Source organism: Ammospiza caudacuta, chromosome 3 (assembly GCF_027887145.1).
Source record: "Ammospiza caudacuta isolate bAmmCau1 chromosome 3, bAmmCau1.pri, whole genome shotgun sequence".
NCBI classification, from domain to species: Eukaryota; Metazoa; Chordata; class Aves; order Passeriformes; family Passerellidae; genus Ammospiza; species Ammospiza caudacuta.
The window spans coordinates 117,367,999-117,512,177 of record NC_080595.1 but is presented as its reverse complement, the minus strand read 5'-3'; the positions used below and the strand labels follow the sequence as shown (position 1 = coordinate 117,512,177).

At 48.9% G+C, this 144,179-nt stretch overlaps 3 protein-coding genes across 3 annotated transcripts in view; 1 reads left to right on the top strand and 2 right to left on the bottom strand.

The window, feature by feature from the left end:
* The window catches only part of PTK2B (protein tyrosine kinase 2 beta), a 67,908-nt gene extending 29,112 nt beyond the window's left edge, over window positions 1-38,796 (top strand). The window contains exons 17-29 of the mRNA XM_058802262.1: window positions 4,058-4,158; window positions 4,257-4,346; window positions 7,372-7,576; window positions 11,160-11,268; window positions 11,358-11,423; window positions 16,649-16,774; window positions 20,842-20,988; window positions 24,716-24,751; window positions 25,565-25,592; window positions 25,766-25,812; window positions 28,133-28,276; window positions 34,486-34,566; window positions 37,291-38,796. Coding sequence (XP_058658245.1) covers window positions 4,058-4,158; window positions 4,257-4,346; window positions 7,372-7,576; window positions 11,160-11,268; window positions 11,358-11,423; window positions 16,649-16,774; window positions 20,842-20,988; window positions 24,716-24,751; window positions 25,565-25,592; window positions 25,766-25,812; window positions 28,133-28,276; window positions 34,486-34,566; window positions 37,291-37,497 — 1,387 coding nt within the window. The 3' untranslated portion in view covers window positions 37,498-38,796. The remainder of the gene's footprint in view (window positions 1-4,057; window positions 4,159-4,256; window positions 4,347-7,371; window positions 7,577-11,159; window positions 11,269-11,357; window positions 11,424-16,648; window positions 16,775-20,841; window positions 20,989-24,715; window positions 24,752-25,564; window positions 25,593-25,765; window positions 25,813-28,132; window positions 28,277-34,485; window positions 34,567-37,290) is intronic.
* Window positions 38,797-46,798: 8,002 nt separating this feature from the next.
* Window positions 46,799-64,458, bottom strand: CHRNA2 (cholinergic receptor nicotinic alpha 2 subunit). The gene is made up of 4 exons (XM_058801025.1): window positions 64,348-64,458; window positions 57,513-57,622; window positions 53,148-54,225; window positions 46,799-46,924 (listed from the first exon to the last, which is right to left on the bottom strand). The coding sequence occupies exons 2-4, from the start codon at window positions 57,545-57,547 to the stop codon at window positions 46,799-46,801; spliced, it is 1,239 nt and encodes a 412-aa protein (XP_058657008.1). The 5' UTR covers window positions 57,548-57,622; window positions 64,348-64,458.
* A 14,083-nt stretch (window positions 64,459-78,541) lies between these two features.
* Window positions 78,542-139,040, bottom strand: EPHX2 (epoxide hydrolase 2). The gene is made up of 19 exons (XM_058801217.1): window positions 138,893-139,040; window positions 133,720-133,804; window positions 128,037-128,196; window positions 117,104-117,294; window positions 114,839-114,961; window positions 112,214-112,294; window positions 110,462-110,557; window positions 109,488-109,566; window positions 107,938-107,972; window positions 105,667-105,693; window positions 104,577-104,662; window positions 96,998-97,109; window positions 93,339-93,413; window positions 90,184-90,229; window positions 88,665-88,767; window positions 87,733-87,802; window positions 84,009-84,089; window positions 81,337-81,395; window positions 78,542-78,682 (listed from the first exon to the last, which is right to left on the bottom strand). The coding sequence occupies exons 1-19, from the start codon at window positions 138,988-138,990 to the stop codon at window positions 78,595-78,597; spliced, it is 1,695 nt and encodes a 564-aa protein (XP_058657200.1). The 5' UTR covers window positions 138,991-139,040; the 3' UTR covers window positions 78,542-78,594.
* Between the last annotated feature and the right edge of the window lie 5,139 nt (window positions 139,041-144,179).

Genomic DNA, 144,179 nt, shown 5'->3' with positions numbered 1-144,179 from the left:
AATATCCCATATCCCACAACTCATATCCCAAATCCCATTTTCCCATGGATCCGAAATCCCAATATCCCATATCCCATATCCCACAACTCATATCCCAAATCCCATTATCCCATTTTCCCATGGATCCCAAATCCCAATATCCCATATCCCATATCCCACAACTCATATCCCAAATCCCATTTTCCCATGGATCCCAAATCCCAATATCCCATATCCCATATCCCATATCCCACAACTCATATCCCAAATCCCATTATCCCATTTTCCCATGGATCCCATGGATCCCAAATCCCAATATCCCATATCCCACAACTCATATCCCAAATCCCATTTTCCCATGGATCCCACATCCCCTTATCCCATTATCCCATGGATCCCAGATCCCAAATCCTATATCCCATTATCCCCTATCCCATATCCGATATCCCATTATCCCATGGATCCCAAATCCCAATATCCCATATCCCATATCCCACAACTCATATCCCAAATCCCATTATCCCATTTTCCCATGGATCCCAAATCCCAATATCCCATATCCCATATCCCACAACTCATATCCCAAATCCCATTATCCCATTATCCCATGGATCCCATGGATCCCATGGATCCCAAATCCCAATATCCCATATCCCACAACTCACACCCCAAATCCCATTATCCCATTTTCCCATGGATCCCATGGATCCCAAATCCCAATATCCCATATCCCACAACTCATATCCCAAATCCCATTTTCCCATGGATCCCAAATCCCAATATCCCATATCCCATATCCCACAACTCATATCCCAAATCCCATTATCCCATTTTCCCATGGATCCCAAATCCCAATATCCCATATCCCATATCCCACAACTCATATCCCAAATCCCATTATCCCATGGATCCCAAATCCCAATATCCCATATCCCATATCCCACAACTCATATCCCAAATCCCATTATCCCATTTTCCCATGGATCCCAAATCCCAATATCCCATATCCCATATCCCACAACTCATATCCCAAATCCCATTATCCCATTTTCCCATGGATCCCATGGATCCCAAATCCCAATATCCCATATCCCACAACTCATATCCCAAATCCCATTTTCCCATGGATCCCACATCCCCTTATCCCATTATCCCATGGATCCCAGATCCCAAATCCTATATCCCATTATCCCCTATCCCATATCCGATATCCCATTATCCCATGGATCCCAAATCCCAATATCCCATATCCCATATCCCACAACTCATATCCCAAATCCCATTATCCCATTATCCCATGGATCCCATGGATCCCATGGATCCCAAATCCCAATATCCCATATCCCACAACTCATATCCCAAATCCCATTATCCCATTTTCCCATGGATCCCATGGATCCCAAATCCCAATATCCCATATCCCACAACTCATATCCCAAATCCCATTTTCCCATGGATCCCAAATCCCAATATCCTATATCCCATATCCCACAACTCATATCCCAAATCCCATTATCCCATTTTCCCATGGATCCCAAATCCCAATATCCCATATCCCATATCCCACAACTCATATCCCAAATCCCATTTTCCCATGGATCCCAAATCCCAATATCCCATATCCCATATCCCATATCCCACAACTCATATCCCAAATCCCATTATCCCATTTTCCCATGGATCCCATGGATCCCAAATCCCAATATCCCATATCCCACAACTCATATCCCAAATCCCATTTTCCCATGGATCCCACATCCCCTTATCCCATTATCCCATGGATCCCAGATCCCAAATCCTATATCCCATTATCCCCTATCCCATATCCGATATCCCATTATCCCATGGATCCCAAATCCCAATATCCCATATCCCATATCCCACAACTCATATCCCAAATCCCATTATCCCATTATCCCATGGATCCCATGGATCCCATGGATCCCAAATCCCAATATCCCATATCCCACAACTCACACCCCAAATCCCATTATCCCATTTTCCCATGGATCCCAAATCCCAATATCCCATATCCCATATCCCACAACTCATATCCCAAATCCCATTATCCCATTTTCCCATGGATCCCATGGATCCCAAATCCCAATATCCCATATCCCACAACTCATATCCCAAATCCCATTTTCCCATGGATCCGAAATCCCAATATCCCATATCCCATATCCCACAACTCATATCCCAAATCCCATTATCCCATTTTCCCATGGATCCCAAATCCCAATATCCCATATCCCATATCCCACAACTCATATCCCAAATCCCATTTTCCCATGGATCCCAAATCCCAATATCCCATATCCCATATCCCATATCCCACAACTCATATCCCAAATCCCATTATCCCATTTTCCCATGGATCCCATGGATCCCAAATCCCAATATCCCATATCCCACAACTCATATCCCAAATCCCATTTTCCCATGGATCCCACATCCCCTTATCCCATTATCCCATGGATCCCAGATCCCAAATCCTATATCCCATTATCCCCTATCCCATATCCGATATCCCATTATCCCATGGATCCCAAATCCCAATATCCCATATCCCATATCCCACAACTCATATCCCAAATCCCATTATCCCATTTTCCCATGGATCCCAAATCCCAATATCCCATATCCCATATCCCACAACTCATATCCCAAATCCCATTATCCCATTATCCCATGGATCCCATGGATCCCATGGATCCCAAATCCCAATATCCCATATCCCACAACTCACACCCCAAATCCCATTATCCCATTTTCCCATGGATCCCAAATCCCAATATCCCATATCCCATATCCCACAACTCATATCCCAAATCCCATTATCCCATTTTCCCATGGATCCCAAATCCCAATATCCCATATCCCATATCCCACAACTCATATCCCAAATCCCATTATCCCATTTTCCCATGGATCCCATGGATCCCAAATCCCAATATCCCATATCCCACAACTCATATCCCAAATCCCATTTTCCCATGGATCCCACATCCCCTTATCCCATTATCCCATGGATCCCAGATCCCAAATCCTATATCCCATTATCCCCTATCCCATATCCGATATCCCATTATCCCATGGATCCCAAATCCCAATATCCCATATCCCATATCCCACAACTCATATCCCAAATCCCATTATCCCATTATCCCATGGATCCCATGGATCCCATGGATCCCAAATCCCAATATCGCATATCCCACAACTCATACCCCAAATCCCATTATCCCATTTTCCCATGGATCCCAAATCCCAATATCCCATATCCCATATCCCACAACTCATATCCCAAATCCCATTATCCCATTATCCCATGGATCCCATGGATCCCATGGATCCCAAATCCCAATATCCCATATCCCACAACTCACACCCCAAATCCCATTATCCCATTTTCCCATGGATCCCAAATCCCAATATCCCATATCCCATATCCCACAACTCATATCCCAAATCCCATTATCCCATTTTCCCATGGATCCCATGGATCCCAAATCCCAATATCCCATATCCCACAACTCATATCCCAAATCCCATTTTCCCATGGATCCGAAATCCCAATATCCCATATCCCATATCCCACAACTCATATCCCAAATCCCATTATCCCATTTTCCCATGGATCCCAAATCCCAATATCCCATATCCCATATCCCACAACTCATATCCCAAATCCCATTATCCCATTTTCCCATGGATCCCAAATCCCAATATCCCATATCCCATATCCCACAACTCATATCCCAAATCCCATTATCCCATTTTCCCATGGATCCCAGATCCCAATATCCCATATCCCATATCCCACAACTCATATCCCAAATCCCATTTTCCCATGGATCCCAAATCCCAATATCCCATATCCCATATCCCATATCTCACAACTCATACCCCAAATCCCATTATCCCATTTTCCCATGGATCCCAAATCCCAGGGACATCGCCGTGCGAAACATCCTGGTGGCCTCTCCTCTCCACAACCCACATCCCAAATCCCGTGTCCCATAATCCCATACCCCAATGATCCCAAATCCCACGGATCCCAAATCCCGAATCGCAGGGACATCGCCGTGCGGAACATCCTGGTGGCCTCCCCGGAGTGCGTCAAGCTCGGCGACTTCGGCCTCTCGCGCTACATCGAGGATGAGGAGTACTACAAAGGTGGGATCCAGCCCGCGGGATCTGGGATCGCGTGGATCCCTCGGGTCGGCCGGGGATGGGGGAAATGTGGGATCGGGATCATTCCCAGCTCGTTCCAGCTTCCATCTCCCGCCTCCCCATCAAGTGGATGGCGCCGGAATCCATCAACTTCCGGCGCTTCACCACGGCCAGCGACGTCTGGATGTTCGGTGAGGGGCGGGAACGGCGGGAACGGGGCGGGATGGCGGGATTCAGAATCGGGGGATATTGGGATTCGGGGTGGGATCCTGGGATTCAGAATTCTGGGATTCAGAATTGTGGAATTCCGAGGTTCAGAATCGTGGGATCCTGGGGTTCAGAATCGGGGGATCCTGGGATTCAGAATTGTGGGATCCCGGGATTCAGAGTTGGGGGATCCTGGGATTCAGAATTGGGGGATTCTGGGGTTCAGAATTGGGGGACCCCGGGATTCAGAATTGGGGGATTCTGGGATTCAGAACTGGGGGATCCTGGGGTTCAGAATTGGGGGATTCTGGGGTTCAGAATGGGGGATCCCGGGATTCAGAATTGGGGGATTCTGGGGTTCAGAGTTGGGGGATCCCAAGATTCAGAATTGGGGATCCTGGGATTCAGCATTGTGGGATCCTGGGGTTCAGAATTGGGGGATTCTGGGGTTCAGAATTGGGGGATTCTGGGATTCAGAATTGTGGGATTCTGGGATTCAGAACTGTGGGATCCTGGGATTCAGCATTGTGGGATTCTGGGGTACAGAATTGGGGGATCCTGGGGTTCAGAATTGGGGATCCTGGGATTCAGAATTGGGGGATCCTGGGATTCAGAATTGGGGGATCCTGGGGTTCAGAATTGTGGGATTCTGGGATTCAGAACTGTTGGATTCTGGGGTTCAGAATTGGGGGAATCTGGGGTTCAGAATTGGGGGATCCCAAGATTCAGAATTGGGGATCCCGGGATTCAGCATTGTGGGGTCCTGGAGTTCAGAATTGGGGGATCCTGGGATTCACAGTGGGATCCTGGGATTCAGCATTGGGGGATTCCGGGGTTCAGAATCGTGGGATCCTGGGATTCGTCATAATGGGGTGGGATCTTGGGATTCAGCGTTGTGGGGTGGGATCCAGGGGTTCAAAATTGGGGGATTCCGGGGTTCAGGATCATGAGATCCTGGGATTCAGAGGGGGATGCTGGGATTCAGCATTGTGGGGTGGGATCCTGGGATTGATCAGATTCCCACGGAATGGAACAGGATGCTGGGATTGATCCACGTCCCTTGGTGTGGGGTGGGATCCCAGGATCCATCTGCTTCCCGTGGCAAGGAATGGGACCCTGGGATTCAGAATGGGATCCCAGAATTCATCATCGGGGTCTGGGATTCTGGGATTCCCTTGATTCCCATGGAATGGAAGAGAAATCCCCGGACTGATCCCTTTCCCACGGCCTTTTCCACACACAAGCCCAAATCCCACTCCAGAATTCCCCAACTTTTTTTTCCAGCTCCTAATTATCCCAAATTTTTCCCCTTGGGAAGAGCTTCCATTCACCCATCCTTAGGTGCCTCCTCAAAATCCAGGGATTTGGGGGAAATTTTGGGATTGGTTAAAAAACCCCAATCTCCATCCCCTCAAAACATTACCAGCTCCCCATCCTTAGGTGCCTCCTCAAAATCCAGGGATTTCAGGGAAATTTTGGGATTGGTTAAAAAACCCCAATTTCCATCAAACCACCACCGGATCCCCATCCTTAGGTTCTCCTCAAAATCCAGGGATTTCAGGGAAATTTTGGGATTGCTTAAAAAAACCCCAATTTCCATCAAACCACCACCGGATCCCCATCCTTAGGTTCTCCTCAAAATCCAGGGATTTCAGGGAAATTTTGGGATTGGTTAAAAAACCCCAATTTCCATCAAACCACCACCGGATCTCCATCCTTAGGTTCTCCCTCAAAATCCAGGGATTTCAGGGAAATTTTGGTATTGCCTAAAAAACCCCAATTTCCATCAAACCACCACCAGATCCCCATCCTTAGGTTCTCCCTCAAAATCCAGGGATTTTAGGGAAATTTTGGGATTGCTTAAAAAAACCCCAATCTCCATCCCCTCAAAACATTACCAGCTCCCCATCCTTAGGTGCCTCCTCAAAATCCAGGGATTTCAGGGAAATTTTGGGATTGGTTAAAAAACCCCAATTTCCATCAAACCACCACCGGATCCCCATCCTTAGGTGCCTCCTCAAAATCCAGGGATTTCAGGGAAATTTTGGGATTGCTTAAAAAAACCCCAATTTCCATCAAACCACCACCGGATCCCCATCCTTAGGTTCTCCTCAAAATCCAGGGATTTCAGGGAAATTTTGGGATTGGTTAAAAAACCCCAATTTCCATCAAACCACCACCGGATCTCCATCCTTAGGTTCTCCCTCAAAATCCAGGGATTTCGGGGAAATTTTGGTATTGCCTAAAAAACCCCAATTTCCATCAAACCACCACCAGATCCCCATCCTTAGGTTCTCCCTCAAAATCCAGGGATTTTAGGGAAATTTTGGTATTGCTTAAAAAAACCCCAATCTCCATCCCCTCAAAACATTACCAGCTCCCCATCCTTAGGTGCCTCCTCAAAATCCAGGGATTTCAGGGAAATTTTGGGATTGGTTAAAAAACCCCAATTTCCATCAAACCACCACCGGATCCCCATCCTTAGGTGCCTCCTCAAAATCCAGGGATTTTGGGGAAATTTTGGGATTGCTTAAAAAAACCCCAATTTCCATCAAACCACCACCGGATCCCCATCCTTAGGTTCTCCTCAAAATCCAGGGATTTCAGAGAAATTTTGGGATTGGTTAAAAAACCCCAATTTCCATCAAACCACCACCGGATCTCCATCCTTAGGTGCCTCCTCAAAATCCAGGGATTTTAGGGAAATTTTGGTATTGCTTAAAAAAACCCCAATCTCCATCAAACCACCACCGGATCTACATCCTTAGGTTCTCCCTCAAAATCCAGGGATTTTGGGGAAAATTTGGTATTGCTTAAAAAACCCCAATTTCCATCAAACCACCACCAGCTCCCCATCCTTAGGTTCTCCCTCAAAATCCAGGGATTTTGGGGAAAATTTGGTATTGCTTAAAAAAACCCCAATCTCCATCCCGCCGAATCCCCAAAAAACCACCCCGGGGGGTGTCGGATTGCCGGGAATTGCGGTGGATTCCCGGTCCCGCCCCGCAGCCGTGTGCATGTGGGAGATCCTGAGCTTCGGGAAGCAGCCGTTCTTCTGGCTGGAGAACAAGGACGTGATCGGCGTGCTGGAGAAGGGCGACCGGCTGCCCAAGCCCGACCCGTGCCCGCCCGTGCTCTACACGCTCATGACGCGCTGCTGGGACTACGACCCCGCCGAGCGGCCCCGCTTCCAGGAGCTCGTCTGCAGCCTCAGGTGGGCCCGGAACGGTGGGGGAACCATGGAAAGGGGTGGGAAGGTTGGGGGGCTTCAAATCGAGAGGTTTCGTGGAAAAGTTTGGCTTCCGGAGCCTTTCCTGGGAAGCAAAAGGTTCCAACGCCAAAGGGGTCTCCAAGGCTGGGAATTCGGGAGTGGGATGGAGAGGTGGGGATGTGGAGGAAAAAATCTGGGAAAAATTTTGGACTTGGGAATTTTTATGGAAGAGTTTGGGTTCAGAGCCTTTCCTGGGAACCCAAACCCTTCAAGGGGTCTCCAAGGCTGGGAATTCTGGAGTGGGATGGAGAGGTGGGAATGTGGGTGAAAAATCTAGGAGAACCTTCAAATTGGGAAATTTTATGGAAAATTTTGGGTTCAGAGCCTTTCCCGGGAATCGAAATCCTCCAAAGGGTCTCCAAGGCTGGGAATTCTGGAGTGGGATGGAGAGGTGGGAATAGTGGAGGGAAAATAATTCTGGGAAAAACTTTGAATCATGAGGTTTTGTGGAGAAGTTTGGATTCGGAAGCTTTTCTCAGAAGTAAAACACCCCAGGCACAAAGGGAATTCTAGAGGATCCATGGAGGGATGGAGGGTTGGGAATATGGAGGAGAAATCTGGCAAAAACTTGGGATCGGGAACTTTTATGGACAAGTTTGGGTTCAGAGCCTTTCCCAGGAACCCAGACCCTCCAAAGGGGTCTCCAAGGCTGGGAATTCTGGAGTGGGATGGAGAGATGGGAATGTGGATGAAAAATCTAGGAGAACCTTCAAATCGGGAAATTTTATGGAAAATTTTGGGTTCAGAGCCTTTCCCGGGAATTGAAATCCTCCAAAGGGGTCTCCAAGGCTGGGAATTCTGGAGTGGGATGGAGAGGTGGGAATAGTGGAGGGAAAATAATTCTGGGAAAAACTTTGAATCATGAGGTTTTGTGGAGAAGTTTGGATTCGGAAGCTTTTCTCAGAAGTAAAACACCCCAGGCACAAAGGGAATTCTAGAGGATCCATGGAGGGATGGAGGGTTGGGAATATGGAGGAGAAATCTGGCAAAAACTTGGGATCGGGAACTTTTATGGACAAGTTTGGGTTCAGAGCCTTTCCCAGGAACCCAGACCCTCCAAAGGGGTCTCCAAGGCTGGGAATTCTGGAGTGGGATGGAGAGGTGGGAATGTGGGTGAAAAATCTAGGAGAACCTTCAAATCGGGAAATTTTATGGAAAATTTTGGGTTCAGAGCCTTTCCCGGGAATCGAAATCCTCCAAAGGGGTCTCCAAGGCTGGGAATTCTGGAGTGGGATGGAGAGGTGGGGATGTGGAGGAAAAAACTGGGAAAATCTTGGATTGGGAGTTATTATGGAAAAGTTGGGGTTTGGAAGAGCATTTGGAGACCCTTTGGAAGGGGATGGAATTGGAAGGGATTTGGTTCCTGGGAAAGGGTCTCCAAAGGTTTTCCAAAGGGTCTCCAAGGCTCCTCCAAGCCCAAATTCCAGGAGCTGCTCTGTAGCATCAGATGGACTTGGAATTCTGGGGGATCCATGGAGGGATGGAAGGGTGGGAATGTGGATTAAAAACCTGGGAAAAGCTTTAGAATTGGGACATTTTATGGAAAAGTTTGGCGTTGGAGGAGCCTTGGAGACCCTTTGGAGACCCTTTCCCAGCAACCAAAGCCTTTCCAACTCCGTCCCCTTCCAAAGGGTCTCCAAAGGGTCTCCAAGGCTTCTCCAAGCCCAAATTCCAGGAGCTGCTCTGCAGCCTCAGGTGGGCCCGGAATGGCGGGGGAACCACGGAAAGGGTGGGAACGTTGAGGGGAATGTGGGAGGAAAATTGAGGAAAAATTTCGGATTGGGAATTTTTATGGAGAAGCCTGGGTTCAGAAGCAAAACCCTCCAAAGGGTCTCCAAGGCTGGAAATGCTGGAGGATCCATGGAAGGAAGGAAGGTTGGGAGTGTGGAGGAAAAATCCGGGGAAAAGCCTCAGATCGGGAATTTTAATGGAAAATTTTGGGTTTGGAGCCTTTCCTCAGAACTGAAACCCTCCATCTCCAAAGGGTCTCCAAGGCTGGGAATTCTGCAGGATTTCATGGAAGGATGGGAGGTTGGGAATGAGGAGGAAAAAGTTTGGAAAAGTGAGAGATCAAGAGTCTTTATGGAAAAGTTTCCATAAAACTTTCTCAGGCATCCAAACCCTCCAACCCCAAAGGGAGTTCTGGAGGATCCATGGAGAGATGGATTGGTGGGAATGTGGGGGAAAAATCTGGGAAAAACTTTGGATTTGGGAATTTTTTTAATGGAAAATGTTGGATTTAGAGCCGTTGCTCAGAATTGAAACACTCCAGCTCCAAAGGGAATTCTGGAGGATCCACGGGGGCACGGAGGGTTGGGAATGGCGGGTGAAAATTTGGGATTGTGAGTTTTTATGGAAACTTTTGGGTTCAGAAGATTTCCTGGGAACCCAAACCCTCCAAGGGGTCTCCAAGGCTGGGAATTCTGGAGTGGGACGGAGAGGTGGGAATGTGGGGGAAAAATCTGGGAAAAACTTTGGAATTGGGAATTTTTATGGAAAAGTTTGGGTTCAGAGCCTTTCCTGGGAATCCAAACCCTCCAAAGGGTCTCCAAGGCTGGGAATTCTGGAGTGGGATGGAGAGGTGGGAATGTGGATGAAAATTTTGGGAAAAACTTTGGAATTGGGAATTTTTATGGAAAAGTTTGGGTTCAGAGCCTTTCCTGGGAACCCAAACGCTCCAACCCCAAAGGGAGTTCTGCGGGATCCATGGAGAGATGGATTGGTGGGAATGTGGATGAAAAATCTGCGAAAAACTTTGGATTTGGGAATTTTTATGGAAAAGTTTGGATTTAGAGCCGTTCCTGGGAACCCAAACCCTCCAAAGGGTCTCCAAGGCTGGGAATTCTGGAGTGGGACGGAGAGGTGGGAATGTGGATGAAAAATTTGGGAAAAACTTTGGAATTGGGAATTTTTATGGAAAAGTTTGGGTTCAGAGCCTTTCCTGGGAACCCAAACACTCCAAAGGGTCTCCAAGGCTGGGAATTCTGGAATGAGATGGAGAGGTGGGAATGTGGATGAAAAATTTGGGAAAAACTTTGGAATTGGGAATTTTTTTAATGGAAAATTTTGGATTTGGAGCCGTTCCTCAGAATTGAAACACTCCAGCTCCAAAGGGAATTCTGGAGGATCCACGGAGGGTTGGGAATGAGGAGGAAAAATCTGGGAAAAGTGCGGGATTGGGGATTTTTACGGAGAAGGAACCCAAACCCTCCAAGGGGTCTCCAAGGCTGGGAATTCTGGAGTGGGACAGAGAGGTGGGAATGTTGAGGGGAAAAAATCTGGGAAAAACTTTGGAATTGGGAATTTTTTTAATGGAAAAGTTTGGGTTCAGAGCCTTTCCTCAGAATTGAAACACTCCAGCTCCAAAGGGAATTCTGGAGGATCCACGGAGGGTTGGGAATGAGGAGGAAAAACCTGGGAAAAGTGCGGGATTGGGAATTTTTATGGAAAAGGAACCCAAACCCTCCGAGGGGTCCCCGCGGCCGGGCATTGCCGGCGTTGTCACCTGGGCGTCCCCTCCCCGCAGCGACATTCACCTGATGGAGAAGGAGCTGGCCAAGGAGCAGGAGAGGAGCGGCCGCCACCGCCCGCCCCGGATCCTGGAGCCGCCGGCGTTCCCGGAGCCGCCTCCCAAGGTGGGGAACGGGGCGGGAGACGCGGAAATTTGGGATTTCCCGGATGAGATCCAGAAAAATTCCCATTTTTATCCCCCCCGTTCCCACAGCCCAGCAGGCCCGCGCACAAGCCGCCGGCCCAGAACAACCTGCTGGCTCCCAGGCTGCAATTCCAGGTGAGGAATTCCGGGGTTTTGGGAATCCTGGGAATTCCGGGCTCTGGGGGTCGGGGAACCGCGGAGGGGCTGAGGTTGGGAAAGGTCTTGGGGAGTTTGGGGTGCGACCAATCCCAGCCCCAAAATCCCACCGGGATTTGAACCCAGCCGGGAATTCTGGGCTTTCGTCCGCGGCCGTCCGGGGCTCGGTGCGTTTTGCAGGCTGGAGCTGTTCCCGATAGCCCAAAATACCCAAAAATACCCAAAAATATCCCGGAATATCCCAAAATACCCCAGAATATTCCAAAATACCCCAAAACATTCCAAAACATCCAAAAATACCCCAGAATATCCCCAAATATCCCGAAATATCCCAGGATATGTCAAAAATTCCCAAAGCATTCCAAAATATTCCGAAATACCCCAGAATATCCCAAAATATCCCAGAATATCCCAAAATATCCCAGAATATTCCAAAATACCCCAGAATATTCCAAAATACCCCAAAACATTCCAAAATATCCAAAAATACCCCAGAATATTCCCAAATATCCCGAAATATCCCAGGATATTTCAAAAATTCCCAAAGCATTCCAAAATATTCCGAAATACCCCAGAATATTCCAAAATATCCCAGAATATCCAAAAATACCCCGGAATATCCCAAAATATCCAAAAATACCCCAGAATATTCCAAAATACCCCAAAACATTCCAAAATATCCAAAAATACCCCAGAATATTCCCAAATATCCCGAAATATCCCAGAATATTTCAAAAATTCCCAAAGCATTCCAAAATATTCCGAAATACCCCAGAATATTCCAAAATACCCCAAAATATTCCAAAATATCCCAGAATATTCCAAAATATCCCAGAATATCCCAGAATATTTCCAAAAATTCCCAAACTGTCTCCAAATATCCCCTAAAAAATCCCCAAATGCCCCAAAATATTCCAAACTTTCCCAAAATATCTGAAAAAAAATCCCAAAATACCTGAAAAAAATCCCAGAATATCCCAGAATATCCCAAAGTATTCCCAGAATATCCCCAAATATCCCAAAATATCTGAAAAAAATCCCAAAATATCCCAGAATATCCCAAAATACCCCAAATATCCCAGAATGTTCCAAAGTATTCCCAGAATATCCTAAAATATCCCAAAATATCTGAAAAAAATCCCAAAATATCCCAGAATATCCCAAAATACCCCAAAATACCCCAAAATATCTCAAAATGTCACCAAATATCCCAAAATATTTCAAAATATTCCAAACTGTCTCCAAATATCCCCTAAAAAATCCCCAAATGCCCCAAAATATTCCAAACTTTCCCAAAATATCTGAAAAAAAATCCCAAAATACCTGAAAAAAATCCCAGAATATCCCAGAATATCCCAAAAATTCCCCAAATATGCCAAAATATCCCAGAATATCCCAAAATACCCCAAAATATATCCCCAAATATCCCAAAATATCTAAAAAAATCTGACAATATTCCAGAATATCCCAAAGTATTCCCAGAATATCTCAGAATATCCCAAAATGTCCCAAAAATGCCCAAAATGTTCCAAAATATTCCAAAATACCTGAAAAAAAATCCCAGAATATCCCAAAAATTCCCCAAATATCCCAGAATATTCCAAAGTATTCCCAAATATCCCAAAATATCCCAGAATACCCCAAAGTATTCCCAAAATATCCCAAAATATCCCAAAATAGCTGAAAAAAATCTGAAAATATCCCAGAATATCCCAAAGTATTCCCAAAAAATCCCAGAATATCCCAAAATATCCCAAAATATCTGAAAAAAATCCCAAAATATCCCAGAATATCCCAAAATACCCCAAATACCCCAAAATATCTCAAAATGTCACCAAATATCCCAAAATATTTCAAAATATTCCAAACTGTCTCCAAATATCCCCTAAAAAATCCCCAAATGCCCCAAAATATTCCAAACTTTCCCAAAATATCTGAAAAAAAATCCCAAAATACCTGAAAAAAATCCCAGAATATCCCAGAATATCCCAAAAATTCCCCAAATATCCCAAAATATCCCAGAATATCCCAAAATACCCCAAAATATATCCCAAAATATCCCAAAATATCGAAAAAAATCTGACAATATCCCAGAATATCCCAAAGTATTCCCAGAATATCTCGCCGTGTCCCCACACGTCGCGGGACGCGTCCCAACGGCTCCGAAATCTCCTGAAATATCCCAAAGTGTCCCAGACTATCGCAAAATATCCAAAAATGACCCAAAAATGGCTGAGGGAAAAATCCCAAAATGTCCCCAAATTTCCCAAAATTTCCTAAAACTTCCCAAAATGTCCCCAAATGTCCCCAAATGTCCCCAAATGTCCCCAAATGTCCCAAACTGTCCCCAGATGTCCCCAGATGTCCCCAGCCCACTTCCAGCCCCACCCCCACCCCGGGCTCGGCTCCCTTCGCGCTCCTGCTCTGTCCGTGTGTCCGTCCGTCCGTGTGTCCATCTGCATGCCCATCCGCGTGTCCGTCCGCATGTCCATCCGTCCGTGCGTCCATCCGTGCATCCATCCGTGCATCCATCCATGTGTCCATCCGTGTGTCCATCCGCGTGTCCATCCGTGTGTCCATCTGCGTGTCCATCCGCGTGTCCATCCACGTGTCCATCCGTGTGTCCATCTGCGTGTCCATCCACGTGTCCATCCGTGCGTCCATCCACATGTCCATCCACGTGTCCATCCGTGTGTCCATCCGCGTGTCCATCCATGTGTCCATCCCCACATCCATCCACATGTTCCATCCATGTTCCATCCGCATGTCCATCCGTGCATCCATCCATGTGTCCATCCGTGTGTCCATCTGCGTGTCGTCCATCTGCGTGTCCATCCGTGTGTCCATCCACGTGTCCATCCGTGTGTCCATCTGCGTGTCCATCCGCGTGTCCATCCATGTGTGTCCATCCACGTGTCCATCCGCATGTCCATCCACGTGTCCATCCGTGTGTCCATCCATGTGTCCATCCATGTGTCCATCCATTCATCCATCCATGTGTCCATCCATGTGTCCATCCATGTGTCCATCCATGTGTCCATCCGTGTGTCCATCCATGTGTCCATCCGTGCATCCATCCGTGTGTCCATCCACGTGTCCATCCATGTGTCCATCCATGTGTCCATCCGTGTGTCCATCCACGTGTCTGTCCGTGTGTCCATCCGTGTGTCCATCTGTATGTCCATCCATGTGTCCATCCATTCATCCATCCGTGTGTCCGTCCACGTGTCCATCTGTGCATCCATCTGTGTGTCCATCCGCGTGTCCATCCGCGTGTCCATCCGCGTGTCCATCCGTGTGTCCATCCATGTGCCCATTCGCGTGTCCGTCCGCGTGTCCGTCCGTGTGCCCATCCGTGTGTCCATCCGCCTGTCTGTCCGCGTGTCCGTCCGTGTGCCCATTCATGTGTCCATCCGCGTGTCCATCCGTGTGTCCGTCCGTGTGTCCATCCATGCATCCATCCGTGTGTCCATCCATGTGTCCATCCATGTGTCCATCCATGTGTCCATCCGCATGTCCATCCATGTGTCCATCCGCGTGTCCATCCGTGTGTCCATCCATGTGTCCATCCGCGTGTCCATCCGCGTGTCCATCCGCGTGTCCATCCGTGTGTCCATCCATGTGCCCATTCGCGTGTCCGTCCGCGTGTCCGTCCGTGTGTCCATCCATGTGTCCATCTGTATGTCCATCCATGTGTCCATCCATTCATCCATCCGTGTGTCCGTCCACGTGTCCATCTGTGCATCCATCTGTGTGTCCATCCATGTGTCCATCCATGTGTCCATCCATGTGTCCATCCATGTGTCCATCCGTGTGTCCATCCGCGTGTCCATCCGCGTGTCCATCCGTGTGTCCATCCATGTGCCCATTCGCGTGTCCGTCCGCGTGTCCGTCCGTGTGCCCATCCATGTGTCCATCCGCGTGTCCATCCATGTGTCCATCCGTGTGTCCATCCATGTGTCCATCCATGTGTCCATCCGTGTGTCCATCCATGTGTCCATCCATGTGTCCATCCGTGTGTCCGTCCGTGTGTCCATCCATGCATCCATCCGTGTGTCCATCCGTGTGTCCATCCATGTGTCCATCCATGTGTCCATCCATTCATCCATCCGTGTGTCCGTCCATGTGTCCATCTGTGCATCCATCCGTGTGTCCATCCACGTGTCCATCCACGTGTCCATCCATGTGTCCATCCATGTGTCCATCCGTGTGTCCATCCGTGTGTCCATCCACGTGTCTGTCCGCGTGTCCATCCGTGTGCCCATCCATGTGTCCATCCGTGTGTCCATCCGTGTGTCCATCTGTGTGTCCATCCATGTGTCCATCCGCGTGTCCATCCATGTGCCCATCCATGTGTCCATCCGTGTGTCCATCCGTGTGTCCATCCGCGTGTCCATCCGCATGTCCATCCATGTGTCCATCCGTGTGTCCATCCATGTGTCCATCCATGTGTCCATCCGTGTGTCCATCCGCGTGTCCATCCGTGTGTCCATCCATGTGCCCATTCGCGTGTCCGTCCGCGTGTCCGTCCGTGTGCCCATCCATGTGTCCATCCGCGTGTCCATCCATGTGTCCATCCGTGTGTCCATCCATGTGTCCATCCATGTGTCCATCCGTGTGTCCATCCATGTGTCCATCCATGTGTCCATCCGTGTGTCCGTCCGTGTGTCCATCCATGCATCCATCCGTGTGTCCATCCGTGTGTCCATCCATGTGTCCATCCATGTGTCCATCCATTCATCCATCCGTGTGTCCGTCCATGTGTCCATCTGTGCATCCATCCGTGTGTCCATCCACGTGTCCATCCACGTGTCCATCCATGTGTCCATCCATGTGTCCATCCGTGTGTCCATCCGTGTGTCCATCCACGTGTCTGTCCGCGTGTCCATCCGTGTGCCCATCCATGTGTCCATCCGTGTGTCCATCCGTGTGTCCATCTGTGTGTCCATCCATGTGTCCATCCGCGTGTCCATCCATGTGCCCATCCATGTGTCCATCCGTGTGTCCATCCGTGTGTCCATCCGCGTGTCCATCCGCGTGTCCATCCGTGTGTCCATCCGTGTGCCCATCCGTGTGTCCATCCGCCTGTCCGTCCGCGTGTCCATCCGCGTGTCCGTCCGTGCGTCCGTCCGCGCTAACCTGGCTCCCGTTGCCGTTGCTGCCGTTGCCGCCGTTGCCGCCGCGGGCGTTCCCGGCGCCGCCAGCTTCCGGAGGGGCTCTGCGCCAGCTCTCCCGCCCTCGCCAGCCCCGCCGAGGTGCCGAGCGCGGCGCTGTCCCGGCGCACGCCGCCCCCCGCCCGGCACGGCGGCTTCAAGAGGCACAGCGTCAGGGTAAGCGCCGCCGCCGCACCGCCCGGCGGGGATCCGGCCTGCCGAGCAATTCCCGAGCCTCGGAAACCGCTCGGAGATCGTCCCCCGGTGGGATTCTGCATGCGGAGCAATTCCCGAGCCTCGGAAACCCTTCACAAATTCTCCTGGTGGGATCTGGTGGCTGGAGGAGGAATTCCCGGTCCTCAGAAACGTTCTTGTTGGGATCCTCTTCCCACTGGGATTTGGCGTCTGGAGGAATTCCCGATCTTCAAAAATTGTCCCATTGGGATTTGGCGTCTGGAGGAATTCCCGATCTTCAAAAATCCTTCCGTTTTTGGGATCTGCTTCCAATTGGGATTTGGCATCCAGAGGAATTCCCGATCCTCAAAAATCCTTCCGTTTTTGGGATCCTCTTCCCACTGGGATTCGGCATCCACAGGAATTCCTAATCCCCCAAAAATTGTCCTGTTGGGTTTCAGTATCCGGAGACCGTCCCAATTCTCAAAAATTGTTCCATTTTTGGGATCTGCTTCCAATTGGGATTTGGCGTCCAGAGGAATTCCCGATCCTCAAAAATCCTTCAAAAATTGTCCTGGTGGCATTCGGGAGCTGGAGGAATTCCCGATCCTCAAAAATCCCTCAGAGATCATTTTCTGGTGGGATTCGGCAGCCTGACGAATTCCCGATCCTCAAAAATCCCTCAGAGATCATTCCCTGGTGGGATTCGGCATCCTGACGAATTCCCGATCCTCAAAAATCCCTCAGAAGTCGTCCCGGTGGGATTTGGTGTCCGGAGGAATTCCCAGCCTTCAAAAATTGTCCCATTTTTGGGATCCGCTTCCCACTGCGATTTGCCGTGTGGAGGATTTCCCAATCCTCAAAAATTGTCCCATTTTTGGGATCCTCTTCCCACTGGGATTTGGGATCTGGAGGAATTCCCAGTCCTCAAAAATTGTCCCACTGGGATCCACTTCCCATTGGGATTCAGCGTCCAGAGGAATTCCCGATCCTCAAAAACCGTCCCATTTTTGGGATCCGCTTCCCGTTGGGATTTGGCACCTTGAGGAATTCCCAATCCTGGAAATCCCTCCCGTTTGCGGGCTCCTCTTCCCGCCGCCGCTCCCCGCTCCGTGTTGGATCCCTCGGCGGCTCAAACCCCTTTCCCTACGGAATCCCATCCCCATCCTTGGGGTCTCTCCGTGTTTCCCCACCCCATATCCTGGATTTTTTTGGGGATTCCAATCCCGAAAAACGAGCTCGGAATGGGGTTTTCGGCGGTGGGATCCCGCCTGAAATTCCCGAGGGGGATTTTTCCCAGCCGGTTGCGATCCCAAAATTTCTGCTGGGAGTTGGGACGCTCCGAGCTGGTGTGCTGGGAGTGCCGTGGTTGCCTCTCCTTGTTGGAATTTCCTTCTTTTTCCCATTTTCCCTCATTTTCCCCTATTTTTTCCAATTTTTCTCCCCTCCTTTTCCCTCATTTCCCCCATTTTTCCCCTATTTTTCCCTCCTTTTCCCCTATTTTTCCCCCTTTCCCCCATTTTCTCCCCATTTCCCCATTTTTCCCCATGTCCTACCCTTTTCCCTCTTTAACCTCTTTTCGCCACTTTCCTCCTTTTTTTCTCCTTTCTCCCAAATTTTCATTTTCCCCATTTTCCCCCTTCCTCCCCCTTTTCCCATTTTCTCCTCATTTTTTCTCCTTCTTTCCCCACCATTCTCCCTTTCCCCTTTTTCTGCTCCTTTTTCCTTCTTTATCCCAAATTTTCCCCTTTTCCCCCCTTTTATCTTTTTTCCCCTTGTTCCTTTCCCTTTGTCCCCATTTCCCCTTTTTTCTCCTTTTTCTCCTTTTTCCCTTTTCCCCCCTTTCCCATTTTTTTCCCCTTTTTCATTTTCCCCCATTTTTCCTCCTTTTCCCCTTTTGTCCTTTTGCCTTTTCCCCCCTTTCCCTCCTTTATCCCCCTTTCCCCATTTTTCTTGCTATTCTCCTTTTCCCCTTTTCCCGTTATTCTCCCTTTTCTCACCATTTTCCACTTTATCCCATTTCCCCCATTTTTTCTCCTTTATCCCCCATCCCCCCTTTTTTTCTCCTTTTTCCCTTTTTCCCCTTTTCCCTTTCCCCCTTTTCCATCTTTTCCCGTCTTTTCCCTTTTCTCTTTATCTCTATTTATCCCCATTTCCCCTTTATTCTCCTTTTCCCCTTTTCCCCATTTTTCCTTTTTTCCCCTTCCCCCTCTTTCCCCTTTCCCCCCCATTTCCCCCTTTATACTTTTCTCCTTTTCCACCTTTTTTCCCCTTTTCCCATTTTTCTCCTTATTCTCCCTTTTCATCCCATTTTCCCATTTTTTATTCTTTTTTCCCGTTTCTCCTTTTTTCTCCTTTTCCTTTTCCCCCCTTTCCCCTTTCTCTTTTCCCCCTTTTCCCCTCTTTTTCCCATTTCCCCCCTTTCCCCTTTTCCCCTCCTTTCCTCCATTTTCTCCTTTTCCCTTTATCCCCTTTTCTTCCCTTTTCCTCCTTTTATCTCTTTTGCCTTTTTTTTTGCCTTTGTCCCCTTTTCCCCCTTTTCCCCCCTTTTCCCCTCTTTTCCCCTTTTCCCCCCTTTTCCCCTTTTCCTCCCTTTTTTCCCTCATTTCCCTCATTTTCCTCCTTTATCCCTTGTTTTCCCCTTTTCCCCCTTATTTCCCCTTTTTCCCCCCTTTTCCCATTTTTCTCCTTATTCTCCCTTTCCTTCCCATTTTCCCATTTTCTATTTTTTTCCCTTTTCCCTTTTTTTCTCTTTTCCCCATTTCCCCTTTTTTCTCCTTTTCCCCCTTTCCCCCCTTTCCCCTTTTCTCCCTTTTCCCATTTTCCCCCATTTTCCCCCATTTCCTCCTTTTCCCCCATTTTTCTCCTTTTATCTCTTTTCCCCCTTTTTTCCCTTTTTCCCCTTTTTTCCACCTTTTCCCCTTTTCCCCCTTTTCCCTTTCTCCCTTTTCCCCTTTTCCTCCCTTTTTCCCCTCATTTCCCCCATTTTCCTCCTTTATCCCTTGTTTTCCCCTTTTCCCCCTTATTTCCCCTTTTTCCCCCCTTTTCCCATTTTTCTCCTTATTCTCCCTTTCCTTCCCATTTTCCCATTTTCTATTTTTTTCCCTTTTCCCCTTTTTTCTCTTTTTCCCACTTTCCCCTTTTTTCTCCTTTTCTCCTTTTCCCCCTTTCCCCCCTTTCCCCTTTTCTCCCTTTTCCCCTTTCCCCCATTTCCCCCTTTCCTCCTTTTCCCCCATTTTTCTCCTTTTATCTCTTTTCCCCCTTTTTTCCCTTTTCCCCTTTCCCCCTTTTTTCCCCTTTCTCATTTTTTTCTCCTTATCCCCCTTTTCCCTCTTTTCCCCATTTCCCCCCTTTTTCCCCCTTTTCCCCCCTTTTTCCCAATTTCCCCCTTTTTCCCTTTTTCCCCCTTTTCCCCCCTTTTTTCCCAATTTTCCCCAATTTTCCCCCTTTTCCCCCTTTCCCCCTTTTCCCCCTTTTTCCCAATTTTCCCCCCCTTTTCCCCATTTTCCCTTTTTCCCTTTTTCCCTTTTTCCCATTTCCCCCTTTTTTCCCCCTTTTTTCCCCCTTTTTTCCCCCTTTTTTCCCTTTTCCCCCTTTTCCCCCCTTTTTCCCAATTTTCCCCCTTTTACCCATTTTCCCCCTTTTCCCCCCTTTTTCTCCCATTTTCCCCCTTTTCCCCCCTTTTTCTCCCCTTTTTCCCAATTTCCCCCCTTTTCCCCTTTTTCCCAATTTTCCCCCCTTTTCCCCTTTTTCCCCTTTTTCCCAATTTTCCCCCCTTTTTCCATTTTTCCCATTTTCCCCCTTTTACCCCCTTTTTTCCCCCTTTTTCCCAATTTTCCCCCTTTTCCCCTTTTTCCCCCTTTTTTCCCCCACAACCTCTCCCCCTCCCCTCCACCCTCTCCAGAACCACACTGGGATCCCCTCACTGCAAATCAATCAATCCCTCAACCGTTAATCAATTCAATCATTCCCTTAATTACCCTTAATTAACCGCCCACCATTCCCCACCCCCATCCCGCTTTTTATGTTTATTTTTCCCCCGGGAAAACCGAAATTGCCGATTTTGGCAGGAGGAGGATTTCCAGCGGCCCTCGAGCCGGGAGGAGGCGCAGCAGCTGCTGGAGCTGGAGCGGCTGCGCGTGGAGCAGGCCATGGAGAGACAGCAGAGGGAGATGCTGGAGGACCAGCGGTGGCTCCAGCAGGAGGTCCAGAGCCTGGTCAGACACCCCCCAAAAAAAAATTCCCCCGAAAAATTTCCCCAAAAGTTCCCAAAAAATCCACCGGGAATTGGCCCCTCCTGGGATGGGATCTCGTCGTGGTTCCAATCCTGATGTTTTGCGGTTCCTCCAGGGTTCCTGGAGAGTCCCAGGATGGGTTGGGTGGGGAGGGACCTCAAGGATCACTGGTGGCTCCAGCAGGAGGTCCAGAGCCTGGTCAGACATCCCAAAAATTCCCCAAAATTCCCAAAAATACATCGGGAATTGGCCCCTCCTGGGATGGGATCTCACCATGGTTCCAATCCCGATGGTTCGCGGTTCCTCCAGGGTTCCTGAACAATTGGGTGGGGAGGGACCTTAAAGGAGATGCTGGAGGACCAGCGGTGGCTCCAGCAGGAGGTCCAGAGCCTGGTCAGACACCCCAAAAAAAAATTCCCCCGAAAAATTTCCCCAAAAGTTCCCAAAAAATCCACCGGGAATTGGCCCCTCCTGGGATGGGATCTCATCGTGGTTCCAATCCCGATGGTTCGCGGTTCCTCCAGGGTTCCTGGAGAGTCCCAAGATGGGTTGGGTGGGGAGGGACCTCAAGGATCACTGGTGACTCCAGCAGGAGGTCCAGAGCCTGGTCAGACACCCCAAAAATTCCCAAAAATTCCCCAAAATTCCCAAAAATACATCGGGAATTGGCCCCTCCTGGGATGGGATCTCACCATGGTTCCAATCCCGATGGTTCGCGGTTCCTTGAGGGTTCCTGAACAATTGGGTGGGGAGGGACCTCAAAGGAGATGCTGGAGGACCAGCGGTGGCTCCAGCAGGAGGTCCAGAGCCTGGTCAGACACCCCCAAAAAAAAATTCCCAAAAATTCCCAAAAATTCCCCAAAATTCCCCAAAATTCCCAAAAATTCATTGGGAATTGGCCCCTCCTGGGATGGGATCTCACCATGGTTCCAATCCTGATGGCTCGCGGTCCCTGGAGAATCCCAGCATGGTTTGGGATGGGATCCATGGACCTTCAATCCCATCCCGTTCCAATCCCACCATCCCAGGGACTCTCTGGGAATTCCAGCCCAGCCAGGAATTCCTTCCTGGGATTGGGATTGGGATTGGGGTGGATCCTGAGCTCTGGGGACGTTCCTGATCCCTGGGATTGGGATTGGGATGGATCCTGAGCCTGAGATTGGGTTTGAGATGGGTCCTGAGCCTTTGGGGTGGATCCAGAGCCTGGGATTGGGTTTAGGATGGATTTGGAACCTTGGGAATGGTCCTGAGCCTTTGGGATTGGGTTTGGGATGGATGCCGAGTTCTGGGATGTTCTGAGCCCTGGGTCAGGTTTGGGATGGATCCTGAGCCTGGATTTGGTCTGGGATGGATCCTCAGCCTGGGATTGGGGTTGGATTGAGGTTGGGATGGGTCCTGAGCCTTTGGGATGGGTCCTGAGTCTGGGATTTGGTTTGGGATGGATTTGGAACCTTGGGAATGGTCCTGAGCCTTTGGGATTGGGTTGGGGATGGATCCAGAGCCTGGGATTGGGTTTGGGATGGACTCTGAGCCTGGGATTAGGTTTGGATTGGGTTTGGGATGGATCCTGAGCCTTTGGGGTGGATCCTGAGTTTGAGATTGCGTTTGGGATCGATCCTGAGCTCTGGGATTGGGTTTGGGATGGGTTTGGAACCTTGGGAATGGTCCTGAGCCTGGGATTGGGTTTGGGATGGATCCTGACCCGTTGCGGTGGATCCTGAGCTCTGAAATTAGGATGGGGATGGATCCTGAGCCTTTGGGGTGGATCCTGAGCCTGGCATTGGGTTTGGGATGGATTTGGAACCTTGGGAATGGTCCTGAGCCTGGCATTGGGTTTGGGGTGGATGCCGAGTTCTGGGGATGTTCTGAGCCCTGGGTCAGGTTTGGGATGGATCCTGAGCCTGGATTTGGTCTGGGATGGACTCTGAGCCTGGGATTGGGGTTGGATTGAGTTTGGGATGGGTCCTGAGCCTTTGGGATGGGTCCTGAGTCTGGGATTTGGTTTGGGATGGATTTGGAACCTTGGGAATGGTCCTGAGCCTGGGATTGGGTTGGGGATGGACTCTGAGCCTTTGGGATTGGGTTTGGGATGGACTCTGAGCCTGGGATTAGGTTTGGATTGGGTCTGGGATGGGTCCTGAGCCTTTGGGGTGGATCCAGAGCCTGGGATTTGGTTTAGGATGGATTTGGAACCTTGGGAATGGTCCTGAGCCTTTGGGATTGGGTTTGGGATGGATGCCGAGTTCTGGGGATGTTCTGAGCCCTGGGTCAGGTTTGGGATGGATCCTGAGCCTGGATTTGGTCTGGGATGGATCCTCAGCCTGGGATTGGGATTGGATTGAGTTTGGGATGGGTCCTGAGCCGGGGATTTGGTTTGGGATGGATCCTGAGCCTTTGGGGTGGATCCTGAGTTTGAGATTGCGTTTGGGATCGATCCTGAGCTCTGGGATTGGGTTTGGGATGGGTTTGGAACCTTGGGAATGGTCCTGAGCCTGCGATTGGGTTTGGGATGGATCCTGACCCTTTGCGGTGGATCCTGAGCTCTGAAATTAGGATGGGGATGGATCCTGAGCCTTTGGGGTGGATCCTGAGCCTGGGATTGGGTTTGGGATGGATTTGGAACCTTGGGGTGGATCCTGAACCTTTGGGATTGGGTTTGGGATGGATTTGGAACCTTGGGATGGATCTGGAACCTTGGGAATGGTCCTGAGCTCTGGGATTGGGTTTGGGATGGACTCTGAGCCTGGGATTAGGTTTGGATTGGGTCTGGGATGGGTCCTGAGCCTTTGGGGTGGATCCTAAACCTGGGATTTGGTTTAGGATGGATCTGGAACCTTGGGAATGGTCCTGAGCCTGGGATTGGGTTTGGGATGGACTCTGAGCCTGGGATTAGGTTTGGATTGGGTTTGAGATGGATCCAGAGCCTGGGATTGGGTTTGGGATGGATGCCGAGTTCTGGGGATGTTCTGAGCCCTGGGTCAGGTTTGGGATGGATCCTGAGCCTGGATTTGGTCTGGGATGGACTCTGAGCCTGGGATTGGGGTTGGATTGAGTTTGGGATGGGTCCTGAGCCTTTGGGATGGGTCCTGAGTCTGGGATTTGGTTTGGGATGGATTTGGAACCTTGGGAATGGTCCTGAGCCTTTGGGATTGGGTTGGGGATGGATCCAGAGCCTGGCATTGGGTTTGGGATGGACTCTGAGCCTGGGATTAGGTTTGGATTGGGTTTGGGATGGGTCCTGAGCCTTTGGGGTGGATCCTGAGCCTGGGATTGGGTTTGGGATGAGTTTGGAACCTTGGGAATTGTCCTGAGCCTGGCATTGGGATGGATTCCGAGCCTTTGGGATGGATCCTGAGCTTTCCTTCCCAAATCCCACCACCCCAAACTCCCCTTTCCCAGGAATCCCCTCCATTCCCAGCCTGCCATTGGATCCACCCCCATCCCGACTCCTCCTTGAGAAGGAATTTCGGGATCCAGGGGCTCCACAATCCAAAGAAATATTTGGAATTTTGGGCCACTTTAAAGCATTTTCAGTTCCACTTTATTATCATTATTTTTAATATTTTGAATAAGAGATTTTCCCACATTTTTTCCCATTTTCCCCCATTTTCCACAATTTTTCCCCAATTTTCCCCAATTTTTCCCCAAACTTTCCCACACTTTTCCCGATTTTCCCCCACCTCACACCATCTTTTTCCCATTTTTCCAGGATCCCAAGGTGTTCCTGAACAACAACATTCCGCCGGTGAGTAATCCCTGGAAAATCCCTGGAAGATCCCAAATTTTTGGGGCATTTTTTGGGAATATCTGAAATATCCCTTTCCAATCAATATTCATTGATTTATTCATTTATTTGGGAAAATTATCCAGAAAATGGGAAATCCCAAGAAAATCGGATCCCAGGATCCTTCCCAACATTCCAGCAGGAATTTCCTCCCTTTATCCCAAATTTTGGGGCTCCTCCTCCCTCCATCCCAAATTCTGGGGCTTTTCCTCCCATTATCCCAAATTTTGGGGCATTCCTTCCTTCTATCCCAAATTTTGGGGCTCCTCCTCCCTCCATCCCAAATTTTGTGGAATTTCCTCCCTTTTTCCCAAATTTTGGGGCATTTCCACTCTCCACCCCAAATTTTGGGGCATTTCCACTCTCCACCCCAAATTTTGGGACATTTTCTTCCTCCACCCCAAATTTTGGGGCATTTCCTTTCTCCACCCCAAATTTTGGGGCTCCTCCTCCCTCCATCCCAAATTTTGGGGCATTTTCTCCCTTTATCCCAAATTTTGTGGCTCCTCCTCCCTGCATCCAAAATTTTGGGGTGTTTCCTCCCTCCATCCCAAATTTTGTGGAATTTCCCCCCATTTTCCCAAATTTTTGGGCGTTTCCTCCCTCCATCCCAAATTTTGGGGCTCCTCCTCCCTCCATCCCAAATTTTGTGGCGTTTTCTCCCTCCATCCCAAATTTTGGGGCGTTTCCTCCCTCCATCCCAAATTTTGGGGCTCCTCCTCCCTCCATCCCAAATTTTGGGGTTTCTAATTCCCGATTTTTTCCCCCTTTCAGCTCCTCCCGGAGAAGGAGACGGATTACAGTGAGTTCCTCCCGATTCCCACCCGGAATTTTCCTGGGGAATGTTTTCCCCAATGAGCAAAATTCCCATTTTTCCCGAAGCTGGAAAATTTTGGGATTGGGATCCCGGGCTTTCGTGGCATTCCCGCGTTTTTCCCGGAATTTTCCGGAATGATTTTCCCTCCTTTTTCCCAGCGCAATTCACGGGGCCGCCCCAGAAGCCTCCGAGACTCGGGGCTCAGGTAAGACCCGGCATGGATCCGGATCGGGATCGGGGCTGGGATCGGGATCCCACCGGGAAATCCCCAAAAAATTCCAGGATGGTTTGGGTGGGAAGGGACCTTCAGGATCATTCCAGGGAAATCACCTCCCGTGATCCCAGGGTGATCCAACTTTTCCTTGGACATTCCCAGGGATTTTCTGGATCCAGGAATTCCTTCCCAAGATCCCAAAATCTCAAAATCCCCAAATCCCCAAATCCCGACGCTCTGGCCATGGTGGGAGCCACTCCCTGTGCTGCCATTCCAGGCCCTTTCCCAAATCCCTCCGGGTTGGATCCATCCCCATCCCGACTCCTCCTTGAGAGGGAATCTCGGGATTCAGGAAATTCCCCGGGAATTTGGGGCTCCAGGAAGGGTCTCCCTTCCCTTTTCCATCCCCGAATCCCATAAAAATCCCTCGGGATGGATCCTGAGTGTCCTTGATCCCGGAATGGTTTGGGATGGGATCCATGGACCTCCAACCCCACCCCATTCCATGGGCACGGAATTCCAGGTTCCCCCGATCCCCATCCCAACCTTTCCCAGGGATGGCACCACCATAAACGCTGTGGACAGATGTTGATTTTTCCCATTTTTCCTGGAATTCCTGATCCCGTTACCCCTGTTACTGTGGAATTTCTGATCCCATTTACCCTGTTATCCCGGAATTCCCAATCCCGTTATCCCCGTTATCCCTGTTATCCTGGGATTCCCGATCCTGTTATCCCTGTTATCCTGGGATTCCCGATCCTGTTATCCTGGAATTCCTGATCCCTGTTATCCTCGTTATCCCAGAATTCCTGATCTCGTCATCCCTGTTATCCCCGTTGTCCCGATCCTGTTATCCCATTTTTCCCGGGATTCCCGACCCCGTCATCCCTGTTATCCCGGAATTCCTGATCCCGTTATCCCCGTTATCCCCGTTATCCCCGTTATTCCTGTTATCCTGGTTTTTTCCCGCTCCAGCCCATGCAGGCGGCGCCGACGGCGCGTCTGCGCCGCTCGGAGGACGCGGCGTACGGCGGCGTCACGGAGTTCCCGATCCCATTATCCCCGTTATCCTGGAATTCCCGACCCCGTTATCCCCGCTATCCCAACATTCCCGCTATCCCCGTTATCCCGGCATTCCCGTTACCCCAGTTTTTCCTGGTTTTATCCCGCTCCAGCCCATCCAGGCGGCGCCCACGGCGCGTCTGCACCGCTCGGAGGACGCGGCGTGCGGCGGCGCCACGGAATTCCTGATCCCGTTATCCCCGCTATCCCAACATTCCTGTTATCCCCGTTATCCCGGCGTTCCCGTTACCCCGGTTTCTCCCATTTTTTTCTCCCCCCAGCCCATCCAGGCGGCGCCGACGGCGCGTCTGCACAGCTCGGAGGACGCGGCGTGCGGCGGCGCCACGGAATTCCTGATCCCGTTATCCCAGTTACCCTGGAATTCCTGACCCCGTTATCCCCGTTATCCCAACATTCCCGTTATCCCGGCATTCCCGTTACCCCGGTTTTTCCCGTTTTTTTCTCCCACCAGCCCATCCAGGCGGCGCCGACGGCGCGTCTGGACCGCTCGCGGGACGCGGCGTGCGGCGGCGTCACGGAATTCCTGATCCCGTTATCCCCGTTATCCCCGCTATCCCAACATTCCTGTTATCCCCGTTATCCCGGCGTTCCCGTTACCCCGGTTTCTCCCATTTTTTTCTCCCCCCAGCCCATCCAGGCAGCGCCCACGGCGCATCTGCACTGCTCAGAGGACGCGGCGTGCGGCGGCGTCACGGAATTCCTGATCCCATTATCCCCGTTATCCTGGAATTCCTGACCCCGTTATCCCCGCTATCCCAACATTCCTGTTATCCCCATTATCCCGGCGTTCCCGTTACCCCAGTTTTTCCTGGTTTTTTCTCCCACCAGCCCATGCAGGCGGTGCCCACGGCGCGTCTGCACTGCTCAGAGGACGCGGCGTGCGGCGGCGTCACGGAATTCCTGATCCCGTTATCCCCGTTATCCTGGAATTCCTGACCCCGTTATCCCCGCTATCCCAACATTCCTGTTATCCCCATTATCCCGGCGTTCCCGTTACCCCGGTTTTTCCTGGTTTTTTCTCCCACCAGCCCATGCAGGCGGTGCCCACGGCGCGTCTGCACTGCTCAGAGGACGCGGCGTGCGGCGGCGTCACGGAATTCCTGATCCCGTTATCCCCGTTATCCTGGAATTCCTGACCCCGTTATCCCCGCTATCCCAACATTCCTGTTATCCCCATTATCCCGGCGTTCCCGTTACCCCGTTTTTTCCCGTTTTTTTCTCCCCCCAGCCCATGCAGGCGGCGCCGACGGCGCGTCTGGACCGCTCGCGGGACGCGGTGTACGGCGGCGTGACGGAGCTGGTGCGCGCCGTGCTGCAGCTCAAGGACGACGTCGCCCGCGCGCCGCCCGACGGACACGTCCTGGCCGTCAAGGTGGGCCGCAATTCCCACCGGGAGGTTCCCACCGGGAGATTCCCGGAATCCCAGGTTGCTCCAAGCCCCATCCCCGAGTTCCATAAAAAAACCCTCGGGATGGATCCTGAGCGTCCTTGACCCCAGAAAATCCCGGGATGGTTTGGGATGGGATCCATGGACCTTCAATCCCATCCCAGGGACACTTCCCACCATCCCAGGGTGATCCAAATCCACCCCGGGACACTGCCAGGGATTCTCTGGGAATTCTCTGGGAATTGGGGACTCCAGGAAGGGTCTCCCGTCCCTTTTCCATCCCCGAATTCCACAAAAATCCCTCGGGATGGATCCTGAGCGTCCTTGATCCCAGAAAATCCTGGGATGGTTTGGGATGGGATCCATGGACCTTCAATCCCATTTCCCACCATCCCAGGGTGCTCCAAATCCACCCCTGGACGCTCCCAGGGATTCTCTGGGAATTCCAGCCCAGCCAGGAATTCCCTTCGCAAGATCCCACGGGATGGAACCTCCAACCCCACCCCATTCCATGGGCACGGAATTCCAGGTTCCTCCAATCCCCATCCCAACCTTTCCCAGGGATGGCACCACCACAACCCCTGTGGACAGATGTTGATTTTTCCCATTTTTCCTGGAATTCCTGATCCCGTTATCCCTGTCACCTTGGAATTCCTGATCCCATCATCCCTGTTATCCTGGAATTCCCGATCCCATTATCCCTGTTTTCCCAGAATTCCTGATCCCGTTATCCCAGAATTCCTGATCCCGTTATCCCAGAATTCCCGATCCCGTTATCCCTGTTTTCCCTGTTTTCCCAGAATTCCTGATCCCGTTTTCCCTGTTTTCCCTGAATTCCTGATCCCGTTATCCCAGAATTCCTGATCCCGTTATCCTTGTTATCCCTGTTTTCCCTGTTTTCCCTGAATTCCTGGTCCCGTTTTCCCAGAATTCCTGATCCCGTTATCCCTGTTTTCCCTGTTATCTCTGTTATCCCGGAATTCCGTGGGAGAAGGAGGTGGCAATCCGGCTCCCGATTGGTTCCCGTTGTTTTGGGAAGGGGGTGTGGCCAGGGGAGGAGGGGATTCCCCAATTTCTGGTTGGTCCGTTGGGTTCTTGGATCCATGGTGGGATCTCCAACATTCCCCGTTCCTCTGGTGGGGCTTTGGATCCATGGTGGGAGCGATTCCCAAATTCCCAACTTCTCCGTTGGGTCCTTGGATCCATGGTGGGAGAGTCTCCAACATTTCCTGCTTCTTCCCTGGATCTTTTCAATGGTGGGATCGATTCCCACATTCCCAGATCCTCCTTGGGATCCTTGAACCAATTCCCAGCTTCTTCCTTGGCTTCTTGGATCATTGGTGGGAGAGGGTCCAACACTTCCAGCTCCTCCCTTGGATCCATGGTGGGAGTGATTCCCACATTCCCAGCTCCTCCACTGGATCCTTGGATCCGTGGTGGGATCTCCAACATTCCCAGCTCGTCATTGGGATCCTTGGATTCGTGGTGGGATCTCCAACATTCCCAGCTCCTCAATTGGATCCTTGGATCCATGGTGGGAGCGATTCCCACATTCCCAGCTCTTCCACTGGATCCTTGGATCCATGGTGGGATCTCCAACATTCCCAGCTCGTCATTGGGATCCTTGGATCCGTGGTGGGATCTCCAACATTCCCAGCTCGTCCTTGGGATCCTTGGATCCATGGTGGGATCTCCAACATTCCCAGCTCCGCCATTGGATCCTTGGATCCATGGTGGGATCTCCAACATTCCCAGCTCCGCCATTGGATCCTTGGATCCACGGTGGGATCTCCAACATTCCCCGTTCCTCTGGTGGGGCTTTGGATCCATGGTGGGAGCGATTCCCAAATTCCCAACTTCTCCGTTGGGTCCTTGGATCCATGGTGGGAGAGTCTCCAACATTTCCTGCTTCTTCCCTGGATCTTTTCAATGGTGGGACCGATTCCCACATTCCCAGCTCCTCCCTTGGAGCAATGGTGGAGTCTCCAGCATTCCCTGTTCCTCCATCGGCTCCTGGGATCAATGGTGGGACCCAGCTCCTCCGTGGGACCCTTGGATCCATGGTGGGAGCAATGCCAGCTCCTCCCTTGGATCCTTGGCATCCATGGTGGGATCTCCAACATTCCCTGTTCTTCCCTTGGATCCTTGGCATCCATGGTGGCAGAGTCTCCAACATTTCCCACCTTGGATCCCTGGTGGGACCAACTCCAACATTCCCAGCTCCTCCCACGATCCTTGGATCCATGGTGGGAGCGGTCCCAGCATTCCCAGCTCCTCCCACGGATCAATGGTGGAATCTCCAACATTCCCTGTTGTTCCCTTGGATCCCTGGTGGGACCAACTCCAACATTCCCAGCTCCTCCCACGATCCTTGGATCAATGGTGGAATCTCCAACATTCCCAGCTCCTCCCATGATCCTTGGATCCCTGGTGGGACCAACTCCAACATTCCCAGCTCCTCCCATGATCCTTGGATCCATGGTGGCAGCGGTTCCCACATTCCCAGCTCCACCTTGGGATCCTTCAACCAATTCCCAGCTCCTCCCACGATCCTTGGATCAATGGTGGAATCTCCAACATTCCCAGCTCCTCCATTGGCTCCTTGGATCAATGGTGGGAGAGTCTCCAACATTCCCAGCTCCTCTGTTGGGTCTCTGGATCCACGGTGGCACCAATTCCCACATTCCCAGCTCCTCCATTGGCTCCTTGGACCAATGGTGGAGTCTCCAACATTGCCTGTTCTTCCCTTGGATCCTTGGATCCACGGTGGGAGCCATTCCCACATTCCCAGCTCCTCCCATGATCCTTGGGTCAGTGGTGGAATCTCCAACATTCCCTGCTCCTCTGTCTTTGAATCAACGGTGGGAGCAACCCCAGCATTCCCAGCTCCTCACATGGATCCTTGGATCCATGGTGGGAGAGTCTCCAGCAATTCCAGCTCCTTCCTTGGATCCATGGTGGGACCAATTCCCACATTCCCAGCTCCACCATTGGATCCCTGGATCCATGGTGGGATCTCCAACATTCCCAGCTCCTCACTGGATCCTTGGATCCATGGTGGGATCTCCAACATTCCCAGCTCCACCATGAGATCCTTGGATCCACGGTGGGATCTCCAACATTCCCAGCTCCTAAATTGGATCCTTGGATCCATGGTGGGATCTCCAACATTCCCAGCTCCTCAATTGGATCCTTGGATCCATGGTGGGATCTCCAACATTCCCAGCTCCACCATTGGATCCCTGGATCCATGGTGGGATCTCCAACATTCCCAGCTCCTCCACTGGATCCTTGGATCCACGGTGGGATCTCCAACATTCCCAGCTCCACCATTGGATCCCTGGATCCATGGTGGGATCTCCAACATTCCCAGCTCCTCCACTGGATCCTTGGATCCATGGTGGGATCTCCAACATTCCCAGCTCCACCATGAGATCCTTGGATCCACGGTGGGATCTCCAACATTCCCAGCTCCGCCATTGGATCCTTGGATCCATGGTGGGATCTCCAACATTCCCAGCTCCTCCACTGGATCCTTGGATCCATGGTGGGATCTCCAACATTCCCAGCTCCACCATGAGATCCTTGGATCCACGGTGGGATCTCCAACATTCCCAGCTCCTCAATTGGATCCTTGGATCCACGGTGGGATCTCCAACATTCCCAGCTCCACCATGAGATCCTTGGATCAATGGTGGGATCTCCAACATTCCCAGTTCCTCACTGGATCCTTGGATCCATGGTGGGATCTCCAACATTCCCAGCTCCACCATGAGATCCTTGGATCCACGGTGGGATCTCCAACATTCCCAGCTCCACCATGAGATCCTTGGATCAATGGTGGGATCTCCAACATTCCCAGTTCCTCACTGGATCCTTGGATCCATGGTGGGATCTCCAACATTCCCAGCTCCACCATGAGATCCTTGGATCCACGGTGGGATCTCCAACATTCCCAGCTCCTCCATTGGATCCTTGGATCCACGGTGGGATCTCCAACATTCCCAGCTCCTCCATTGGATCCTTGGATCCACGGTGGGAACAATTCCCACACTCCCACCTCCATCTTGGATCCTTGGATCAATGATGGAATCTCCAACACTTCCATCTCCTCCCTGAGATCCTTGGATGCATGGTGGGACCAATTCCCACGTTCTCGGACCCTCCTTGGGATCCTTGAACCAATTCCCAGCTCCTTCCTTGGACCTTGGGATCAGTAGTGCGACCAAGTCCCATATTCCCAGGTGATCCGTTGGGTCCTTGGATCCATGGTGCGATCTCCAACATTCCCACATTTCCAGCTCCACCTTGGGATCCTTGGATCCATGGTGGGATCTCCAACATTCCTGTTCTTCTCCTTGAGATCCTTGGATCCAAGGTGGGACCAATTCCCACGTTCCCAGCTCCTCCTTGGGACCCTTGGATCCAAGGTGGGACCAATTCCCACGTTCCTTGCTCTTCTTTGGGATCCCTGAACCAATTCCCAGCTGCTCCCTTTGGTTCCTTGGATCAACGGTGGCATCTCCAACCCTTCCAGCTCCTTCCATGGATTTTGGGGTCAATGGAATCTCCAACATTCCTGTTCTTCTCCTTGAGATCCTCGGATCCACGGTGGGACCAACTCCCACATTCCTAACTCCTCCCATGGATCCATGGTGGAGTCTCCAACATTCCCTGTTGTTCCCTTGGATCTTTGGATCAGCGGTGGGATCTCCAACATTCCCAGCTCCTCGTTGGGATCCTTGGATCCGTGGTGGGACCAAATTCCCACGTTCCTTGCTCTTCTTTGGGATCCCTGAAGCAATTCCCAGCTCCTCCCTTGTATCCTTGGATCAGTGGTGGGATCTCCAACATTCCCCGCTGTTCCCTTGGATCCATGGTGGGACCCATCCCCACGTTCCCACCTCCCCCTTGTCTCCATGGTTGGAGACTCTCCCACTCCTGGTTCCACCCCTGGGATCCATCCCTGGGATCCATCCTGGTGGGATCCGTCCCATCCTGGTGAGACCCATCCCATCCTGGTGGGATCCATCCCTGGTGGGACCAATCCATCCCATCCTGGTGGGACCCATCCTGGTGGGATCTGTCCCATCCTGGTGGGACCCATCCCATCTCATCCTGGTGGGACCCATCCCATCCCTGGTGGGACCCATCCATCCCATCCTGGTGGGACCCATCCATCCCATCCTGGTGGGATCCATCCCTGGTGGGACCCATCCCATCCTGGTGGGCTCCATCCCTGGTGGGATCCATCCATCCCATCCCGGTGGGACCCATCCATCCCATCCTGGTGAGACCCATCCCATCCTGGTGGGACCCATCCATCCCATCCTGGTGAGACCCATCCCATCCTGGTGGGATCCATCCATCCCATCCTGGTGGGATCCATCCCATCCTGGTGGGATCCATCCCTGGTGGGATCCATCCCATCCCATCCTGGTGGGACCCATCCATCCCATCCTGGTGGGCTCCATCCATCCCATCCTGGTGGGATCCATCCCTGGTGGGATCCATCCATCCCATCCTGGTGGGACCCATCCATCCCATCCTGGTGGGCTCCATCCATCCCATCCTGGTGGGATCCATCCCTGGTGGGATCCATCCATCCCATCCTGGTGGGACCCATCCATCCCATCCTGGTGGGCTCCATCCCATCCTGGTGGGACCCATCCATCCCATCCCATCCTGGTGGGCTCCATCCCTGGTGGGACCCATCCATCCCATCCTGGTGGGCTCCATCCCTGGTGGGATCCATCCCTGGTGGGACCCATCCATCCCATCCTGGTGGGACCCATCCATCCCATCCTGGTGGGACCCATCCTTCCCATCCTGGTGGGCTCCATCCCTGGTGGGACCCATCCATCCCATCCTGGTGGGATCCATCCCTGGTGGGATCTGTCCCATCCTGGTGGGATCCATCCCATCCTGGTGGGCTCCATCCCTGGTGGGACCCATCCATCCCATCCTGGTGGGACCCATCCATCCCATCCTGGTGAGACCCATCCATCCCATCCTGGTGGGACCCATCCATCCCATCCTGGTGGGACCCATCCCTGGTGGGATCTGTCCCATCCTGGTGGGATCCATCCCATCCTGGTGGGCTCCATCCCTGGTGGGACCCATCCATCCCATCCTGGTGAGACCCATCCGTCCCACCCTGGTGGGCTCCATCCCGACGTTCTCCCACCCCGCAGAACATCGGGCTGTCCCTGCGCAAGCTGATCGGCAGCGTGGACGCCGTCCTGCCCGAGCTGCCGCCCTCGTCCCGCGCCGAGGTACGGACACCGGCAACGGGGGGGACCTTCCCAAAAATCCCGCTCGCAACATTCCGGGAATTCTCTGGGAAAAAATCTGGGATTTCCTGGGGAAGTCGTGGAATTTTCTGGAAAAAATTTATGGAATTTTCTGGAAAAAAAATCTGGGATTTCCTGGGGAAATTCTGGCAATTTCTGGGAAAATGATGACATTTTCTGGGAAAATCCTCAAAATTTCTGGAAAAACTCTAAAAAATTTTCCGGGAAAATTCTGGGATTTCGTAGAAAAATTCCAGAATTTTCTCAGAAAATGACGGAAATTCCTGGGAAAGTTCTGGAATTTTCTGGTAAAATTCCAGAATTTTCTCAGAAAATGACAGAGATTCCTGGGAAAGTTCTGGAATTTTCTGGTAAAATTCCAGAATTTCCTGGAAAAATTGTGGATTTTCCTGAAAAATTCCAAAATTTCCCGGGACAATGATGGAATTTAGTTGGACAATTTCTGCAACTTCCCGGCAAAAAAGAAATCTGGATTTTTCCAGGAAAAGTCCATAATTTCATGGGGAAAATCCGTAATTTTCTGGAAAAATTCTGGTATTTCCTGGGAAAAATTCCAGAATTTTTTGAAAAAAAAGAAGTCTGGGTTTTTCTAGGAGAGTTCTGGAATTTTCTGGGAAAAAAAATCTGGAATTTCCTGAGAAAATGATGGAATTTCCTGAGAAAATTCAATAATTTCCTGGAAAACTGTAGAATTGTCTGGGAAAATTATGGAATCTTTGAAGGAAAATTTCATGGGAAAATTTCTGGTATTTTTTCAGAAAATTCCAATATTTCCTGGAAAAATGCTGGAATTTTTAGGGGAAATGATGGAATTTTCTTGAAAGCCCAGAACCTCCTTTGAAAAAAATCTGGAAATTTTTGGGGAAAAAAATCCAGAGTTTTCAGGAAAAAACCCCAGAATTTTCTAAAAAAAAAAAAATCGGGAATTTCCTGGAAAAAAACCTTGAATTTTCTGGGGGAAAATCTGTAATTTAAAAAAAAAATATTCTGAAATTTCCCTGGAATATTTTCCTGGGAAAATTTTGGATTTTTTTTGAAAAATTTTTTAATTTCCTGGGAAAATTCCATTATTCCCTCGAAGAATTTCCTGGAAAATTTCTTGGGGAAATTCTGGGGGTTTTTGGACAAATTTCCTGGAAAAATTCTGGGATTTTCTGGAGAAAAAAAAATTCAGATTTTCCTGGTAAAAATCCATAATTTTTTGGAAAAAAATCTGGAATTTCCTGGAAAAAATCCCACAATTTTGTGGAAAAATGCTGGAATTTTCTGGGGAAATGATGGAATTTTCTGGAAAAGTTATGGGAAAATCCCAGACTTTTCTGGGAAAAAAATCTGGAATTTCCTGGGAAAATGTCCTGGGAAAAAATCTGGGAATTTCTGGGGAGAAAAAAAATCCAGAATTTTCTGGGGAAAAAACCCTAGATTTTCCTGGGGAAAGTTCCAGAATTTTTCTGGAAATATTCTGACATTTCCTAAAAAAAAAAATCTTGACTTTTCTGGGGGAAAATCTGTAATTTTTTTTTTTTTAAAATTCTGACATTTTCCTGGGAAAATTCTGAAATTTCCGTGGAAAATTCTGGATTTTTTTTGAAAAATTTTTCAATTTCCTGGGAAAATCCCAGAATTTTGTGGAAAAATGCTGGAATTTTCTGGGGAAATGATGGAATTTTCCAGAAAAGTTATGGGAAAATCCCAGACTTTTCTGGGGAAAAAAAATCTGGAAACTTCTAGGGAGAAAAAAAATTCCAGAATTTTCTAGAAAAAACCCTAGATTTTTCCTGGGGAAATTCCAGAATTTTTCTGGAAAAATTCCAGCATTTCCTAAAAAAAAAAAATATCTTGAATTTTCTGGGGGAAAATATGTAAAATTTTTTTTTTAATTCTTACATTTTCCTGGGAAAATTTTGAAATTTCCGTGGAAAATTCTGGATTTTTTTTGAAAAATTTTTCAATTTCCTGGGAAAAATCCCAGAATTTTGTGGAAAAATGCTGGAATTTTCTGGGGAAATGATGGAATTTTTCAGAAAAGTTATGGGAAAATCCCAGACTTTTCTGGGAAAAAAATCTGGAAACTTCTAGGGAGAAAAAAAAATCCAGAATTTTCTAGAAAAAACCCAAGATTTTCCTGGGGAAATTCCAGAATTTTTCTGGAAAAATTCTGACATTTCCTAAAAAAAAAAAAAATCTTGAATTTTCTGGGGGAAAATATGTAAAAATTTTTTTTTTAATTCTGAAATTTTCCTGGGAAAATTCTGAAATTTCCGTGGAAAATTCTGGATTTTTTTGGAAAAATTTTTTAACTTCCTGGGAAAATCCCAGAATTTTGTGGAAAAATGCTGGAATTTTCTGGGGAAATGATGGAATTTTCCAGAAAAGTTATGGAAAAATCCCGGGATTTCCTGGAAAAAAAAAAAAATCTTGAATTTTCTTGGGGGGGGGAAAAATCCATAACTTTTTGGAAAAATTGGCTGGGAAAATCCTGTAATTCTCTGGGAAAATTTTCTGGAAAAACCATGGAATTTCGTGAGGAAAATTTGGCAATTCGCTGGGAAAAAAATTCCATTAAAATCCAAGAATCTTCTTGAAAAACGCCGTAGATTTACGGGGGAAATTCCGGAAAATTTCCGGGGGAAATATTCTGGATTTTCCCCGCCCAAAGGCCGGAACTTTCCGGAACCGTTGCAGATCGAGGGCACGCAGCGCGGGCTGAACAAGGAGCTGGCGGCGCTGATCGCGAAGCTGCGGCTGGCGCAGCAGAACCGCGGCTCCTCGCTGGGCGCCGAGTGCCGCCGGCAGATGCTCGCCGCCGCCCACGCCCTCGCCGTCGACGCCAAGAACCTCCTGGACGCCGTCGACCAGGCCCGGCTCCGCGCCAAACCCGACCCCGAGTGACCGGAGATCGGAAAGTTCCGGAAGCGGGAGGAAAACGCCGACTCTCGCCGTGGTTTATTCGTTTTTCTGCTCTTCGTCGTCTTCCCGCTCCTCCTCGTGTCTTGCCAAGCGTCGCTCTTTGGAGGATGGAGGGGTCTGGTGGGGTTCTCCTCGGAGAAACTGGAGGCTTTGGTGGGGGTTTTTAGTTGGGAAAATATGGAAGGTTTTGGGGTTTTCCTTGGAAAAAAAATGAGGATTTTTGGGTTTCCCCTTGAAAAAATGGAGGGTTTTGGTGTTTTCATTCGGAAAAGACGGAAGTTTTTTTGGGTTTTTATGTGGAGAGGTGGCGCCGATGGGGCAGACGCCAAGAACCTCCTGGGCGCCGTGGGCCAGGCCCGGCTCCGCGCCAAACCCGACCCCGAGTGACCGGAGATCGGAAAGTTCCGGAAGCGGGAGGAAAATGCCGATTCTCGCCGTGGTTTATTCGTTTTTCTGCTCTTCGTCGTCTTCCCGCTCCTCCTCGCGCTCTTCGTGTCTTGCCAAGCGTCGCTCTTTGGAGGATGGAGGCGTCTGGTGGGGTTCTCCTCGGAGAAACTGGAGGCTTTGGTGGGGGTTTTTAGTTGGGAAAAAATGGAAGGTTTTGGGGTTTTCCTTGGGAAAAAAATGTTTTGGGGTTTTATTTGGAAGACATGAGTTTTTTTGGGGGTTTCCCTTGGGGAAAAAGGGAGATTCCTTGGGAAAAAAGGGAGGTTTTGGAGTTGCTCCTTGAGCAAATGGAGGGTTTTGGGGTTTTCCTTGGGAAAAAAGGGAGGTTTTGGAGTTGCTCCTTGAGCAAATGGAGGGTTTTGGGGTTTTACTTGGAAAAAAAAAAAAGATTCCTTGAAAAAAGGGAGGTTTGGGGGTCTTTCCATGGAAAAAATGGAAGTTCTGGGGGGTTCTGAACGGCGACCGTGGACGCCAAGAACCTCCTGGACGCCGTGGGCCAGGCCCGGCTCCGCGCCAAACCCGACCCCGAGTGACCGAGGGGGCGGAAATCGGGATGGAAAGTTCCGGAAGCGGGAGGAAAACGCCGACTCTCGCCGTGGTTTATTCGTTTCCCCGCTCTTCTCCTTCTCCTTCTCCTTCCCGCCGTTCCTCCTCATCCTCGTGTCCTGTCACCGCGTCGCTCTTTGAAGGATGGAGGGGTCTGGTGGGGTTCTCCTCGGAGAAACTGGAGGCTTTGGAGAAATGGAAGTTTTTGGGCTTTTCCTTGGAGAAATTTGAGGCTTTTCCTTGGAAATAAAGAGCGGTTTTGGGGCGCTTTCCTCGGAAAAAACGTTTTGGGGTTTTCCTCGGACACAAAGGGGAGGTTTTGGGTCTTTTCCTCGGAGAAAATGAGGGGGTTTTGGGGTTCCCCTTGGAAAAACGAGAAGTTTTGGGGGAAAAAAAAATGGGAGGTTTTGGGGGATTATGTGGACAAAAACTGAAGTTGTTGGGTTTTTATTTGGGGAAAAAAAAAACAAATGAGGGTTTTGGGGTTTTGCATGGGAAAAAAATGTTTTGGGGTTTTATCTGGAAGACATGAGTTTTTTTGGGGGGTTTTCCTTGGGAAAAAAGGGAGATTCCTTGGGAAAAAATGGAAGTTTTTGGGGTTTTCCTTGGAGAAATTTGAGGCTTTTCCTTGGAAACAATGAGGGGTTTTGGGGCGCTTTCCTCGGAAAAAACGTTTTGGGGTTTTCCTCGGACACAAAGGGGAGGTTTTGGGTCTTTTCCTCGGAGAAAATCTTTTCCTTTGGGGTTTTCCTTGGAGAAATGAGAAGTTTTTTGGGGAAAAAAGGGAGGTTTTGGGGGATTATGTGGACAAAAACTGAAGTTGTTGGGTTTTTATTTGGGGAAAAAAAAAACCAAATGAGGGTTTTGGGGTTTTGCATGGGAAAAAAATGTTTTGGGGTTTTATCTGGAAGACATGAGTTTTTTTGGGGGGTTTTCCTTGGGAAAAAAGGGAGATTCCTTGGGAAAAAATGGAAGTTTTTGGGGTTTTCCTTGGAAAAATTTGAGGCTTTTCCTTGGAAACAATGAGGGGTTTTGGGGCGGTTTCCTCGGAAAAAACGTTTTGGGGTTTTCCTCGGACACAAAGGGGAGGTTTTGGGTCTTTTCCTCGGAGAAAATCTTTTCCTTTGGGGTTTTCCTTGGAGAAATGAGAATTTTTTGGGGAAAAAAGGGAGGTTTTGGGGGATTATGTGGACAAAACTGAAGTTGTTGGGTTTTTATTTGGGGAAAAAAAAACAAATGAGGGTTTTGGGGTTTTGCATGGGAAAAATGTTTTGGGGTTTTATTTGGGAGAAATGAGTTTGAAGATGGGAGGGGTCTGGTGGGGGTTTCCTTGGAGAAATTGGAGGTTTTTGGAAAAAAAAGGGAGGTTTTGGGGTTTTTATTTGGGAAAAAAAATGGAAGTTTTTGGGTTTTTAATTGGGAAAAAAATGGAAGTTTTTGGGTTTCTAATTGGAAAAAAAATCGAAGTTTTGGGGGGTTTTGTTTGGGAAAAAAATGATGAGTTTTGGGGGTGGTTTTTTTTTGTGGGAAAAAAGGGGAGGTTTTGGGGGTTTTATTTGGGAAAAAATGGAAGTTTTTGGGTTTCTAATTGGAAAAAAAATGGAAGTTTTTGGGTTTCTAATTGGAAAAAAAATGGAAGTTTTTGGGTTTTTAATTGGAAAAAAAATGGAAGTTTTGGGGGTTTTATTTGGGAAAAAAATGGAAGTTTTTGGGTTTTTAATTGGAAAAAAAATGGAAGTTTTGGGGGTTTTATTTGGGAAAAAAATGGAAGTTTTTGGGTTTTTAATTGGGAAAAAAATCGAAGTTTTGGGGGGTTTTGTTTGGAAAAAAATGATGAGTTTTGGGGGTGGATTTTGTTGTGGAAAAAAAGGGGAGGTTTTGGGGGTGCTGGGCTGGTCCCACCTGGGGTTTTCCTTGGAAATAATGAAGTTTTGGGGGGTTTTAGTTGGGAAAAAATTGAAGTTTTTGGGGTTTTCCTTGGAAAAATTCGAGGGTTTTCCTTGGAAATCAAGAGGATTTTTGGGGTTTTTATTGGAAGAAATGGGGGGGTTTTGGGGCTTTCCTTGGAATAAAAGGAGGTTCCTTGAAAAAATGGGAAAAAAAAGGAAGTTTTTCGAAAAAAAGGGAAGTTTTGGGGGTTTTCCTTGGGAAAAAAAATGGAGGTTTGGGGGTTTTATTTGGAAAAATTTGAAGTTATTGGGTTCTTATCAAAAAAAAAAAAAAAAAAAAAAAAAAAAAAAAGAAAAAAAAGGGGGGAGGTTTTGGGGTTTTCCTTGGGGAAAAAACGGAAGATTTGGGGGGAAAAGGAGGTTTTGGGGGTTTTCCTTGGAAAAAATGAGGTTTTTTTGGGGTTTCCGTGGTAAAAAGGGAGGTTTTTGGAAGAAAAGGGAGGTTTTGGGGGTTTTATTTGAAAAAAAAAAAATGGAAGTTTTGGGGCTTTATTTGGAAAAATGGGAGGGTTTGGGGGTTTTATTTGAAAAAAAAATTGAAATTTTGGGGTTTTATTTGATAAAAAATGGAAATTTTGGGGTTTTATTTGATAAAAAATGGAAATTTTGGGGTTTTATGTGGAAAAATGGGAGGGTTTGGGGGTTTTATATGAAAAAAAATTTGAAATTTTGGGGTTTTATTTGGAAAAATGGGAGGGTTTGGGGTTTTTCCTTGGAAAAAAATGGAAATTTTGGGGTTTTATGTGGAAAAATGGGAGGGTTTGGGGGTTTTATTTGAAAAAAAAATGGAAATTTTGGGGTTTTATTTGGAAATAAGGAAAACCCATGGAAAAAAAGGAGGGTTTGGGGGTTTTACATGGAAAAAAGGAGGTTTGGGGGTTTTCTTTGGAAAAAACGAGGTTTTGGGGCTTTTATTCGGAAATAATGGAAGTTTTTGGGTTTTCATGTGGAATAAATGAGGTTTCGGGGTTTGGTTTGGAGAAAAAAAAAAAAAAAAAAGGAGGTTTTGGGGATTTCCTTGGGAAAAATGAGCTTCACTTGGGTTTCCCGCGGGAAGAAAAGGGGAAGTTTTGGGGGTTTCATCGTGAAATATGAAAGCTTTGGGGATTTCCTTGGGAAAAAGGAAATTTGGGGTTTTTTTCTCCTTGGAAAAGTTTTTGTTTTGTTGGGTTGGGAGGGATCCTTGGGGTCCACGTTGGGATGGGCACCTGGAGCGTGCGCGGGACCTTTTGGGTCGGAATCCCCAAAATTCGGCGTTTCATTTAAGCTTCATTTGGGTTTCCCGCGGGAAAAAAAAGGGGCAGTTTTGGGGGTTTCATCGTGACATATGAAAGCTTTGGGGATTTCCTTGGGAAAAAGGAAATTTGGGGGTTTTTTTCTCCTTGGAAAATCTTTTGTTTTGTTGGGTTGGGAGGGACGGGCACCTGGAGCGTGCGCGGAACCTTTTGGGTCGGAATCCCCAAAATTCGGCGTTTTCGCCGCTCCCTCGGATTTGATTTAACGGCGGCTTCCGGAACCTTCCGGAATTCGGGGTGGACGCCAACCTGGAGAACGTTGCCTCTTCCAGCTGAGCTGTTCCCAAACTTTGCGCTTCCGTTTTTCCCAAACTTTTGGGGGTTTTTGTTGTATTTTTGGGGTTTTGGTTTTGTTTTTTCCCCGGCTCAGATAAAACGTGCGCCGAATCCCGCCCCGGTCTGTCCTTCCTGCCGTTCCCACCGGGAATTTCCTTGGCAGCAGGAACGGGCTTGGGGATGTGCTCGGAGACCTCCGGGGGTGGGGGCCACGGAACGGCGCGGGGGATGGGATCACCACCTCCTGGGATCATGCGACCACCGGATTACGGGATCACGGGATCACGGGATTATTGGATTATGGGATTATGGGATCACGGGATTATGGGATTGTGGGGTTACGGGATTATGGGATTATGTGATTACGGGATCACGGGATTATGGGATCATGGGATCACGGGATTATGGGATTATGGGATCACGGGATTATGGGATCACGGGATTATGGGATTATGGGATTATGGGATTACGGGATCACGGGATTATGGGATTATGGGATTATGGGATCATGGGATCACGGGATTATGGGATCACGGGATTATGGGATTATGGGATCACGGGATTATGGTATTATGGGATTACGGGATCACGGGATTATGGGATTATGGGATCACGGGATTATGGGATCACGGGATTATGGGATTATGGGATCACGGGATTATGGGATTATGGGATCACGGGATTGTGGGATTACGGGATTATGGGATCACGGGATTATGGGATCACGAGATCATGGGATTATGGGATCACGGGATTATGGGATTACGGGATCACGGGATTATGGGATTACGGGATCACGGGATTATGGGATCACGAGATTATGGGATTATGGGATCACGGGATTATGGGATCACAGGATTACGGGATTATGGGATCATGGGATTATGGGATCATGGGATTACGGGATCACGGGATTATGGTATTACGGGATTATGGGATCACGGGATTATGGGATTATGGGAAAACGGGATTATGGGATCACAGGATTATGGGATCACGGGATTATGGGATCATGGGATTATGGGAAAACGGGATTATGGGATCACGGGATTATGGGGTTATGGGATCACGGGATCATGGGATCACGGGATTATGGGATCGTGTCCATGTCCCTTCTGCACGGGCCACCCACAGCATCTCCCACAACTTCCTGGGGTCCTGGGATCATGGGGTGGTGGGATGGTGGGATCACAGGACTACGGGATCATGGAATTACGGGATCACGGCATTATGGGATCATGGCATTATGGGATCGTGTCCATGCCCCCTCCGCAAGGACCACCCACAGCGTTGTCCGCTGTCCCACAACATCCTGGGATTGTTGGATGGTGGGATTATGGGATCTTGTCCATGTTCCTTCTGCACAGACCATCGAGCTCCTCTTCCCGTCCCACAGCTTCCTGGGATGGTGGGATCACAGCATGATGGGGTTTCAGGATGACGGGATCATGGGATTATGGGATCATGTCCATGTCCCTCCTGCAAGGACCACCCAAATCATGAGCCCACAGCTTCCTGGGATGGTGGGATCGTGTCCATGTCCCGTCTGCACAGACCATCGAGCTCCTCTTCCTGTCCCACAGCTTCCTGGGATGGTGGGATGGTGGGATGGTGGGATGGTGGGATGGTGGGATGGTGTCCATGTTCCTCCTGCACAGACCATCAGAACCCGTATTCCTGTCCCACAATTTCCTGGGATCGTGGGATTATGGGATCGTGTCCATGTTCCTTCTGCACAGACCATCGAGCTCCTCTTCCCGTCCCACAGCTTCCTGGGATGGTGGGATGGTGGGATGCTGGGATGCTGGGATGGTGGGATGCTGGGATGGTGGGATGGTGTCCATGTTCCTCCTGCACAGACCATCCGAACCCTTACTCCTGTCCCACAATTTCCTGGGATCGTGGGATTATGGGATCTTGTCCATGTCCCTTCTGCACAGACCATCGAGCTCCTCTTCCTGTCCCACAGCTTCCTGGGATGGTGGGATGGTGGGATCACAGCACGATGGGGTTTCAGGATGACGGGATCATGGGATCATGGGATCATGTCCATGTCCTGTCTGCAAGGACCACCCAAATCATGAGCCCTTTCCCACAGCTTCCTGGGATGGTGGGATGGTGGGATGGTGTCCATGTTCCTCCTGCACAGACCATCCGAACCCTTACTCCTGTCCCACAATTTCCTGGGATCGTGGGATTATGGGATCTTGTCCGTGTTCCTTCTGCATGGACAACCCCAAGTGTTATCCCCGTCCCAGATCTTCCTGGGATGGCAGCATGATGGGATCCTGGGACCGTTGGGTCCCGTCCATGTTCCTCCCGCACGGACCACCAGAACCCCCGTTCCTGTCCCACAACCTCCCGGGATTACGGGATCACGGGATGATGGGATTACGGGATGACGTCTGCGTCCCTTCTGCACGGACCACCCACAGCATCTCCCTCAGCTTCCTGGGAATGGTGGCATCGCAGGATTCTGGGATCGTGGGATGGTGGGACCGTGTCCGTGTCCCTCCTGCAGAGAGCAGCCACGGCATCCTCCCCGCCCCACAACTTCCTGGGAGCACAGGACCATGGGATCGCGGGACGATGAGATCTTCTCCGCATCGCTGCTGCACGGACCATCCACAGCCTTACTCCAATCCACGACCTCACGGGACCGTGGGATCACCGATTTATGGGACCATGTCCATGTCCCCTCTGCAGGGACCATCCACAGCCTTACTCCAATCCACGACCTCATGGGACCGTGGGATCACCGATTTATGGGACCATGTCCATGTCCCCTCTGCAGGGACCATCCACAGCCTTACTCCAATCCACGACCTCATGGGACCGTGGGATCACGGATTTATGGGACCATGTCCATGTCCCCTCTGCAGGGACCATCCACAGCCTTCTTCCAATCCACAACCTCACGGGACCGTGGGATCACGGATTTATGGGACCATGTCCACGTCCCCTCTGCAGGGACCATCCACAGCCTTATCCCTGTCCCACACCCTCCTGGGATGGTGGGATCATGGGATTATGGGACCATGTCCACGTCCCCTCTGCATGGACCATCTACAGCCTTCTTCCAATCCACGACCTCACGGGACCGTGGGATCGCGGGACGATGAGATCTTCTCCACATCGCTTCTGCATGGACCATCCAGAGCCTTGTTCCAATCCACGACCTCACGGGACCGTGGGATCGCGGATTTGTGGGACCACGTCCATGTCCCCTCTGCACGGACCATCCACAGCCTTATCCCTGTCCACACCCTCCTGGGATGGTGGGATGGTGGGATGGTGGGATTGTGGGATCGTGTCCACGTCCCTTCTGCAGGGACCATCCTCAGCATCTCCCACAACTTCCTGGGGTGGTTGGTGGGATCACGGGATCATGGCATTGTGGGATTTTAGGATCATGTCCATGTCCCTTCTGCAGGGACCATCCACAGCCTTATCCCTGTCCCACACCCTCCTGGGATGGTGGGATCATGGGATGGTGGGATTGTGGGATTTTAGGATCATGTCCATGTCCCTTCTGCAGGGACCATCCACAGCATCTCCCACAGCTTCCTGGGATCCTGGGACCATGGGATCAAGGGATGGTGGGATCACGGGATGGTGGGATCAAGGGATGGTGGGATCACGTCCATCTCCCACACCACCCATGGTCACCTCCACCCCTTCCTCCACCCTCCATCCCCACCGGAGATCTCCCACAGCTTCCACCTCCCCACCACCAGCCTCCAGCAGGACATGACCACCACTATTCCCACCACCATTCCCACCGCCATTCCCACCACCATTCCCACCACCATTCCCACCGCCATTCCCACCACCATTCCCACCATATTGCCACCATATTCCCACCACCATTCCTACCACCATTCCCACCACCATTCCTACCATATTCCCACCATTCCCACCACCATTCCCACCACCATTCCCACCACCATTCCCACCATATTCCCACCATTCCCACCACCATTCCCACCATTCTCACCATTCCCACCACCATTCCCACCACCATTCCCACCATTCCCACCACCATTCCCACCATATTCCCACCATATTCCCACCATCATTCCTACCACCATTCCCACCACCATTCTCACCATTCCCACCACCATTCCCACCACCATTCCCACCATCATTCCTACCACCATTCCCACCACCATTCCCACCATTCCCACCACCATTCCCAGCACCATTCCTACCATATTCCCACCATTCTCACCATTCCCACCACCATTCCCACCACCATTCCCACCATATTCCCACCATTCCCACCACCATTCCCACCACCATTCCCACCACCATTCCCACCATCATTCCCACCACCATTCCCACCACCATTCCCACCACCATTCCCACCATTCCCACCACCATTCCCAGCACCATTCCTACCATATTCCCACCATTCTCACCATTCCCACCACCATTCCCACCACCATTCCCACCACCATTCCCACCACCATTCCCACCACCATTCTTACCACCATTCCCACCATCATTCCCACCATCATTCCCACCACCATTCCCACCACCATTCCCACCACCATTCCCACCACCATTCCCACCACCATTCCCACCACCATTCCCACCACCATTCCCACCACCATTCCCACCATCATTCCCACCACCATTCCCACCACCATTCCCACCACCATTCCCACCACCATTCCCACCACCATTCCCACCACCATTCCCACCACCATTCCCACCACCATTCCCACCACCATTCCCAGCACCGTTCCCAGCACCGTTCCCACCACCCTAGATCATGCCGGCCAGGTACGGCGGCAGGAAGAGCCCCGCGGTGCCCAGCAGGCAGACCATGATGAACATCCACAGGAAGATGCGGTCGATCACCATGGCCACGTACTTCCAGTCCTCCTTCACCTGCCGGGGGGGAGGAGAACGGTGGTGGAACCTCCTGGAATTCCATCCCGGGGATCTCACGGGGGTCTGAAGACCACCCAGAACTTCCTGGGAGTCTCCTCGTGGTCAGGAGACACCACAGTTCATGGGAAATTTCTGGAATTCTCTGAGTTTTTCTTGTTGGAAAATTCTGGAATTTTCTGGGGTGGGACATGGAGGTGTCCATCTTGGACCATCTGGGGTTCTCCAAACCCACTTTGGGAAAAGCGGGAACGGGGTGGGAGAGGTCAGGAGACCACCCAGAGCTTCTGGGAGTCTCCTCGTGGTCAGGAGACACCACAGTTCATGGGAAATTCCGGAATTTTCTGAGTTTTTCTTGTTGGAAAATTCTGGAATTTTCTGAGGTGGGACATGGAGGTGTCCAGCTTGGACCATCTGGGGTTCTCCAAACCCGCTTTGGGAAAAGCAGGAACGGGGTGGGAGAGGTCAGGAGACCACCCAGAGCTTCTGGAAGTCTCCTCGTGGTGAGGGGACTCCACAGTTCATGGAAAATTCTGGAATTTTCTGAGGTGGGACATGGAGGTGTCCATCTTGGACCATCTGGGGTTCTCCAAACCCACTTTGGGAAAAGCGGGAATGGGGTGGGAGAGGTCAGGAGACCACCCAGAACTTCCTGGGAGTCTCCTCGTGGTCAGGAGACACCACAGTTCATGGGAAAATTCTGGAATTCTCTGAGTTTTTCTTGTTGGAAAATTCTGGAATTTTCTGAGGTGGGACATGGAGGTGTCCAGCTTGGAGCTGGGGTTCTCCAAACCCGCTTTGGGAAAAGCAGGAACGGGGTGGGAGAGGTCAGGAGACCACCCAGAGCTTCTGGGAATCTCCTCGTGGTGAGGGGACTCCACAACGCATGGAAAATTCTGGAATTTTCTGAGGTGGGACATGGAGGTGTCCATCTTGGACCTGGGGTTCTCCAAACCCACTTTGGGAAAAGCGGGAATGGGGCTGGCCAAGGGTGGGAGATGGATCATGGATCTTCTCCCTGGGTTTGGGCGCTTGGGAAGCAACCACGGATCCTGGAATTGTCCTCCTCGTTTCTGGGACCTCAGGAACCGACCGCAGCTCCCAGAACTTCCCATTCCAACTCCGGGACCTCCAGCCCCACCTGGGGATCCCAGAACTTCCCAATTTTGGGATCTCAAGAGCCAACCATGGATCCCAGAACCTCCCACTCCAGTTTTGGAGACCTGCAGCTCCACGTTCAGATCCCACATCTGCTCTGCCCAACGTCGGCATCTCCAGCCCCATCCACGCATCCCAGAACTTCTCCTCCCAAGTTTTAGGACCTCCAGCCCCATCCAGAGGATCCCAGAACTTTCCATTCCAATTCTGGGACTTCCAGCCCCCTCAGTGGATCCCAGAACTTCCCAATTTTGGCATCTCCAGCCCCATCTGTGGATCCCACAACTTCTCCTCCCACTTTCGGGACCTCCAGCCCCATCCACGCATCCCAGAACTTCTCCTCCCAAGTTTTAGGACCTCCAGCCCCATCCAGAGGATCCCAGAACTTTCCATTCCAATTCTGGGACCTCCAGCCACCTCAGTGGATCCCAGAACTTCCCAATTTTGGGATCTCCAGCCTCATCCACGCATCCCAGATCTTCCCGTTCCCAATTTTGGCATCTCCAGCCCCATCCGTGGATCCCACAACTTCTCCTCCCACTTTCGGGACCTCCAGCCCCATCCACGCGTCCCAGAACTTCCCTCCCCAATTCTGGGATCTCCAGGCACTTCCACAGATCCCAGATCTTCCCATTCCACTTTTGGGATCTCCAGCCCCACCCATGAATCCCAGAAGTTCCAAATGTTGGGATCTCCTGCCCCCATCCGCACATCCCAGAACTTCCCCTCCAAATTTTGGGATCCCAAGAACCAACCGTGGATCCCAGACCTTCCTTTGCCAGTTTCGGGACCTCCAACCCCATCCATGGATCCCAGATCTGCCCTTCCCAACTTTGGGATCTCCAGCCCCGTCCATGGATCTCAGAACTTCCCTTCCCAATTTTGGCATCTCCAGCCCCTTCCACGCACTCCAGAACTTCCCAATTTTTGGATCTCGGGAACCAACCACGGATCCCAGAACTTCCCACTCCATTTTTGGGATCTCCAGCCCCATCCACACATCCCAGAACTTCCCAATTCTGGGACCTCCAACCCCACCTGCAGATCCCAGAAATTTCAAATTTTGGGATCTCCAGCCCCATCCAAAGGTCCCAGAACTCCTCAATTTTGGGACCTCCAGCTCCATCCATGGGTTCCATTTTCGAGATCTCCAGCTCCACCCACACACCCCAGAACTTCCCATTCCCATTTCTGGGACCTGCAGCTCCATCCACAGATCCCAGATCCCAGAACTTCCTAATTTTGGCATCTCCAGCCCCATCCATGGATCCCAGAACTTCCCACTCCATTTTTGGGATCTCCAGCCCCATCCACACATCCCAGAAATACCCAATTCTGGGACCTCCAACCCCACCTGCAGATCCCAGAAATTTCAAATTTTGGGATCTCCAGCCCCATCCACGGATCCCAGAACTCCTCAATTTTTGGGATCTCCAGCTCCATCCGCAGATCCCAGAACTCCTCAATTTTGGGACCTCCAGCCCCATCCATGGGTTCCATTTTTGACATCTCCAGCTCCACCCACACACCCCAGAACTTCCCGTTCCCATTTCTGGGACCTGCAGCTCCATCCACAGATCCCAGATCCCAGAACTTCCCAATTTTGGCATCTGCAACCCCACCCATGGATCCCAGAACTTCCCACTCCAATTTTGGGATCTCCAGCCCCATCCGTGGATCCCAGATCTGCCCTTCCCAATTCTGGGACCTCCAACCCCATCCATGAATCCCAGAACTTCCCAATTTTGGGATCTCAGGAACCAATCACGGATCCCAGAACTTCCCATTCCACTTTTGGGTTCTCCAGCCCCATCCGTGGGTCCCCATTCTGGGACCTCCAGCCCCATCCACACATCCCAGAACTTCCCATTCCATTTTTGGGACCTCCAGCCCCATCCATGGACTCCAGAAGTTCCAAATTTTGGGACCTCCAGCCCCACCTGGGGATCCCAGAACTTCCCAATTTTTGGGATCTCCAGCCCCATCCACGGATCCCAGAAATTCCCAATTCTGGGACCTCCAACCCCACCTGCAGATCCCAGAAATTTCAAATTTTGGGATCTCCAGCCCCATCCACGGATCCCAGAACTCCTCAATTTTTGGGATCTCCAGCTCCATCCAAAGATTCCAGAACTCCTCAATTTTGGGACCTCCAGCCCCATCCATGGGTTCCATTTTCGAGATCTCCAGCTCCACCCACACACCCCAGAACTTCCCATTCCCATTTCTGGGACCTGCAGCTCCATCCACAGATCCCAGATCCCAGAACTTCCTAATTTTGGCATCTCCAACCCCATCCACGGATCCCAGAACTTCCCACTCCAATTTTGGGATCTCCAGCCCCATCCGTGGATCCCAGATCTGCCCTTCCCAATTCTGGGACCTCCAACCCCATCCATGAATCCCAGAACTTCCCAATTTTGGGATCTCAGGAACCAATCACGGATCCCAGAACTTCCCATTCCACTTTTGGGATCTCCAGCCCCATCCACGGATCCCAGAACTTCCCAATTCTGGGACCTCCAACCCCACCTGCAGATCCCAGAACTTCTCAATTTTGGATCTCCAGCCCCATCCAAAGGTCCCAGAACTCCTCAATTTTGGGACCTCCAGCCCCATCCATGGGTTCCATTTTTGAGATCTCCAGCTCCACCCACACACCCCAGAACTTCCCATTCCCATTTCTGGGACCTGCAGCTCCATCCACACATCCCAGATCTTCCCTTCCCCATTTTGGGACCTCCAGCCCCATCCACAGATCCCAGATCCCAGAACTCCCCGATTTTGGGATCTCAAGAACCATCCATGGATCCAAGAACTTCCCAGTTCTGGGACCTCCAGCCCCATCTACAGACCCCAGAACTTGCCCATTTTTGGGATCTCAGGACGCATCCATGGATCCCAGAAATTCCCATTTTTGGGACCTCCAGCCCCATCCACACATCCCAGAACTGCCCTTCCCAATTTTGGGATCTCCAGCCCCATCAACGGGTCCCGATTTTGGGATCTCCACCCCCATCCATGGACCCCAGAACTTCCCGTTCCATTTTTGGGACCTCCAGCCCCATCTGTGGGTTCCCAATTTTGGGGTCTCCAGCCCCGTCCATGGATCCTGATTTTGGAATCTCAAGAACCAACCACAGAGCCCAGAACTTCCCAGTTCTGGGATCTCCAGCCCCATCCGCACATCCCAGAACTTCCCAATTTTTGGGATCTCAAGAACCAACCACGGATCCCAGAACTTCCCATTCCAGTTTTGGGACCTCCGACCCCATCCATGGATCCCAGATCGGCCCTTCCCAATTTTGGCATCTCCAGCTCCATCCACGGATCTCAGAACTTCCCATTCCATTTTTGGGACCTCCAGCCCCATCTACACATCCCAGAACTTCCCAATTCTTGGGATCTCCAGCCCCATCTACACATCCCAGAACTTCCCAATTTTTGGCATCTCAAGAACCAACCATGGATCCCAGAACTTCCCAATCCAGTTTTGGGACCTCTGACCCCATCCATGGATCCCAGATCGGCCCTTCCCAATTCCGGCATCTCCAGCCCCACCCACGGATCTCAGAACTTCCCTTCTCAATTTTGGGATCTCCAGCACCATCCATGGGTTCCCCAACTTTGGGGTCTCCAGCCCCACCCACGGATCTCAGAACTTCCCTTCTCAATTTTGGGATCTCCAGCACCATCCATGGTTCCCCAGTTTTGGGGTCTCCAGCCCCACCCGCGGATCTCAGAACTTCCCTTCTCAATTTTGGGATCTCCAGCACCATCCATGGTTCCCCAATTTTGGGATCTCCAGCACCATCCGCAGATCCCAGAACTTCCCATTCCAGTTTTGGGTTCTCCAGCCCCATCCGTGGGTCCCCATTTTGGGGTCTCCAGCCCCACCCACGGATCTCAGAACTTCCCTTCTCAATTTTGGGATCTCCAGCACCATCCATGGTTCCCCAACTTTGGGGTCTCCAGCCCCATCCGCAGATCCCAGAACTTCCCATTCCAGTTTTGGGTTCTCCAGCCCCATCCGTGGGTCCCCAACTTTGGGGTCTCCAGCCCCACCCACGGATCTCAGAACTTCCCTTCTCAATTTTGGGATCTCCAGCACCATCCATGGTTCCCCAATTTTGGCATCTCCAGCTCCATCCACGGATCTCAGAACTTCCCTTCTCAATTTTGGGATCTCCAGCACCATCCATGGTTCCCCAACTTTGGGGTCTCCAGCCCCACCCACGGATCTCAGAACTTCCCTTCTCAATTTTGGGATCTCCAGCACCATCCATGGTTCCCCAACTTTGGGGTCTCCAGCCCCACCCACGGATCTCAGAACTTCCCTTCTCAATTTTGGGATCTCCAGCACCATCCGCAGATCCCAGAACTTCCCATTCCAGTTTTGGGTTCTCCAGCCCCATCCGTGGGTCCCCAACTTTGGGGTCTCCAGCCCCACCCACGGATCTCAGAACTTCCCTTCTCAATTTTGGGATCTCCAGCACCATCCATGGTTCCCCAATTTTGGGGTCTCCAGCTCCATCCGCAGATCCCAGAACTTCCCATTCCAGTTTTGGGTTCTCCAGCCCCATCCGTGGGTCCCCATTTTGGGGTCTCCAGCCCCACCCACGGATCTCAGAACTTCCCTTCTCAATTTTGGGATCTCCAGCACCATCCATGGGTTCCCCAACTTTGGGGTCTCCAGCCCCATCCGCAGATCCCAGAACTTCCCATTCCAGTTTTGGGTTCTCCAGCCCCATCCGTGGGTCCCCATTTTGGGGTCTCCAGCCCCACCCACGGATCTCAGAACTTCCCTTCTCAATTTTGGGATCTCCAGCACCATCCATGGGTTCCCCAACTTTGGGGTCTCCAGCCCCACCCACGGATCTCAGAACTTCCCTTCTCAATTTTGGGATCTCCAGCACCATCCATGGTTCCCCAACTTTGGGGTCTCCAGCCCCATCCGCGGATCCCAGAACTCCCCAACCGTGGTGTCTCCATCCCCTCGGCGTCTCCCAGAACTTCCCGAATTTCGGGACCTCCACCCCCGCGGTGTCCCCCCCGTGGCACTCACGGAGAAGTCGGCGTCCTCGGCCCGCAGGTGGTCGGCGATGTACTGCACCCCCTCCAGAGCCTTCATCATCCCGGGCGACAGCGCCGGAGCCCGCCCCGAGCCTTCCTCCTTGCCCTCCTCCTCCTCCTCCTCCTCCTCCTGGTCCTTCCCCTCGGAGCCCGGTCCCGCCGATTCCTTCCCGCAGCAGAATTTTCTTTTCTTGGGTTCTGCCGTGGGGTGGCTTGGGTAGGTCTTCTCCTCTTCTTCTTCCTCTTCTTCCTCCTCCTCTTCCTCCTCCTCCTCCCACTTGTCGTCGACGTCGGTCTCCAGCCAGCACCGCGACGTGCTCAGCCGCGCCCCGCCGGGGCGGCCGCGTTGTCCCCGCGCCCCCTCCTGGGGCGGCCTCTTCATGGAGAGCCACCTGGGCACGGAGCCCAGGAAGAAGCTCCTGACCCACGCGGGCATGGCGTGCGTGCTGGGCGAGCGGTGGTGCACGTTGAGCACGAAGACGGTGATGATGATGGAGAGCGTGACGAAGATCATGGTGAAGAGCAGGTACTCGCCGATGAGCGGGATGACCAGCGAGGTGGACGGGATGATCTCGGTGATGAGCAGCAGGAAGACGGTGAGGGACAGCAGCACGGAGATGCACAGCGTGATCTTCTCGCCGCAGTCCGAGGGCAGGTAGAAGACCAGCACGGTGAGGCAGGAGATGAGCAGGCACGGGATGATGAGGTTGATGGTGTAGAAGAGCGGCAGGCGGCGGATGACGAAGTAGAAGGTGATGTCGGGGTAGATCTCCGTGCAGCAGTCGTACTTCTTGGAGTTGTAGGTGCCCACGGCGTTGATGATGGCCCACTCGCCGCTCTCCCAGTAGTCCTTGAGGTCCACCTGGTGGTCCATGTTCTCCAGGTCGATCTTGGCCTTGTCGTAGGTCCACGAGCCGAACTTCATCTTGCAGCTCTGCTGGTCGAAGGGGAAGAAGGTGACGTCGATGCTGCAGGAGCTCTTGTAGATGGCCGGCGGCACCCAGGTCACCGTGCCGTCCCACGACAGGTGGGCCTTGGTCATGTGCGTCACCGCGAACTCGCCGTCCGCGCTGGAAAACACGGAACGGGCTTGGGATGGGCCTTGGGATGGACCTTGGGAGGGGCCTTGGGATGGGCCTTGGGATGGACCTTGGGATGGGCCTTGGTTGGAGAAGAGATGAAGGTGGGACAATGGGATAATGGGACAATGGGATGATGGGATGGGATTGAGATGGCCAGGAACGGTCAGGAATGGGCTTGGGATGGTCAGGAACGGGGTTGGGATGGGGTTGGGATGGACCTTGGGATGGACCTTGGGAGGGGCCTTGGTTGGAGAAGAGATGAAGGTGGGACAATGGGATAATGGGACAATGGGATGATGGGATGGGATTGAGGTGGCCAGGAACGGTCAGGAATGGGCTTGGGATGGTCAGGAACGGGGTTGGGATGGACCTTGGGACGGACCTTGGGAGGGGCCTTGGTTGGAGAAGAGATGAAGGTGGGATGGGATAATGGGATGATGGGATGGGATTGAGATGGCCAGGAACGGTCAGGAATGGGCTTGGGATGGTCAGGAACGGCCTTGGGATGGACCTTGGGATGGACCTTGGGATGGACCTTGGCTGGAGAAGAGATGAAGGTGGGATGGGACAATGGGATGATGGGATGGGATTGCGATGGCCAGGAACGGTCAGGAATGGGCTTGGGATGGTCAGGAACGGGGTTGGGATGGGGTTGGGAGGGGCCTTGGGATGGACCTTGGGAGGGGCCTTGGGAGGGGCCTTGGTTGGAGAAGAGATGAAGGTGGGATGGGATAATGGGACAATGGGATGATGGGATGATGGGATGGGATTGAGATGGCCAGGAACGGTCAGGAACGGGCTTGGGATGGTCAGGAACGGGGTTGGGATGGACCTTGGGATGGACCTTGGGATGGACCTTGGTTAGAGAAGAGATGAAGGTGGGATGGGATAATGGGACAATGGGATGGGATTGAGATGGCCAGGAACGGTCAGGAATGGGCTTGGGATGGTCAGGAACGGGGTTGGGATGGACCTTGGGACGGACCTTGGGATGGACCTTGGGATGGACCTTGGCTGGAGAAGAGATGAAGGTGGGATGGGACAATGGGATGATGGGATGGGATTGAGATGGCCAGGAAAGGTCAGGAATGGGCTTGGGATGGTCAGGAACGGGGTTGGGATGGACCTTGGGATGGACCTTGGGATGGACCTTGGGAGGGGCCTTGGGAGGGGCCTTGGTTGGAGAAGAGATGAAGGTGGGATGGGATAATGGGACAATGGGATAATGGGATGATGGGATGGGATTGAGATGGCCAGGAACGGTCAGGAACGGGCTTGGGATGGTCAGGAACGGCCTTGGGATGGACCTTGGGATGGACCTTGGGATGGACCTTGGTTAGAGAAGAGATGAAGGTGGGATGGGATAATGGGACAATGGGATGGGATTGAGATGGCCAGGAACGGTCAGGAATGGGCTTGGGACGGTCAGGAACGGGGTTGGGATGGACCTTGGGACGGACCTTGGGATGGACCTTGGGATGGGCCTTGGCTGGAGAAGAGATGAAGGTGGGATGGGACAATGGGATGATGGGATGGGATTGCGATGGCCAGGAAAGGTCAGGAATGGGCTTGGGATGGTCAGGAACGGGGTTGGGATGGGGTTGGGATGGACCTTGGGATGGACCTTGGGAGGGGCCTTGGGAGGGGCCTTGGTTGGAGAAGAGATGAAGGTGGGATGGGATAATGGGACAATGGGATAATGGGATGATGGGATGGGATTGAGATGGCCAGGAACGGTCAGGAATGGGCTTGGGATGGTCAGGAACGGCCTTGGGATGGACCTTGGGATGGGCCTTGGGATGGACCTTGGGATGGTCCTTGGGATGGACCTTGGGATGGACCTTGGGAGGGTCCTTGGTTGGAGAAGAGATGAAGGTGGGATGGGATAATGGGATGATGGGATGGGATTGAGGTGGCCAGGAACGGTCAGGAATCGGCTTGGGATGGTCAGGAACGGGGTTGGGATGGACCTTGGGACGGACCTTGGGATGGACCTTGGGATGGACCTTGGTTGGAGAAGAGATGATGGTGGGATGGGACAACGGGATGGGACAGGAGATCAGGTGGGCCTGGGTCATGGTGGAATGGTCAGGAACGGGGTTGGGATGGGCCTTGGATGGAGAAGGGATGAACGTGGGATGAAGGTGGGATGGGATAATGGGATGATGGGACAGGAGAGCAGGTGGGCCTGGGTCATGGTGGGATGGTCAGGAACGGGGTTGGGATGGGGTTGGGATGAGCCTTGGCTGGAGAAGAGTTGAAGGTGGGATGGGATCAATGCGATGGAGATGCCGTGGGACATCAGGTGGGCCTCGGTCATGTGCGTCACCGCGAACTCGCTGTCGCTGCTGGAAAACACGGAACGGCCGGGAATGGTCACAATGGGGTTGGGATGGACCTTGGGATGGACCTTGGGATGGACCTTGGGATGGGCCTTGGGATGGGCCTTGGTTGGAGAAGGGATGAAGGTGGGATGGGACAGTGGGATGGGACAATGGGATGGGACAGGAGAACAGGTGGGCCTGGGTCATGGTGGAATGGTCAGGAATGGGGTTGGGATGGACTTTGGGATGGTCAGGAATGGTCAGGAATGGGGTTGGGATGGGCCTTGGATGGAGAAGGGATGAAGGTGGGATGGGACAATGGGATAATGGGACAATGGGATAATGGGATGGGGCAGGAGAACCAAGGTGGGCCTTGGTCATGTGCGCCACGGCGAACTCGCTGTCCACGCTGGAAAACACGGAATGGGATTGGCATGGGCTTGGGATGGGCTTGAGATGGTCAGGAATGGTCAGGAATGGGATTGGGATGGTCAGGAATGGGGTTGGGATGGGCTTGAGATGGTCAGGAATGGTCAGGAATGGGGTTGGGATGGTCAGGAATGGGGTTGGGATGGTCAGGAATGGGATTGGGATGGCACTTGGGATGAGTCTTGGGATGAACCTTGGGATCAGTCTTGGGATGAGCCTTGGTTGGAGAAGGGATGAAGGTGGGATGGAGGTGGGATGGAGATGGGATGGGATAATGGGATGGGACAGGAGAACAGGTGGGCCTGGGTCATGGTGGAACGGTCAGGAATGGGCTTGGGATGGACCTTGGGGTGATCCTTGGTTGGAGAAGGGATGAAGGTGGGATGGGATAACGGGATAATGGGATGGGATGAGGTGGGACGGGATGAGGTGGGACGGGACGGGATGGGATAATGGCAAGGGAAGGCATTTTGGGAATTCCCGGCCATCCCAGGAGCTCCCCGTGCCGGGCCCGTCCCTCACTTGTTGTAGAGGACGAGGTCGGGGATCCAGATCATCTCGGAGGGCACGCGGATGGAGGTGACGTTGTCGTACTCGGCCGGGTCCCAGCGCAGCTTGTAATCGCTCCACTCCTGCGGGACACGCGGGGACACGGGGCACATCCGTGGGGACGGCCCCAAAACACCCTGGGAATGGACATTCCCAAATCCCAATCCCAAATCCCATTCCCAAATCCCACCCCAAGTCCCTTCCAAAACCCCAAGTCCCAATCCCAAACTCCATTCCCAAATCCCAATCCCAAATCCCAGGTCCCATTCCCAGCACCTGTTTCAGCCACACGGTGGTGGTCATCATCTGCTTCTCCAAATCCCAATCCCAAATCCCAAATCCCAAATCCCAAATCCCAAATCCCAAATCCCTAATCCCAGGTCCCATTCCCGGCACCTGCTTCAGCCAGACGTTGGTGGTCATCATCTGGTCCTCTCAATCCCAAATCCCAAACTCCAATCCCAAATCCCCAACCCCAATCCCAAATCCCAAATCCCAAACCCCAAATCCCAAATCCCAAATTCCAAATCCCCAATCCCAAATCCCATTCCCGCACCTGTTTCAGCCACACGTTGGTGGTCATCATCTGGTTCTCCAAATCCCAAATCCCAAATCCCAAACCCCAATCCCAAATCCCAAATCCCAAATCCCAAATCCCAAATCCCCAATCCCAAATCCCATTCCCGCACCTGTTTCAGCCACATGTTGGTGGTCATCATCTGGCTCTGCAAATCCCAATCCCAAATCCCAAATCCCAATCCCAAATCCCAAATCCCAAATCCCAAACTTCAATCCCAAATCCCAAATCCCAAATCCCCAATCCCAAATCCCGTTCCCGCACCTGTTTCAGCCACATGTTGGTGGTCATCATCTGGCTCTGCAAATCCCAAATCCCAAATCCCAAACTCCAATCCCAAATCCCAAATTCCAATCCCAAATCCCAAATCCCCAATCTCCAATACCGTTCCCGCACCTATTTCAGCCACACATTGGTGGTCATCATTTGGTTCTCCAAATCCCAAATCCCAAACTCCAATCCCAAATCCCAAATCCCAAACTCCAATCCCCAATCTCAAATCCCAAACCCCAAATCCCAAACCCCAAATCCCAAACCCCAAATCCCCAATCCCATTCCCGCACCTGTTTCAGCCACACATTGGTGGTCATCATTTGGTTCTCCAAATCCCCAATCCCAAATCCCATTCCCGCACCTGTTTCAGCCACACGTTGGTGGTCATCATCTGGTTCTCCAAATCCCAAATCCCAAATCCCAAACCCCAATCCCAAATCCCAAATCCCAAATCCCAAATCCCAAATCCCCAAATCCCAAATCCCCAATCCCAAATCCCATTCCCGCACCTGTTTCAGCCACATGTTGGTGGTCATCATCTGGCTCTGCAAATCCCAATCCCAAATCCCAAATCCCAATCCCAAATCCCAAATCCCAAATCCCAAACTTCAATCCCAAATCCCAAATCCCAAATCCCCAATCCCAAATCCCGTTCCCGCACCTGTTTCAGCCACATGTTGGTGGTCATCATCTGGCTCTGCAAATCCCAAATCCCAAATCCCAAACTCCAATCCCAAATCCCAAATTCCAATCCCAAATCCCAAATCCCCAATCTCCAATACCGTTCCCGCACCTGTTTCAGCCACACATTGGTGGTCATCATTTGGTTCTCCAAATCCCAAATCCCAAACCCCAATCCCAAATCCCCAACCCCAAATCCCAAATCCCAAATCCCAAATCCCATTCCCGCACCTGTTTCAGCCACACGTTGGTGGTCATCATTTGGTTCTCCAAATCCCAAATCCCAAACTCCAATCCCAAATCCCAAATCCCAAACTCCAATCCCAAATCCCCAACCCCAAATCCCAAATCCCAAATCCCAAATCCCAAATCCCATTCCCGCACCTGTTTCAGCCACACATTGGTGGTCATCATTTGGTTCTCCAAATCCCAAATCCCAAATCCCAAATCCCAAATCCCAAACTCCAATCCCAAATCCCAAATCCCAAATCCCAAACTCCAATCCCAAATCCCAAACCCCAAATGCCCAATCCCGTTCCCGCACCTGTTTCAGCCACACGTTGGTGGTCATCATCTGGTTCTTCTCATCCTGCGGAGGGAACGAGGCATGAGCCGCGAGATCCCGAGGGATTTAGGGACGGCCCCAAAATTTCCAGGGGATCCCAAAATTCCCAAAATCCCAGGGGATCCTAAAATCCCAGAGGATCAAAAAATTCCCGAGGATCCCAAAGTTCCCAGAATTACAGCGAATCCCAAAATTTCCAGGGGATCCCAAAATTCCCAAAGTTCCAGGAAACCCCAAAACTCCCGGCCCCCATCAGGATCGGCTCTTTGGGATGAGATTTTGGGATTTGTGGCCGCTAGAGGGCGGCAGAGAATCAGTTTTGGGATGTGGGATGTGGAATATGAGATATGGGATGTGGGATATGGGATATGGGATATGGGATATGGGATGTGGGATGTGGGATGTGGGATATGGGATATGGGATATGGGATGTGGGATGTGGGATGTGGGATGTGGGATAGGGGATGTGGGATATGGGATATGGGATATGGGATATGGGATATGGGATATGGGATATGGGATATGGGATATGGGATATGGGATATGGGATATGGGATGTGGGATGTGGGATGTGGGATGTGGGATATGGGATGTGGGATATGGGATATGGGATATGGGATGTGGGATATGGGATATGGGATATGGGATGTGGGATGTGGGATATGGGATGTGGGATAGGGGATGTGGGATATGGGATGTGGGATGTGGGATGTGGGATGTGGGATATGGGATATGGGATATGGGATGTGGGATGTGGGATATGGGATATGGGATATGGGATGTGGGATGTGGGATGTGGGATATGGGATATGGGATATGGGATATGGGATATGGGATATGGGATGTGGGATATGGGATAGGGGATATGGGATATGGGATATGGGATATGGGATGTGGGATGTGGGATGTGGGATGTGGGATGTGGGATGTGGGATATGGGATGTGGGATGTGGGATGTGGGATGTGGGATATGGGATATGGGATGTGGGATATGGGATATGGGATATGGGATATGGGATATGGGATGTGGGATGTGGGATATGGGATGTGGGATGTGGGATATGAGATGTGGGATGTGGGATAGGGGATGTGGGATATGAGATGTGGGATGTGGGATATGGGATAGGGCATAGGGGATGTGGGATATGGGATGTGGGATGTGGGATAGGGGAATAAAGGGATACAGGGATATGGGATGGGGGTGTAGGGATGGGAATCACGGCTGCAGAACCCCAGGCACTACCACCACGGAATCCCGGGAATTTTGACCACAGAATCCCAGAAATTTTGGCCCCGGAACCCCGGGAATTCCAACCCCATGAACTCCCGGGAATTCCAACCCCAGAACCCCGGGAATTCCAGCCCCAGAACCCCAGGAATTCCAGCCCCAGAACCCCGGGAATTCCAATCCCCTGAACTCCTGGGAATTCCAATCCCCTGAACTCCTGGGAATTCCAGCCCCAGAACCCCGGGAATTCCAGCCCCACAACCCCGGGAATTCCAGCCCCAGAGCCCGGGAAATTCCAGCCCCAGAACCCCGGGAATTCCAGCCCCACAACCCCGGTAATTCCAGCCCCAGAACCCCGGGAATTCCAACCCCAGAACCACGGGAATTTCAGCCCCAGAACCCCGGGAATTCCAGCCCCAGAACCCCGGGAATTCCAACCCCAGAACCACCGGGAATTGTAGCCACAGAGCCCCGGGAATTCCAGCCCCAGAATCCCAGAAATTCCAGCCCCAGAACCCCGGGAATTCCAACCCCAGAGCCCCGGGAATTCCAGCCCCAGAACCCCGGGAATTCCAGCCCTGGAACCCCGGGAATTCCAACCCCAGAGCCCCGGGAATTCCAGCCCCAGAACCCCGGGAATTCCAGCCCCAGAACCCCGGGAATTCCAGCCCCGGAACCCCGGGAATTCCAGCCCCAGAGACCCCAGGAATTCCAGCCCCAGAACCCCGGGAATTCCAACCCCAGAGACCCGGGAATTCAATCCCCAGAACCCCGGGAATTCCAACCCCAGAATCCCAGAAATTCCAGCCCCAGAGCCCCGGGAATTCCAGCCCCAGAACCCCGGGAATTCCAGCCCTGGAACCCCGGGAATTCCAACCCCAGAGCCCCGGGAATTCCAGCCCCAGAACCCCGGGAATTCCAGCCCCAGAACCCCGGGAATTCCAGCCCCAGAGACCCCAGGAATTCCAGCCCCAGAACCCCGGGAATTCCAACCCCAGAGACCCGGGAATTCAATCCCCAGAACCCCGGGAATTCCAACTCCAGAACCCCGGGAATTCCAACCCCAGAGCCCCGGGAATTCCAACCCCAGAATCCCAGAAATTCCAGCCCCAGAGCCCCGGGAATTCCAGCCCCAGAACCCCGGGAATTCCAGCCCCAGAACCCCGGGAATTCCAGCCCCGGAACCCCGGGAATTCCAGCCCCAGAACCCCGGGAATTCTATCCCCAGAGCCCCGGGAATTCCAACCCCAGAACCCCGGGAATTCCAGCCCCAGAGCCCCGGGAATTCCAGCCCCAGAACCCTGGGAATTCCAACCCCAGAACCCCGGGAATTCCAACCCCAGAACCCCGGGAATTCCAACCCCAGAACCCCGGGAATTCCAACCCCAGAGCCCCAGGAATTCCAGCCCCAGAACCCCGGGAATTCCAACCCCAGAAGCCCCAGAATTCCAACCCCAGAGCCCCGGGAATTCCAACCCCAGAACCCCGGGAATTCCAGCCCCAGAGCCCCAGGAATTCCAGCCCCAGAACCCCGGGAATTCCAGCCCCAGAACCCCGGGAATTCCAGCCCCAGAATCCCAGAAATTCCAGCCCCAGAGCCCCGGGAATTCCAGCCCCAGAACCCCGGGAATTCCAACTCCAGAACCCCGGGAATTCCAGCCCCAGAACCCCGGGAATTCCAGCCCCAGAACCCCGGGAATTCTATCCCCAGAGCCCCGGGAATTCCAACCCCAGAACCCCGGGAATTCCAGCCCCAGAGCCCCGGGAATTCCAGCCCCAGAAACCCCAGGAATTCCAGCCCCAGAACCCCGGGAATTCCAACCCCAGAACCCTGGGAATTCCAACCCCAGAACCCCGGGAATTCCAACCCCAGAACCCCGGGAATTTCAGCCCCAGAACCCCGGGAATTCCAGCCCCAGAACCCCGGGAATTCCAACCCCAGAACCACCGGGAATTGTAGCCACAGAGCCCCGGGAATTCCAGCCCCAGAATCCCAGAAATTCCAGCCCCAGAACCCCGGGAATTCCAACCCCAGAGCCCCGGGAATTCCAGCCCCAGAACCCCGGGAATTCCAGCCCTGGAACCCCGGGAATTCCAACCCCAGAGCCCCGGGAATTCCAGCCCCAGAACCCCGGGAATTCCAGCCCCAGAACCCCGGGAATTCCAGCCCCGGAACCCCGGGAATTCCAGCCCCAGAGACCCCAGGAATTCCAGCCCCAGAACCCCGGGAATTCCAACCCCAGAGACCCGGGAATTCAATCCCCAGAACCCCGGGAATTCCAACTCCAGAACCCCGGGAATTCCAACCCCAGAGCCCCGGGAATTCCAACCCCAGAATCCCAGAAATTCCAGCCCCAGAGCCCCGGGAATTCCAGCCCCAGAACCCCGGGAATTCCAGCCCCAGAACCCCGGGAATTCCAGCCCCGGAACCCCGGGAATTCCAGCCCCAGAACCCCGGGAATTCTATCCCCAGAGCCCCGGGAATTCCAACCCCAGAACCCCGGGAATTCCAGCCCCAGAGCCCCGGGAATTCCAGCCCCAGAAACCCCAGGAATTCCAGCCCCAGAACCCCGGGAATTCCAACCCCAGAACCCCGGGAATTCCAGCCCCAGAACCCTGGGAATTCCAACCCCAGAACCCCGGGAATTCCAGCCCCAGAGCCCCGGGAATTCCAGCCCCAGAATCCCAGAAATTCCAGCCCCAGAGCCCCGGGAATTCCAACCCCAGAACCCCGGGAATTCCAGCCCCAGAGCCCCAGGAATTCCAGCCCCAGAACCCCGGGAATTCCAGCCCCAGAACCCCGGGAATTCCAGCCCCAGAATCCCAGAAATTCCAGCCCCAGAGCCCCGGGAATTCCAGCCCCAGAACCCCGGGAATTCCAACTCCAGAACCCCGGGAATTCCAGCCCCAGAACCCCGGGAATTCCAGCCCCAGAACCCCGGGAATTCTATCCCCAGAGCCCCGGGAATTCCAACCCCAGAACCCCGGGAATTCCAGCCCCAGAGCCCCGGGAATTCCAGCCCCAGAAACCCCAGGAATTCCAGCCCCAGAACCCCGGGAATTCCAACTCCAGAACCCCCAGAATTCCAACCCCAGAACCCCGGGAATTCCAACCCCAGAGCCCCGGGAATTCCAACCCCAGAACCCCGGGAATTCCAGCCCCAGAGCCCCGGGAATTCCAGCCCCAGAACCCCGGGAATTCCAACCCCAGAACCCCGGGAATTCCAACCCCAGAACCCCGGGAATTCCAACCCCAGAGCCCCAGGAATTCCAGCCCCAGAACCCCGGGAATTCCAACCCCAGAAGCCCCAGAATTCCAACCCCAGAGCCCCGGGAATTCCAACCCCAGAACCCCGGGAATTCCAGCCCCAGAGCCCCAGGAATTCCAGCCCCAGAACCCCGGGAATTCCAGCCCCAGAACCCCGGGCATTCCAGCCCCAGAACCCCGGGAATTCCAGCCCCAGAATCCCAGAAATCCCCTCACCACGTCGATGAGCTGCGCGATGGAGAGGCCGAAGCGCACGATGACCACGTCCGAGGTGTTGGGCACGGGCCGGGACCAGCGGTTGTAGCCCGAGAAGAGGCGCTGGAAGAGCCGGTCCTCGGCGTGGCTGCGCCGCTGGCACCGCCCTGCGCCGCCCCCAAAGGAATTTGGGGGAAATTTCAGCGATTTTGGGGCCATCTGGGCGGGGATTTGGTGGGGAATTTTAGGGGGAAGTTTTTTTTTGGATTTTTTTTTTTTTTTTTAATTTTTGGGGGGAAATTTGGGGGAATTTTGGGGGCGATTTGATGGGAATTTTGGGAGTTTTTGGGGGGATTTTGGGGATTTTTTTTTTAATTATTGGGGGAATTTTTGGTGGGAATTTCGAGGGAATTTTGGGAGATTTTTGGGGGGATTTTTGGAGATTTTTGGGGGAATTTGGAGGGGAATTTTTGGGGGAATTTTTGGGGATTTTTATTTTATTTCTGGGGGAAATTTTGAGGGAATTTTGGGAGATTTTTGGGGGGATTGTGGGGAATTTTTGGGGGAATTTGGAGGGGAATTTTTGGGGGAATTTGGAGGGGAATTTTTGGGGGAATTTTGGGGGCGATTTGATGGGAATTTTGGGAGTTTTTGGGGGGGGATTTTGGGGATTTTTTTTTTTATTATTGGGGGAATTTTTGGTGGGAATTTCGAGGGAATTTTGGGAGATTTTTGGGGGGATTTTTGGAGATTTTTGGGGGAATTTGGAGGGGAATTTTTGGGGGTATTTTGGGGGCGATTTGATGGGAATTTTGGGAGTTTTTGGGGGAATTTTTGGGGATTTTTTTTTTTATTTCTGGGGGAATTTTTGGTGGGAATTTTGAGGGAATTTTGGGAGATTTTTGGGGGAATTTTTGGAGATTTTTGGGGGAATTTGGAGGGGAATTTTTGGGGGAATTTTTGGGGAAATTTTTGGGGATTTTTATTTTATTTCTGGCGGAAATTTTGGTGGGAATTTCGAGGGAATTTTAGGAGATTTTGGGGGGAATTTTTGGAGATTTTTGGGGGAATTTTGGAGGAATTTTTGGGGGAATTTTTGGGGGAATTTTGGGGGCGATTTGATGGGAATTTTGGGAGTTTTTGGGGGAAATTTTGGGGAATTTTTTTTTTTTATTTCTGGGGGATTTTTGGTGGGAATTCTGAGGGAATTTTGGGAGATTTTTGAGGGGATTTTGGGAGATTTTTGGGGAATTTTTGGGGAATTTTTGGGGAAATTTTGGGAGATTTTTTTTATATTTCTAGTGGGAATTTTGAGGGAATTTTGGGAGATGTTTGAGGGGATTTTGGGGGATTTTTGGGGGATTTAGGGGGGAATTTTTGGGGGAATTTTTGTTTTTTTTTTTTTTTTATTTCTGGGGGAATTTTTGGTGGGAATTTTGAGGGAATTTTGGGAGATTTTTTGGGGAATTTTGGGGGATATTTTTTTATTTCTGGGGATATTTTTGGTGGGAATGTTGAGGGAATTTTGGGAGATTTTGGGGGATTTTTGGGGGAATTTTTGGGGGAATTTTTGGAGGAATTTTTGGGGGATTTTTGGGAGATTTTTGGGGGAATTTTTGGAGATTTTTGGGGGAATTTTTGGGGGAATTTTTGGGGGAATTTTGGGGCGATTTGATGGGAATTTTGGGAGTTTTTGGGGGGAAATTTTGGGGGATTTTTTTTTTATTTCTGGGGGAATTTTTGGTGGGAATTTTGAGGGAATTTTGGGAGATTTTGGGGGGAATTTTTGGAGATTTTTGGGGGATTTTTGGGGAAATTTTTGGGGGAATTTTTGGGGATTTTTATTTTATTTCTGGGGGAAATTTTGAGGGAATTTTGGGAGATTTTTGGGGGGATTTTGGGGAATTTTTGGGGGAATTTGGAGGGGAATTTTTGGGGGTATTTTGGGGCGATTTGATGGGAATTTTGGGAGTTTTTGGGGGAATTTTTGGGGATTTTTTTTTTTATTTCTGGGGGAATTTTTGGTGGGAATTTTGAGGGAATTTTGGGAGATTTTTGGGGGAATTTTTGGAGATTTTTGGGGGAATTTGGAGGGGAATTTTTGGGGGAATTTTTGGGGAAATTTTTGGGGATTTTTATTTTATTTCTGGCGGAAATTTTGGTGGGAATTTCGAGGGAATTTTAGGAGATTTTGGGGGAATTTTTGGAGATTTTTGGGGGAATTTTGGAGGAATTTTTGGGGGAATTTTTGGGGGAATTTTGGGGGCGATTTGATGGGAATTTTGGGAGTTTTTGGGGGAAATTTTGGGGAATTTTTTTTTTTATTTCTGGGGGAATTTTTGGTGGGAATTTTGAGGGAATTTTGGGAGATTTTTGAGGGGATTTTGGGAGATTTTTGGGGAATTTTTGGGGGAATTTTTGGGGAAATTTTGGGAGATTTTTTTTATATTTCTAGTGGGAATTTTGAGGGAATTTTGGGAGATTTTTGAGGGGATTTTGGGGGATTTTTGGGGGATTTAGGGGGGAATTTTGGGGGGAATTTTTGTTTGTTTTTTTTTTTTTTATTTCTGGGGGAATTTTTGGTGGGAATTTTGAGGGAATTTTGGGAGATTTTTTGGGGAATTTTGGGGGATTTTTTTTTATTTCTGGGGATATTTTTGGTGGGAATGTTGAGGGAATTTTGGGAGATTTTGGGGGATTTTTGGGGGAATTTTTGGGGGAATTTTTGGAGGAATTTTTGGGGGATTTTTGGGAGATTTTTGGGGGAATTTTTGGAGATTTTTGGGGGAATTTTTGGGGGAATTTTTGGGGGAATTTTGGGGCGATTTGATGTGAATTTTGGGAGTTTTTGGGGGAAAATTTTGGGGGATTTTTTTTTTATTTCTGGGGGAATTTTTGGTGGGAATTTTGAGGGAATTTTGGGAGATTTTTGGGGGAATTTTTGGAGATTTTTGGGGGAATTTGGAGGGGAATTTTTGGGGGAATTTTTGGGGGAATTTTGGGGGCGATTTGATGGGAATTTTGGGAGTTTTTGGGGAAATTTTGGGGGATTTTTTTTTTTTATTTCTGGGGGAATTTTTGGTGGGAATTTCGAGGGAATTTTGGGAGATTTTTGGGGGAATTTTTGGAGATTTTTGGGGGAATTTTGGGGGATTTTTTTTTATTTCTGGGGGAATTTTTGGTGGGAATTTTGAGGGAATTTTGGGAGATTTTTGAGGGGATTTTGGGAGATTTTTGGGGAATTTTTGGGGAATTTTTGGGGAAATTTTGGGAGATTTTTTTTATATTTCTAGTGGGAATTTTGAGGGAATTTTGGGAGATTTTTGAGGGGATTTTGGGGGATTTTTGGGGGATTTAGGGGGGAATTTTTGGGGGAATTTTTGTTTGGGTTTTTTTTTTTATTTCTGGGGGAATTTTTGGTGGGAATTTTGAGGGAATTTTGGGGGATTTTTGGGGGAATTTTTGGGGGAATTTTTGGAGGAATTTTTGGGGGATTTTTGGGAGATTTTTGGGGGAATTTTTGGGGGAATTTTTTATTTCTGGGGGAATTTTTGGTGGGAATTTTGAGGGAATTTTGGGAGATTTTGGGGGGAATTTTGGGAGATTTTGGGGGGAATTTTTGGGGGAATTTTTGGGGGAATTTTGGGGGCGATTTGATGGGAATTTCGGGAGTTTTTGGGGGAAATTTTTGGGGATTTTTTTTTTATTTCTGGGGGATTTTTTGGTGGGAATTTTGAGGGAATTTTGGGAGATTTTTGGGGGAATTTTTGGGGATTTTTTTTTTATTTCTGGGGGATTTTTTGGTGGGAATTTTGAGGGAATTTTGGGAGATTTTTGGGGGAATTTTTGGGGATTTTTTTTTTATTTCTGGGGGAATTTTTGGTGGGAATTTTGAGGGAATTTTGAGGGAATTTTGGGGGAATTTTGGGGGAATTTTGTGGAATTTCTCACCCGGCTGCAGCATCAGGAGCAAAACCCAGAGGGAGAAAATTCCCATGGAGAGGCCGGAAAATCCTGCGGGGATTCATTGATAATTAATAATTAATAATTAATTATTATTAATTAATAATTAATAATTAATAGGCAATAATTAATTTATATTAAAAATTACTAATTAACAATTAGTAATTAATAACTAATAACTAATAATTATGAATTAATAATTGGTAATTCATAATTAAGAGGTAGTAATAATTAACTGATATTTATAATTACTAATTAATAATTATAATTAATAATTAATAATTAGTAATTCGTAGTTGATAAGTAATAATAAATAATAAATAATAAATACCAAACAGTTAGCAATTAATAATTAATACTTATTAATTATTAATTAATAACTAATAAGTAATAATTAAGAATAATTAATAAATAATTAGTAATAATGATTAATAATTAATAGGTAGTAATAATTAATTGATATTTAATAATTACTAATTAGTAATTATCATTTATAATTAATAATTAATATAGTTGATAATAATTTCGTAGTTGATAGTAAATAATAAATAATAAATAATAAATAATAAATAATAAATAATAAATAATAAATAATAAATATTTAGGAATTAATAATTAATACTTGTTATTTATTAATTGATACCTAATAAGTAATGTTTAATAACTATTAATAAATAACTAATAATTAATAAATAGTAAATAATTAATAGCAAAGAGTAAATAATCATTAATTCAAGCATTAATGAAGCATTAATTAAGGTTTTGCAATTAGGGAAGGCAAATTCCCATGGAGAGGCCGGGAAATCCTGCTGGGAATATTTAATTATTGATTAATAATTCCTGATTAATAATTAATAATTACCAATTAATAAAAATAAAATAATAAATAATAAATAACAGTTAATTAATAATTAATAAATAGGAAAAATTAATTCTTGCATTAATTAAGCATTAGTTAAGGTTATGTAATTAGAGAAGGAAATCCTGCTGGGAATAATTAATTAATGATTAACAATTACTGATTAATAATTATGAATTAACAATTAATAAAAATAAAAAATTAATTAATACATAGTAAATAATAATTAATTCTTGCATTAATTAAGCATTAATTAAGTTTCTATAATTAGAGAAGGGAAATTCCCATGCAGAGGCCAGGAAATCCTGCCGGGAATCATTAATTCCTAATTACTAATTAATAATTGAGAATTAAAAATAATACCAAATAAATAAATAATTCATTAATGAAGCACTAATTAAGGTTCTGTAATTAGAGAAGGAAAATTCCCATGGAGAGGCCGGGAAATCCTGCTGGGAATGATTAATGAATAATTAATGAAGGTTATGTAATTAAAGAGTGAATAATTATATAATACAATTTCATATACTAAAAATAAATGTTTTAATAATTAATTAAGGTAATATATGGGATGTAAACATAATGATGAACTTAATATAAAAATTCAAAATGATAATAATACCAAATATAACATGAATTAATTGAAATAGAACATAAATTAATTTCATTAATAGAAAATAAATGCACCAATAATGAATCAGTTTAATATATTAAAACAAAAAAGAATTAGGATATTAAATGGAAATAAATTAACAATTCTTTGGTTTTATTTATTATTTATTAATCAGTGACTTTATTTACATAAGAATAAACTCCCTAATAATTAATTGAATATATTTATATTAATAAACATATTGATAATAATAAATATACTGATATTAATAAACACATTCACAACGAATGACCTTAATATAATAAATATTCACGTAATAATAATTATTTAATTATCATTAATTATTAACCACTATTAATTAACCAAATAGATTAAAAAGAAATTTTATAAGTAATTAATTAAATAAGCATTTATAAGTAATTAACACCTGATATTAAAAGAAATACATTAATCATGAATTCATGGAAAAAATGAAAAGAAAAATGTGAATTGGGAATGATTCAGTGCATGAATGAATGAATTAATGAATGAATGAATTAATGAATGAATGAATTAATGAATGAATTCATTCATGACCGTCCTTGCCCTTGCAGCTCTCCCAGGAATTTTTGGGGGATTTTTCAAGGAGATTTTTGGGATTTTTTGGGGATTTTTTTTGGGATTTTCCCGGATTTTTTCAAGGACTTTTCAGGAATTTTTTCGGCTTTTCGGGGAAACTTTATTTTTGTTTAATTTTTCCCGGATTTTTTCGGGTTTTTCCCCATTTTTCCCAAGATTTTTCCCTTTTTTTTTTAGTGGGGGGGGAATTTTCCCCGGATTTTGGGGATTTTTCCAAACATTTTTCCGGAATTTTTTTGTCTGGGCTTTCTGGGGCTTTTTTGTCGGATTTCTTTGGTATTTTTTTATTTTCCCCAGATTTTTTTTAAGGCTTTTTCTCCGATTTTTAAAGTCTTTTTCCTGGATTTTTGCCGGATTTTTGAAGAATTTTTTTTCGGATTTTTGGTTTTTGTTTTTGTTTTGTTTTGTTTTTTTCTTTTCTTTTTCCCGGATTTTTCCTGGGGTTTTTCCCGGTTTTTTTTTTTTTTAATTTTTGGGGAATTTTTTTATTTATTTTTCCCGGATTTTTCCAAGATTTTTCCCGGTTTTTTAAAGGATTTTTCCTGGATTGTTTTTAATTTTGGGTGGATTTTTTGCATTTATTTTCCCCTGATTTTTCCCGATTTTTTTTTTTTTTTTTTTTGGGGTGGGATTTATTTTTTTATTTTTCCCCGGATTTTTCCCGGATTTTTTATTTTTATTTTTGGGGATATTTTTTTTATTTTTCCCAGATTTTTCCCGGATTTTTTTTTTTTATTTTTGGGGTACTTATTTTCTTCTTTCCTTATTTTCTTATTTCCTCTTTTTCCCCCATTTTCCCAAGATTTTTCCCGGATTTTTCCCGGATTTTTTTTGTATTTTTGGGCTATTTAATTTTTTATTTTTCCCGGATTTTTCCTGTTTTTATTCCCGGTTTTTTTTTAAATTATTGGGGAATTTTTAATTTATTTTTCCCGGATTTTTCCTGGTTTCCCCTCCATTTTTTCCAAGATTTTTCCCGGTTTTTTAAAGGATTTTTCCCGGATTTTTTTTTTTAATTTTTGGGGGATTTTTTGCATTTCTTTTTCCCGGATTTTTCCTGATTCTTTTCCCGGATTTTTTTTTTTATTTTTGGGTTATTTATTTATTTATATTTCCCATCTTTTCCCTGGTTCTTTCCCCATTCTTTCCAAGATTTTTCCCGGATTTTTTTTTATTTTTGAGGAATTTTTTATTTATTTTTCCCGGATTTTTCCTGATTTTTTTTCCCTATTTTTCCTGGTTTTTTTCCGGGATTTTTCCTGCTTATTTTTTTATTTTAGGGCTATTTATTTCTTTTATTTATTCAGGATTTCTCCTGATTCTTTTCCCGGATTTTTTTTTTTTATTTTTGGGGATTTTTTTTTTTTTCATTTTTCCCGGATTTTTCCGAGTTTTTTTTTTTCCCATTCTTTTCCTGGATTTTTTTTTTTTATTTTTATTTTTGGGGAATTATTTTTATTTACTTTTCCCGGATTTTCCCCGGATATTTCCCCGTTTTTTTACTAACATTTCCCCGTTTTTTGAAGGATTTTCCTCCCAGATTTTTCCCTATTTTTTTTTAATTTTTGGGATCTTTATTTTTTTATTTTTCCCGGATTTTTCCTGATTTTTCCCCCCGTATTTCTCCCCGATTTAACCCCTTCCTTTCCACTCCCCCCCCCCTTTTCCCACCCGAACCGCGCAGGAATTCCCGATTTTTTCGGGAATTTTTCCCTCCAACTCCACCCAAACTTTTCCCTCCCCACCAAAAAAAAAAACCCAAAAATTCCCAAAATTTCGGCGCCAAGATCGGGCCCACAGAGGGGGGTCGGGAGCCGAATTTTTGGCGGGAAAAATCGCGATTTTGGCGCGAAAAAGCCGCGGGAGTTTCCGTACCTGCGAGACGGAGAAATCCCCAGCGCGGGGAGAGCCGAGCGGGGAAGGGGCGGGGCTTGGAGGGGGCGGGGCTTGAGGAAGGGGCTGAGATTGCTGAATGGGCAGAGTTTTATGAATGGGCGGTGCTTGGCAAGGGGCGGAGCTTAAGGAATAAGCAGTGCGGAATGGGCGGGGCTTCAGCAATGAACGGGGCTTTGGGGATGGGGCGGGGCTTAGGGGAGGGGCGGGGCTTCGGGATGGGGCGGGGCTTGGAGAATAAACAGGGCTTAGGGATGGGGCGGGGCTTAGAGAAGGGGCGGAGCTTGAGGGAATGGGCGGAGTTTGGGAGGGAGCGGGGCTCATGAAGAGGGGTGGTGGAATGGGCGTGGCTTTTGAGGAAGGGGCGTGGTTTGGGGAATAGGCGTGGCTTGGGGGAATGGTCCGCGCTTAAGGGAGGGGCGGGGGTTTGGATGGGCGTGGCTTTGTGGAAGGGGCGTGGCTTGGGGAAATGGACGTGGCTTTGTGGAAGGGGCGTGGCTTGGGGAAGGGCCTGGCTTAGAGAATGACAACGGGTTGAAGAAAGGGCGGGGCTTCTGGAAAGGGGGCGTGGCTTGGGGAAGGGGCGGGGCTTGGAGATATGGACATGGCTTTAAAGAAGGGGCGTGGATTGTGGAAGGGGCGTGGCTTGGATAATGACCATGAGTTGAAGAAGGGGCGGGGCTTCGGGAAAGGGGGCGGGGCTTAGCGGAAGGGGCGTGGCCAGGGAGAGGAGGGGGGAGGGCGGGAGCGGAGCAGGGAGGGGAAATCAAAGCGAATTTTTGGGGGGAAAATGGGAAATTTTGGGACAAAGTGGATTTGTTTTGGGAAAAGGGGATTTTTAGGGGATAAAGAGAAATTTTGGGGGGCAAGGATGGGATTTTTGGGGGGTTTTTTGGGGAAAAATGGGGGTTTGGGGGGCGAAAATTTGGGGTTTTTGGAGGAGCTTTATTGGAGGCAAAATGGGATTTTGGGGCGATTTTGGGAGGAAAATGGGAATTTTAGGGGGTTTTGGGGGGAAAATGGGAATTTTTGGGGACAGGTGTGATTTTTTGGGGTTTTTTGGGGGAAAATTGGGTAAAAATGGGATTTTGAGGGGTGAAAAAAGGGAATTTTTCGGAAATTTGGGGGGGAATTGGTGTTTTGGGGGCATTCTTGGGGAAAAAATGGAATTTTGGAGGGCGAGAATGAGAATTTTTGGCGATTTATTTGGAATTCTTGTGAGAATTCTTCTGGAATTTTTGGGGAATTCTGTTGGAATTATTGGGGATTGTTTTGGGGAATTTTTTGGGAATTTTTTGGGGTTTTTGTGGGAATTTTGGGGAATTTTTTGGGAATTTTTTTGGAAATTTTGGGGAATTTTTTGGGGAATTTTTGGGGGAATTTTGCGGGAATTCTCAGTGGTTCTTCGGGAATATTTGGGAAATATTTGGGAATTATTGAGGAATTCCTGTGGGAATTCTTCTGGAAAGTTTTTGGGAATTTTATGGGAATTTTGGGGGAATTTTTTGGGAATTTTTGGGAATTTTTTGGGAATTTTTGGGGAATTTTTTGGCAATTTTTTGGGATTTTGTGGGGAATTTTTTGGGGAATTTTTTGGGAAAATTTTGTGGGAATTCTCAGTGGTTCTTCGGGAATATTTGGGAATTATTGAGGAATTCCTGTGGGAATTCTTCTGGAAAGTTTTTGGGAATTTTATGGGAATTTTGGGGAATTTTTTGGGAATTTTTGGGATTTTTTTGGGGATTGTTTTGGGGAATTCTTTGGGAATTTTGGGGGGTTTTTGTGGGAATTCTCAGTGGTTCTTCAGGAATCTTTGGGAAATATTTGGGAATTATGAAGGAATTCCTGTGGGAATTCTTCTGGAAAGTTTTTGGGAATTTTATGGGATTTTTTTGGAAATTTTGGGGAATTTTTTGGGAATTTTTTGAGGAATTTTTTGGGAATTTTTTGGGAATTTTTTGGGATTTTTGGGGGAATTTTTTGGGATTTTGTGGGAATTCTCAGTGGTTCTTCGGGAATATTTGGGAAATATTTGGGAATTATTGAGGAATTCCTGTGGGAATTCTTCTGGAAAGTTTTTGGGAATTTTATGGGAATTTTGGGGGAATTTTTTGGGAATTTTTTGGGGAATTTTTTGGGAATTTTTGGGGGGTTTTTGTGGGAATTCTCAGTGGTTCTTCAGGAATATTTGGGAAATATTTGGGAATTATTGAGGAATTCCTGTGGGAATTCTTCTGGAAAGTTTTGGGGAATTTTTGGGGAATTTTTTGGGCTCAGAGGGAGGGGAATCTCAAGGATTCCAAGGAAACCAAAATTGCTTTAAAATCCCAAAATTTTATTTTTCCGTGTTTGAAACAGCTTAAAGGAAACAATTAATGATTCATAATTAATTAGTAATTCTTGACTCCTGATTATTGATGATTAGTTGTTGATTAATAACCATTAATTAGAATCTGGTGAATTATTTGTTAGTAATTATTAGTTAAGAATTCGTTTCTTGGATTCTTTAAAGTTTGGAATTCCCGGGAAAAATTCCCAAGCCAAGCTTGGAATTCCTGGCAGGAAAATTCCCACAAATTCCAGGAAAAAATTCTCGTTTAAAGGTTGGAATTCCTGAGAAAAACTCATCGGGAAAAAATGGGAATTCCCAGGAAAAAATTCCCACTCAAGGCTTGGAATTCCTGGGGAAAATTTCTGCTCCGAATCTTGGAATTCCATGGAAAGTTTCCTTTGGAAATCTTGGAATTCCAGGGGAAAATTTTCTGCTCCGAATCTTGGAATTGCAGGGAAAATTTCCCTTTGAAATCTTGGAATTCCTGGGAAAAATTTCTCCTCCAAACCTTGGAATTCCAGGGGAAAATTCCCATTGAAATCTTGGAATTGCAGGGAAAAATTCCCACTGAAATCTTGGAATTCCAGGAAAAGTTTCCCAATTGAATCTTGGAATTCCGGGGAAAAATTTCTGCTCCAAATCTTGGAATTCCAGGGGAAGTTTCCCATTGAAATCTTGGAATTCCTGGGAAAATTTCCCCACTGAAATCTTGGAATTCCTGGGAAAAATTTCTGCTCCAAATCTTGGAATTCCTGGGGAAATTTTCCCACTAAAATCTTGGAATTCCTGGGAAAAATTCCCATTGAAATCTTGGAATTGCAGGGAAAAATTCCCATTGAAATCTTGGAATTCCAGGGAAAATTCCTCACTGAAATCTTGGAATTCCAGGGAAAATTTTCTGGTCCAAATCTTGGAATTCCTGGGAAAAAAATTCCCACAAATTCCTGGGGGAAATTTCCCACTGAAATCTTGGAATTGCAGGGAAAAATTCCTGCTCCAAATCTTGGAATTCCAGGGAAAAATTCCCACTGAAATCTTGGAATTCCAAGGAAAGTTTCCCATTGGAATTCCAGGGAAAATTTCTGCTCCAAATCTTGGAATTCCAGGGGAAGTTTCCCACTGAAATCTTGGAATTGCAGGGAAAATTCCTCAGCGAAATCTTGGAATTCCTGGGAAAAATTTCTGCTCCAAATATTGGAATTCCTGGGGAAATTTTCCCACTAAAATCTTGGAATTCCTGGGAAAAATTCCCACTGAAATCTTGGAATTCCTGGGAAAAATTTCTGCTCCAAATCTTGGAATTCCTGGGGAAATTCCTCACTGAAATCTTGGAATTCCAGGGAAAATTTTCTGCTCCAAATCTTGGAATTCCTGGGAAAAAAATCCCACAAATTCCTGGGGGAAATTTCCCGCTGAAATCTTGGAATTGCAGGGAAAATTCCTCACCGAAATCTTGGAATTCCTGGGAAAAATTTCTGCTCCAAATATTGGAATTCCAAGGAAATTTTTCCCACTAAAATCTTGGAATTCCTGGGAAAAATTCCCACTGAAATCTTGGAATTCCTGGGAAAAATTCCCACTGAAATCTTGGAATTCCTGGGAAAAATTTCTGCTCTAAATCTTGGAATTCCTGGGAAAAAAAATTCCCACAAATTCCTGGGGGAAATTTCCCACTGAAATCTTGGAATTGCAGGGAGAGTTTCCCATTGAAATCTTGGAATTGCAGGGAAAAATTTCTGCTCCAAATCTTGGAATTCCAGGGAAAAATTCCCACTAAAATCTTGGAATTCCAGGCAAAAATTCCCACTGAAATCTTGGAATTCCTGGGAAAAATTTCTGCTCCAAATCTTGGAATTCCTGGGAAAATTCCTCACTGAAATCTTGGAATTGCAGGGAAAGTTTTCCATTGGAATTCCAGGGAAAATTTCCAATTGAAATCTTGGAATTCCAGGGAAAATTCCTCACTGAAGTCTTGGAATTCCAGGGGAAAATTCCTCACCGAAATCTTGGAATTCCTGGGAAAAATTTCTGCTCCAAATCTTGGAATTCCTGGGGAAATTTTCCCACTAAAATCTTGGAATTCCAGGGAAAAATTCCCACTGAAATCCTGGAATTCCTGGGAAAAATTTCTGCTCCAAATGTTGGAATTCCAGGGAAAGTTTCCCACTTAAATCTTGGAATTCCAGGGGAAAATTTCTGATCCAAATCTTGGAATTCCTGGGAAAGTTTCCCATTGAAAACTTGGAATTCCAGGGAAAAATTCCCATTGAAATCTTGGAATTCCTGGGAAAAAATTTCCACAAATTCCTGGGGAAAATTTCCCACTGAAATCTTGGAATTCCAGGGAAAGTTTCTCCTCCAAACCTTGGAATTCCAGGGAAAAATTCCCACTAAAATCTTGGAATTCCAGGGAAAATTCCTCACTGAAATCTTGGAATTCCAGGGAAAATTTTCTGCTCCAAATCTTGGAATTCCTGGGAAAAAAATTCCCACAAATTCCTGGGGGAAATTTCCCACTGAAATCTTGGAATTGCAGGGAAAAATTCCTGCTCCAACTCTTGGAATTCCAGGGAAAAATTCCCACTGAAATCTTGGAATTCCAAGGAAAGTTTCCCATTGGAATTCCAGGGAAAATTTCTGCTCCAAATCTTGGAATTCCAGGGAAAGTTTCCCACTGAAATCTTGGAATTGCAGGGAAAATTCCTCAGCGAAATCTTGGAATTCCTGGGAAAAATTTCTGCTCCAAATATTGGAATTCCTGGGGAAATTTTCCCACTAAAATCTTGGAATTCCAGGGAAAAATTCCCATTGAAATCTTGGAATTCCAGGGAAAAATTCCCACTGAAATCTTGGAGTTCCTGGGAAAAATTTCTGCTCTAAATCTTGGAATTCCTGGGAAAATTCCTCACTGAAATCTTGGAATTCCAGGGAAAATTCCTCACTGAAATCTTGGAATTGCAGGGAAAATTTTCTGCTCCAAATCTTGGAATTCCTGGGAAAAAAATTCCCACAAATTCCTGGGGGAAATTTCCCGCTGAAATCTTGGAATTGCAGGGAAAAATTCCTGCTCCAACTCTTGGAATTCCAGGGAAAAATTCCCACTGAAATCTTGGAATTCCAAGGAAAGTTTCCCATTGGAATTCCAGGGAAAATTTCTGCTCCAAATCTTGGAATTCCAGGGAAAGTTTCCCACTGAAATCTTGGAATTGCAGGGAAAATTCCTCAGCGAAATCTTGGAATTCCTGGGAAAAATTTCTGCTCCAAATATTGGAATTCCTGGGGAAATTTTCCCACTAAAATCTTGGAATTCCAGGGAAAAATTCCCATTGAAATCTTGGAATTCCAGGGAAAAATTCCCACTGAAATCTTGGAGTTCCTGGGAAAAATTTCTGCTCTAAATCTTGGAATTCCTGGGAAAATTCCTCACTGAAATCTTGGAATTCCAGGGAAAATTCCTCACTGAAATCTTGGAATTGCAGGGAAAATTTTCTGCTCCAAATCTTGGAATTCCTGGGAAAAAAATTCCCACAAATTCCTGGGGGAAATTTCCCGCTGAAATCTTGGAATTGCAGGGAAAATTCCTCACCGAAATCTTGGAATTCCTGGGAAAAATTTCTGCTCCAAATCTTGGAATTCCAGGGAAAGTTTCCCATTGAAATCTTGGAATTCCAGGGAAAAATTTCTGCTCCAAATCTTGGAATTCCAGGGAAAAATTCCTACTGAAATCTTGGAATTCCAGGGAAAAATTCCTACTGAAATCTTGGCATTCCAGGGAAAATTTCCAATTGAAATCTTGGAATTCCAGGGAAAATTCCCCACTGAAATCTTGGAATTCCAGGGAAAAATTTTCTACTCCAAATCTTGGAATTCCAGGGAAAGTTTCCCATCGAAACCTTGGAATTCCAGGGGAAAATTCCCACTGAAATCTTGGAATTGCAGGGGAAAATTCCAGGAAAAAAAAATCAAATTCCGGGGAAAAGTTGCGGGATGTCAAAGTTTGGAATTGTTGGGCCGGGAATTCTCCTCCGGGGGGAGATTCCGCAGCCAGCGCAGCACGATCCCGGTCAGCTCCGACGGCCTGAGGGAAAAACGGAAAATTCCAGAAATTTTGGGGAATTTTTGGGAATTTTCGGGAAAATTTTGGGGGGAATTTTGGAGAATCTTTGGGGGATTATTGGGGAAATATTTGAGAGTTCCGGGGGAATTTTCTTCAGGAATTCTTTGGGAACTTTTTGGGAATTCTTAGGGGAATTCTTGGGGAAATATTTGGGGATTTTTTTGGGATTTTAGGGAATTTGAAGGAATTTTGGGGCATTATTGGGAAAATTTGGGGGGATTTTTGGGAATTTTTGGGAAAATTTTGGGGGAATTTTAGGGGGATTATTGGGGAAATATTGGGGAATTCTGGGGGAATTCTTCAGGAATTCTTTGGGAATTTTGGGGGAATTTTTGGGGAAGTATTTGGGGATTTTTTGGGAATTCTTTGGAGAAATATTTGGGGGTTTTGGAGATTATTGGGAAAATTTGGGGGGAAATTTTGGGAATTTTTGGGAAAATTTTGGGGGGATTTTTGGGGATTATTGGGGAATTCTTCAGGAATTCTTCGGGGAAGTTTTGGGGAAATATTTGGGAAATCTTTGGGAATTTTGGGGATTTTTTTGGGAATTCTTTGGGGAAATATTTGGGGATTTTGGGGGATTTGAGGGAATTTTGGGGCATTATTGGGAAAATTTGGGAGAATTTTTGGGAAAATTTTGGGGGGAATTTTGGGGAATCTTTGGGGGATTATTGGGGAAATATTGGGGAATTCTGGGGGAATTCTTCGGGAACTTTTTGGGAATTCTTAGGGGAAGTTTTGGGGAAATATTTGGGGATTTTTTGGGAATTCTTTGGGGAAATATTTGGGGATTTTGAGGAATTTTGGGGGAATTTTGGGGGATTATTGGGAAAATTTGGGGGGGAATTTTGGGAATTTTTGGGAAAATTTTGGGGGAATTTTTGGGGATTATTGGGAAATTCTTCAGGAATTCTTCGGGAACTTTTTGGGAATTCTTAGGGGAAGTTTTGGGGAAATATTTGGGAAATCTTTGGGAATTTGGGGGATTTTTGGGGAAATCTTTGGGAATTTTGGGGATTTTTTTGGGAATTCTTTGGGGAAATATTTTGGGATTTTGGGGCATTATTGGGAAAATTTGGGGGAGATTTTTGGGAATTTTTGGGAAAATTTTGGGGGAATTTTTGGGGGATTATTGGGGAAATATTGGGGAATTCTGGGGGGATTCTTCAGGAATTCTTTCGGAATTTTTTGCGGAAATCTTTGGGAATTTTGGGAATTTTTGGGGAAGTATTTGGAGATTTTTTTGGAAATTCTTTGGGGAAATATTTTGGGATTTTGGGGGAATTTTGGGGCATTATTGGGGAAATTTGAGGGGGAATTTGGGAGAATTTTTGGGAAAATTTCGGGGGAATTTTTGGGGAATCTTTGGGGGATTATTGGGGAAATATTTGAGAGTTCTGGGGGGATTCTTCAGGAATTCTTTGGGAATTTTGGGGGAATTTTTGGGGAAGTATTTGGGGATTTTTTTGGGAATTTGAGGGAATTTTGGGGGATTATTGGCAAAATTTGGGGGAATCTTTGGGGGATTATTGGGGAAATATTGGGGAATTCTCGGGGGATTCTTCAGGAATTCTTCAGGAATTCTTCAGGAATTCTTTGGGAACTTTTTGGGAATTCTTAGGGGAATTCTTCAGGAATTCATTGGGAACTTTTTGGGGAAATCTTTGGGAATTTTGGGAATTTTTGGGGAAGTATTTGGGGATTTTTTTGGGAATTCTTTGGGGAAATATTTGGGGATTTTGGGGGATTATTGGGAAAATTTGGGGGGATTTTTGGGGAAATATTTGGGAATTCTTCAGGAATTCTTCGGGAATTCTTTGGGAGTTTTTTAGGAATTTTTGGGAAATCTTAGGGAAGTTTGGGGGAATTCTTGGGGAAATATTTGGGAATTCTTTGGGGATTTTTTGGGAAATTTTTTGGGAAGTTTTTGGGAATTCTTTGGGAATCCTGTGGGGAATATTTGGGAATTATTCAAAATTCCTCAGGGAATTCTTTGGGAATTTTTGTGGAATTCTTGGGGCATTCTTAGAGAACTTTGGGGGAATTATTGGGGAATTTTTGGAGATTTTTTTGGGACATTTTGGAGAATTTTTAGGAATTTTGGGAATTTTGGGAATGGGGAATCCTGGGGATTTTGGGAATCTTGGGAATTTTGGGAATTGCAGGATTTGAGAATTCTGGGGTTTGGGAATTCCCAGGAATATTTGGGATCCCGAATCCTGGGAATTTTGGGAATCCTGGGAATTCTTGGAATCCTGGGGATTTTGGAAATTTTGGGAATTTGGGGAATGGGGAATTTTGGGGATTTTGGGAATTTTGGGATTTTTGGGACTTTTGGGAATCCTGGGACTTTTGGGAATTTTGAGAATTTTGGGAATTTGGGGAATTTTGGGAATATTGGGAATCCTGGGAATTTTGGGAATTTTGGGAATCCTGGGAATTTTGGGAATGGGGAATTCTGGGAATCGGGAATTTGGGGAATTCTGGGAATGGGGAATTCTGGGATTGGGGAATTTTGGGAATTGTGGGAATTTTGGGAATTGTGGGAATGGGGAATTTGGGGAATGGGGAATTGTGTGAATTTGGGCACTTTGCGGCTGCGGGGCCGCCCCCACCTCTCCATCTGTGTCCAGTGGCCGCAGTCCTCGATGTGGCCGCGCTGCAGCCGCGGGATCTGAACGGGAAAGGGCCCGGATGGAACCTCCCGGAACCTTCCAGAACCTCCCAGAACCTCCCAGAACCTTCCAGAACCTCCCAGAACCTCCCAGAACCTCCCAGAACCTTCCAGAACCTCCCAGAACCTTCTGGAACCTCCGGGGAACCTTCCGGAACCTCCCAGAACCTTCCGGAACCTCCCAGAACCTCCCGGAACCTCCCAGAACCTTCCAGAACCTTCTGGAACCTCCCAGAACCTTCCGGAACCTTCCAGAACCTTCCAGAACCTTCCGGAACCTCCCAGAACCTCCCAGAACCTTCCAGAACCTCCCAGAACCTTCTGGAACCTCCGGGGAACCTTCCGGAACCTCCCAGAACCTCCCGGAACCTCCCAGAACCTTCCAGAACCTTCCAGAACCTTCCGGAACCTTCCAGAACCTTCCGGAACCTCCGGGGAACCTTCCGGAACCTCCAGAACCTCCGGGACCTCCGGAACCTCCCAGAACCTTCCAGAACCTTCCAGAACCTCCCGGAACCTTCCGGAACCTCCCGGAACCTTCCGGAACCTTCCCCAGCTCCCACCCCTCCCCTGGCAACAAGAAATTCCCACTTTTCCCCCATTTTCCCAGATTTTTGCTGGATTTTTCCCAGTTTTTCCCCATTTTTTCCCCATTTTTTCCCCATGTTTTTCCCATTTTTTCCCATTTTTTTTCTGAATTTTTCCCAATTTTTCCCACATTTTTCCCGTATTTTCCCCATTTTCCCCCCATTTTTTTCCCTTCTTTCTTGCATTTTTTCCAATTTTTCCTGGTTTTATTTTTTCCCAATTTTTCTTGGTTTACTTCCCATATTTTTCCCAATTTCTTCCCATTTTCCCCCACTTTTTCCCCATTTTTTCACATTTTTCCCAATTTCCCCCACATTTTCCCTTTTTTTTCCCGATTTTTTCCTGTAATTTTTTCCCTTTCTTCCCCATATTTTCCCCATTTTTTCCTGTATTTTCCTCACATTTTCCCCATTTTTCCCCGTATTTTCTCCATTTTTTCCCCCCATTTTTTTCTGAATTTTTCCCCATTTTTCCCGTATTTTCCCCATTTTCCCCCCATTTTTTCACTTCTTTCTTCCATTTTTTCCAATTTTTCCTGGGTTTTTTTTCCCCAGTTTTTCTTGGTTTATTTCCCATATTTTTCCCAATTTTTTCCCATTCTCCCCCAATTTTTCCCTGTAATTTTTTCCTGTAATTTTTTCCCTTTCTTCCCCGTATTCTCCCCATTTTTTCCTGTATTTTCCTCACGTTTTCCCCATTTTTTCCCCGTATTTTCCCCGTGTTTTTCGCATACTTTTTCCAATTTTTTCCCATATTTTCCCCGGTTTTTCCCCGTATTTTTCCCCGTGTTTTCCCCGTATTTTTCCCAATATTTTCCCCTTTTTTTCCTGCATTTTCCACACATTTTCCCCATTTTTTCCCCATATTTTCCCCATAATTTTTCCCATTTTTTCCTGTAATTTTTTCCCTTTCTTCCCCATTTTTTCCTGCATTTTCCGTACATTTTCCCAAGTTTTTTCCCCATTTTTTCCCCATATTTTCCCCATACTTTTCCCCATTTTTTCCCCATTTTTTCCCCATTTTTTCCCCGTTTTTCCCCCATTTTTCCCTGTATTTTCCGTACATTTTCCCCATTTTTTCCCCATATTTTTCCAATTTTTCCCCATTTTTCCCCAATTTTTTCCCATATTTTCCCCGTATTTTCCCGGTATTTTCCCCAATTTTTCCCATATTTTCCCCGTATTTTCCCCCATTTTTTCCCCATATCTTCCCCGTATTTTTCCCTGAATTTTTCCCATTTTTTCCCCATTTTTTCCCCGCATTTTCCCCGTATTTTCCCTGTATTTTCCCCAATTTTTCCCCGTATTTTCCCCATATTTTTCCCATATTTTCTCTGTATTTTCCCCATATTTTCCCCAATTTTTCCCCGTATTTTCCCCAATTTTTTCCCATATTTTCCCCGTATTTTCCCTGTATTTTCCCCGTATTTTCCCCAATTTTTCCCCGTATTTCCCCGTATTTTTCCCATATTTTCCCTGTATTTTCCCCAATTTTTTCCCATATTTTCCCCATATTTTTTCCCATATTTTCCCCGCATTTTTCCCAATTTTTTCCTATTTTTTCCCCCTATTTTCCCCTTTTTTTCCCCGTATTTTCCCCAATTTTTCCTCCCATTTTCCCCGTGTTTTCCCCGTATTTTATTTTCCCCGTATTTTCCCGGTATTTTCCCCAATTTTTCCCCATATTTTCCCTGTATTTTCCCCAATTTTTTCCCCGTATTTTTCCCATATTTTCCCCGTTTTTTCCCGAATTTTTTCCCATATTTTCCCCGTTTTTTCCCCTGAATTGTTCCCATTTTTCCCTGTATTTTCCCGAATTTTTTCCCATATTTTCCCCGTTTTTTCCCCGCATTTTCCCCATATTTTCCCCGTATTTTCCCCTGAATTTTTCCCATTTTTTCCCCATTTTTTCCCCGCATTTTCCCCGTATTATCCCCAATTTTTCCCCATATTTTCCCCGTATTTTCCCCATATTTTTCCCATTTTTTCCCCATTTTTTCCCCCATTTTCCCCGTGTTTCCCTCACCCATTTCTCCATGCCCTTGCTCAGGCCGGGTTTCAGCACCGGGTCCTTCCCGGCCGTCACCATCAGCGCCGGCAGCGGGATCTGCCCCAACGGGGAGAAATCCGGGATTGGGGGGTCCCCAGGGGGAAAATGGGATTTGGGGGGGTCCCAGCCGGGATTTGGGGGGTCCCCAGGGGGAAAAATGGGATTTGGGGGGTCCCAGCCGGGATTTGGGGGGTCCCGAGGGGGGGAAATGGGATTTGGGGGTCCCAGCCGGGATTTGGGGGATCCTGAAGGGATTTGGGGGATCCCAGAGGGGATTTGGGGGGTCCCGAGCGGAGAAAATGGGATTTTGGGGGGTCCCAGCCGGGATTTGGGTGGTCCTGAGGGGGGGGAAAATGGGATTTGGGGGATCCCAGCTGGGATTTGGGGGGTCCCAGCCGGGAATTGGGGGATCCCGAGGGGAAAAAAATGGGATTTGGGGGGTCCCAGCTGGGATTTGGGGGCTCCCCAGGGGGAAAAAATGGGATCTGGGGGATCCCAGCCGGGATTTGGGGCATCCTGAAGGGATTTGGGGGATCCCGAGGTGGAAAATGGGATTTGGGGGGGTCCTGAAGGGATTTGGGGGGTCCCGAGGGGGGGAAAATGGGATATGGGGGATCCCAGATGGAATCCAGAGGGGATTTGGGGGATCTGGAGGGGATCTGGGGGATCCTGAGGTGGAAAATGGGATTTGGGGGGTCCCAGCCGGGATCTGGGGGGTCCCGAGGGGGGAAAATGGGATTTGGGGGGTCCCAGCCGGGATTTGGGGGGTCCCAGAGGGGATTTGGGGGGTCCCAGAGGGGGGAAATGGGATTTGGGGGCTCCCAGACGGGATTTGGGGGATCCCAGAGGGGATTTGGGGGGTCCCAGCCGGGATTTGGGGGGTCCCGAGGGGGGGAAAATGGGATATGGGGGATCCCAGATGGAATCCAGAGGGGATTTGGGGGATCTGGAGGGGATCTGGGGGATCCCGAGGTGGAAAATGGGATTTGGGGGGGGTCCCAGCCGGGATCTGGGGGGTCCCGAGGGGATTTGGGGGATCCCGAGGGGAGTCTGGGGGGAATGTGGGGGGGCCTGAGGGGATCCAGGGGGGCCCTGGAGACGCTAAATTGGGATCGGGGTCAGGATTGGGATCGGGGTCGGGATTGGGGTCAGGATCGGGGTCGGGGTCGGGGTTGGGATCGGGATCGGGATTGGGGTCGGGGTCGGGGTCGGGGTCGGGGTCGGGGTCGGGGTCGGGATCGGGATCGGGACTGGGGTCGGGGTCGGGATCGGGGTCAGGATCGGGGTCGGGGTCGGGGTTGGGATCGGGATCGGGGTCGGGATCGGGGTCAGGATCGGGGTCGGGGTCGGGGTTGCTTTGGGGACGGGGATGGGATCGGGATCAGGCTCAGGGATCATTTTGGGATCAGGGCCGGGCTCAGGATCACGATGGGATCAGTTCGGGGATGGGTTTGGGGTCGGGGATCGTTTTGGGAATTTGGATCGGGGTTGGGATCGGGATTGGGATCGGGATAATTTCTGGGGATAGGGATGGGTTTGGGATCGGGTTCAGGGTGGGATCAGGACGGGGATTGGGATCAGGGATCAGGGCGGGATCAGGATGGGGATCGGTTCGGGATGGGGCTCAGGGATCAGGGTGGGATCAGGATGGGGATGGATTTGGGATCGGGCTCAGGGATCAATTTTGGGATGGGGATGGGGGTCGGGACTGGGCTCAGGGACCAGTTTGGGGGTGGGGATCGGTTCGGGATTGGGCTCAGGGATCGGTTTTGGGATGGGGATCGGTTTGGGATCGGTTTGGGATCGGTTTGGGATGGGGACGGGTTTGGGATGGGGCTCAGGGACCATTTTGGGATTGGGATCGGGTTTGCTCCTCCCCGCCCTGCCCCGGGCGCTCAGAGCTCAGGATCAGGGTGGGACCAGGGTTGGGGATGGGGATCCCTCTGGGATCGGGCTCAGGGATCAGTTTGGGATCACTTTGGGATGGGGATCGGTTTGGGATCAGGCTCAGGGATCAGTTTGGGATCAGTTTGGGATGGGGCTCAGGGATCAGTTTGGGATCGGGATCAGTTTGGGAGCAGTGTGGGATGGGGATCGGTTTGGGATGGGGCTCAGGGATCACGGTGGGATCAGTTTGGGATTGGGATGGGTTTGGGATGGGGCTCAGGGCCAGGATCAGTTTGGGGATGGGGCTCAGGGATCATTTTTGGGATGTCAATGGATTTGGGATCACGTTCAGGGATCATTTTGGGATCGGGATCGCTCCTCACCGTCCTGCCGCGGGCGCTCAGGGCCCAGCTCCGGGATCAGGGCCAGGATCGGGATTGGGGATGGGGATGGGTTTGGGATCGGGCTCAGGGATCAGTTTGGGATCAGGATGAGGATGGGGATCGGTTTGGGATTGGGATTGGTTCGGGATGGGTCTCGGGGCTCAGTTTGGGGTTCAGGATGGGGCTCAGGGCTCAGGGCTCAGTTTGGGGTTCGGGATGGGGCTCAGGGCTCAGTTTGGGGTTCAGGATGGGGCTCGGGGATCAGTTTGGGATGGAGATCGGGCTCAGGGCTCAGTTTGGGGTTCGGGATGGGGCTCAGGGCTCAGTTTGGGGTTCAGGATGGGGCTCAGGGCTCAGTTTGGGATGGGGATGGGGCTCAGGGCTCAGTTTGGGGTTCAGGATGGGGCTCGGGGCTCAGTTTGGGGTTCGGGATGGGGCTCAGGGATCAGTTGGGGTTCGGGATGGGGCTCAGGGATCAGTTTGGGGTTCGGGATGGGTCTCAGGGCTCAGTTTGGGGTTCAGGATGGGGCTCAGGGCTCAGTTTGGGGTTCAGGATGGGGCTCAGGGCTCAGTTTGGGGTTCGGGATGGGTCTCGGGGCTCAGTTTGGGGTTCAGGATGGGGCTCAGGGCTCAGTTTGGGGTTCAGGATGGGTCTCGGGGCTCAGTTTGGGGTTCGGGATGGGGCTCGGGGCTCAGTTTGGGATGGGGATGGGGCTCCGGGCTCAGTTTGGGGTTCGGGATGGGGCTCAGGGCTCAGTTTGGGGTTCAGGATGGGGCTCGGGGCTCAGTTTGGGGTTCGGGATGGGGCTCAGGGCTCAGTTTGGGGTTCAGGATGGGGCTCGGGGCTCAGTTTGGGGTTCGGGATGGGGCTCGGGGCTCAGTTTGGGGTTCGGGATGGGGCTCGGGGCTCAGTTTGGGGTTCGGGATGGGGCTCAGGGCTCAGTTTGGGGTTCAGGATGGGGCTCGGGGCTCAGTTTGGGGTTCGGGATGGGGCTCGGGGCTCAGTTTGGGGTTCAGGATTGGGCTCAGGGATCAGTTTGGGGTTCGGGATGGGGCTTGGGGCTCAGTTTGGGGTTCGGGATGGGTCTCGGGGCTCGGGGCTCAGTTTGGGGTTCAGGATTGGGCTCAGGGATCAGTTTGGGGTTCGGGATGGGGCTTGGGGCTCAGTTTGGGGTTCGGGATGGGTCTCGGGGCTCAGTGTGGGGTTCGGGATGGGGCTCGGGGCTCAGTTTGGGATGGGGATGGGTCTCGGGGCTCGGGGCTCAGTTTGGGGCTGGGTCTCCCCGCTCACCGTCCGGCCGCGGGCGCTCAGGGCCCAGCTCCGGGATCAGGGTGGGATCAGGGTTGGGGATGGGGGTGGGTTTGGGATCAGGCTCAGGGATCGGTTTGGGGATGGGTCTCGGGGCTCGGGGCTCGGTGTCCCCGCTCACCGTCCGGCCGCGGGCGCTCAGGGCCCAGTCGTGGTTCTCCCGCAGGTTCCGGTACCAGTTCAGGGGCCCCCTGGGAAACCCCGCAGGGAGCTGGCAACGATCCCAGAGGGGCATCGGGGCAGGGGTCGGGGATCGGGGATCGGGGATCGGGGATCGGGGCAGGGGTCGGGGATCGGGGATCGGGGCAGGGATCGGGGCAGGGATCGGGGATCAGGGCAGCGATCGGGGCAGGGATCGGGGCAGGGGTCGGGGATCAGGGCAGCGATCGGGGCAGGGGTCGGGGCAGGGGTCGGGGATCAGGGATCGGGGATCGGGGCAGGGATCGGGGCAGGGGTCGGGGATGGGGGCAGGGATCGGGGATCGGGGATTGGGGATTGGGGATCGGAGCAGGGATTGGGGATCGGGGATCGGAGCAGGGATCGGGGCAGGGATCGGGGATCGGGGCAGGGATCGGGGATCGGGGATTGGGGATTGGGGATTGGGGATCGGGGATCGGGGCAGGGATCGGGGCAGGGGTCGGGGCAGGGATCGGGGATTGGGGATCGGGGATTGGGGATCGGGACAGGGATCGGGACAGGGATCGGGGATCGGGGATCAGGGCAGGGGTCGGGGATCGGGGCAGGGATCGGGGCAGGGATCGGGGATCGGGGATCGGGGATCGGGGCAGGGATCGGGGCAGGGGTCGGGGCAGGGATCGGGGATCGGGGCAGCGATCGGGGCAGGGGTCGGGGCAGGGATTGGGGATGGGGGCAGGGATCGGGGATTGGGGATCGGGGATTGGGGATCGGGGATCGGGGCAGGGGTCGGGGATCGGGGATCGGGGCAGGGGTCGGGGATCGGGGCAGGGATCGGGGCAGGGATCGGGGCAGGGGTCGGGGATCGGGGCAGGGGTCGGGGATCGGGGGTCGGGGCAGGGATCAAGCGGATCCCACCTGAAGCCGGACTTGCGGAACTGCCGGACGTAGTAGCGCAGCACGGCCGGGGGCAGCAGGCGGCTCTCGGGGGGATCCTCGGGGAGCCCCACCAGGAGACCCCCTGGGAACACAACGGGAGGGAGGGATCCACCCGCAATGGGATCCCCCAGATCACCCCCCACCCCCCCCGGAGCCACCCTCGGCATTGCTGACGTCACTCAGGATCCCCCGCTCCCAGGGAACCCCTGAGGATCCCCCCCAGATCCCAGGGGATCCTCCCAAATCCCACGGGATCCTCCCCAGATCCCAGGGGATCCCCCATTCCAAAATCCCAGGGGATTCCCACCGGCCCAGATCCCCCATTCCCACGGGATCCCCCATTCCCACAGAATTCCCACATCCCAGGATCCCCCCCAGATCCCAGGGGATCCCCCCAAATCCCAGGGATCCCCCATTCCCACAGGATCCCCCATTCCCACTGAATTCCCACAGGCCCAGATCCCCCATTCCCACAGGATCCCCCATTCCCAGGGGATCCCCCCCAAATCCCACAGGATCCCCCCCAGATCCCAGGGGATCCCCCATTCCCAAATCCCAGGGGATTCCCACAGGCCCAGATCCCCCATTCCCACGGGATCCCCCATTCCCACAGAATTCCCACAGTCCCAGACCCCCATTCCCACGGGATCCCCCCCAGATCCCAGGGATCCCCCATTCCCACAGAATTCCCACATCCCAGGATCCCCCCCAGATCCCAGGGATCCCCCATTCCCACAGGATCCCCCATTCCCACTGAATTCCCACAGTCCCAGACCCCCATTCCCACGGGATCCCCCCCAGATCCCAGGGGATCCCCCATTCCCAAATCCCAGGGGATTCCCATCGGCCCAGATCCCCCATTCCCACAGGATCCCCCATTCCCACAGAATTCCCACATCCCAGGATCCCCCCAGATCCCATGGGATTCCCATTCCCACAGAATTCCCACAGTCCCCGATCCCCCATTCCCATAGGATCCCCCCCCAGATCCCAGGGATCCCCCATTCCCACAGGATCCCCCATTCCCACTGAATTCCCACAGTCCCCGATCCCCCATTCCCACGGGATCCCCCCCAGATCCCAGGGGATCCCCCATTCCCACAGAATTCCCACAGGCCCAGATCCCCCCCAAATCCCAGGGCTCCCCCATTCCCACAGAATTCCCACATCCCAGGATCCCCCATTCCCACAGGATCCCCCCAAATCTCACAGGATCCCCCCACTTCCAGGTGATCCCCCCAAATCCCACAGAACCCCCCAAATCCCACTGGATCCCCCCATATCCCAGGGGATCCCCCATTCCCACGGGATCCCCCCCAAATCCCAGGGGATTTTTCATCCCCACAGGATCCCCCAAATCCCACAGAACCCCCCCAAATCCCACTGGATCCCCCCCCCCCCCCATTTCCCGATCCCACAGGATCCCCGGGGGATCCCCCCCGTTCCCGATCGCGGTCGATCGCGGGGATCCCCCGCGGCCGTTCCCGGGCGCTCCCACCTCTCTGGCGGACGCGGCGCACGTCGAGGGGCACGGGCAGCCGATCCTGCGGGCGCAGGGCGTCCAGTGACCGGGGATCCCCGCACCCCAAGGGACCCGGGGGGCGGATCCCAGAAATCCCAGAAATCCCAGAAATCCACCCCAGAAATCCATCCCACAAATCCCACAAATCCATCCCAGAAATCCCAGAAATCCATCCCAGAAATCCCACAAATCCCACAAATCCCAGAAATCAATCCCAGAAATCCCACAAATCCCAGAAATCCCAGAAATCCATCCCAGAAATCCATCCCAGAAATCCCAGAAATCCCACAAATCCCACAAATCCATCCCAGAAATCCCACAAATCCCACAAATCCATCCCAGAAATCCCAGAAATCCCACAAATCCCAGGGGATCTCACAAATCCATCCCACAAATCCCAGAAATCCCACAAATCCCAGGGGATCCCCAGAAATCCCAGAAATCCATTCCAGAAATCCCACAAATCCCAGAAATCAATCCCAGAAATCCATCCCAGAAATCCCAGAAATCCCAGGGGATCCCACAAATCCCACAAATCCCACAGATCCCACAGATCAATCCCAGAAATCCCAGAAATCCCAGAAATCCCAGAAATCCCACAAATCCCAGAAATCCCAGGGGATCCCCACAAATCCCAGAAATCCCAGAAATCCCAGGGGATCCCCACAAATCCCAGAAATCCCACAAATCCCAGAAATCCCAGGGGATCGGGGATGGTCCCAGAGCGAGGGATCCCATTGGAGGCTCAAAAGCACTCTGGGATTGCCCATTTTGTTGGGATCCAGCCCCTCAGGCAGTCTCAATCCCGATCCCGATCCCAATCCCGATCCCGATCCAGATCCCAATCCCAATCTCAATCCCGATCCCAATCCCGATCCCAATCCCAATCCCATTCCAACCCCAATGCCCATCCCGATCCAGATCCCAATTCCAGTCTCAATCCCAATTCCGATCCCAGTTTTGATCCTCACCCTGATCTCGATCCTGATCCCAATCAATCCCAATCCAATCCCAATCCTGTTCCTGTTCCTGATCCCCATCCCAACCTCATCCCATCATCAATCCCAATCCCAATCCCGATATTGATGTAATCCCAATCCTGATCCCAATCCCAATTCCCATCCCCATCCCAATTCCCATCCCCATCCCAATCCTCTTCCTGATTTCAATCCCAATCCCAATCCCAATCCCAATCCCGATCCCGACCTCAATCCAATCCCAATGCTGATCCTGGTCCCAATTCCAACCTCAATCCCAATCCCAATCCCGATATTGATTTAATCCCAATCCTGATCCCAATCCCAATTCCCATCCCCATCCCAATCCCCTTCCTGATTCCCATCCCGATCCCAATCCCAACCCTGATCCCGATCCCAATCCCGTTCCCAGTCCAACCCTGACCCCAATCCCCATCCTGATCCCCATCCCATCCCCACCTCAATCCCAATCCCAATCCCAAATCCCAATCCCAAATCCCATCCCTGACCCCGATCCCAAACCCATTCTGTGTTCTGATCCCAATCCTGATCCCAATCCCACCCCCAATCCAAATCCTAATCCCAATCCTAATCCCCGATCCCAACCCCGATCCCGATCCCATTCCATTCCCCATCTTGACCCCAATCCTGATTCTGATCCCACTCCCATCTCTACCCCAACCCCAACGCCAATCCCGATCCCGATCCCGATCATGATCCCATTCTCATTCCAACCCCAACCCCAACCCCAACCCCACGTCTAATCCCAATCCCAATCCCAACCCCAACCCCAACCCCAATCCCAACCCCATCCCGGACCCCATTCCCAATGCCAAGAGTGACCCTGACCCCATTCCCACCCCATTCCCAACCACAATCCCGTTCTCAATGCCAATCCCCAGCCTGATCCCAACCCCAACAACCCCAACCCCAACCCCAACCCCATTGGAACCTCAATCCCAATCCCAATCCCAACCACGATCCCAATCTCCATCCCAACCCCAACCCCAACCCCAGCCCTGATCCCATTCATGATCCCGATCCCAAACCCATTCACCATCCCAAGCAAAATTCTGATCCCAATCCCAATCTCCATCTCAATGTCCATCCCAATCCCAATCCCATCCCAATCCCATTCCCATTCCTGACCCCAACCCCGATCCCAAACCCCAAACCCCAAATCCCACCCCCAAATCCCAAACCCCAAATCCTAAAACCCAATCCCAAATCCCAAATCCTGACCCCAATCCCAAATCCCAATCCCCAATCCCAACCCCACATCCCCAAAACCCAATCCCCAATCCCAATCCCCAATTCCCAAACCTCAAACCCCCAATCCCAAACCCCCAATCCCCAACCCCAAATCCAAATCCCAATCCCCAATCCCAATCCCAAATCCCAATCCCCAATCCCAAATCCCAAATCCCAAACCCCAAACCCCAAACCCCAAATCCCAAATCCCAAATCCCAAACCCCAGATCCCAATCCCAAACCCCAAATCCCAAATCCCAAACCCCAAACCCCAAATCCCAATCCCAAACCCCAAATCCCAAACCCCAAATCCCAAATCCCAAATCCCAATCCCAATCCCAATCCCAATCCCAAACCCCAAACCCCAAATCCCCAATCCCAAATCCTAATCCAAAATCCCCAATCCCAAACCCCAAATCCTAAACCCCAAACCCCAATCCCAAATCCCCAATCCCAAATCCCAAACCCCAAATCCCAATCCCAAACCCCCAATCCCAAACCCCCAAACCCCAATCCCAAATCCCAATTCCCAATTCCCCAACCCCAAATCCCACTCCCAATCCCAAATCCCAAATCCCAAACCCCAAATCCCAATCTCAAACCCCAAATCACAACCCCCAAATCCCAATCCCAATCCCAAACCCCAATTCCCAATCCCAAACCCCAAATCCCAAATCCCAAATCCCAAACCCCAAATCCCAATCCCAAACCCCAAACCCCAAACCCCAATTCCCAATTCCCAAATCCCAAATCCCAAATCCCAATCCCTATTCCCAAACCCCAAACCCCAAACCCCAAACCCCAAACCCCAATTCCCAAATCCCCAATTCCCAAACCCCAAACCCCAAATCCCCAATCCCAAAATCCCAACCCCAAACCCCAAACCCCAAACCGCGGTCCCACCTCGGGGGCGGCCGATCGGATCAGGATCTTCAGGGTCCTCGCGATGTCCTTCTCCAGCTCCGCCTCCGCCACGCCCTGGAACACCGGGAAAGCCCCAAAAACACCGGGATCAACCCCAAAAACAGCGGGAAAACCCCAAAACCACCGGGATCGACCCCAAAACCAGCGGGATCGACCCCAAAACCACCAGGAAAACCCCAAAAACCACCGGGATCAACCCCAAAACACCGGGATCAACCCCAAAACCACCAGGAAAACCCCAAAAACCACCAGGATCAACCCCAAAACACCGGGATCAACCCCAAAACCAGCAGGAAAACCCCAAAACCACTGGGATCGACCCCAAAACCACCGGGATCGACCCCAAAACCACCGGGATCCACCCCAAAACCACCGGGAAAACCCCAAAAACAGCGGGATCGACCCCAGAAACAGCGGGATTGACCCCAAAACCACCGGGATCCACCCCAAAACCACCGGGATCGACCCAAAAACCACCGGGATCGACCCCAAAAACACCGGGATCGACCCCAAAACCACCGGGATCGACCCCAAAAACACTGGGATCGACCCCAGAAACAGCGGGATCGACCCCAAAACCACCGGGATCCACCCCAAAACCACCGGGATCGACCCCAGAAACAGCGGGATTGACCCCAAAACACTGGGATCGACCCCAAAACCAGCAGGATCGACCCCAGAAACAGCGGGAAGAACCCCAAATCTTCACATCCAAATCCTAAACCCCAAATCCCAAAAATTTCAAACCCCAAACAACCCCAAACCCCAGATCCCAAATGCAAAGCCCCAATCCCGCTCCTGATCCCGAACCCCAAATCCCAAAAAGACCAGGACAGACCCCAAAACCACCGGGATAGACCCCAAAACCACCGGGATCGACCCCAAAACCAGCGGGATAGACCCCAAAACCAGCGGGAAAAACCCCAAAACCAGCAGGATCGACCCCAAAACCACCAGGATCGACCCCAAAACCAGCGGGAAAACCCCAAAAACAGCGGGATCGACCCCAAAACCACCAGGATCGACCCCAAAACCACCGGGATCGACCCCAAAACCACCGGGAAAGCCCCAAAAACACTGGGATCGACCCCAACACCAGTGGGAAAAAACACCAAAACCAGCGGGAAAAACCCTAAAACCACAGGGGAAAACTCTAAAAACCCTGGGAAAACCCCCAAAAACACCGGGATAAACCCCAAAACCTCCGGGATCGACTCCAAAACCACCGGGACAGACCCCAAAACCAGCGGGATCAACCCCAAAACCACCGGGATCGACCCCAAAAACAGCAGGAAAAACCCCAAATCTCACATCCCAATCCCAAATCCCAAACCCCAGATCCCAAATCCAAAGCCCCAATCCCGCTCCTGATCCCAAACCAGGATCCCAAAAAGACCAGGACAGACCCCAAAACCACCGGGACAAACCCCAAAACCAGCGGGGAAAACCCTAAAAACCCCGGGAAAACCCCAAAAAGCACCGGGATAAACCCCAAAACCACCGGGATAAACCCCAAAAACTCCGGGATCAACCCCAAAAACTCCGGGATCAACCCCAAAAACTCCGGGATCGACCCCAAAACCAGCGGGACAGACCCTAAAAGCAGCGGGACAGACCCCAAAACCACCGGGATCGACCCCAAAAACAGCGGGATTGACCCCAAAATCAGTGGGAAGAACCCCAAATCTGACATCCCAATCCCAAACCCCAAACCCCAAAAATTTCAAACCCCAAATCCCAAACCCCAGATCCCAAATCCAAAGCCCCAGTGCCGCCCCTGATCCCGAACCAGGATCCCAAAAAGACCAGGACAGACCCCAAAACCAGCGGGATAAACCCCAAAACCAACAGGATTGACCCCAAAACCACCGGGATTGACCCCAAAAACAGCGGGAAAAACCCCAAATCCCACATCCCAATCCCAAACCCCAAACCCCAAATCCCAAGAATTTCAAACCCCAAATCCCAGATCCCCAATCCCGCCTCTGATCCCAAACCCCAAATCCCAAAATGACCAGGACAAACCCCAAAACCCACAGGACAAACCCCAAAAACACCGGGATTGACCCCAAAACCAGCGGGATCGACCCCAAAAACAGCGGGAAAAACCCCAAATCTGACATCCCAATCCCAAACCCCAAACCCCAAATCCCAAGAATTTCAAACCCCAAACCCCAAACTCCAGATCCCAAATCCAAAGCCCCAATCCCGCTCCTGATCCCGAACCCCAAATCCCAAAAAGACCAGGACAGACCCCAAAACCACCGGGATCCACCCCAAAAACACTGGGAAAAACCCCAAAACCACTGGGACAAACCCCAAAAACACCGGGATCAATCCCAAATCCCAAAGCCCAAATCCCAAAAATTTCAAACCCCAAATCCCAATTCCCAGGTGCCGAACACACCGGGGTTTGGGTCTGAGGTTCAGGATTTGGGGTTCGGGGTTTGGGATTCGAGATTTGGGGTTTAGGATTTGGGGTTTGGGATTTTGGGGATTTTTGGGATTCGGGGTTTAGGATCAAGAATTTGGGATTTGGGATTTTTGGGCTTTAGGATCAGGAATTTGGGGTTTAGGATCAGGGATTTGGGGTATTTGGGATTCCGGATCAGGGATTTGGGGTATTTGGGATTTAGGATCAGGGATTCGGGATTTGGGGTATTTGTGATTTGGGATCAGGGATTTGGGGGATTTGGGATTCAGGAACAGAAATTTGGGATATTTGGGATTTAGGATCTGGGATTTCGGATATTTGGGATTTGGGATCAGGGATTTGGGGTATTTGGGATATTTGGGATTTAGGATCAGGGATTTGGGATTTGGGGGATTCGGGATCAGGGATTTGGGGGATTTGGGGCATTTGGGATTTTGGATATTTGGGATTTGGGATCAGGGATTTGGGGTATTTGGGACATTTGGGATTCGGGATCAGGAATTTGGGATATTTGGGATTCCGGATCAGGGATTTGGGGTATTTGGGATATTTGGGATTTAGGATCAGGGATTTGGGATTTGGGGGATTCGGGATCAGGGATTTGGGATCAGGAATTTGGGGCATTTGGGATTTGGGATCAGGAATTTGGGATTTTGGGATTCAGAATCAGGAATTTGGGATTTTGGGATTCAGGATCAGGGATTTGGGACATTTGGGATTCGGGATCAGGGATTTGGGGCATTTGGGATCAGGGATATTTGGGACATTTGGGATTTGGGATTTGGGATTTGGGGGATTCGGGATCAGGGATTTGGGGGATTTGGGATTTGGGATTTGGGATATTTGGGATTTGGGATCAGGGATTTTGGATATTTGGGATTTGGGATCAGGGATTTGGGGTATTTGGGATATTTGGGATTTAGGATCAGGGATTTGGGATTTGGGGGATTCGGGATCAGGGATTTTGGATATTTGGGACATTTGGGATTTGGGATCAGGGATTTGGGGCATTTGGGATTTGGGATCAGGAATTTGGGATTTTGGGATTCAGGATCAGGGATTTGGGACATTTGGGATTCGGGATCAGGGATTTGGGGCATTTGGGATCAGGGATATTTGGGACATTTGGGATTTGGGATTTGGGATTTGGGGGATTCGGGATCAGGGATTTGGGGGATTCGGGATTCGGGCTCCGGGCTCTCACCGGTTGCTGGAAGTAGAGCTGGTAATCGAACTCCGGGATCCGACCCAGCCTCTCCAGCACGTCGCAGTCGGGGTCGGGCGGCCGGAACGGAGTGTTCAGAACGGCCACGGCCCTGCAAATTATACAGGGGATTGATTGGGGATTGATTGGGGATTATTGGGGATTTTATTGGGGATTGATAGGGGATTGATTGGGGATTTATTGGGGTTTATTGGGGATTGATAGGGGATTGATAGGGGATTTATTGGGGATTTTATTGGGGATTGATAGGGGATTGATTGGGGATTTATTGAGGATTTATTGGGGATTGATAGGGGATTGATAGGGGATTGATTGGGGTTTATTGGGGATTTTATTGGGGATTGATTGGGGATTGATTGGGGTTTATTGGGGTTTATTGGGGATTTTATTGGGGATTGATAGGGGATTGATAGGGGATTGATAGGGGATTTATTGAGGATTTATAGGGGATTGATTGGGGATTTATTGGGGATTTTATTGGGGATTGATAGGGGATTGATTGGGGATTTATTGAGGATTTATTGGGGATTGATAGGGGATTGATAGGGGATTGATTGGGGTTTATTGGGGATTTTATTGGGGGTTGATAGGGGATTGATAGGGGATTTATTGAGGATTTATTGGGGATTGATAGGGGATTGATTGGAGATTTTATAGGGGATTTATTGGGGATTTATAGGGGATTGATTGGGGATTTATAGGGCATTTATTGGGGATTTTATAGCGGAGTGTTCAGAACGGCCACAACCCTACAAATTGTATAGGGGATTGATTGGGGATTTTATAGGGGATTGACAGGGGATTGATTGGGGATTGATTGGGGATTCTTATATGGGATTGATTGGGGATTGATTTGGGATTGATTGGGGATTGATAGGGGATTGATTGGGGATTTATTGGGGATTGATAGGGGATTGATTGGGGATTTATTGAGGATTTATAGGGGATTGATTGGGGATTTTATAGGGGATTGATAGGGGATTGATTGGGGATTGATTGGGGATTGATTGGGGATTTATTGAGGATTGATAGGGGATTTTAAATGGGATTTATTGGGGATTTTATAATGGAGTGTTCAGAACGGCCACGGCCCAACAAATTATATAGGGGATTTATGGGGGACTTTATAGGGGATTGATTGGGGATTGATTGGGGATTGATTGGGGATTGATTGGGGATTTTATAGGGAATTGATTGGGGATTTTATAGGGGATTGATAGGGGATTGATAGGGGATTGATTGGGGGTTTATTGGGGATTGATAGGGGATTGATAGGGGATTGATAGGGGATTGATAGGGGATTGATTGGGGGTTTATTGGTGATTGATAGGGGATTGATAGGGGATTGATAGGGGATTTACTGGGGGTTTATTGGGGATTGATAGGGGATTGATAGGGGATTGATTGGGGATTTTATATGGGATTTATTGGGGATTGATTGGGGATTGATTGGGGATTGATAGGGGATTTTAAATGGGATTTATTGGGGATTTTATAATGGAGTGTTCAGAACGGCCCCGGCCCTACAAATTATATAGGGGATTTATGGGGGACTTTATAGGGGATTGATTGGGGATTGATTGGGGATTGATTGGGGATTGATTGGGGATTTTATAGGGGATTGATTGGGGATTTTATAGGGAATTGATTGGGGATTTTATAGGGGATTGATTGGGGATTTTATATGGGATTTATTGGGGATTGATTGGGGATTGATTGGGGATTGATAGGGGATTGATTGGGGATTGATTGGGGATTGATTGGGGGATTGATTGGGGATTGATTGGGGATTGATTGGGGATTGATTGGGGATTGATAGGGGATTGATAGGGGATTTTAAATGGGATTGATTGGGGATTTTATAATGCAGTGTTCAGAACGGCCCCGGCCCTACAAATTATATAGGGGATTTATGGGGGACTTTATAGGGGATTGATTGGGGATTGATTGGGGATTGATTGGGGATTGATTGGGGATTGATTGGGGATTTTATAGGGGATTGATTGGGGATTGATTGGGGATTTTATACGGGATTTATTGGGGATTGATTGGGGATTTATAGGGGATTTTATAGGGGGTTTATAGGCGATTTATTGGGGGTTTATTGGGGGTTTATAGGAAACTTTATAGGGGATTTACTGGGGTATGATTGGGGATTGATAGGGGATTTATTGGGGATTTATTGGGAATTGATTGGGGATTTATAGGGCATTTATAGGGGATTTATTTGGGACTTAAAGGGGATTTATTAGGGATTGATTGGTGATTTTATTGGGGATTTATTGGGGATTTTTGGGGGATTTATTGGGGTATGATTGGGGATTTATAGGAGATTAATAGGGGATTTTATTTGGGATTTATTGGGGATTTATAGGGGATTTATATGGGATTTATTAGGGATTTATTGAGGATTTATAGGGGAATAATTGGGGTATGATTGGGGCTTTATAGGTGATTAATAGGGGATTTTATTTGGGATTTATTGGGGATTTATATGGGATTTATATGGGATTTATTGGGGCTTTATTGGGGTATGATTAGGGATATATAGGAGATTAATAGGGGATTTTATTTGGGATTGATAGGGGATTGATAGGGGATTGATAGGGGATTGATAGGGGATTTATATGGGATTTATTGAGCATTTATAGGGGAATAATTGGGAATTGTAAATGGGATTTATTGGGGATTTTATAATGGAGTGTTCAGAACGGCCACGGCCCTGCCAATTATATAGGGGATTTATGGGGGATTTTATAGGGGATTGATTGGGGATTGATTGGGGATTGATTGGGGATTTATATGGGATTTATTGGGGATTGATTGGGGATTGATTGAGGGATTTATACGGGATTTATTGGGGATTGATTGGGGATTTATAGGGGATTTTATAGGGGGTTTATAGGCGATTTATTGGGGGTTTATTGGGGGTTTATAGGAAACTTTATAGGGGATTTACTGGGGTATGATTGGGGATTGATTGGGGATTGATTGGGGATTTATTGGGAATTAATTGGGGATTTATAGGGCATTTATAGGGGATTTATTTGGGACTTAAAGGGGATTTATTAGGGATTGATTGGTGATTTTATTGGGGATTTATTGGGGATTTTTGGGGGATTTATTGGGGTATGATTGGGGATTTATAGGAGATTTATAGGGGATTTTATTTAGGATTTATTGGGGATTTATAGGGGATTTATATGGGATTTATTAGGGATTTATTGAGGATTTATAGGGGAATAATTGGGGTATGATTGGGGCTTTATAGGTGATTAATAGGGGATTTTATTTGGGATTTATTGGGGATTTATATGGGATTTATATGGGATTTATTGGGGCTTTATTGGGGTATGATTAGGGATATATAGGAGATTAATAGGGGATTTTATTTGGGATTTATAGGGGATTGATAGGGGATTGATAGGGGATTGATAGGGGATTTATATGGGATTTATTGGGGATTGATTGGGGATTTATATGGGATTTATTGGGGGTTTATTGGGGGTTTATAGGGGATTGATTGGGGATTGATTGGGGATTGATTGGGGATTGATTGGGGGTTTATAGGCGATTTATTGGGGATTTATTGGGGGTTTATAGGAAACTTTATAGGGGATTTACTGGGGTATGATTGGGGATTGATAGGGGATTGATTGGGGATTTATTGGGAATTGATTGGGGATTTATAGGGCATTTATAGGGGATTTATTTGGGACTTAAAGGGGATTTATTAGGGATTGATTGGTGATTTTATTGGGGATTTATTGGAGATTTTTGGGGGATTTATTGGGGTATGATTGGGGATTTATAGGAGATTTATAGGGGATTTTATTTAGGATTTATTGGGGATTTATAGGGGATTTATATGGGATTTATTAGGGATTTATTGAGGATTTATGGGGGAATAATTGGGGTATGATTGGGGCTTTATAGGTGATTAATAGGGGATTTTATTTGGGATTTATTGGGGATTTATATGGGATTTATATGGGATTTATTGGGGCTTTATTGGGGTATGATTAGGGATATATAGGAGATTAATAGGGGATTTTATTTGGGATTGATAGGGGATTGATAGGGGATTGATAGGGGATTGATAGGGGATTTATATGGGATTTATTGAGCATTTATAGGGGAATAATTGGGAATTGTAAATGGGATTTATTGGGGATTTTATAATGGAGTGTTCAGAACGGCCACGGCCCTGCCAATTATATAGGGGATTTATGGGGGATTTTATAGGGGATTGATTGGGGATTGATTGGGGATTGATTGGGGATTGATTGGGGATTGATTGGGGATTGATTGGGGATTTATATGGGATTTATTGGGGATTGATTGGGGATTGATAGGGGATTGATTGGGAATTTTATCAGGGATTTATTGGGGGTTTACTGGGGATTGACAGGGGATTGATAGGGGTTTATTGGGGATTGATTGGGGGTTTATTGGGGATTGATTGGGGGTTTATTGGGGATTGATAGGGGATTGATTGGGGATTTATATGGGATTTATTGGGGATTGATTGGGGATTTATATGGGATTTATTGGGGGTTTATTGGGGGTTTATAGGGGATTGATTGGGGATAGATTGGGGGTTTATAGGGGATTGATTGGGGATAGATTGGGGATTGATTTGGGATTGATTGGGGGTTTATAGGCGATTTATTGGGGATTTATTGGGGGTTTATAGGAAACTTTATAGGGGATTTACTGGGGTATGATTGGGGATTGATTGGGGATTGATTGGGGATTTATTGGGAATTGATTGGGGATTTATAGGGCATTTATAGGGGATTTATTTGGGACTTAAAGGGGATTTATTGGGGATTAATAGGGGATTTTATTTGGGATTTATTGGAGATTTTATGGGGATTTATTGGGGATTTATAGGGGATTTATATGGGATTTATTGGGGCTTTATTGGGGTATGATTGGGGATTTATTGGAGATTAATAGGAGATTTTATTTGGGATTTATTGGCGATTTTATAGGGGATTTTTATGGGATTTATAGGGGATTTATATGGGATTTATTGGGGATTTATTGAGGATTTATAGGGGAATAATTGTGAATTTCAAATGGGATTTATTGGGGATTTTATAGCGGAGTGCTCAGAACGGCCCCGGCCCTGCCAGTTCCAGGCAGGGAAATTCCAGATTTGGGATTGACGGCGGCTCCGGGATTGCGGCAATGCCGGGGCTTTCATTGATTCGGGATTTTTGCTGTGGGGTTTTCTTTATTTCGGGATTTTTCTTTATTTTGGGATTTTTCTTTATTTCGGGATTTTTCTTTATTTTGGGATTTTTGCTGTGGGGTTTTCTTTATTTCGGGATTTTTCTTTATTTCGGGATTTTTCTTTATTTCGGGATTTTTCTTTATTTTGGGATTTTTGCTGTGGGGTTTTCTTTATTTCGGGATTTTTCTTTATTTTGGGATTTTCGCTGTGGGATTTTTCTTTATTTTGGGATTTTTCTTTATTTTGGGATTTTTCTTTATTTTGGGATTTTCGCTGTGGGATTTTTCTTTATTTTGGGATTTTTCTTTATTTTGGGATTTTTGTTGTGGGATTTTTCTTTATTTTGGGATTTTTCTTTATTTTGGGATTTTTGCTGTGGGATTTTTCTTTATTTTGGGATTTTTGTTGTGGGGTTTTCTTTATTTTGGGAGTTTTGTTGTGGGGTTTTCTTTATTTTGGGATTTTTCTTTATTTTAGGATTTTTGTTGTGGGGTTTTTCTTTATTTTGGGATTTTTCTTTATTTTAGGATTTTTGTTGTGGGGTTTTTCTTTATTTTGGGATTTTCGTTACAGGGTTTTTATTGATTCTGGGATTTTTCTATGGGATTTTTCTTTATTTCGGGATTTTTGCTGTGGGATTTTTCTTTATTTCGGGATTTTTGTTGTGGGGTTTTTATTGATTCTGGGATTTTTCTATGGGATTTTTCTTTATTTTGGGATTTTTATTATGGGGTTTTTATTGATTCTGGGATTTTCGCTGTGGGATTTTTCTTTATTTTGGGATTTTTGTTGTGAGGTTTTTCTTAATTTTGGGATTTTTGTTGTGGGTTTTTATTGAATCTGGGATTTTTGCTGTGCGATTTTTCTTTATTTTGGGATTTTTGCTGTGCGATTTTTTCTTTATTTTGGGATTTTTGCTGTGGGGTTTTTATTGATTCTGGGATTTTTGCTGTGGGGTTTTTCTTTATTTTGGGATTTTTGTTGTGGGGTTTTGCTTTATTTTGGGATTTTTGTTGTGGGATTTTCCTTTATTTTGGGATTTTTCTATCGGGTTTTTCTTTATTTTGGGATTTTTGCTGTGGGATTTTTCTTTATTTTGGGATTTTCGTTACGGGGTTTTTTATTGATTCTGGGATTTTTCTATGGGATTTTTGTTTATTTTGGGATTTTTGCTGTGGGATTTTTCTTTATTTTGGGATTTTTGTTGTGGGGTTCTTTTTGATTCTGGGATTTTTGCTGCAGGGTTTTTATTGATTCTGGGATTTTTTGTTGTGGGATTTTCCTTTATTTTGGGATTTTTCTATCGGGTTTTTCTTTATTTTGGGATTTCTGCTGTGGGATTTTTCTTTATTTTGGGATTTTCGCTGTGGGGTTTTTATTGATTCTGGGATTTTTGCTGTGGGATTTTTCTTTATTTTGGGATTTTTGTTGTGGGATTTTTCTTTATTTTGGGATTTTTCTTTATTTTGGGATTTTTGTTGTGGGTTTTTATTGAATCTGGGATTTTTGTTGTGGGATTTTCCTTTATTTTGGGGTTTTTGTTGTGGGATTTTTCTTTATTTTGGGATTTTCGCTGTGGGGTTTTTATTGATTCTGGGATTTTTCTATGGGATTTTTGTTTATTTTGGGATTTTGGTTGTGGGATTTTTCTTTATTTCGGGATTTTTGTTGTGGGATTTTTCTTTATTTTGGGATTTTTTTGTGGGTTTTCTATTGATTCTGGGATTTTTGCTGTGGGGTTTTTATTTATTTTGGGATTTTTGCTGTGGGGTTTTTATTGAATCTGGGATTTTTGCTGTGGGAGTTTCCTTATTTTGGGATTTTTGTTGTGCGGTTTTTCTTATTTTGGGATTTTTGCTGTGGGATTTTTCTTTATTTCGGGATTTTTGCTGTGGGGTTTTTATTGATTCTGGGGTTTTCGCTGTGGGGTTTTTCTTTATTTTGTGATTTTGGTTGTGGGATTTTTCTTTATTTTGGGATTTTTGCTGTGGGGTTCTTTTTGATTCTGGGCTTTTTGCTGCAGGGTTTTTATTGATTCTGGGATTTTTTGTTGTGGGATTTTCCTTTATTTTGGGATTTTTCTATCGGGTTTTTCTTTATTTTGGGATTTTTGCTGTGGGATTTTTCTTTATTTTGGGATTTTTGCTGTGGGATTTTTCTATATTTCGGGATTTTTGCTGTGGGGTTTTTCTTTACTTTGGGATTTTTGCTGTGGGATTTTTCTTTATTTTGGGATTTTTGCTGTGGGATTTTTCTATATTTTGGGGTTTTTGCTGTGGGGTTTTTCTGATTTTGGGGTTTTGGGGGCGGCCTCACCGCACGCGCTCGGGGTAGAACAGAGCCACGTTCCAGGCCATGGCCCCGCCCCAGTCGTGGCCAACCAGGATCACCTGCAGGATTCCCTGTGGAAGGGGACGAACCCCAAAAACCCCAAAAATCCCAAATCCAAAATCCCAAAAAACCGAAATCCCAACACCCAAAAAGCCCAGATCCCAATCCCAAATCTGAAACCCCAAATCTGAAACCCCGAACCCCAAATCCCAAATATCCCAGGTGCCAAAGCCCGAACCCCGAGTCTGAAATCCCAAAAATCCCCAAAAATCCCGAATTCCAACAATCCCCAAAAATCACAAACCCCAAAAACCCCAAAAGCCCCAAACCCCAAATCTCAAACGCCAAATCCCAAATTCCAGCTCCAGACCTCAAATCCCAAACACCAAAAATCCCCAAAATCCCCAAAATCCCCAAAATCCCCAAATCCCCAAATCCCAAATCCCAAACCCCAAATCCCAAACCCCAGAAATCCCAAACCCCAGAGCCCCAAAATCTAAAAAAAAATCCCGAATTTCAAAATTCTGAAATCCCAAAAACCCCAAATCCCAAATCCCAGGCCCCAAAAGTCCCAAAAAATCCCAAACCTCAAATCCCAGATCCCGAATCCCAAATCCCAAATGCCAAAAATCCCCAAAATCCCAAATTCCAACAATCCCCAAAAATCCCAAACCCCAAAAATCCCCAAACCCCAAATCTCAAACGCCAAATCCCAAATTCCAGCTCCAGACCTCAAATCCCAAACATCAAAAATCCCCAAAATCCCCAAAATCCCCAAAATCCCCAAAATCCCCAAAATCCCAAAATCCCCAAATCCCAAATCCCAAACCCCAGAAATCCCAAACCCCAAATCCCAAAACCCCGGAGCCCCAAAATCAAAAAAAAATCCGGAATTTCAAAATTCTGAAACCCCAAAAATCCCAAATCCCAAATCCCAGGCCCCAAAAATCCCAAAAACCCCAAACCCCAAAAATCCCAAAAATCCCAAAAACCCCAAAAATCCCAAAAACCCCAAATCCCCAAAACCCCAAAAATCCCCAAAATCCCCAAAATCCCAAAAACCCCAAATCCTCACCAATTTATCCAGGAAAGTGATGAAATCCTGGGGAAAGAACGGGAATGGGATTATCGGGATTATCGGGATTATCGGGATTATCGGGATTATTGGGATTATCGGGATTATCGGGATTATCGGGATTATCGGGATTATCGGGATTATTTGGATTATTGGGATTATTGGGATTATCGGGATTGGGAACAGATTGGGATCAGAATTGGGATTATTGGGATTATTGGGATCGGTGGGATCAGCAGGATCAGGATCAGATTGGGATTGGGATTATTGGGATTATTGGGATTATTGGGATTATCGGGATTATCGGCATCAGCGGGATTGGGATCAGATTGGGATTATTGGGATTATTGGGATTATCGGGATCAGCGGGATCAGCGGGATCAGCGGGATTGGGATCAGATTGGGATTATTGGGATTATTGGGATTATTGGGATTATCGGGATCAGCGGGATTGGGATCAGATTGGGATTATTGGGATTATTGGGATTATTGGGATTATTGGGATTATCGGGATCAGCGGGATTGGGATCAGATTGGGATTGGGATTATTTGGAGCGGTGGGATCGGAATCAGATCCCATTGGGATCGGGATCGGGATTGGGATTATTGGGATTGGTGGGATCAACGGGATCAGATCGGGATTGGTATTATTGGGATTATTGGAATTATTGGGATTATTGGGATTATCGGGATTGGTGGGATTACGATCAGATTGGGATTTGGATCGGGATTGGGATCGGTGGGATCGGGATCAGATCGGGATTGGGATCGGGATTGGGATTATTGGGATCAGCGGGATCAGGATCAGATTGGGATTGGGATTACTGGGATTATCGGGATCGGTGGGATTGGGATCAGATTGGGAATGGGATTATTGGGATTATTGGGATCAGTGGGATTGGTGGGATCGGGATCAGATTTGGAATGGGATCGGGATCAGATTGGGATTGGGATTATTTGGATTATTGGGATTATTGGGATTATCGGGATCAGTGGGATCGGGATCAGATTGGGAATGGGATCGGGATTGGGATTATTGGGATTATTGGGATTATTGGGATTATTGGGATTATTTGGATCGGGATCAGATTGGGATTGGGATCGGGATTGGGATTATCGGGATCGGAGGAATCGGGATCAGATCCCGTTGGGATTTGAATTTGGATTATTGAGATCAGTGAGATTGGGATAAAATTTGGATTGGGATTGGGATTGGGATCGGGATCGGGATTATCGGGATTGGGATTATCGGGATTGGGATTATCGGGATTGGCGGGATCGGGATCAGATTGGGAATGGGATCGGGATTGGGATTATTGGGATCGGTGGGATTGGGATCGGGATCGGGATTGGGACTATCGGGATCAGCGGGATCGGGATCAGATTGGGAATGGAAATATTGGGATTATCGGGATTATTGGGATTATTGGGATTATCGGGATCGCTGAGATCCATGGGATCAGATTGGGATTGGGATCGGGATTGGGATTATCGGGATCAGCGAGATCGGGATCAGATTTGGAATGGGATTATTGGGATCGGTGGGATCAATGGGATCAGATTGGGATTGGGATCGGGATTGGGATTATCGGGATTATTGGAATTATTGGGATCAGTGGGATCAACGGGATCAGATTGGGAATGGGATTGGGATTATCGGGATCAGCGGGATCGGGATCAGATTGGGATTGGGATCGGGATTGGGATTATCGGGATCGGAGGAATTGGGATCAGATCCCGTTGGGATTTGAATTTGGATTATTGGGATCAGTGAGATTGGGATAAAATTGGGATCGGGATTGGGATTATCGGGATTGGGATTATTGGGATTGGCGGGATCGGGATCAGATCCCGTTGGGAATGGGATCGGGATTGGGATTATCGGGATCGGCGGGATCGGGATCAGATCCCGTTGGGAATGGGATCGGGATTATTGGGACTGGCACGGTTGGGATCAGATCCCTTTGGGATCGGCCCCGTTGGGATCAGATCGGGATCGGGATCGGGATCAGCGGGATCGGGGTCAGATCCCCTCGGGATCGGCGCCGTCGGGGTCAGATTGGGAATGGGATTATTGGGATTATTGGGACCGGAACTGTTGGGATCAGATCCCTTTGGGATTGGGATCATTGGGATCAGATCGGGATCGGGATCGGGATCAGCGGGATCGGGGTCAGATCCCCTGGGGATCGGCGCCTCCCAGCCCCAGAATTCCCAAATTCCCCGATCCCCTGGCATTCCCGAATTCCCCAGATTCCCGGGGTGCCTCACCTTGCAGATCTGCTCCTGGGAATATTCCGAGATGTCTGCGGGGCAAAAAATTCCAGCGCTTTCTTTTCTTTGCCAGGACTTTTTTTTTCCCCAGGATTTTAAAATTTTTTCCCCCATAATTTATTTCCCACTTTTTTCCCCCCCCACAACGTGATTTTTTCCCCCCCATAATTTTTTTCCCACTATTATTGTTTTCCCATTATTACAATTCCCATGGTTATCAATCCCCGTTGTTATCAATGAATCCCCATGGTTATCAATCCCCGTTGTTATCAATGAATTCCCATGGTTATCAATGCCCTTATCAATCCCAGTTATTAATTCCCATTATCAATGAATCCCCATCATTATGAATCCCCGTTGTTATCAATGAATCCCCATGGTTATCAATGCCCGTTATCAATCCCCGTTGTTATCAATGAATCCCCATGGTTATCAATGCCCGTTATCAATGAATCCCCACGGTTATCAATGCCCGTTATCAATCCCCGTTGTTATCAATGAATCCCCATGGTTATCAATGCCCGTTATCAATGAATCCCCATGGTTATCAATCCCCGTTGTTATCAATGAATCCCCATGGTTATCAATGCCCGTTATCAATCCCCGTTGTTATCAATGAATCCCCATGGTTATCAATGCCCGTTATCAATGAATCCCCACGGTTATCAATGGCCGTTATCAATCCCCGTTGTTATCAATCAATCCCCATGGTTATCAATGCCCGTTATCAATCCCCGTTGTTATCAATGAATCCCCATGGTTATCAATGCCCGTTATCAATCCCCGTTGTAATCAATGAATCCCCGTGGTTATCAATGCCCGTTATCAGTCCCCGTTGTTATCAATGAATCCCCATGGTTATCAATGCCCGTTATCAGTCCCCGTTGTTATCAATGAATCCCCATGGTTATCAATCCCCGTTGTTATCAATGAATCCCCGTTGTTATCAATGAATCCCCACAGTTATCAATGCCCGTTGTTATCAATGAATCCCCGTTGTTATCAATCCCCGTTGTTATCAATGAATCCCCGTTGTTATCAATGAATCCCCGTTGTTATCAATCCCCGTTGTTATCAATGAATCCCCGTTGTTATCAATGAATCCCCGTGGTTATCAATGCCCGTTGTTATCAATGAATCCCCGTTGTTATCAATCCCCGTTGTTATCAATGGATCCCCGTTGTTATCAATGAATCCCCGTTGTTATCAATGCCCTTTGTTATCAATGAGTCCCCATTGTTATCAATCCCCGTTGTTATCAATGGATCCCCGTTGTTATCAATGAATCCCCGTTGTTATCAATGCCCTTTGTTATCAATGAGTCCCCATTGTTATCAATCCCCGTTGTTATCAATGGATCCCCGTTGTTATCAATGAATCCCCGTGGTTATCAATCCCCGTTGTTATCAATGAATCCCCATGGTTCTCAATGCCCTTTGTTATCAATGAATGCCCGTTGTTATCAATGAATCCCCGTGGTTATCAATGCCCGTTGTTATCAATGGGTGCCCGTTGTTGCCAATGGCGCTGCAGTTCCCGGCTCTCACCGCTGGGGGCGCTGCTGTCCCCGTACCCTTTCATCTCCAGGGCCATCACGCGGAACCCGGCCCGGGCCAGCGGCGCCAGCTGAGGGAAATTTTGGGGCGATTTGGGGATTTTTTGGGAAACTGTTGGGAAACTTTTGGGAATTTTTTTTTTCTGGGAAACTTTGGGAATTGTGGGGGTGAATTTCTGGGGAATTTTTTGGGGGATTAATTTTGGGGAATTTTGGGGGGATTTTTTTGGAATTTATTTTGGGAATTTTTGTGGTTTTTTTCTGGGGAATTTTGGGGGGATTTGGGGATTTTTTGGGAAACTGTTGGGAAACTTTTGGGAATTTTTTTTTCTGGGAAACTTTGGGAATTGTGGGGGTGAATTTCTGGGGAATTTTTTGGGGAATTATTTTGGGAATTTTGGGGGGATTTTTTTGGGCGAATTATTTTGGGGGCGATTTTTTGGGGGATTAATTTTGGGGATTTTTGGGGGGGATTTTTTTTGGAATTTATTTTGGGAATTTTTGGGGTTTTTTTCTGGGGAATTTTGGGGGGAATTTTTTGGGATTTATTTTGGGAATTTTGCGGGGAATTTTTTGGGACTTATTTTGGGAATTTTGGGGGGATTTCTTTGGGATTTATTTTGGGAATTTTGCGGGGATTTTTTTGGGGGACTTATTTTGGGAATTTTGGGGGGAATTTTTTGGGACTTACTTTGGGAATTTTGGGGGCAATTTTGGGGGATTTATTTGGGGAATTTTGGGGGGGAATTTTTTGGAATTTATTTGGCAATTTTGGGGGGAATTTTTTAGGATTTCTTTGGGAATTTTGGGGGGATTTTTTTAGGATTTATTTTGGGGGAATTTTTTGTGACCTTTTGGGAACGGTTTGGAAGTTTTCGGGGGAATTCCTGGGGAATTTTTTGGGGGAAGGTTATGGGATTTTTCGGGAGAATCCTCGGGCAATATTTTGGGAATCGTGCGTGTGACCTGGAAGCGCCAGGAGAGCCAGGACTCGGGGAAGCCGTGGCACAGGCAGAGCGCCGGGCCCCGGCCCAGCTCCACAAAGTGCAGCTGCACGCCCGGCTGGGAAACAGAGGGAGGGAAAAACGGGAGGAGAGAAAAAAAAACGGGAATTCCGCACAGGGCTAGGAAAAATGGGAACGGACACTGCAGTCCAATCCCAGCGCGCACAGGAATTCCAAGCCTGGAATCCCGGCCACGCCCTGACATTCCCAGAAGATCCCAGCCAGGATTCCCAGCTGATCCCGGTTTGGAATCCCAGCCATTCCCATTCCCGATCCCATCCCCGATCCCGTTCCCGATCCCGTTCCCGATCCCGTTCCCAATCCCATTCCCATTCCCATTCCCATTCCCATTCCCATTCCCGATCCCGTTCCCGATCCCGTTCCCAATCCCGTTCCCGATCCCATTCCCAGTAGATCCCATCCCGGTTCCCGCTCCCGATCCTGTTCCCGATCCCGTTCCCGATCTCATTCCCAGCAGGTCCCATTCCCGATCCCATTCCTGATCCCGTCCCGGTTCCCGCTCCCGCTCCCGCTCCCAATCCCGATCCCATCCCCGATCCTGTTCCAGATCCCGTTCCCGATCTCATTCCCAGCAGATCCCATTCCCGATCCCATTCCCGATCCCATTCCTGATCCCGATCCCATTCCCGTTCCCATTCCCGATCCCATTCCCGATCCCGTCCCGGTTCCCGTTCCCGATCCCGTCCCTGTTTCCGATCCCATTCCCGATCCCATTCCCGATCCCGTTCCCGATCCCGTTCCCGATCCCCTTCCCGATCCCATCCCCGTTGCCACCGTCCCGTACCCATTCCCAGCAGATCCCAGCCTGGAATGCCCCCATTCCCAGCAGATCCCTGGAGATCCCAGCCATTCCCAGCCAGCATTCCCAGCTGATCCCGGTTTGGGATCCCAGCCATTCCCAGCCAGCATTCCCAGCTGATCCCGGTTTGGGATCCCAGCCATTCCCAGCAGATCCCATTCCTGATCCCATTCCCAATCCCATCTCCGATCCCAGCCATTCCTGTTCCCGATCCCGTTCCCGATCCTGTTCCCGATCCCATCCCCGATCCCATTCCCGATCCCGTTCCTGATCCCATTCCCGTCCCGGTTCCCGCTCCCGATCCCGTTCCCGATCCCGTTCCTGATCCCATTCCCAATCCCATTCCCAATCCCATTCCCGTTCCCAATCCCAATCCCAATCCCATTCCTGATCCCATTCCCGATCCCGTTCCCAGCAGATCCCATTCCCGATCCCATTCCCAATCCCATTCCTGATCCCATTCCCGATCCCAGCCATTCCCGATCCCGATCCCGTTCCCGTTCCCAATCCCGTTCCCGATCCCGTTCCCGATCCCGATCCCATTCCCAGCAGATCCCATTCCCAATCCCGTTCCCGTTCCCATTCCCGTTCCCGATCCCAATCCCGTCCCTGTTCCCGATCCCGTCCCCGTTCCCGATCCCATTCCCGCTCCCATCCCCAATCCCGTCCCCGTTCCCGATCCCATTCCCGCTCCCATCCCCAATCCCGTTCTCGTTCCCGATCCCGTCCCCACTCCCATTCCCGATCCCATTCCCGTTCCAGATCCCGTCCCCATTTCCGATCTCATTCCCGATCCCGTTCCCGCTCCCATTCCCGATCCCGTCCCCGATCCCATTCCCGTTCCCGTTCCCAGCAGATCCCGATCCCATTCCCGTTGCGGTTCCCGCCCCGCACCCGTATCTGGACGTATCCGTGTCCCAGCTCCTCGGGAGAGATCGGCTCCGGCGGCGCCTCCACATCCGCTCCAAACAGCAACTGCCGGAAACGGTGGGGATTGGGATCGGGGATTTGGGATCGGGGGTTTGGGATTTGGGGATTTTGGGGTTTGGGATCAGGGATTTGGGATCGGGGGTTTGGGATTTGGGGATTTTGGGATCAGGGATTTGGGATTTGGGGAATTTGGGGTTTGGGATCGGGGATTTGGGATTTGGGGATTTGGGATCTGGGATTTGGGATCAGGGGTTTGGGGTCAGGGATTTGGGATCAAGTATTTGGGATCAGGGGTTTGAGACTTTTGGGGTTTGGGATTTGGGGTTTTGGGATCAGGGGTTTGGGATCGGGGATTTGGGATTTGGGGATTTTGGGATTTGGGGATTTGGGGATTTTGGGATCGGGGGTTTGGGATCAGGGATTTGGGATCGGGGATTTTGGGATCGGGGATTTGGGATTTGGGGATTTTGGGGTTTGGGATCAGGGATTTGGGATTTGGGATGAAGGGGTTTGGGACTTTGTGGATTTGGGATCAGGGGTTTGGGACTTGGGGGGTTTGGGATCAGGTTTTTGGGATTTGGGGATTTTGGGATCTGGGATTTGGGATCAGGGGTTTGGGGTCAGGGATTTGGGATCAAGTATTTGGGATCAGGGGTTTGAGACTTTTGGGGTTTGGGATTTGGGGTTTTGGGATCAGGGGTTTGGGATCGGGGATTTGGGATTTGGGGATTTTGGGATTTGGGGATTTGGGGATTTTGGGATCGGGGGTTTGGGATCAGGGATTTGGGATTTGGGGATTTTGGGGTTTGGGATCGGGGATTTGGGATTTGGGATTTGGGGCTCCTCCCCGCCCAGCAGCTGCAGGGGTTTGGGATCAGGGATTTGGGATTTGGGGATCAAGGGGTTTGGGATCAGAGGTTTGGGATCAGGGATTTGGGATTTGGGGATCAAGGGGTTTGGGACTTGGATCGGGGATTTGGGATCAAGGCTTTGGGATTTGGTGGTTTTTGGGGTTTGGGACTTTGGGGGTTCAGGATTAGGGGTTTGGGATCAGGGATTGGGGATTTGGGGATTTTGGGATTGGGAATTTGGGATCAGGGATCTGGGATTGGGGATTTGAGGATTTTGGGGTTTGGGACTTTGGGGGTTTGGGATCAGGGGTTTGGGATCAAGGATTTGGGATTTGGGATTTGGGGATTTTGGGGTTTGGGATTGGGGATTTTGGGATCAGGGATTGGGGATTTGGGGATTTGGGGGATTTGGGGATTTTGGGGTCTGGGATTTGGGGTTTGGGATGAGGGATTTGGAATCAGGGATTTGGGGGATTTGAGGATTTTGGGATCAGGGATTTGGGGTTTGGGATCAGGGATTGGGGACTTTGGGGATTTGGGGATTTGAGGATTTTGGGATCGGGGATTTGGGATCAGGGGTTTCGGATTTGGGGATCAAGGGGTTTGGGACTTTGGAGGTTTGGGATCAGGGGATTTGGGATCAGGGATTTTGGGATTGGGGATTTGGGATTTGGGGATTTTGGGGTCTGGGATTTGGGGTTTGGGATGAGGGATTTGGAATCAGGGATTTGGGGGATTTGGGGATTTTGGGATCAGGGATTTGGGGTTTGGGGTTTGGGGTTTGGGATCAGGGATTGGGGACTTTGGGGATTTGGGGATTTGAGGATTTTGGGATCGGGGGTTTGGGATCAGGGATTGAGAATTTGGGACTTTGGGCGTTTGGGATCGGGGATTTGGGATTGGGGATTGGGGATTGGGGATCTGGGATTTTGGGATATTTGGGGTTTGGGATGAGGGATTTGGAATCATGGATTTGGGGGTTTTGGGGATTTTGGGATTCGGGGATTTTGGGATCGAGGATTTGCGGTGAGGGATTTGGGATTTGCGGTTTGGGGTTTTGGGATCAGGGATTTGGGATTTGGGGTTTGAGGATTCGGGGTTTGGGGATTTGGGGATCAGGGATTTTTGGGTCTGGGATTTTTGGGTCTGGGATTTGGAGTTTGGGATTTGGGGTTTGGGATTTTTTGGGCTTCAAGACTTGCAATTATCTGGGATTGGGGATTTGGGATATTTTGGGATTCGGCATCTAGGATCAGGAATTTGGGGTTTGGGATCTTTTGGGATGCGAGATTTGCGATTTTCTGGGATTCGGGATTCGGGATTTTTTGGGATTTTTTGGGATTTTTTGGAATTTGGGATTTTTTGGGGTTTTTTGGGATTCGAGATTTGCGATTTTCTGGGATTCGGGGTTTGGGATTTTTTGGGATGCAATATTTGCAATTTTCTGGGATTGGGGATTTGGGATTATTTGGGATTTTTTGGGGATTTTTTTGGAATTTGGGATTTTTTTTTGGACTTTTTGGAATTCGGGATTTTTTGGGATTTTTTGAGATGTGAGATTTGCGATTTTCTGGGATTCGGGATTTGGGATTATTTTGGGAACTGGGATTTTTGAGATCTGAGGCTCCGCCCATGGAACCCCATGGAACGTCCCACCAGATCCCACCGGATCCCACCGGATCCCACCGGATCCCACCGGATCCCACGGGATCCCGGCATTCCGCGTTTTCCCGCGCACCTGGACCCCGGTGATCTCCTGCAGGTCCCTCAGGGCGGCCTCGGTGTCCCGCGCCAGCACGGCCGCCATGCCCAGCGCCCGCGCCGCCGCCACGCTCTCCGCCTGCTCCTCCACCACAATCACCTGGGACACGGGAAAAATCCGGAATTTGGGGGTGGTGGTGGTGGTGGCATCTCCCAGGGCTTCAAATCCACAGAAAATCCCCAGATTTGGGGAAGGACAATTCCAAATTTTCTGGGTTTTTTTTGGGATGGTGGTGGCATCTCCCGGGGCTTCAAATCCCCGGGAACATCCAAGGATCTGGGGCATGGACAGTTCCAAATTTTCTGGGGTTTTTTGGGATGGTGGTGGCATCTCCCGGGGCTTCACATCCCCAGGAACATCCAAGGATTTGTGAGATTGGAAAATTCCAAATTTTCTGGTTTTTTTCTGGGATCGTGGTGGCATCTCCCGGGGCTTCACAACCCTCCAAAAAATCCCAAGATTTGGGGGAAGGACAATTCCAAATTTTCTGGGGTTTCTGGGATGGTGGTGGCATCTCCCGAGGCTTCAAATCCCTGGGAACATCCAAGGATCTGGGGCATGGACAGTTCCAAATTTTCTGGGGTTTTTTTTGGGATGGTGGTGGCATCTCCCGGGGCTTCCTGATGCCCGGGAACATCTAAAGATTCAACCATGGATTTGTGGGATTGGGAAATTCCAAATTTTCTGGATTTTTGGGGATGGTGGTGGCATCTCCCGCGGCTTCAAATCCTCAGAAAATCCCCAGATTTGGGGAAGGAAAATTCCAAATTTTCTGGTTTTTTCTGGGATGGTGGTGGCATCTCCCGGGGCTTCACATTCCCAGAACATTCCAAGATTTGGGGGATTGGACAATTCCAAATTTTCTGGATTTTTGGGATGGTGGTGGCATCTCCCGAGGCTTCCTGATGCCCGGGAACATCTAAAGATTCAACCATGGATTTGTGGGATTGGGAAATTCCAAATTTTCTGGATTTTTGGGATCGTGGTGGCATCTCCCGAGGCTTCCTGATGCCCGGGAACATCTAAAGATTCAACCATGGATTTGTGGGATTGGGAAATTCCAAATTTTCTGGGGTTTCTGGGATCGTGGTGGCATCTCCTGGAGCTTCCCAACCCTCCAAAAAATCCCAAGATTTGGGGGAAGGACAATTCCAAATTTTCTGGGGTTTCTGGGATGGTGGTGGCATCTCCCATGGTTTCAAATCCCTGGGAACATCCAAGGATCTGAGGGATGGACAATCCTCCATTCACTGGATTTTTTGGGATCGTGGTGGCATCTCCTGGAGCTTCAAATCCCTCAGAAAATCCCAAGATTTTGGGGGAAGGACAATCCCAAACTTTCTGGGGTTTTTTTTGGGGATTGTGGTGGCATCTGCCAGGGCTTCCCAACCCTCAGAAAAATCCCAAGATTTTGGGGGAAGGACAATCCCAAACTTTCTGGGGTTTTTTGGGGATGGTGGTGGCATCTCCTGGGGCTTCCCGATCCCCAGGAACATCCAAAGATTCAACCATGGATTTGTGGGATTGGGAAATTCCAAATTTTCTGGGTTTTTGGGATGGTGGTGGCATCTCCTGGAGCTTCACAACCCTCAGAAAAATCCCAAGATTTGGGGAAGGAAAATTCCAAATTTTCTGGTTTTTTCTGGGATGGTGGTGGCATCTCCCGGGGCTTCACATTCCCAGAACATTCCAAGAGTTGGGGGATTGGACAATTCCAAATTTTCTGGATTTTTGGGATGGTGGTGGCATCTCCCGGGGCTTCACATCCCCAGGAACATCCAAGGATTTGTGGGATTGGAAAATTCCAAATTTTCTGGTTTTTTTCTGGGATGGTGGTGGCATCTCCCAAGGCTTCACAACCCTCCAAAAAATCCCAAGATTTGGGGAAGGAAAATTCCAAATTTTCTGGGTTTTTTTTGGGATGGTGGTGGCATCTCCCGGGGCTTCAAATCCCCGGGAACATCCAAGGATCTGGGGCATGGACAGTTCCAAATTTTCTGGGGTTTTTTGGGATGGTGGTGGCATCTCCCGGGGCTTCACATCCCCAGGAACATCCAAGGATTTGTGAGATTGGAAAATTCCAAATTTTCTGGTTTTTTTCTGGGATGGTGGTGGCATCTCCCAAGGCTTCACAACCCTCCGAAAAATCCCAAGATTTGGGGGAAGGACAATTCCAAACTTTCTGATTTTTTTGGGGATCATGGTGGCATCTCCCGGAGCTTCCCTCCCGCCGGGTGTCACCTGGTGGGGCGGCGTGCCGAGCTCGCTGAGGGCGCGTCGGAAGGCGCCGGGGTGGGGTTTGGCGGCGCCGACGCGGCACGACTCCAGCACGGGGCGGAAGCGGCGCCGCAGCCGCTCCTGCAGCGCCGCCCACGCGCGGCGGCCCCCGGAGTCGTCGAGCCACGCGTTGGCCAGGACGCACGCGCGGAACCCTGAGCGGCGGCACGGCGCGGGCACGGGGACACGGGAAGCGGGAGCTGGCGCGGCCGCGGCACGGCCGCTCGCCGCGGTATGGAGGCAGCGCTCACAACGCTCCACGCCCAACGTGCCCAACGTGCCCAACGCTCCCAACGTTCCATGCCCAACGTGCCCAACGTGCCCAACGCTCCCAACGTTCCCAACGTGCCCAACGCTCCCAACGTTCCATGCCCAACGTGCCCAACGTGCCCAACGCTCCCAACGTTCCATGCCCAACGTGCCCAACGTGCCCAACGCTCCCAACGTTCCATGCCCAACGTTCCCAACGTTCCCAACGCTCCCAACGTTCCATGCCCAACGTTCCCAACGTTCCCAACGCTCCCAACGTTCCATGCCCAACGTTCCCAACGTTCCCAACGCTCCCAACGTTCCCAACATTCCCAACATTCCACGCCCAACGTTCCAAACCCACCATTCCCAACGTTCCCAAACCCAACGTTCCCAACGTTCCCAACACTCCCAACGTTCCCAACGTTCCCAACGCTCCCAACACAACGTTCCCAACATACCGTGCCCAACGTTCCACGCCCAACGTTCCCAACGCTCCCAACGTTCCATGCCCAACGTTCCACGCCCAACATTCCAAACGTTCCACGCCCAACGTTCCCAACGTTCCCAACGTTCCACGCCCAACGTTCCACGCCCACCATTCCCAACGTTCCCAAACCCAACGTTCCCAACGTTCCACGCCCAACGTTCCCAACGCAACGCTCCCAACATTCCACGCCCAACATTCCACGCCCAACGTTCCCAACATTCCATGCCCAACGTTCCCAACACAACGTTCCCAACATTCCATCCCCACCATCCCCAACATTCCCCACATTCCAAACCAAACGTCCCCGACATTCCCAAGGTTCCATCCCCACCAGCCCAACATTTCAAGCCCACCATCCCCAACATTGCCAACGTTCCATCCCCACCATCCCCACCATCCCCAACATCCCCAACCCACCATTCCAAACCCACCATCCCCACCAGTCTGGAGCCACCATCCCAACATTCCCAACTTTCCCTTTCCACCATCCCCACCATTGCCAATGTTCCATCCCCACCATCCCCACCACTCTGGAGCCACCATCCCAACATTCCCAAGGATCCATCCCCACCATCCCAACACTTCAAACCCACCATCCCCACCATTGCCAACGTTCCATCCCCATCATCCCCAACATTTTGAACACCCCCCGCATTCCAAACTTAACGTTCCAAACATTCCCAAGGTTCCATTTCCACCATCCCCAACATTCCCAACATTCCCCACATTCCAAACCCACCATTCCCACCACTCTGGACCCACCATCCCCACCATTCCCAACGTTCCATCCCCACCATCCCAAACATTCCCCACATTCCAAACTAAACATCCCCGACATTCCCAAGGCTCCATCCCCACCACCCCAACATTCCAAGCCCACCATCCCCAACATTGCCAACGTTCCATCCCCACCATCCCCAACATTCCCAACATCCCCAACCCACCATTCCAAACCCACCATCCCCACCACTCTGGAGCCACCATCCCAACAGTCCCAAGGCTCCATCCCCACCATCCCCACCATTGCCAACGTTCCATCCCCACCATCCCCACCACTCTGGAGCCACCATCCCAACAGTCCCAACGTTCCATCCCCACCATTTTGAACACTCCCCACATTCCAAACTAAACGTCCCCGCCATTCCCAAGGCTCCATCCCCACCATCCCCAACACTTCAAAGCCACCATCCCCAACATTCCCAACGTTCCATCCCCACCATCCCCACCATCCCAACATTCCCCACATTCCAAACTAAACATTCCCGCCATTCCCAAGGTTCCATCCCCACCATTCCCACCACTCTGGACCCACCATCCCAAAATTCCCAACATTCCATCCCCACCATCCCCACCATCCCCAACACTCCCCACATTCCAAACTAAACGTCCCCGCCATTCCCAAGGCTCCATCCCCACCATCCCAACATTTCAAACCCACCATCCCCACCATTGCCAACGTTCCATCCCCACCATCCCCACCATTGCCAACGTTCCATCCCCACCATTCCAAACCCACCATCCCCACCACTCTGGACCCACCATCCCAACAGTCCCAACGTTCCATCCCCACCATCCCCACCATTCCCACAATTCCCCACATTCCAAACTAAATGTCCCCAACATTCCCAAGGTTCCAGACCCACCATCCCCAACATTCTGAACATTCCCAACGTTCCATCCCCACCATTCCCACCGCTCTGGACCCACCATCCCCAACATTGCCAACGTTCCATCCCCACCATCCCAACATTTCAAACCCACCATCCCCACCATTCCCAACGTTCCATCCCCACCATCCCCACCACTCTGGACCCACCATCCCAACAGTCCCAAGGTTCCATTTCCATCATCCCCACCATTCCCAACATTCCCCACATTCCAAACGCAGCATCCCCACCACTCTGGACCCACCATCCCAATATTCCCAAATTTCCATTTCCATCATCCCCACCATTCCCAACGTTCCATCCCCACCATCCCCACCGCTCTGGACCCACCATCCCACATTCCCGATGTTCCATCCCCACCATCGCCACCATTTTGAACATTCCCCGCATTCCCAACCAAACGTCCCCACCATTCCCAAGGTTCCAGACCCACCATCCCCAACATTCCCAACATTCCCACCCTTCCAAACTAAACATTCCCACCAGTCTGGACCCACCATCCCAACATTCCCAAGGTTCCATTTCCATCATCCCCAACATTGCCAACGTTCCATTCCCACCAGTCTGGACCCACCATCCCAACATTTCCAACTTTCCATTTCCACCATTCCCACCATTCCCAAGGTTCCATCCCCACCACCGCCACCATTTTGAACATTCCCCGCATTCCCAACCAAACGTCCCCACCATTCCCAAGGTTCCAGACCCACCATCCCCACCATCCCAACATTCCCCACGTTCCAAACTAAACATCCCCACCATTGCCAACGTTCCATCCCCACCATCCCCAACGTTCCCAACGTTCCATCCCCAGCATCCCCACCACTCTGGAGCCACCATCCCAACAGTCCCAACGTTCCATCCCCACCATCCCCACCATTTTGAAGACTCACCACATTCCAAAGTAAACGTCCCCACCACTCTGGACCCACCACCCCCAACATTGCCCACATTCCAAACTAAACGTCCCCACCATTGCCAATGTTCCATCCCCACCATCCCCACGACTCTGGACCCACCATCCCAACATTCCCAACTTTCCATTTCCACCATCCCCACCATTCCCAAGGTTCCATCCCCACCATCTCAACATTTCAAACCCACCATCCCCAACATTCCCAACGTTCCATCCCCACCACTCTGGAGCCACCATCCCAACATTGCCAACGTTCCATCTCCACCATCCCCACCATTCCCAACACTCCCCACATTCCAAACTAAACATCCCCAACATTCCCAAGGCTCCATCCCCACCATCCCAGCATTTCAAACCCACCATCCCCACCATTCTGGACCCACCATCCCACCATTCCCAACATTCCATCCCCACCATTGCCAATGTTCCATCCCCACCACTCTGGAGCCACCATCCCAGCATTCCCAGCTTTCCATTTCCACCATCCCCACCATTGCCAATGTTCCATCCCCACCATCCCCACCACTCTGGAGCCACCATCCCAACATTCCCAAGGTTCCATTTCCACCATCCCCACCATTGCCAATGTTCCATCCCCACCATCCCCACCACTCTGGAGCCACCATCCCAACATTCCCAAGGTTCCATTTCCGTCATCCCCACCATTCCCAACATTGCCACCAGTCTGGACCCACCATTCCCAACATTCCCCACATTCCAAACTAAACGTCCCCGCCATTCCCAAGGCTCCATCCCCAGCATCCCAACATTCCCAACATTCCCAACGTTCCATCCCCACCATCCCCACCACTCTGGACTGTCGTGGGTTGACAGCCTTTATCCCAGTATCGTGTGTTGTGTCTGGCAGCTCTGCCTTTTCTCTCTTCCCCCCCCCCCCCCCCCGGCCGTCTTGCTGCGGCGGGGCGGGGAAGAGAGGGGGGAGTGTTTGACCAGGCCTTTTTGCTTTTGGCTTTTGCTGCTTGGCTTGGCTAGCCGCTTTGCTTGCTTGCTTTCTGCTTTTTTGTGCTGTTTTTTTTTTTCCTTTTCTCTTGCTCCCTCTTTCTTACCCTCCCCTGAAGATACTGGACCGGCTCCGGACGTGACCTGAAGACGTCCAGGACATCCGAAGCTTGCAGAGAAGCGCCGCGCCCTCTCAACACACAGTCTGTTTTTTCTGTTTTCTTTTCTTTTCTTGTGTTGGGGAGTGTTCTTTTGTTACTTGTAAATAAATAGGTTTTGTTTTCCACTTTGCTCCTCCGAGAAATTCCTTCCCGAACCCGGTGTTGGGGGAGGGGTGGTTGGAGGTTTGTTTTGTTTTTGGGGGGCTCCCTTTTGGAGATTTCCCCTAATTTGTCCTAAACCAGGACAATATACTTTTTGGTGCGTTGGCCGGGAAAAAGGAGGCCAAAAAACAGTGGAAAAAAAACCTATAACAATAATATTTTGGTTTTGGCTATTTTGTGGGCATATCGGTGATTCATAATGTCATTTGGAGTGGAAGCTTGCCGGTCGTTCTGGTCCCTAGGGGTTTTTGAAGTTTTAATACTTTTGTGGTCCCTGGGGTTATTTCCTTACCCAAAAATAGCTCTGATGTTGGCCCTAATAAGTAGCTTTTGTAAGCGGGGGGCACTAACCAGAATAGTCATTGTGCTGGTCTTATGTGTGATGATGTGTCGGATAAAAATGCTGGACTTTATTTCAGGAATGTATGGACTGTTATTATGGTTGTTTACTCAGTTTGTTTGGGGAGAAGAAGGGGAAGGGGCTTTTCAGCCTTTGTCTTCCTTCTTGTCCTCCAAATTGTTGACATCTCTATTAGAAAATACTGAATTTCCCCTGAGTTTGAAAGAAACCATCTTTCTGGCATTTAATTTATTAAGCCTTTTCTATACTGTCTGGAGTGTGTATAAAATGAAGACTGAGATTTCTAGAGGGGTTAGAGACACTCCTGACTTAGGAGTAAAACAAAGCAGGAAAAATCTTGACTGGAGTGGGAAATGGGAGGACATGGGCCAGACTTTAAAGGAATTTTCTGATCCTATGGACTGGGACTTTCCATCTGATCAAATTCAGAATCCAGTCGAGGTGGCAAAGTATTTGAGGGAGAAGTGCCATGGTAACACTAAGGAAGAAAGGATTACTGCAGTGAGCTGGGCCTTGGCATTTGTTTACCGTACTCTGCTAGATACTGTGGAGCAGCAGATAGCAGAAAGGGAACAGGGTGATAAGTTAGTTACTATCCCAGTGACCCAGGCTGCAGCTAACATCCCAGGCTCCAGGCTAGCAGCTGCATCAGACAGTAGGCCCCAAACAATGGCTGTTGCAGCTAATACAAGAGGTGGAAAGTGTAAAGGCAAGACCGATCGAAAGGTGGAGGATGATGAGGATGATGATGCAGGAGAAGGACCCTCACCAAAATCAGAGGCCACATCAAGGGGCACAGAATCTGGAGCTAATATTGACTCCTTTTCTCTGAAGGACCTCAGAGGCCTAAGAAAGGATTACAGACGACAACCTGACGAATCTATAATTAGTTGGTTAGTCCGCCTTGGGGATGCTGCAGGGGAGGTTACGATTTTGGATGGTACTGAAGCGAGGCATTTGGGATCCCTGTCACATGATCCTGTCATCGATCAAGGTATGATGAGGGGGGCTAACCCTCACAGCCTCTGGGAACGGGTCCTAAGAAGCGTAGCAGAACGATACCTGTGTACGGATGATCTCTATATGCAGCAGACACGGTGGAAGACCATAGAACAGGGGATCCAACGCCTGAGAGAGATGGCGGTGGCAGAGCTCATTTTCTCAGATGACACAACAACTAGAAATCCGGACCTGGTACCATGCACACCTGTAATGTGGAGGAAACTCGTGCGACTTGGGCCACCTGAATACGCTTCTGCCCTAGCAATAATGAAGCGGGATGATACATATGAGACTGTGCTCGATATGGCAAAGAAGCTTCGAGCGTATGCAGATGCTGTGCATGGCCCAACTCATGCCAGAATTGCAGCAGTGGAAACCCGACTGCAGAAACTAGAGGATAAAATTGAGGAGAATCATAAGAAACTCCGGGAAGAGATTAAGGAGGACCTTATTCAAATCTCAGCTGTACAAATTAGAGGTCCTGGTGTCCAACGCTGGCGCTCCTTTGATGGGGAGAGAAGGTACACCCCACGGACTGAGTTATGGGCTTTTCTGCGTGAGTCTGGAGAAGACATGAGGAGATGGGATGGAAAACCCACCGCTGCTTTGGCACAACGGGTGCGTGATTTGAAGAAAAGAGAAAGTATCACCAAAAGGATAGCAGCTCCGGTCACTCGTCGCCGAGATGTTAAGTATGCTGATGACGATGACATGTCCGATCCCCTTGAAGGAACTTCTAAGGCATATGCCCAAGGAAAGAAGGACAATCTGGCTTAGAGGGGCCCTGCCTCTAGCCAGGAAGAGGCACGGGAGAACCGGGTTTTTTGGAAGGTGTGGATCAGATGGCCTGGCACATCAGAGCCACAAGACTATGAAGCGTTGGTTGACACTGGATCACAGTGTACCTTAATGCCATCGGAACACGTGGGGACAGAACCTGTTTCCATTGCTGGAGTGACGGGAGGATCACAACAGTTGACTTTGTTGGAAGCTGAGGTGAGCTTGACTGGGAAGGAATGGCAGGAACACCCGATTGTGACTGGTCCAGAGGCTCCGTGTATTTTGGGCATAGACTTCCTCCGGAATGGCTATTACAAAGATCCTAAGGGATTCAGGTGGGCTTTTGGAATAGCTGCAGTGGAGATAGAGGGTATTAAACAATTGAACACCTTGTCTGGACTATCAGAGAACCCATCTGCAGTAGGACTCTTGAAGGTAGAGGAGCAGCGAGTGCCAATTGCCACCTCAACAGTGCACCGCAGGCAGTACCGGACGAATCGAGATGCCGTGATCCCCATCCACAAAATGATCCGAGAGCTGGAGAGCCAAGGGGTGGTCAGTAAAACCCACTCACCCTTTAACAGCCCTATCTGGCCTGTGCGAAAATCTGACGGAGAATGGAGACTGACTGTGGACTATCGTGCCTTGAATGAAGTGACTCCACCACTGAGTGCGGCTGTACCGGACATACTGGAACTGCAGTACGAGCTGGAGTCTAAGGCAGCAAAGTGGTATGCGACCATCGATATTGCTAACGCGTTTTTCTCCATCCCTCTGGCAGCAGAATGCAGGCCTCAGTTTGCTTTTACATGGAGGGGAGTGCAGTATACCTGGAACCGACTGCCCCAAGGGTGGAAACACAGTCCTACCATCTGTCATGGACTGATCCAGGCTGCACTAGAAGAGGGTGAGGCTCCAGAACATCTGCAATATATTGATGATATCATCGTTTGGGGGAGCACGGCAATAGAAGTGTTCGAGAAAGGAGAGAAGATAATTCATATTCTCTTGGAAGCTGGATTTGCCATTAAGAAGAGCAAAGTCAAGGGACCTGCCCGAGAAATTCAGTTCTTGGGGGTGAAGTGGCAAGATGGACGGCGTCAGATTCCTGTGGATGTTATTAATAAAATCACTGCCATGTCCCCACCAACTGATAAAAAGGAAACACAAGCTTTCTTAGGCGCTATAGGTTTCTGGAGGATGCACATCCCTGAGTATAGTCAGATTGTGAGACCCCTTTATCTGGTTACCCGCAAGAAGAACGACTTCCATTGGGGCCCTGAGCAGCAGCAAGCTTTTGTCCAAATCAAGCAGGAGATCGCTCATGCTGTAGCCCTTGGTCCAGTCAGGACGGGACCAGATGTGAAGAACGTGCTCTACTCTGCAGCCGGGAGCCATGGTCTGTCCTGGAGCCTTTGGCAGAAGGTACCTGGCGAGACCCGAGGCCGACCATTGGGATTTTGGAGTCGGAGCTACAGGGGGTCTGAAGATAACTATACTCCAACAGAAAAGGAAATCTTGGCCGCCTATGAAGGAGTCCAAGCCGCCTCAGAGGTGATTGGTACAGAGGCACAACTCTTTTTGGCACCCCGACTACCGGTGTTGGGATGGATGTTCAGAGGAAAGGTTCCCTCTACCCACCATGCTACCAGTGCTACTTGGAGTAAGTGGATTGCCCTCATTACGCAGCGCGCTCGAATTGGAAAGTTAAATCGCCCTGGGATCCTGGAGATAATTACAAATTGGCCTGAAGGTGAAAGCTTTAGTGTCGCAGATGAGGAACAAGAGCCAGTGACCCGGGTTGAGGAAGCTCCGCCATACAATCAGTTACCAGTAGAAGAAACACGCTATGCTCTATTCACCGATGGTTCTTGTCGTGTCATAGGGATGAAACGGAGGTGGAAAGCAGCTGTGTGGAGTCCCACTCGACGGGTTGCAGAGGCTACTGAAGGAGAGGGTGAATCCAGTCAATTTGCTGAAATCAAAGCTATTCAACTGGCCCTAGGTATTGCAGAGAGAGAGAGGTGGCCAAGGCTCTATTTGTATACCGATTCCTGGATGGCAGCCAATGCTCTATGGGGATGGCTGAAGAGATGGAAAGAGGCAAACTGGCAGCGAAGAGGAAAACCAATTTGGGCTGCGGAAGAGTGGAAAGATATCGCTACTCGGGTAGAGAAGTTACCTGTGAAGATTCGCCATGTAGATGCCCATGTCCCCAGAAGCAGAGCTAATGAAGAGCAGCAAAACAACCAGCAAGTACATCAGGCTGCAAAGATAGGGGAGTTGAAGATAGATCTCGACTGGGAGCATAAGGGAGAGTTATTCTTAGCACGATGGGCCCATGATGCCTCAGGCCACCAGGGTAGAGATGCCACCTATAAGTGGGCACGAGACCGAGGGGTGGATCTAACCATGGACAGTATCTCTCAGGTTATTCGTGACTGTGAGACGTGCGCTGCCATCAAGCAGGCCAAGCGGGTGAAGCCCCTCTGGTATGGGGGGCGGTGGTCTAAGTACAAATACGGGGAGGCCTGGCAGATTGATTACATCACACTGCCTCAAACCCGCCAGGGCAAGCGCTATGTACTAACCATGGTAGAAGCCACCACGGGATGGTTGGAAACCTACCCTGTGTCTCATGCCACAGCCCGTAACACTATCTTGGGCCTTGAAAAGCAGGTCCTTTGGAGGCACGGTACTCCCGAGAGAATTGAGTCGGATAATGGAACTCATTTTAAAAACAACCTTATTAATACTTGGGCTAGGGAACATGGCATCGAGTGGATATACCATATCCCCTATCATGCACCAGCTGCAGGGAAAGTGGAAAGGTATAATGGATTGTTAAAAACCACCTTAAAAGCATTGGGTGGGGGGTCTTTTAAAAACTGGGAGCAGCATTTGGCAAAGGCTACCTGGTTAGTTAACACTCGAGGTTCCACCAACCGAGCGGGTCCTGCTCAGTCTGAGCTCCTTAATATAGTAGATGGGGATAAAGCCCCAGTGGCCCATGTCAGAGGTTTGTTGGGAAAGACAGTATGGATCAACCCTGCCTCGAGTACAGACAAACCCATCCGTGGGATTGTCTTTGCTCAAGGACCAGGTTATACATGGTGGATAATGCAGAAAGATGGAACAACACGGTGTGTACCTCAGGGAGACCTGATTGTGGGATGAGATTCATATATGAATGTCATTGTTTGTTGAATGTGAGACAGAAGGAAACTGTAAGTGTCAAAGGTCTGAGCAAGTAAGATGAGAGGAATGCGTAAGTGTCAAAGGTGTGAGTAAGTGAAATGAAAGTTTTTATTGTATATTCACGATATGGGATAAGGGGTGGAGTGTCGTGGGTTGACAGCCTTTATCCCAGTATCGTGTGTTGTGTCTGGCAGCTCTGCCTTTTCTCTCTTCCCCCCCCCCCCGGCCGTCTTGCTGCGGCGGGGCGGGGAAGAGAGGGGGGAGTGTTTGACCAGGCCTTTTTGCTTTTGGCTTTTGCTGCTTGGCTTGGCTAGCCGCTTTGCTTGCTTGCTTTCTGCTTTTTTGTGCTGTTTTTTTTTTTCCTTTTCTCTTGCTCCCTCTTTCTTACCCTCCCCTGAAGATACTGGACCGGCTCCGGACGTGACCTGAAGACGTCCAGGACATCCGAAGCTTGCAGAGAAGCGCCGCGCCCTCTCAACACACAGTCTGTTTTTTCTGTTTTCTTTTCTTTTCTTGTGTTGGGGAGTGTTCTTTTGTTACTTGTAAATAAATAGGTTTTGTTTTCCACTTTGCTCCTCCGAGAAATTCCTTCCCGAACCCGGTGTTGGGGGAGGGGTGGTTGGAGGTTTGTTTTGTTTTTGGGGGGCTCCCTTTTGGAGATTTCCCCTAATTTGTCCTAAACCAGGACATGGACCCACCATCCCAACATTCCCAGCTTTCCATTTCCACCATCCCCACCATTGCCAATGTTCCATCCCCACCATCCCAACACTTCAAACCCACCATCCCCAACATTCCCAACGTTCCATCCCCACCATCCCCACCATTTTGAACATTCCCCACATTCCATCCCCACCATCCATCCCAACATTCCCAAGGCTCCCTCCCCACCATCCCCTCCGCCCCCGGAGCGGGTTCCCGGCGTTGCCGGCGTTGCCGGCGCGTCCTCACCGCGCTGCCGGAGCTCGGCGGCCGCTCTCAGCACGGCGGGGTCGAGGCGGCCGCGCTCGCGCAGCTCCCGGAACGGCCGCGACGCCGAGAAACCCTCGGGAACGGCCGCGCCCGCGGAGCGCAGCCGGGAACGGCACTCGGCCTCCAGCTCCGCCACCAGCTGCGGGGAAATGGAAAATGAGGGGAAAAACCCCAAATCTGGGAAATTCTGGGGAAAAAACCCCAAATCTGGGAAATCCTGGGGGAAAAATACCCGAAATCTGGGAAATTTTGGGGGAAAAAAACCGAAAATCTGGGAAATTCTGCATTGGGAGTGGAGCCGGGAACGGCACTCGGCGTCCAGCTCCGCCAGCAGCTGCGGGAAAGCACAGGGGAAAATGAGGGGAAAAACCCCAAATCTGGGAAATTCTGGGAAAAAAACCCCAAATCTGGGAAATCCTGGGGGAAAAATACCCGAAATCTGGGAAATTTTGGGGGAAAAAACCCGAAAATCTGGGAAATTCTGAGGAAAAAACCCAAAATCTGGGAAATTCTCGGGTGGAAAAAAAACCCCAAATCTGGGAAATTCTGGGGAAAAAAACCCCAAATCTGGGAAATTCTGGGAAAAAACCCCAAAATCTGGGAAATTCTGGGGAAAAAAACCCCAAATCTGGGAAATTTTGGGGGAAAAATACCCGAAATCTGGGAAATTCTGGGAAAAATACCCGAAATCTGGGAAATTCTGGGAAAAATACCCGAAATCTGGGAAATTCTGCATTGGGAGCGCAGCCGGGAACGGCACTCGGCCTCCAGCTCCGCCACCAGCTGCGGGGAAATGGAAAATGAGGGAAAAAAACCCAAATCTGGGAAATTCTGGGAAAAAAACCCCAAATCTGGGAAATCCTGGGGGAAAAATACCCGAAATCTGGGAAATTTTGGGGGAAAAAAACCGAAAATCTGGGAAATTCTGCATTGGGAGTGGAGCCGGGAACGGCACTCGGCGTCCAGCTCCGCCAGCAGCTGCGGGAAAGCACAGGGGAAAATGAGGGGAAAAACCCCAAATCTGGGAAATTCTGGGAAAAAAACCCCAAATCTGGGAAATTTTGGGAAAAAAAAAAACCCAAATCTGGGAAATTCTGGGAAAAAAAACCCCAAAATCGGGGAAATTCTGCATTGGGAGTGCAGCCGGGAACGGCACTCGGCGTCCAGCTCCGCCACCAGCTGCGGGAAAGAACGGGGAAAATGAGGGGAAAAACCCCAAATCTGGGAAATTCTGGGAAAAAAACCCCAAATCTGGGAAATTTTGGGGGAAAAATACCCGAAATCTGGGAAATTTTGGGGGAAAAAACCCGAAAATCTGGGAAATTCTGCATTGGGAGTGCAGCCGGGAACGGCACTCGGCCTCCAGCTCCGCCACCAGCTGCGGGGAAATGGAAAATGAGGGAAAAAAACCCAAATCTGGGAAATTCTGGGAAAAAACCCCAAATCTGGGAAATTTTGGGGGAAAAATACCCGAAATCTGGGAAATTCTGAGGAAAAAACCCAAAAATCTGGGAAATTCTCGGGTGGAAAAAAAACCCCAAATCTGGGAAATTCTGGGGAAAAAAACCCAAAATCTGGGAAATTCTGGGAAAAAACCCAAAAATCTGGGAAATTCTCGGGTGGAAAAAAAACCCCAAATCTGGGAAATTCTGGGGAAAAAACCCCAAAATCTGGGAAATTTTGGGGAAAAAACCCCAAAATCTGGGAAATTCTGCATTGGGAGCGGAGCCGGGAACAGCACTCAGCGTCCAGCTCCGCCAGCAGCTGCGGGAAAGAACGGGGAAATGAGGGGAAAAACCCCAAATCTGGGAAATTCTGGAAAAAAACCCCGAAATCTGGGAAATTCTGGGAAAAAACCCCGAAATCTGGGAATAAAACCCCAAAAATGGGAAATTCTGCATTGGGAGCGCAGCCGGGAACGGCACTCGGCCTCCAGCTCCGCCACCAGCTGCGGGGAAATGGAAAATGAGGGGAAAAACCCCAAATCTGGGAAATTCTGGGAAAAAAACCCCAAATCTGGGAAATTTTGGGGGAAAAATACCCGAAATCTGGGAAATTCTGAGGAAAAAACCCGAAAATCTGGGAAATTCTGAGGAAAAAACCCAAAAATCTGGGAAATTCTCGGGTGGAAAAAAAACCCCAAATCTGGGAAATTCTGGGGAAAAAAACCCAAAATCTGGGAAATTCTGGGGAAAAAACCCCAAAATCTGGGAAATTCTGGGAAAAAAACCCCAAATCTGGGAAATTTTGGGGGAAAAATACCGGAAATCTGGGAAATTTTGGGGGAAAAAAACCGAAAATCTGGGAAATTCTGCATTGGGAGTGGAGCCGGGAACGGCACTCGGCGTCCAGCTCTGCCAGCAGCTGCGGGGAAATGGAAAATGAGGGGAAAAACCCCAAATCTGGGAAATTCTGGGAAAAAAACCCCAAATCTGGGAAATTTTGGGGGAAAAATACCCGAAATCTGGGAAATTTTGGGGGAAAAAACCCGAAAATCTGGGAAATTCTGCATTGGGAGTGGAGCCGGGAACGGCACTCGGCGTCCAGCTCCGCCAGCAGCTGCGGGAAAGCACAGGGGAAAATGAGGGGAAAAACCCCAAATCTGGGAAATTCTGGGAAAAAAACCCCAAATCTGGGAAATCCTGGGGAAAAACCCCGAAATCTGGGAATAAAACCCCAAAAATGGGAAATTCTGCATTGGGAGCGCAGCCGGGAACGGCACTCGGCGTCCAGCTCCGCCAGCAGCTGCGGGGAAATGGAAAATGAGGGGAAAAACCCCAAATCTGGGAAATTCTGGGAAAAAAACCCCAAATCTGGGAAATTTTGGGGGAAAAATACCCGAAATCTGGGAAATTTTGGGGGAAAAAACCCGAAAATCTGGGAAATTCTGAGGAAAAAACCCAAAAATCTGGGAAATTCTCGGGTGGAAAAAAAAAACCCAAATCTGGGAAATTCTGGGGAAAAAAACCCCAAAATCTGGGAAATTTTGGGAAAAAAAAAAACCCAAATCTGGGAAATTCTGGGAAAAATACCCCCAAAATCTGGGAAATTCTGGGGAAAAAAACCCCAAATCTGGGAAATTCTGGGGAAAAAACCCCAAAATCTGGGAAATTTTTGGGGAAAAATACCCGAAATCTGGGAAATTCTGGGAAAAAACCCCAAAATCTGGGAAATTCTGGGGAAAAATACCCCCAAAATCTGGGAAATTCTCGGGTGGAAAAAAACCCCAAAATCTGGGAAATTCTGGGGAAAAAACCCCAAAATCTGGGAAATTCTGGGAGAAAAACCTCAAAATCTGGGAAAGTCTGGGAAAAAAGCCCCAAAATCTGGGAAATTCTGGAAAAAAACCCGAAATCTGGGAAATTTTGGGAAAAAAACCCCAAAATCTGGGAAATTCTGGGGAAAAAAACCGAAAATCTGGGAAATTCTCCCTTGGAAAAGCCCCCAAAGCCGGGAGAGGTCGTGGTTGGAAAAGCCGCGGAATTCCAGAGAAATTCCCGGCCGGGAGAGCCCCAAACCCCGGGGTGGATCCCAAACCCCGGAATGGATCCCGAACCCTGGGGTGGATCCCAAATCCCCCGGGAATTTTGGGGTCAATCCCGAAATCCCGGAATGGATCCCGAACCCTGGGGTGGATCCCAAATCCTGGGGTGGATCCCAAACCCTGGGCCGGATCAGGAATCCCCAGGGAATTTTGGGGCCAATCCGGAAATCCCGGAATGGATCCCGAACCCCGGGGTGGATCCCAAATCCCCCAAGGTGGATCCCAAACCCCGGGGTGGATCCTGAACCCGGGGGTGGATCCCAAATCCTCGAGGTCAATCCCGAATCCCAGAGTGGATCCGGATCCCAGGGTGGATCCCAAACCCCGGGGTGGATCCCAAATCCCAAACCCTGGGGTGGAATCCAGACCCCGGGGTGGATCCCAAATCCTCGGGGTCAACGCCAAATCCTGGGGTGGATCCCAAACCCTGGGGTGGATCCCAAATCCTCGAGGTCAATCCCAAACCCTGGGCCGGATCTGGAATCCCCCGGGAATTTTGGGGTCAATCCCGAAATCCCGGAATGGATCCCGAACCCTGGGGTGGATCCCGAACCCCGGGGTGGCTCCCAAATCCTGGGGTGGATCCTAAACCCTGGGCCGGATCTGGAATCCCCCGGGAATCTGAAATCCCCCGGGAATTTTGGGGCCAATCCCGAAATCCCGGAATGGATCCCGAACCCGGGGGTGGATCCCAAATCCCCCAAGGTGGATCCCAAACCCCGGGGTGGATCCCGAATCCTCGAGGTCAATCCCGAATCCCAGAGCGGATCCGGATCCCAGGGTGGATCCCAAACCCCGGGCTGGATCCCAAATCCCAAACCCCGGGCTGGATCTTGAATCCTGGAGGTCAATCCCAGGGTGGATCCCAGATCCCAGGGTTGGTCCCAAAGCCCGGACTGGATCACAAACCCTGGGCCGGATCCCGGTCCCACCTGGGTGGATCCCAAACCCCAGACTGGATCCCAACCCCTGGAATGGATCCCAAACGTGGAATGGATCCCAAAGCCTGGAATGGATCCCAACCCCTGGAAGGGATCCTGGTCGCACCTGGTGGATCCCAAATCCCCGGATGGATCCCAAAGCCAAGAACTGATCCCAGATCCCAGGGTTGGCCCGAAATCCCGAGGTGGATCCCAGCCCCTGGAATGGATCCGGGTCCCACCTGGGTGGATCCCAGACCCCAGAGTGGATCCCAAATCCCGGAGTGGATCCCAACCCCCAGAAGGGATCCCAGACCCCAGGACTGGCCCCAAAGCCCAGAGTGGATCCCAAACCCTGGACCGGATCCCGGTCCCACCTGGGTGGATCCCAGCCCCCGGAAGGGATCCCAGACCCCAGGGTTGGCCCCAAAGTCCGGAGTGGATCCCAAAGCCCGGAGTGGATCCCAACCCCTGGAAGGGATCCCGGTCCCACCTGGGTGGATCCCAACCCCTGGGGTGGATCCCAAACCCTTGAGGACAACCCCAGGGTGGATCCCAGATCCCAGGGTTGGTCCCAAAGCCCGGAGTGGATCCCAACCCCTGGAATTGATCCCAAACCTGGAATGGATCCCAAAGCCCGGAGTGGATCCCAACCCCTGGAAGGGATCCCAGTCCCACCTGGGTGGATCCCAAACCCCAGAGTGGATCCCAATCCCTAGAGCGGATCCCAGCCCCTGGAATGGGTCTCAGACCCCAGAGTCGATCCCAAAGCCCGGAGTGGATCCCAACCCCAGAACGGATCCCGGTTACACCTGGGTGGATCCCAAATCCAAGAGTGGATCCCAGCCCCTGGAATGGATCCCAAACCTCAGAGTTGATCCCAAAGCCCGGAGTGGATCCCGGTCACACTCGGGTGGATCCCACATCCCAGAGTGGATCCCAGCCCCTGGAATGGATCCCAAACCCCGGAGTGGATCCCAAAGCCCGGAGTGGATCCCGGTCACACTCGGGTGGATCCCACATCCCAGAGTGAATCCCAACCCCCAGAGTGGATCCCAAAGCCCAGAGTGGATCCCAACCCCTGGAACGGATTCCAGCCCCTGGAATGGATCCCAGACCCCAGAGTGGATCCCAGACCCCGGAGTGGATCCCAAAGCCCGGAGTGGATCCCAAAGCCCGGAGCGGGTGGCGGTGTCACCTGGGTGAGGCCGATGTGGCCGCGCAGCGCTCGCGATTTGGGGCTCTGGGACCCCCCGGAATCCAGAGCGGCCGCCAGGAAACCCCTGGGGGGGAAAGGACCAATCAGGAAAGGCCAGGAAAACCCCAAACCCCAAAAACCCCAAATGAGAACCCAAAAAAAACCCCCAAATCTCAAATCCAAAACCCCGAATCCCAGGAAAACCCCAAACCCCAAAAACCCCAAATGGGATCCCAAAAAATCCCCAAATCTCAAATCCAAAATCCTGAATCCCAGAAAAACCCCAAACCCCAAAAACCCCAAATGGGATCCCAAAAAAAGCCCAAATCTCAAATCCAAAACTCTGAATCCCAGAAAAACCCCAAATCCCAAAATCCCCAAATCTCAAATCCAAAATCCCGAATCCCAGAAAAACCCCAAACCCCAAAAACCCCAAATGGGATCCCAAAAAATCCCCAAATCTCAAATCCAAACCCTGAATCCCAGGAAAACCCCAAATCCCAAAAACCCCAAATCTCAAACCAAAAAAAACACCCCAAATCTCAAATCCAAAACCCCGAATCCCAGAAAAACCCCAAACCCCAAAAACCCCAAATGGGATCCCAAAAAAACCCCAAATCTCAAATCCAAAATCCCGAATCCCAGGAAAACCCCAAACCCCAAAATCCCCAAATGGGATCCCATGAAAATCCCAAAATCTCAAATCCCAAACTCTGAATCCCAGGAAAACCCCAAATCCCAAAAACCCCAAATGAGATCCCACAAACATCCCCAAATCTCAAATCCAAAACCCCGAATCCCAAAAACCCCAAACCCCAAAAACCCCAAATGAGAACCCAAAAAACCCCAAATCTCAAATCCAAAATCCCGAATCCCAGGAAAACCCCAAATCCCAAAAAACCCCAAATGGGATCCCAAAAAAACCCCAAATCTCAGACCCCATAAAACCCCCAAATCCCAGATCCCATAAAAACTCCAAATCCCATAAAACCACCAAAATCTAAATCCCATAAAAACCCCAAACCCCAAATCTCAGATCCCATAAAAACACCAAATTCTAAATCCCATAAAAACCCCAAATCCCAGAAAAAACCCAAACCCCGAAAACCCCAAATGAGAACCCAAAAAAACCCCAAATCTCAAATCCAAAATCCCGAATCCCAGGAAAACCCCAAATCCCAAAAACCCCAAATGGGATCCCAAAAAAACCCCAAATCTCAAATAAAAAATCCTGAATCCCAGGAAAACCCCAAACCCCAAAATCCCCAAATGGGATCCCATGAAAATCCCAAAATCTCAAATCCCAAACTCTGAATCCCAGGAAAACCCCAAATCCCAAAAACCCCAAATGAGATCCCACAAACATCCCCAAATCTCAAATCCAAAACCCCGAATCCCAAAAACCCCAAACCCCAAAAACCCCAAATGAGAACCCAAAAAACCCCAAATCTCAAATCCAAAATCCCGAATCCCAGGAAAACCCCAAATCCCAAAAAACCCCAAATGGGATCCCAAAAAAACCCCAAATCTCAGACCCCATAAAACCCCCAAATCCCAGATCCCATAAAAACTCCAAATCCCATAAAACCACCAAAATCTAAATCCCATAAAAACCCCAAACCCCAAATCCCAGATCCCATAAAAACACCAAATTCTAAATCCCATAAAAACCCCAAATCCCAGAAAAAACCCAAACCCCGAAAACCCCAAAGGAGAACCCAAAAAAACCCCAAATCTCAAATCCAAAACCCCGAATCCCAGGAAAACCCCAAATCCCAAAAACCCCAAATGGGATCCCAAAAAAACCCCAAATCTCAAATCCAAAATCCCGAATCCCAGGAAAACCCCAAATCCCAAAAACCCCAAATGGGATCCCAAAAAACCCCAAATCTCAGACCCCATAAAACCCCCAAATCCCAGATCCCATAAAACTCCAAATTCTGAGTCCCAAAAACCCCACAAAATCTCGGATCCCACAAAAGCCCCAAATCCCAGATCCCAGAACCCACAAAACCCCGAATCAGACCCCAAAAAAACCCCAAAGCTCAGATCCCAAAAAATCCCAAAGGCCAAATTCCATAAAAACCCCAAATCTCAAATCACAGATCCCAAAAAAAAATCCCATAAAACCACCAAAATCTAAATCCCAAAGAAACCCCAAACCCCAAATCTCAGATCCCATAAAAACCCCAAATCCCATAAAACCACCAAAATCTAAATCCCATAGAAACCCCAAATCACAGATCCCATAAAAACACCAAATTCTAAATCCCATAAAAACCCCAAATCCCATAAAAACCCCAAATCCCATAAAAACCCCAAATCCCATAAAAACCCCAAAGCTCAGAAACCAAAAAACCCCAAATCCCAGATCCCATAAAAACCCCAAATCTGTAATCTCAGATCCTCTAAAAAACCCAAATCCCAGATCCCATAAAAACCCCAAATCCCAAATCTCAGATCCTAAAAAGCCCCAAATTTTGATTCTCAATAAACCCCAAACCCCAAATCCCACAAAAGCCCCCAAATCCAAAACCCCAAATCCCAGATCCCATAAAAACCCCAAATCCCACATCCCATAAAAACCCCAAATCCCGAATCCCAAAAACCCCAAATCCTGAATCCCATCAAAACCCCAAATCCCAGATCCCAAAAACCCCAAATCCCAAAACTCAGATCCCATAAAAACTCCAAATCCCAGATCCCATAAAAACCCCACATCAAATCCCAATAAACCCCAAATCCCAAAGCTCAGATCCCATAAAAACCCCAAATATCAGATCCAAAAAAACCCCAAATCCCAAAACTCAGATCCCATAAAAAACCCAAACCCCAAATCCCAGATCCTAAAAAACCCCAAATCCCAGATCCCAAAAACCCCAAATCCCGAATCCCATCCAAACCCCAAACCCCAAATCTCAGATCCCATAAAAACCCCAAATCTCAGGCCCCACTAAAAACCCCAAATCCCAGGGACCATAAAAATTCCCAAAGCTCAGATCCCGTAAACCCCAAAACTCAGATCCCGAACCCCAAATTCTGAATCCCAAAAAAACCCAAATCCCGCAAACGGCCCCAAATCCAAAACCCCAAATCTCAGGTGCCATAAAAACCCAACCCCAAACTTCAGAGCCCATAAAAACCCCAAATATCCGACCCAAAAAACCCCAAATCCCACAAAAGCCCCCAAATCCAAAACCCCAAATCCCAGATCCCATAAAAACCCCAAATCCCAGATCCCAAAAACCCCAAATCCTGAATCCCATCAAAACCCCAAATCCCAGATCCCATAAAAACCCCAAATATCAGATCCAAAAAAACCCCAAATCCCAGATCCCAGGTCCCATAAAAACCCCAAATATCAGATCCCATAAAAACCCCAAATCCCAAATCTCAGATCCTAAAAAGCCCCAAATTTTGATTCTCAATAAACCCCAAACCCCAAATCCCACAAAAGCCCCCAAATCCAAAACCCCAAATCCCAGATCCCATAAAAACCCCAAATCCCACATCCCAAAAACCCCAAATCCCGAATCCCAAAAACCCCAAATCCTGAATCCCATCAAAACCCCAAATCCCAGATCCCAAAAACCCCAAATCCCAAAACTCAGATCCCATAAAAACTCCAAATCCCAGATCCCATAAAAACCCCACATCAAATCCCAATAAACCCCAAATCCCAAAGCTCAGATCCCATAAAAACCCCAAATATCAGATCCAAAAAAACCCCAAATCCCAAAACTCAGATCCCATAAAAAACCCAAACCCCAAATCCCAGATCCCATAAAAACCCCAAATCCCAGATCCCAAAAACCCCAAATCCCGAATCCCATCCAAACCCCAAACCCCAAATCCCACATCCCATAAAAACCCCAAATATCAGACCCAAAAAAATGCCAAACCCCAAAACTCAGATCCCATAAAAACCCCAAATATCAGATCCAAAAAACCCCAAATCCCAGATCCCATAAAAACCCCACATCAAATCCCAATAAACCCCAAATCCCAAAGCTCAGATCCCATAAAAACCCCAAATATCAGATCCAAAAAACCCCAAATCCCAAAACTCAGATCCCATAAAAAACCCAAACCCCAAATCCCAGATCCTAAAAAACCCCAAATCCCAGATCCCAATAAACACCAAACCCCAAATCCCGAATCCCTGAGCCAAAATCCCAAACCCCCGACACCCCAAAAGAATCCCGAACCTCAAAAATCCCAATTCAAAACCCCAAATCCCAAAAAATCCCAAAGCTCCCAAAACCCCAAATCCCAAAAAATCCCAAATCCAAAATCCCAAAAATCCCAAATCCCCAAAACCCCAAATCCCCAAACCCCCAAATCCCAAAAACCCCAAACCCCAAAAAATCCAAACCCCAAATCCCCAAACCCCCAAATCCCAAAAACCCCAAATCCCAAATCGTTACCCACAAAAACCCTAAATCCCAAAAACCCCAAATCCCAAAAACCCCAAATCCCAAAAAATCCCAAAACCCCAATCCCAAAAACCCCAATTCCAAATCCCAAAACCACCAAACCTCAAAACCCCCCAAATCCCCCAAATCCCAAACCCCAAACTCCAAATCCCCCAAATCCCCAAAACCCCAAATCCCAAAAAATCCCAAATCCCCCAAATCCCAAAAACCCCAAATCCCAAAAACCCCAAATCCCAAAAAATCCCAAATCCCAAATCCCCAAACCCCAAAAACCCCAAATCCCAAATCGTTACCCACAAAAACCCCAAATCCCAAAAACCCCAAATCCCAAAAACGCCAATTCCAAATCCCAAAACCACCAAACCTCAAAACCCCCCAAATCCCCCAAATCCCAAACCCCAAATCCCGAATCCCCAGATCCAAATCCCAAAAAACTCCAGACCCCAAAAGCCCCAAACCCCCGATCCCAAATCCCAAAAAACTCCAGACCCCAAAATTCCCGAAGCCCCAAACCCCAAAAACCCCAAAAATCCCCAAAATCCCCAAATTTCCTAAACTGAAACCCCGCGCGGGCGGCGCCGCCAACCACAAAATTCTCGCGTTGATTCCGTGGGTCTCGCCCGGCGCCGCCCCGCATTGAGACGCGGGCGGGCGCCTTCGGCCGTGCCAGGCGCGGCTTTACCGAACCGAGCCCGAACCGAACCGAACGGAACCGAACCGAACCGAGCCGGGCCTACCTGGGCAGGCCCCAGTCGCGCTCGCAGGCGCTCAGGAAGTGCTGCAGGCCCGGTTTCAGCAGAACGCCGAGGTCGAAAATCACGGCCCGTCGCTCCATGGCCGCCGCCCGAGCCGGGACTCGAACCCACGGCCTCGAACTTTGGCCCAGTTTAGGCCACGGCCCCTCAGCGAAGCCACGCCCCTCACAGAGCCCACAGTACTCACCGAAGCCACGCCCCCTCATCGAGGCCACGCCCCTCACAGGGCCCATAGCGCTAACCGAAGCCACGCCCCCTGCGCGAAACCGCTCCCTTCAATGTTTTGGAGGAATTTTGGGGGATTTTGGAAGATTTCTTTTATTATTGGGGAGTTTTGGGGAGGGGTTTTCTGGGGGGCATTCTTTGGTTTTTAGTTTATTTTTTATTTTCGGGGCATTTTGTGGATTTGGGGATTTCTCTCCTCACGTAGCCCGCAGTAGTCACCGAAGCCACGCCCCTTCAGCGAAGCCACGCCCCTCAGAGAGCCCGCAGCATTAACCAAAGCCACGCCCCCTGGGCGAAGCCGCTCCCTTCTACATTGTGGGGGAATTTTTGGGGGCGATTTTAAAGGATTTTATTTGGTCTTTTTTTTTATTATTGGGAATTTTGGGGGGAGATTTTTTGGAGGATTTTTTGGTTTTTAGTTTTTTTTTTTATTTTGGGGGTTTTTTGGGGGGATTTGGGGATTTCTCCCCTCACATAGCTCACAGAACGCACCGAAGCCCCCTCACATGGGAAACACCACTAGGCGAAGCCACGCCCCCTCACAAATCCCACGGTACTAAGCGAAGCCACGCCCCCTTGGGCGAAGCCACGCCCCTCACATAGCCCACAAGTTAGTTAATGCCACGCCCCTTCATCAAAGCCACGCCCCTCACTGAGCCCACAGCACCAAGCGAAGCCACGCCCCCTCAGCAAAGCCACGCCCACGCCGCAGCCCACAATGATCCCGAAGCCACGCCCCCTCAGCAAGCCACGCCCCCTCAGCAAGCCACGCCCCCAGTAAAGTCAGGAGATTTTTAGGGGGAAATTTTGGGGGAATTTTTGTTGATTTTTTTTGAAATTTCTGGGATTTTTGGGGGGCATTTTAGGGAAATTTTGAGGGGGATTTTTGGAAATTTTGGACGATTTTTTGGAGGGAATTTTTGGTGATTTTTTGTGAATTTTTTAGTGATTTTGGGGGGATTTTCACGATTTTTTAGGGAATTTTTTGTGATATTTTGAGGAATTCTTGGAAGTTTTTGTGGAGATTTTTTTGGGAATTTTTGGGTGATTTTTAGGGTGAACTTTCGTGATTTTTAGGGAAATTTTGGGACTTTTAAAAATTTTTTGTGATTTTTTTGGGCATTTTTGGTGATTTTTAGGGGAATTTTTGTGATTTTGGGGAGAATTTTTTGGTGATGCTTGGGGCAATTTTCGGTGAGGGTTTTGGTGATTTTTAATAAATCTTTTGGGGGTTTTTTTGAGAATTTTTGGTGATTTTTTGGTGATTTTTCAGGGGATTTTTGGGGATTTTTTCTTCTACATTAAAAAAAAATATTCGGGGATTTTCTTTTTATTTTTTCCAGATTTTTGGGAGATTTTTAAAAATAATTTCTGATTTTTTAGGAATTCTTTGGAAATTTCTTTAACAATTTCAGGCAGGATTTTGAAACGGTTTCACTTTGAATTTTCTGGGAATTGTTCGGAAATTTCTTGACAATTGTGGGGATTTATTTCCATGGTTTGATTGTGAATTTTCCAGGAATTTCGGGAATTTTTGGAGGAAATTTGGGAATTTTCTTTTTCTTTCTATATTCGGGGATTTGGGAGCAATATTTTTTAAATTTGGGAATTATTTGGGGAAATTTTGTGGCACCTTTTATGGGTTTTTTTGGATGATTTTGGTGATTTTTTTTTTTTTGGAGAATTTGGGGGGAATTTTTTGGCGATTTTTTGGATTTTTTTGCAATTTTTGGGAATTTTTTTCGGGGATTTTTTGTGAATTTTTGGGTGATTTTTTTTTGAAGTTTGGGGATTTTGGGGGGATATTTTTGGGAACTTTTGGCGAAGTTTTTTGGTGATTTCTAAAATTCTTTGGGAATTTTTTTGGAGAATTTTTTGTGATTTTTTAGTGACTTTATAAAGAATTTTTGGTGATTTTTTGAAGAACTTTTGGCGATTTTTTAGTGATTTTATAAAGAATTTTTGGCGATTTTTGGAAGAATTTTTGGTGATTTTTTGGCTTTTTTTTGGGAATTTTTTGATGATTTCAAAGGAACTTGTTGATTTTTTTTCCTGATTTTTCGAGGAATTTTGTGGGATTTTTTTTGAGTTTTTTTTTGCGATTTTTAAATGATTTTTTTTGCAAATTGTTGAGAATTTCTGAGAGGTTTTGGGGATGATTTTTGTGGATTTTTTTATTTTTGGGGGGATTTTGAGGGGATTTTTTTGTGGATGTTTTCTTTTTGTTGTGGGATTTTTTGGAGATTTTTGGGGTGATTTTTGGGGATTTTTTTGGCAGAGATTTCTTTTTGAAAATTTATTTTTGGCGGATTTTTAAGGATTTTTTTGGTGGGATTTTTGGAGGGAAATCTTTGGATTTTTTTTTTAAATTTTGTGGAATTTTGGGGGATTTTTTGGATTTTTTGTGCGACATTTAATGGAGGATTTTTTGGGGGATTTTATTTTGAATTTTCCAGGAAATTTTGGGGAAGATTTTTTAGTGACTTTTGGGAATTTCTGTGATTTTTGTGAATTTTTAAGCGATTTTTTTTGCCATTTTTTGGTGATTTTGGGGGGAATTTTTGGTGATTTTTTTCGGAGTTTTTTGCGATTTTGGGGGGAATTTTGGGGGGGATTTTTGGTGAATTTTTGGGGATTTTTTGGCGATTTTTTGGTGATTTTTGAGGGAATTTTGATGATTTTTTGGGGGAATTTCTTGGTGATTTTGGGGGAATTTTTGGCGATTTTTGGTGAAATTTTTGGGCGATTTTTGGTGAAATTTTTGACAATCTTTTGGGGAATTTTTGAGACTTTCGCGGAGGTTTTGGGAGAAATTTTCGGGGGATATTTTTTATTTTTTGGGGCCATTTTGGAGGATTTTGGGGAGCGATTTCTGTGGATTTGTTTGGGTTTTTGGGGGCAGTTTGGGGGATTTTTTTGGTGTCTTTTTAATGAATTTTTGGGGATTTTTTTGGCGATTTTTTGGTGATTTTGGGGGGAATTTTTGTGATTTTTTGGGGGAATTTTTTGGTGATTTTGGGGGGAATCTTTGTGATTTTTTTGGTGAATTTTTAGTGGTTTTTTGGGCATTTTTTTGGTGATTTTGAGTGCATTTTTTGGTGATTTTTGCGGGAATTTGTGGTGATTTTTTTCAGAGTTTTTTGTGATATTTGGGGGAATTTTGGGGGGGATTTTTGGTGACATTTTAATGAATTTTTGGGGATTTTTTGGCGATTTTTGGTGATTTTCGAGGGAATTTTGATGATTTTTTTGGGCATTTTTTGGTGATTTTGGGGGGAATTTGTGTGATTTTTTGGTCATTTTTAGTGATTTTTTGGGCATTTTTTGGTGATTTGGGGGGGAATTTTTGGTGATTTTTCGGTGTTTTTTGTGATTTTGGGGGAATTTTTGTGATTTTTTTGTGAATTTTTGAGTGATTTTTTGGGCACTTTTTGGTGACTTTGGGGGGAATTTTTGGTGATTTTTTTCAGAGTTTTTGGTGATTTTGGAGGGTATTTTTGGTGACTTTTGAATGAATTTTTGGGGATTTATTTGGCGATTTTTTGGTGATTTTCGAGGGAATTTTGATGATTTTTTGGGGGAATTTCTTGGTGATTTTGGGGGGAATCTTTGGTGATTTTGGGGGGATTTTTTGGTGATTTTTTTGGCAATTTTGGGACCTTTTTTGCTGATTTTTGGAAAATTTTTGTGATTTTTGGGGACATTTTTGATGATTTTTTGGTGAATTTTTGGGTGAATTTTTGGGGGGATTTTTTTGGGAATTTTTTGTGACTTTGGGGTGATTTTTGGGGGGAAATTCGGGATTTTTTTGTTTCTGTATTCGGGGATTTGGGGAGAATCTTTTCCAAATTTGGGGGAAATTTTGGGGAAGATTTTTTAGTGACTTTTGGGGGAATTTTTGTGATTTTTTTGTGAATTTTTCGTGACTTTTTGGGCATTTTTGGGTGATTTTGGGGGGATTTTTTGGGCATTTTTTAGTGATTTTTTTTGCATTTTTGGCTGATTTTGGGGGGATTTTTTGGGCATTTTTTAGTGATTTTTTTGGCATTTTTGGCTGATTTTGGGGGGATTTTTTTGGCATTTTTTAGTGATTTTTTTGGCATTTTTGGCTGATTTTGGGGGGATTTTTTGGGCATTTTTTAGTGATTTTTTTGGCATTTTTGGCTGATTTTGGGGGGATTTTTTTGGCATTTTTTAGTGATTTTTTTTGGCATTTTTGGGGGATTTTTTGGGGGATTTTTTGGGCATTTTTTAGTGATTTTTTTGGCATTTTTGGCTGATTTTGGGGGGATTTTTTGGGCATTTTTTAGTGATTTTTTTGGCATTTTTGGCTGATTTTGGGGGGATTTTTTGGGCATTTTTTAGTGATTTTTTTGGCATTTTTGGGGGATTTTTTGGGGGATTTTTTGGGCATTTTTTAGTGATTTTTTTTGCATTTTTGGGTGATTTTTTGTGATTTTTTGGGCATTTTTTAGTGACTTTTTGGCATTTTTGGCTGATTTTGGGGGGATTTTTGGCTATTTTATTTTGAATTTTCCGGGAATTTTTTCCGCTCCATTTTGGATTCCGCCCCTCCCCCGCGGCCGCTGCCCATCCCAAACGCGGAATTTCGGGAATTTTGGGGGAAATTCGGGAATTTTCTGTTTCTGTATTGGGGATTTGGGGAGAAGCTTTTCCAACTTTGGGGGAAATTTTGGGGAAGATTTTTTAGTGACTTTGGGGGATTTTGGGGGAATTTTTGTGATTTTTTTTGTGAATTTTTGAGTGATTTTTTGGGCACTTTTTGGTGATTATGGGGGGAATTTTTGGTGATTTTTTTCGGAGTTTTTTGTGATATTTGGGGGAATTTTGGGGGATATTTTTGGTGACATTTTAATGAATTTTTGGGGATTTTTTGGCGATTTTTTGGTGATTTTCGAGGGAATTTTGATGATTTTTGGGGAATTTCTTGGTGATTTTGAGGGGAACTTTTGTGATTTTTTTGTGAATTTTTAGTGGGTTTTTGGGGCATTTTTGGGTGATTTTGGGGGGAATTTTTGGTGAT

Coding starts and splice junctions, on each gene's coding strand:
- CHRNA2 (XM_058801025.1), bottom strand. CDS start 57,547: ATGATCTGGATCCCCGACCTCGTCCTCTACAACAA. Junction 54,226..57,512: donor GACCTCGTCCTCTACAACAA/GTGAGGGACGGG, acceptor CGTGTTTTCCAG/CGCGGACGGCGAGTTCGCGG. Junction 46,925..53,147: donor CCGAGGACGCCGACTTCTCC/GTGAGTGCCACG, acceptor CCCCCCCGGCAG/GTGAAGGAGGACTGGAAGTA.
- EPHX2 (XM_058801217.1), bottom strand. CDS start 138,990: ATGGAGCGACGGGCCGTGATTTTCGACCTCGGCGTTCTGCTGAAACCG. Junction 107,973..109,487: donor GGACAGCAGCGCCCCCAGCG/GTGAGAGCCGGG, acceptor TTTGCCCCGCAG/ACATCTCGGAATATTCCCAG. Junction 97,110..104,576: donor TTCTACCCCGAGCGCGTGCG/GTGAGGCCGCCC, acceptor TATAATTTGCAG/GGCCGTGGCCGTTCTGAACA.